General features: G+C 31.5%; 4 protein-coding genes, 2 non-coding genes and 1 pseudogene across 6 annotated transcripts; 3 read left to right on the top strand and 4 right to left on the bottom strand.

Moving 5' to 3' along the window:
- The first annotated feature begins 5,535 nt into the window (after nucleotides 1-5,535).
- Nucleotides 5,536-5,608, top strand: Trnar-acg. Its single transcript has one exon. It is a non-coding gene; the product is annotated as a tRNA-Arg (tRNA).
- A 3,998-nt stretch (nucleotides 5,609-9,606) lies between these two features.
- On the top strand, nucleotides 9,607-19,883 carry LOC123664268. The gene is made up of 3 exons (XM_045598861.1): nucleotides 9,607-9,790; nucleotides 17,393-17,591; nucleotides 19,730-19,883. The coding sequence occupies exons 1-3, from the start codon at nucleotides 9,607-9,609 to the stop codon at nucleotides 19,881-19,883; spliced, it is 537 nt and encodes a 178-aa protein (XP_045454817.1).
- Nucleotides 19,884-45,138: 25,255 nt separating this feature from the next.
- On the top strand, nucleotides 45,139-96,971 carry LOC123664072 (putative uncharacterized protein DDB_G0271606). The gene is made up of 6 exons (XM_045598689.1): nucleotides 45,139-45,276; nucleotides 86,320-86,438; nucleotides 92,662-92,711; nucleotides 94,894-95,080; nucleotides 95,313-95,567; nucleotides 95,724-96,971. The coding sequence occupies exons 1-6, from the start codon at nucleotides 45,252-45,254 to the stop codon at nucleotides 96,858-96,860; spliced, it is 1,773 nt and encodes a 590-aa protein (XP_045454645.1). The 5' UTR covers nucleotides 45,139-45,251; the 3' UTR covers nucleotides 96,861-96,971.
- On the bottom strand, nucleotides 70,801-70,873 carry Trnaa-ggc. Its single transcript has one exon. It is a non-coding gene; the product is annotated as a tRNA-Ala (tRNA).
- An 8,446-nt stretch (nucleotides 96,972-105,417) lies between the features above and the next one.
- Nucleotides 105,418-106,691, bottom strand: LOC123664267 (annotated as a pseudogene).
- A 27,862-nt stretch (nucleotides 106,692-134,553) lies between these two features.
- On the bottom strand, nucleotides 134,554-137,481 carry LOC123664266. Its single transcript, XM_045598860.1, has 2 exons — nucleotides 137,294-137,481; nucleotides 134,554-136,954 (listed from the first exon to the last, which is right to left on the bottom strand). Exons 1-2 carry the CDS (start codon nucleotides 137,479-137,481, stop codon nucleotides 134,554-134,556), a joined length of 2,589 nt encoding a protein of 862 aa, XP_045454816.1.
- Nucleotides 137,482-141,181: 3,700 nt separating this feature from the next.
- LOC123664264 lies at nucleotides 141,182-143,545 on the bottom strand. Its single transcript, XM_045598859.1, has one exon. It carries the CDS (start codon nucleotides 143,543-143,545, stop codon nucleotides 141,182-141,184), a length of 2,364 nt encoding a protein of 787 aa, XP_045454815.1.
- Between the last annotated feature and the right edge of the window lie 634 nt (nucleotides 143,546-144,179).

Below are 144,179 nucleotides of genomic sequence, written 5' to 3'. Positions count from 1 at the left end.
TTAAAATCAGTAACCACTGAGTCAAGGAGTCAAGTCTGTTTAGGGGACCGGTAGCCATTTAACATCAGATGGTATGATCTGCTTATTTACCCCCTTATTATTAAAATGCTATATTTTTAGCAATAATATAGACTTCAAAATATCATGCTAAATATATTTAGTAAAGGTATAGAAGAAATAAGTATCGAAACTGGTTAAGTGTTATGTGGTACATAACTTAGGCTTATTCTTATTTATGTATGTATTGGATATGGTTTAATCTTTTTTCTAAGACTTTAAAACAAAAACAAACGTGCTTTAGACCACACGATTGAAGTAAAACTTCTACACTATAGGCCTGCACTGTGTCTTAGATATACGAAACGTATCTGGCTATGAGAGAAAGAGAGAAAGAAAATGTGTTCTCGCACCTCTCTCTCTTGCTCCGTTAGCCTCACCCGATCACACTTTTCGTAATGCTCTCGTCACGCATTCATCAGCTTACCCCCCAAGTCAAGGGTTCATAAAGAAGTCTTACTTCAAAAGTTATTTTTTAACTTTCGTGGTAATTAATACTATAATTTATACGAAAACGAAACATTAACAGTGTCCGTTATAGGTAAGAAAGCTATGAGCATGGAAGTTAATATTGTAGTTCAATTAATAAGTTAATAAATCTTTTATGGTCTCCCATAGTGTGATTATTCATAATTTCATTGAAATCAAATCAGCAGGAATTTCTTGCTCAAAATATGGAGCAGCCCGACTGGGGAAGTACTCGACCTTACAGAAGATCATAGCTAAATAATACTGATTTCAAGCAGTATTGTGTTCCTGTTGGTGAGTAAGGTGACCAGAGCTCCTGGGGGGAATTGGGGATTGGGTCGGTAACGCGATTGCGATGCTTCTGGTGTTGCAGGCGTCTATAGGCTACGGTAATCTCTTACCATCAGGTGAGCCGTACGCTTGTTTGCCGAACTAGTGACATATAAAAAAAAAATCGTTAACACAAAATAGACACGTGCAATCCGTTTGATGATATTCTGCAGTTGTGTTCCAGTTCCTAATGGCTAGACTTGTGGGTCTAACAAGTCCCACTCCAACTGTGTTCAAGTGGCTAAACGCTGTAATTAGTTTTGTTTGATGATATAATAGTTCATTAATGTTTGTTAGAAATTCAAATAATTAAGTATCAAGTATTTAATTATTTTTGGTTTCATAAAACTTCCTCGTCGATCTATTTCAAATCAAGGGGCTTTTATGAAATAATTAATATGTATCTGGAAATATAAACGCAGCTATATCTTAAAACGTTATGTTTTTTTGTTTTTGAATAACCATTTATTAACGTTGATGACGTTACATTTGTCTTACAAAATCTTCTAGTTTTTCTCTATAGTACTGTATTAAGATTGTATTTATTTTGCAGAAAATGAATATTCGCGGCATTTATGATCCTGGAGCGCGACTCTCCCTGCGGGGTGTATTTCATAAGGTAGACATATTAAAAATTGCGTCGCAATATATTTATAACAATATTATGTATATTTATTAGAAAATCGGTTGCTTTTATTTAAATAGTAATAATCGCATTGCAAACACGAGAAGGAATAACACAATTGTAACTCCAAGTTTCAAAATGTGCAAAGTAAACTTCTCCTTTCTGGGTTATGGAATTCGTATAATAAAATCTCACGAACGATTTTACAATTGTAACAAAATAATAAATATAAAGTGTTTATTAAAAATAAATTAATATTACAACTTTTTTATTATAGCTGTGTTTGCTCGCAAACGAAAAAAACTGACTTCAATTACATCGACAATTAATACGACGTAAATAGACGAAAACAATTAACAAACGCACTAGTCGTTCACGGCGGTTTTCGAGGGTTTCCCTCGATTTATTTGGGATTCTACCATCAGATCCTGGCTTCCTTGTCATAGTACCACATGGTAAAAAATAGATTTATCAAAATCGGCTTAGAAACGACAAAGTTATTCCCGAACATACATAATGTATATACGGTCGAATTGAGTAACCTCCTCCTTTTTTGAAGGTTAAAAAACAAAATTTATATTTTATATTTTTTTAAAAAGTATCTGCAGAGTTTCTTGCCAATTCTTCCCTGCAAAATCTACATTACGAATCGGTGGTGGTTTCATATTTAAAATAAATAATCTATTTTAAAATTTTAATTTTTAAAATGGCGATTCGAAAGTGCTTTATTAGCTTAGCTTATTTTTACTAAAGTTATTTTGATTTTTGAATAGAATGTATTATGCATACTATTTTTATAAATAAAACAATATAAAATCTGAACAACTGTCAACAAAAAGTCTGTACAGCTTTTTTTAATATTTGTACTGGAAAAGAAGAAGAATGGATGCACTAATTGGCAAATTGGTCACATAGGCTTCTAGTCTGTAATATATATTTTTTTTTGTAAAAGTGTGTTCTTTCAACACTTGTAAAGTCAATATTATGTGCACGCTAGATAAGCAAATTACGATGGGTGCAGCCGGAGGTTTGCTACATTTTATGGTGCGAAAACTGACACCATGTATTTAAATACGCTACCCATATTCAGCATCGGAGCAACGTGCACACTGGAAATGCTAACATAATAGAGGGCATGCATGTTTCAGAAATTCCCCTGGGTCATGCACGTTTTCTTTCACCGTCGAACACGAAATGAATTTTTAAACAAATTCTGACTTGAAAATTTAACGGAATACGTCAGATTTCAACCTGCAGGAAATCAGTAATGATTCACGTGCTGTGCCTTCTCTATCATTTCCGTTTTCTCTCTCTTTCTATTATATTTTAATAATACACTTACAATTAAATTTTTTAAGAAACCGATTTTAAATTATTTTATTATTTAGTAAATAAGACTTACCTACATCAGAAGTAAGGACCTTTTACATCAAGCATACAAATACGTAAGAAAATTTTAGTCGACTCATATTAATAACATTATATATATATGAAAGTAGCTATTATAGATCCACTGTAAATCACTTAACCATTTTCAAAATTCTATATGTTTTAGTATAGAGATAATTATGTAAAACCTAGGGAAGAATAATTACTACAAACTATATTTTTATCATTTAACAGTGCTAGGTTAGTAGTAAGTTCCTTTAACGTCGACGATTTTTGATTCAATTTCCACTGTGTTTTTGTAAATTTCTCACCGTGTTTGATAACGATCTCTATTCCTGGCAAGAACAACATCCCCAAATAGCCCACTGTCTGTGGAGCAACTGAGCTCTTTTATCTTTAAGTTGAAGAATTTTGAATTATTATTAGTTTAATCGTTGTATGAATTTAAAGGTTTTTGTTAGGTATTGCAGGGGAACCCATTTACGGGTGATATCCAGGACGCCCGGGTAGGCAGTCCTAAACCGTATGTCTGCCTTAGCACTTGGGAGTTCAATACAGACCAAGTTCCCTTTTTATTTTATTTTTTAATTTTTTACGTGGGGAAAATCCATCATGGATACTCTCCGGTGCGGTCTCGGCCCGACACGGGCACAGGGGCGTTACTGGAGACGCATTAAGTAGCGTCTCCTACGCACCCCCGTTCGTTGCCTGCGGATGGAGGCCTCGTTGGCTGCCCCCACTCTCACGGTAGGGCACAGCAGGAATTTCCTGTTCAAAATATGGAGCAGCCCAACTGGGGTAGTACTTCGACCTTACAGAAGACCACAGCTAAATAATACTGTTTTCAAGCAGTATTGTGTTCGTGTTGGTGAGTAAGGTGACCAGAGCTCCTGGGGGGCGAGGGGAATTGAGGATTTAGTCGGCAACGCGCTTGCGATACTTCTGGTGTTGCAGGCATCTATAAGCTACGGTAATCGCTTACAATCAGGTGAGCCGTACGCTTGTTTGCCGACCTAGTTATATTTTTAAAAAAAAATGAGAACTCGAAGCATAACAATCGTGCAGTAAAAATATTCCACTAAACACAACCGAGTTTCTCCAATAAAGGATATCCTACATAAACACCAGTACACATAAAACCAGTAAATGTCTAGTACTTAACGCGTAGAAATAATTAATTTAACGTACTTAAAAACTACGAACCGCAACTCGCGACCCAATTTCCATGTTACGTATGACGTGTTACGTCTAATCACGTAATACATGCAACCACTGGATGTACTGGCCCTTTGTAAACAAATACGTCGTTCTTATTTCTTTAGTTATAGAGCTTAAAATCGAATGAAGCGTATATTTTAAGAGGTAGATAGCGGTGAACGTTTCATTTTTATTTTTACCTTCAATTACCCTGGCATTACTGTCTTATAATCAGGAACTTAATTTTTTGATTAAAAAGTTCTTTTTTTGTAATTGTTACTAAGTATGTTATATGTAATACTTATGTAAGCTTTGATTCCGTAAATGAACGTATAACTTTACTTATATTTAAGGTTCAAGGTTATACGTCTTGAAGGCCAATTAAATATTTATAAAGCAATAATTTAGCTCCTTGTGTCATCTATATTGTCATTTATCTATCTATCTATATTATGTGTGTATAATTATTATGTGTTTTCTGACATAATACAATAGTTATCGCTATTCCAATGTTCCAAATTCAAAAGTCTTTTGAATTATCGAAATACCCTTTCAAATTCTCATATTGCTTCATATAACGTTGCAAATCGATAAGAAATACATGGTTTTAAACTATTTACGTTAAGTATGTCCATTGGAACTATTACACAAACGCTCCGAGATGTAAAACTGTTGGTTTCATTCGAATACAGCTTTCGTAACAATTTAATATTGAAATGTGGCTGAGAATCGACACACAAGCCTTTTGGGACTTAATAGAGTAGCAGTGCCTTTTTGTTATTTTATTATTAATAATAAAAAAATTAAGATGGAAAAGACTCTAGTATTATTACTAGTGATGTGCTTTTGTCAATTAACATTTCAAGGTGAGTTGGGATAATCTAAATTTGACGGTATTTATGTTCTATTCTGTTTTAAAGTGACGTTGTTTGTTAACCTTACTTTAAGGCCCTCAGTAATTAAGTAATTAATTGTATATTTACTTTCTGTTTAAAAGTCATAACCTTTAACAAAATTAATTAGATTTAGTTTGTTTTTATTATCTGTAAAAACCTAATTTAAAATAATTAAATAAGACTAAAACCCAGTGAAATAATATACACATTATAACTAGTCGTCACCCAGATGTCGAAATTCGATCATAATTAAAAATTTAAATTAAAAAACCAAAAAAATCATGCAAATCAAGAACCCTTTATAAATTTTTCAATTTGACTACAGACTGACAATCAACAAAAAAATATAATATGTGTGTGTGTCAAATGTGTAATGTTTTTTTATGGATTTAATATATTTTTATGCATAATTAAAAAAAATATTAGCTTTTTGCACTCCTTCGCTATATAAACTATAAGTGTACGAAATTCCATACTCCTCCGCCCGTTTTGTTTCACGTATTAATATATAGATAATATTTTATATATTCTGTTATCTAATATAAGAATGAAAATTCCAAAAAGTCTCCTATCGGCCCTGTGGCGCAACGGATAACGCGTCTGACTACGGATCAGAAGATTCCAGGTTCGAATCCTGGCAGGGTCGCATATAATTTTTTTTACTTTTTTATTTATTAAATTTATTTTATATTTACTTTGTTTTCTATGATACATATATATACAATTCTACATATAAACAATAATTATTTGGGGCTATTTATGAATAATAATGTTAAAAAATATGAATAACTTCATAAAATGGGTTTCAGTACAATTATATATTCTTATTAAACGATTTAAACTTTATAAAGTAATAAATAATTACTAAAAACTGCATAAAACCTATATAAAAAGTATATATAAACATTTTTCGTGCAAATCTATGTAATCTTTATTTATAGCAGACCTTATATAAACTTTTATTATCTGTTGATTGCCATATCAAAAATGAAAAGAAAAAGAAATTTTCTATCTAAAATACGAAAACTAACAATTTGAATTTCATTTGTTTAAAAATGTGTATTTATCTCGCGGTTGCGGAATCCTCAAGTTTAAGCTGAAGATGTTGGGGATAGCGACATTTTATATCACAACGGGGACTGAAGCGGTTGTGAAAAATATATTTTGTTTTTGTCTTTTAAATAACGTGGATTTTTGTTCTATGATTTTGGACCTTTATTATTAACTAGTTTGAACACCTGACTCCTGGTTCAGAAATACGTGATTTGACCGAATACATAATTTGACACTCATGTAGCAACGAACGAAAAAAGAAAAAACCAATACCTACAGAATTCCTAAATATTGCTAGGATATTTATAAAATTTTATAATATTATTATTTTTATTCTTAATTACTGCAATGTTGAAAACTACTTTCGATTACCTAATCATTCTATATATAATATAAAAGCATTATAATGCCATAAGTTTTTTTTAATTATGGAAAAAAATGTATTAGTCTTACTACCCGCAGCAGAGTGTTAAGTTGGTAACCCTTTGTAGCATATTAATTTTTTCAGTTTTCTTCAAAAATGAGAAGTTTTACTTCAATTGTATGAATCTTCTATAACTTACCCGTTATAACTAATTATACAGCTTTAGTAATGCCGTAACATTAAATCATTACTTATTATAATATTGTTATTAAAATTAAGACGAATTTAATAATTAAATAAATGAAATTTAAGGCTATTTTTCATAATCTGGGAACTCAGCCAAGTATGATGAAGTTATATTAGTATTACTGGAAAAATTGTAACGTAATACTATGAAATTTTACTAAAAAATACCCAAACACTTTTATACAGGCACAATTATGTACAATTACGTGCATGGATATGATGTACCTATTTATTATACATTTTATTTGTGTATAAAAATTATTTATTAATATCTACACTTTATAAATGTTAGTCAATCTAGATCATCATTTCAGCTTATTACAGTCCACTGCTGGACATAGGCTTCAACAAGCTAGCACCAAAAATGACGTGAACTCGTGTGTTTTGCATAGTCACCACGCTGGGCAGGCGGGTTGGTGACCGCAGGGCTGGCTTTGTCGCACCGAAGACCCTGCTGCCCGTCTTCGACCTGTGTATCTCAAAGCCAGCAGTTGGATGGTTATCCCGCCATCGGTCGGCTTTTTAAGTTCCAAGGTGGTAGTGGAACTGTGTTATCCCTTAGTCGCCTCTTACGATACCCACGGGAAGAGAGGGGGTGGCTATATTCTTTAATGCCGTAGCCACACAGCATCTAGATAATGATTTCTTAATTGATTTAGACGTTTGGAATAATTTTATGAACTATAAAATTATCATTATTTTTTAATTTTCTATTTATTAAGAAACAAATTTTATAATTATGATTTTACCAATATCTGAGATATATCGCTAAAGCGAATAGTTAAACTGATGAACAGACGAAATTGGTCTAGAGACTATTAACAGATATACTTTTTATTAGCTGTAACAGCAAAAGTTCAAGTAGGAAGTGGAGTAGATGTGTGGCCACTCCATTTAATAAACAACACGCCACACTATACCTAATTTTACTTATTTTTTATACATTTTAAGTAACTGTCAAACGATTTCCTTAATCGCTACACCATTTATCATTATTGTCGAAATCCTTAGATACTTTTACTAATGAGATGTGGTAATTCCAGCTAATGGCTAGTTATCATAATTATTTACTGACATGTCATATGAATTGCATGCTTTAAATAATTCATAATATCGATAAATAATATTAGTACTCTTACTATTGTACAATTTTTATCGTTTGATTGTATCACATTTTTTTTGCAAGATACTAGGTACTATCATTCTTCTATCCATCCGTCTATCCTCATAATTTTTTATATATAAGAATTAAAAGATTTTACGATACAAAATTATCATGTAAACACACCTAAATTAGAATCTCAACGTTTCCTACAAAGCCTCAAAGACGTGTATCTCGAGAGGACGGTAATTCCATTGTTTCGTGGGGAATCAGAGCGTCCGCCTCCACATGGCCTCAATTAATGAAATAGCCTTTCTTAATCAAGCTTGCAAACACTTGACGGCACGTATAATAGCTTGAACAACTTTAAACTCTATTAATGAATGTAATATACTGTAATCTTAGCTCCAGTATTCACATTGCAAAGTAATATGGTAATACGAGTGAACAATAAAGTAGTTCATGGTTAAATGAAAATTGTAATTATTTTAATCATGTCTGTTTTTGTCTTGTTCAGCTTACTGATAAATATGACCAGTAGTTTTGGTTGCGTAATATTTTGATATTTATCAGATTTTTATTCTTTTATAAATATTGCTATATCTTCTTGATTATATATACTGGAATAAAGGAGAAAAAAATGTTTCTACTTCTCAAATTAAAGCGTTCTAACCAGCAAATAAATTATGAAATTTTATTATACTAGTTATTATTTATTATTGAGCATATTCAGTTGAAATATATTGATAACGCATACTAGATGTTGTAACATTTAATTAACTTTTTAATTGATCATTTGAAACCTTTTTTATAGTCACGCCATATTTTATATACTGTTTACATATAGTGGTAGATGTAAATATTTAAGGGTGTATGCTACACTCTGATCACTACTTAGATCATAAAGTGACTTTTAGAAAAAGTAAAATTTTACCCTATGCTTTTCTTGTTTTTATTATTCTTACTTAGAAACAATTGTTTTTATTGTACTGAAAAATATATTTTTGTTTTATAGAACTGCGAAGTTGTCACGAAGTCGTAAATTAAAACTTCAGATATTTTTCAACATTTTTTTGTTGTAAGGTCACAAGTAAATGTTGAATATTTTCGTAAAAATGGAGACGAGATAGTGGGGCAATACGTTGCATACAGGTGCAGTAAGATTAATGTCGTGTACACAGAGTAACGTTTATAAGTACGCACCTACGAGCTATTGCTGATTTTTACGTTATTTTATTATATATAGTCGTTAAGCTGTGAGCACAATCAAAGACTTCATAAGTAAAACTCGTGATAAGTCATGGTCGTGATTTAAATTGCAGTTAAGTTTTTCGTCTTTTTTTTTTTTGTACTAAGGACGATTGAATGTTTTTCACAAATTAAATATTACCGCCTTTCAGTTATCTACTCGAGCTACTATTTGTTCGAGGTTATGCGTGTTATTATTAAACAAAGTTTGATTTCGTTCAGTCTATTGTGTTCATTATAACTATTAAAAATAATAAGCTAATTTGGAGTGTACGACGTTTTAGATGTTGTGATATTATTTTAAAAATTCCAGGAATGCTCTAGCACTGTTACCTAATCTTTACTACAACTCCCGATGACTAAAACAGGTAACACAATTATCGATACGGTGATTTAGTAATGCATAGCTAAATGATTACAACACCTACCCTAACTAGGCTGTTAGACACGGTCAGTTATAATTGACTATTCGACTAAGGTCGTTGTGTATTAGAATCGGACTAGCGAATTATCTACCCTCGAATGTATACCGACCCGTGACTGAAAACGTGATACGCTCTATTTTATAAAAGTAATACGGGTCTCTTTGAAGTGGTTTGATATCAAAGTGAACTCTATAAAACATTAAAAAATGGAGTTAATGAAAATTTTCTATATTTGGACTGTTTTATCGGTTATTTTACTACAAAGTGTGATGATAGGAAGTGAACAAACCTCTTTTGAGTTGCCTGTTCAGTTGGTGGGATTTCCGTTTATCATATTGGCGGTTAGGATCACGAATTTTATAAAGAAGCTCTCGTACGCTTTGAGTCCAGGTAATAATGTTTCACTTTTATATTTTATACTTAACAACTAGAATAAGTTAACTTCAAATATAAATATATATATATATGCGTATTAATATATATATATATATATATATATATATATATATATATATATGTATATATATTATATATATATATATATATATATATATATATATATGTATATATATTAATACGCAAAGCAAAAACTTACCCTGAATTTAACTGTACCCCTTTTTACGAAAATTGTGCGGACGGAGGAGTATGAAATTTCGTACAATTATAGTTTATATAGAGAAGGAGTGCAGAATGCTTATATATATTTTTTTAAATTATGCATAAAAAGTACATTAAATCAATAAAAAACACTACAAACTACCATTTATTTGACACACACACGCACATTATACAGTTTTGTTGATTGTCAGTCTGTAGTCAAATTAAATAATTTAAAAAAGGGTTCTTTATTTTCATTTTTTTATTTTTTGAATTAATATTATTAATTATGGTAGAATTTTGTCCCTTGGGCGACTACTAGTATTATTTAATTTTGTCTATGAAATATTCTCATGTAATATAAACATGAACACAAAATTACCACAAGTTACGAATTATGTCTTCATTAGTTGAATAGATTTCATTTCAGCTGTTATGTTTATGTCACGATAAAAAGCATTCATTGTTTGTTTGTATGCTAATAGTGAATAGTGATAAATCACTTATGCAAGTATTCTTCACTTCCTCTTTCTTATGGGAAGTGAGTGAGTATTATGTTACAATACCGACATTTTAACAGAGTTAAGGAAACCTAGTCTTTACGTTCATTGTATACAGTATTGTATAATGTACGTAATAATAATAATTCAATGGTAATAATTGTATTTGACAAGCAATACGACGACGTAATACATCGAAAAAAAAGGTCAATTAATGCGCATTATTAGGGATAACTCTTAGATAAGGTACTCGTCAGATATCGACTAAATTTGAATTGGACCACAAAAAAAGCACCAGCTTTTTATTAAAAAGAGAATAATCATAGCTTTAGCGATAAGGCCGCCTGTCGCAACTAATGCAAATTTATTATTTTTTTAACCTAATTAAACTTATGTTACTTTTGTGTTGGTGTGCAAAAAGTGTAAATAAATAAATAAATAAATAAATTATAACTGATATATCAGTTGTTTATATCAGTAAAAAGTAATAAACATAAAAATACAGTCGACTTGAAAACCTACTCCTTGTTTTAGAATCGCTTAAAAAGTTAGAACGGCCCAAAGTGACATAGGCCATAAAATATCCCGCTACTTACGAATTATATGTGTCAAAGCGGCTAAATAAATATATTTAAGTGTTTAAGATTGTCAAGTCGGTCTAAAAACAACATAAAAATCCAAACATGGTCATTCGACCTTGTGTGACAAGTATTGAGAAAGGTCCAAAAACTCGCTTTATTTTTGTGTGAGCAATATTAAATTGGCATTATTATGAAACTAAGAATAAGGAACGTTTATAAAATCGTTAACTATTTATATGTCATTACTTCAAATCGCCTACTCACATGGCATGCTTCGGATGAAGTCAGGTCAGTTGAAATGCTACTTTAGAAATGCAGTTTCGTTGCGAAATTTTATTTGGTTTTAAAATATGTGTATTATAAAACCACACGAATATATTAAAAATACTTGATAATTATATACTAATATTATAAATAGGAAATTTAGAAGATTCTTATGAAGGAAACCTTGATTGCTTTTGTATTTTTTATTATGATTGACTGAATCAGCCTGCAAAATAACAGAGCCGGGCCATCGATATAGGAGACAGGTTTTAAATATAACATGTGACAACAATTTTCTTTTGGCCTTTATTCTAAGCTGGTGTGGATCGTTAGTTAAAAATAAAAAAGTCAGTTCAATTCGTTGCTTTAAAGTCTTTATTCTCTGAAACAGATAGTTGATATATTACAAAACTCGTAAATAAATTTAATTGTGTAATTTATGTATGATTTCTGTAGGAATTTAATGTAGAGATAAAATAAAAGTTATATTTATACTATAATTATTTAGATTAACGATTAAACGTTAGTTTTATTTCGTACTTTACAATGCAACCTACTTGCAAATGACCGCTATGACATAACACCAGAGTATTGACCAACTTAGTGAACCTGCGGACATCGTTTCTCGATCCAGTACAAACACAGCCTTACGCACCTACGCTCCTCGCGAAATATGTTGCTTTAAATAATTTAGAATATGTTAAATGTATTACCAAAATATTGGAAGTGGTAAATAAATATTCATAAATTTAAACGTATTGTGTATAAAAGTCGTAAAAGTGTTTAGTTCTGTGAACAATGAATTTCAATAACGTTTTTGTATTCGTATTTTCGTTTGTCGTTATTGTCAATGGGCAAGAAACGTTTTTCGAATTACCAGTGCAGTTGGTCGGCTTCCCCTTTATCGTCGGAAGTGTGAAGTTGACGAATTTTTTGAAAAAGCTCTCGTATTCTCTCAGTCCAGGTGAGTAGAGATTTTGGAATTCTGTAAGTGTATTAATTCGTCAATAAAAGTTCTATATTTTTTTACAGTTAAAATTTTATATAATTATAACACTTAAAAAAATATTTATTTTTAATGAAATATTTGAAGGCAACAAAAATAAACAGTTTGTTTATACGTTGCGTATATTATATAACAATAAGAGGTTATAGTTTTTATTTGTAGATATTTCAACATTCTTCTAAAATCTAACATTTAATAATTTAATAATAAACCCTTATATTTATACATTATGAGGAAGTTTATTGAATCATGATATTGCAAAACATTAATCAAAAATTTGTCGCCTATAATAAAACAGGGGACAGATCAGAGATGTTAAATCTCCATCAATCCGGTCGGCCGGTCAGAATCCATTAATGCTCTGGAAATCAGAAAACGCTGGCGTAAATCGGCCAAAACAAAACCATCACATAATTCACCAGTACGGTATTTATTCCATTTTTCCATCAAAAGCGTAAAATACAAAGTCAGGAACTTTTTGTGTTTTCAGATAATTCACCTTCTTCACGTCTTCGTCTTATATAAAGTTTAGACCTTAGACAATCCGCAAGAATTCTCTTCAGCTGTCCACTGCTGGACATAAGCCTCCCAAGAATTCTCTAGAATTAAGATTTGATTCCTTTCTGACGATGTCATATTTATTTATTTATTTATATTTATTTATTATAGACATAGTAAAACATATTCACATAGAAAAAAAAAAAAAACATTAATAATACAAAAAAAAAAAATATTAAAAACTAGAAAGATACATTTGTCAGTGTATCTTTCAATAATAAGGTAGTCTTTCTTGCATGCAAAGGCGGTCTTATTGCTTTAAGAAATCTCTTCCAGACAACCCCAACTGAAAGGAAATTATTAACGTTAATGTTCGGATTTTTGATCATTTTTGCAACGGCTCTGTGACCTATAACATAAATGTTATCTATATAGTTTTTTATGAGTATGATAAATAAAACATAAATAATATATTATTAAAAATAGGCTTTATTATAGCTTATTAGCTTTAGCTTTTATATAGATATTTGTAGTTTTAGATATTGGTATTTGTACAAATATTTCTTTTCAGTTTGGATGTCTATCCTCCGGTCTCCCTACCATGCCTCAGAGAGTACTTTTGTGGTTGTTACCATAAATACCTGATAGCGATCGTTACTCATAGTAAAAAAATATCCGCAAACCCGCAGTGTAATGTTACAGGCTGGATCAGGCTTTATAGATGTCGAGACAACTCGTAGGTACTACTGAATTACGTCTATGATTACTTAGTTTAATGTTTGCGATGAATTTAAATAATTTTCAACTTGTCCAAATGATGCAAGTGCGTAATATACGCTACACGTAAAAATTAACAGCATAATAAGTTTATTATGCTGTTAATTTTTACGTGTAGCGTATATTAGTAGTTACTAAAACTCGTAGCTATCGTGAGATAATAATATTTTTCATACACGCACCACTGCAACAACTTTTAAATTAACACTCTTCTTTACACTCTTATATACCTACTTGTATCATATATATAATCTTTATATAATAAAGTTTTAGTTTCCAATGTGTATATTTCTTTCCGATTTTTTTTCCTTTTACACAAAAACAAATAATTGTGTTTGCTCGCAAACGAAAAAAAAACCGACTTCAATTACATCGACGAGTAATACAACGTAGATCGACGAAAAAATAGTCAAGTAACTGCACGTTATCAAAGATTACTCAAAAAGTAGTTATCAGATCTCAATAAAATTTATATATGACCACATGACAAACATCAGCTTTCGATTAAATTAAAAATTATTAAAATCGGTACACCCAGTAAAAAGTTATTGCGGATTTTCAAGAAGTTCCCTCGATTTCTCTGGGATCACATCATCAGATCCTGGTTTCCTTGTCATGGTACTAAACTAAGGATATCTTCTTTCCAACAAAAAAAGAATTATCAAAATCGGTACACCCAGTAAAAAGTTATTGCGGATTTTCAAAAATTTCCATCAATTTCTCTGCGATCCCATCATCAGATCCTGGTTTCCTTATCATGGTACTAAACTTGGGATATCTCCTTTCCAACAAAAAAAGAATTATCAAAATCGGTACATCCAGTAGAAAGTTATGCGGTATAATACAACGTAGGTCGACGAAAAAGCGTCAAGTAAAAACGCATTATTAGATATAGCTCGAAAAGTAGTTGTTAGATCTCAAATAAATTTAAATGGGACCAATTGGCACACACCACCTTTCGATTAAAAGAAAATTTGTCGAAATCGCTCCACCCAGTCAAAAGTTCTGATGTAACATACATAAAAAAAAAAAAAAAAATACAGTCGAATTGAGAACCTCCTCCTTTTTTGGAAGTCGGTTAAAAATAGATGGAGTTTTTGATTTTAAAGAAAAAATCAATTTTGACCCAAGCTAAAATAAAATTGCTCGAATACTGACAGTACTTACACGGGTAACGAGGAATCGATGAATTTCCCACAACTCAGCACTCGAGTAAACAAAATTATTTAGTTATCTTCAAATTTTGTTCGACGTGAAGTAAAAAGATTTTGTACATTTTTACAGTCTTTGAAAGCGATAGTAAACAAACAACTTTTAATCATGCAAACATTACGCTTAGAGGTGCAACAATTTATTTTTGCGAAATCACTATTAAGTTGCGTACAGAATAATGTTTTTTTTGCCTATTTCATATTCAATACTCATTTGAATTCTCTAAATACTTTAGAGTCTGATCCAATATTAATTAATGTTTTTTAATAAACGCTGATGATGAAGGAATGATTGATAAATATGTTAATCATTTCATTTAATATTTAATTCTTTTGTTTTAATATATTGCGATATATGTAAGCATAAATTAAAGTATGTTTGTGTTAATTACTTTGTGTATTTATATTAATTAGTATGTAAATTTATTAACACAAATATATTTTTTTCTTTTATAAGTACAGAATTTTCTCGAAACGGTTAACTCCCTATAACTAGAATAAGGACTAGATTAACTTGAAGAATGTATGAAACATATTTTATGTAATACTCTAGGTAACATTTACCTCATGTCACGTAATCCTATATATGTATAGCAGTCGAGATATTGTTTCGCTAAATATATCATTGTCGTAGCAAAAAATACTTCTGTCTTTATGCGTTGCATCAAGTTTTACCGGTTTTGTTTCGTAATAAGTATTAAAACAATGTTTGCACTTGATTTATCGTGTAGTAGGGTACTGGAATAACTTAATAATAAAAGTATTAGTGAACTAATTATTTTTTTCTTGCATGCGTGCTTTATTTATTAGCATTACAGGTATTTTGTGTGAATTGAATAATTTTCAATTTGTTCTAGACCTATATCTAAGTGTTTGATTGCTTGAGACTGTTTAAAAGGGATATTTTGGGTGATTAAAACAATGTCTATTTTTTAGTAGGTCTGCGCTATATACTTAAAATGTATAAGGTTCTAGAGGAGATCCTTGTTGAATTCCTCTGTTAGTCGTATCGCTTTTTGAGTAATTTATAAATATACCCATTGAAATATATCCATTTTTTTGCGTCCACGACCGTTATTTTGATATTCGTAACATAGATGACGCACCGATGTTGACGTAATAAATGATTGACTAATATTGACGTTTTAAGAGAGTCTAAGAACGAGAATTAAAGTTACAAAATGATTGAGGTTACCTTTCAAATAGTTTGTATATCTATGTGTTTTATTAATTTTATGTAATGCCATTATTTCTTGATTAACTATAGTACTCTCATATATGTTGATAGCCTTAATATTGAAGATTGACATCAATATGTTGACATGATGTATGATTGGGTAATCTTGACATTTTTATAGTTAAATATCTATTAAAAGGTTTATGGTAAAATGGTCATTTGAGACGAATGCGTTATTTTTCCTTCATCATTACAGCCTATACAGTCCACTGCTGGACATAGGCCTCCACAAGTTTACGCCAAAAATAACGTGAACTCATGTGTTTTGCCCATAGTCACCACGCTGGGCAGGCGGGTTGGTGACCGCAGTACTGGCTTTGTCGCACCGAAGACGCTGCTGCCCGTCTTCGGCCTGTGTATTTCAAAGCCAGCTGTTGGATGGTTATCCCGCCATCGGTCGGCTTCTTAAGTTCCAAGGTGTTTGTGGAACCTTGTTATCCCTCAGTCGCCTCTTACGACACCCACGGGAAGAGAGGGGGTGGCTAAATTCTTTAGTGCCGTAGCCACACAGCACCCGTAGCCACACAGCACATTTTTTTCCTTAGTAGAACCTTTTTTGCGAACATTTCTAACTCCTACTTTATACTGCGACCGTTAATAATTGTAAGTTCACCTATTATTTAAAAAGAGTGCGTCTTTAATAAACTGTAGCTACATCTGTACCACGGATCTGAAAAAAAAATTATTCCCATCAAGCCAGACAGAACTCTGATTGCGACAATTTTAATTGCAAATACGTGAGTCACAAAGTCATATGTTTAAGGTCACACAACTCTTGCATAAATAGTCACGCGATTGTTGGAGCGTAAATATCGCCTTTAAATACGCTACTTTTAGACTCATATTATAGCATTTTAAAAGTTTGACAAAAAGATAAGTTTATTTTTAATAAGTGTTGAGACAGAAAATAGGTTAAATATGACCTATCTTTTTAAAACGTTCCTATCTAAATTTATCCATTTATGTCATGATAAACGATTTGAAAATAACAAAAACTTTAAATACATAGATATAGGTGATAAATTAGTTGCTTCTATTGATCAACTGTCATTACTATAAATTGATCATTATTAAAATACAAAGTTGTCTAGACCATAACAAACATATTCTTAGTATATACAGATGTTAGCGTAACAACCACTGCTGTGACCGCTGGAATATGTCTATAAATTTATGCGAGTAGACCGTTTTGAATTCAAGCATTTACCGATACGTTTAATACAGAAAGTCTGAAAGAAAGGTCATTACTTTGTTATTGTTATAGGACAGTAGAGTACTTACTAAGATATTTATGTTAAAGTAAATTATTTTGTGGTTCCAGCTACATACCGATCAAGAAGCCGTCGTGAGCTGACATTTGCGAGTGAGACGTCGGATCCCTTCGACGCGCAGGAGGTAGAGAAGTACATCACAGCTGAGTTTGGTGCGCGTGCGTGTGTGTTTGAGCGCGTGTGTGCACATTACGCGACACGTGCACGCAAACACCCAAAACCTCAAATGGATTGGCCTGATGTTTTTAGGTAAATATTTGAGATGATTAACTTAACCTAACCTACGGTATTTAAGAAGAGAAAAAAAAGAGTTGCCTCAAAAGTAAAAGCTATTTATAATCTAAATAAAATATTGCAAATTAATTTACGACTACAAATGTATTTTACTGTACAACCAAAAACATATTAAATAGTAATATCGTGCGAAAAAAACAACTAAGTACCAAAGTCGGCTAATCGCTAATGGTGCGCCTTCTTCCAGACAACATTTAAAAGAAGAGCATGAAAAAATAATAAATATTTACAATATAATATAGTCTTAGCATTTATCAGAAGCTACCATTTTGAATATAGCTGCTAAAAAACCTAAAAAAGACGTAAAAATTGTGAATGGTTCAATAACCTAGCATTTACTGTACAAAAGTAACCTTGACACAACACCTCATCCGAATCCATAGGTTTCTACATTACGAAACTTTGAATATATAATTTCAAGGACAGGTGATTCGGGTCAAGTCATAGTTAGAAAGAATTCGCTAACCGATAAGTGGGACAGTCACAGACGGTGACGTAATTTACTACGCAACGGACGTGTCACGTAGGCTTGACCGTCCATTGCAAATACTTACAGTATAATTATTAGTGATGCTATAGCGTCTGGATACTAATAGTACAGTTTTAACATTTTCAAAAGATTAACTATTTTATAAAAGTTGCTTGGAAAGGGTAAAGATAAAGTTAAATTTAAAATATGATATTGCAATCATAAGTTGTGTGAAAAAAGCTTAAAATTTACTATGACATTTATAAAAGGAATTACATATATTACCAAGTTAGAAAATAAAATAAAATTGCACAATGTTCTGTAGGTATATAAACCTAAAAATTTTAATAGGTAACTACATATATTTGTAATTAATATGTTAAGATCACATTAAATGCTATTTATACTTATCTACAAATATCATAAAAAGGAAATTTTATTTGGAATCAATAAATTTTGAAACCAACCGAATGATTTTGATAAGCTTGTACACAATTAGAAAACAGAATAACAATATGTGACGTAGGCTATAAAACATCACACCGTGATTAATAGAACTGCAGCTTAAATTGTCAATACAGCTGAAACCACGAAAGGTTTCCTTTGATTATAACAATAATTCGAAAGTAAAGTAAATAATGAAATTGGTATCATTTATTTCAATTTCATGTAGTGTATGGTGGATTACAGTTGCACTAGGCTTTGCCGAGGTGAGCTAGTATTATGCAAGACCACAAAGACTTTCACTGCTCGTGTTATTAAACAAGGACAATTCAAATTGAACTTTATAGTCCTATAAGTTAGGTCTACATTCCTACTTAAATTTTTTAATTAGTAAAACTGCAGAGTATTATTAGATAATGTCAAAACGATTCCTTATTTCGATATCAAAGAGTTTATTTTTAAACGAAATTGAGTATACATTTCATCATCTATTCTCTGTGGTTCCCGTAAAAATTAATACCGGAGATGGTTATGTATAAAGAAAATTATTGTCCTTTGTGCAGTATATTTTCACATTTTGTAAACATCATAATCTCTGTAATATTTTCTTGAGAGTAGGAAGTTGGTTAAATTATACGGTTAATAAAAATAATTTTATTTTGTTTATATGTTTTTGTATAAAAGAATATTCCTCGCAGTTGTCGTGAGTTTGATTTTATAATTAATCTTATTTCTGTGTATGTGTCGTATTGTTATTTTGATTCTTATTTAATTAATAAAAGAAGTTTGATATTATATGAAATACATTGGCTATAGTTACGAGATTAACGTTTTTAAAACTAGATTAATGCCAATTCATTGACAATTTGCCAGCATGGAAGCAGGCACAAATTGATACAGAATTTGAACTGTTTGAGGAGCTATAAAAGCGAGAAAGTTGTAAAAAAATATCAAATCCGATAAAAATGCGTTATAAAAATCATCAATGATTTAAAGAACAAATAATTCCCAATTTTTTTTTTGAGAAATTCGTATTAGGCTTACTTAGTTTTTATTTAATGGTAAAGTTAACTGTAAGAAAATATATTACCAATGATATTGTACGTAACTTTAAGTAGAAAAAATGCTAAAAGAAAAAAGTATGGTAATATCATTAAGGATTTAATTTTTATTTTCGCAGTCAATACAAGCGGTCACCGGACCAATCTAAGGAGTTGTACCTCCTGAGTGTATTCCTCGGCGACATCGTGGGATCTCCTCTTCTATGCCATCAGCTCGGAAAGAGAAGAGGCTGCGATGAAAATCTTCTAGGAAATACTAACAGTAACTCATAGAACTTTGGATTAGTTAAATGGTTTTGTTTGTTTTTAGTTTTTGTGTTAAATTTAGGATTAAGGTAGGTGTTTGAGGTTTTGCAGGTTTAGGTAAATATAATAACTGACTTTCGATCACGCTATATCTTTAGTAATGGATAATGTTTGAGTCTAAATTTGAAGTTTTATAATTTTTATTTTTTGTATAAGTTGTAATTTTTTTTTAACCAAAGATTTGGTGCTGATTTTAAATTGATTTATATAAAGTTACTAATAAATAAATTTCTTTGTGTTTATTATATTAAAAGAAGCACTTTTTAAGAAGTTATCACCACACTCGTTAACGATAGGTATGAATTTTCGATATTTTAAAGTAATAATATGTAAAATATTTTAAATTTGAATTATTATTTGTGATAAAATAGAGCGGACTACTTACCATTACTTAATTATGAACTACCCACGTCAATTTACGTGATAGTATATAAAAATAGTTTTATTTTTATTAGGTGAAACTGAAATATTGTTACCATTTTTTGTTAAGTTTACGCTACATAGAACATTTGAATTAACAGAAATCAAATAGAGTTAAGATTACTTTTTAATTGTCTATGAAAATGCAGACATTATCAGGCAGTTTCATTTGCGTAACTTTTACACAAGTTCCATTATACTCGCTATGACAAACACCAAATAGGTAGTCCCCACTTGGACACACATAATACAAACATAAATATTCAGACCATGACAAACATATTTTGTGACCTGCTCAAATGTTAAGTGTCGAGCTACTAACGCAACAACTTTTTACATAGACCGTTGCACCAACATACTTACATAACATAAAACACGTAAAAATGGATGTACAGCCAAATATTTCTATTTCCAGACTTTAAGTTACATTTTGTATAGTTTTTTTTCAAATATCTACACAAGAACAATGATTTATAGTTTTGTTGATTTTTTAACTGCTAAGCACTCACACCTGTTGAAGCCAAATTAAAGGGAAGTTGTAGGAAGTTGAAAATAAGTTTCTTTTATTCATATCTTATAAAAGACTATTAAAAACTAATTTTATTCCTTTTATGTTTTTTAAATAGAACTTTGTTATACACGAGACATATAGAGGATTTATTATTAAAAACCTTTTTCAACTCTGTGGTCAACTCCTGTCTTCTAATAAAAAAAAAAAGAAAAATTAAGGTTTGGCCCTTAAAATTTGATTTCTAATGTACTACAGATAGATTTTAATATAAAAGATTTTAAGTACAAAATAACACCTTTATACGTCATCTATTAAACGTTATTACTACGCCGTAGAATAATAAAATAGGAGAAAACTAGTCTAGTTATTGTTATTGTTAATAAATCAATAAATTAATGTTCTCTTTTAGTCTTTTTATGTTCATTGTAAATAAGATTAAATTTATTCGATCACAGAATGTTTGTTATTAATATAAATAATTTAAAAATGCGTTGTACTTTGTGGGCCAGTTTCCCCTGTTGTGAATAAAGTTTATCCTGCACATACATTACGAAAACACTTTGATAGCACGAGGTAGAATAGGCCATTGGAATCTGTTGCGCCACAATCAAGAAACAAACTTTAAGATAGGGTTATTTAATGTTTAAGCGAATTTCACTAATTATAGTGAAACAAATTTTTCTGATTCGTGTCACGGGACGAGGTGAGCATAGTTGCTGTAAAGTATCCGAAACATCGGACATCTAAAAAACTTAATAAACCGCGATAAAATCCGAAAATGTTGTTTCATTATAACAAGTTTTAGATTCACATTTGTGAGTAGAAATATCTTATAAATACAATTCGATGGTAAAAGAGAAATATAATACCATAAAATTTTACCTTTTGGATAAAGTCCTCCGTTGGATAACATTATGAACATTATTAACTGGTGAAACAGGCCCTGTGTATATTAAAATAAATTTTGTAAATATTGCGCGCATTAAAAGTTACCTATATTATATAACTACCTATAACTTTTATGATTTTAATAACAAATTCAAAAGAGCTGACATTGTTTTTTTGATTTTTTTTAAAGTTTTTAATTATAATTAGGTGTTGAATATTAATTGATTGAATCGATCGATAGATGGTCGATGATGGCTAATTGATATTATTGTAGTAAATATTGTAAACTATTGGTAGAAGTGGTTTGAAAGAACGATATAAAAAAGGAATGGGATAAATATGCAATCAATTTAGTTAAGTTAAATGTAAGAGACAATATTGTAATAAGTTAGTACATATTACTCGTATTTTGTCTTTTTGGTACCATTTATTACCTTTTTGAAGCTTTTGGCCATTGTACTGTATTGTGTTGTAGTGTATTGTGCTTGTGGTATTAATACTGTTCATATCAATACTTTTGTAGACTTTGTTCTTTAAGATTCTCTTTTTATTATTTTTATGTGACTACTTATTTAGATTATATAAAACAATAAATTAAAATGAATCCGTGAATTTTTCCTATAAGCTGCCACATAATGTGTTCTAAGATCTACTAAATTGTGTATATATAATATACTATATATTATAATATACTTAGTACTGTCAAATTTTTTATACTTTTATATTTAGGTACAATAAATAAATACTTTTTTAAATTTTATTCTTGTGTTTAATTCATTGGAAATATAAAATTATCTTTCGATTGAAAAAAACAGCGACACCGATTCACCCAGTTTAAAGTTCTGAGGTTCTCAATAATTTAAAAAAAAATACAATCGAATCTCCTCTTTTTTTGAAGTCGGGTAATAATTAATTTAAAATAAACTATTGGATAATTATTTACATTTGTTTAAAACTTACCCAATATTTTTTTTTTTTTTTTTTTTTTTTTTTTTTTTTTTTTTTTTTTTTTTTTTTTTTTTTTTTTTTTTTTTTTTGTTTTTAATGTACGTACTTCTTAGGATTAACATATTTTTCAATTTCACAGCAAAATGTTGCGGCAATCATGATATTAATATGGGTATCGGAAAGATGAAACTGTTTCCGGTATACTTCAACATGGCGGGAAATTTAGTAGTCATTTATATGGTAACGATATAATTATAAAAAATATGCAGCTATGTGGTTCATGTTTGGTGAGGCTATTAATTAATTAAATAATCGAGTAGGCTTAATATTTTGGTTGACAGAGTTTATTTTAAACTTGTATAATATTTCTACAAATATTTGCAAAAATTACCATATTTTTGTTACTTTAAATAATTATTTAGTTCGTCCTATATCCGGTACTACACATGATTTTTAACCGACTTCAAAAAAAGGAGGAGGTTACTCAATGCGACCGTAAATAATTTTTTTTTTTAATGTATGTTCGGGGATAACTCTGTCGTTTATGAACCGATTTTGATTATTCTTTTTTTTTGTTGGAAAGGAGTTTTGTTCCAAACTCGCTCCTGATTCGTCGCGGAAGGTGCGGTCGGCGAAGCCGGGCCTACTTGGCCAATCTGCCGCCGTAACGCCGGACCAGTGGGCGATAGATCGGGGTATATATCGTCCTCATTGCACGGTCCTGAGGAGGGAGGCGACCTTAGTGTTCGAGGGAGCCTCTCAGGAGTTACGAATCGCGTCGAGCTTGAAAGGCAACCGCTAGCGGTATCGCGGAAGTGCAACTGTGTCCCTGTGATTCCGCCCAGGCGTGAAGGAACACCCCATAGGTTTTAGTCCGTGCGACTCGGACATACCCTCCAGCTCCCCCGGGCTGTAGGCATCCGTTAGGGATTTCCTCTGGGTAAAAAAAAAGGAGATATCCCTAGTTTGTACCATGATAAGGAAACCAGGATCTGATGATGGGAACCCAGAGAAATCGAGGAAAACTCTCGAAAATCCGTATAACTTTTTACTGTGTGTACCGATTTTGATGATTTTTAATTTAATCGAAAGCCGATGTTTATCATGTGGCCACATTTAAATTTCATCGAGATCTGATTACATCTTTTGGAGTAATCTTTGATAATGTGTAATTACTTGACTATTTTTCGTCTACCTATGTTGTATTACTTGTCGATATAACTGAAGTCGGTTTTTCTTCGTTTGCCTACAAACACAATTATCTAGTACTAGCTGACCCGGCGAACTTCGTATCGCCTAACACAAACTTTATCGTATGGTATTAAAGTTCAAATTGACTTTTAAGTATTATCACAAATCTTTTGTATGGGAGTATAGAAAAGTGTTGTTTTTAGACTTTTTCAGGAAATTTAAATTTTTTTTAGAATTTTTCTCTCCGTAAAAACCATCCTCGTACTTCAAGGAACATTTTAAAAAAAGAATTAGCGAAATCGGTCCAACCGTTCTCGAGTTTTGCGCTTAGCAACACATTCAGCGACTCATTTTTATATTATAGATTTAAAAAGTATACATATGAATTTTGTTTTTAGCGCTACCTAGTATTATGTATGTGTACTACGTTGTAAACTTGTAAATGCTTCAGACTACGCTATTGCCTCTCGCCATTATAGTTTGTCACTGTTGAAAAAATACGTCAAGTGGTTTCTAAAAGTGAAGTAGATGGCGTTGTTACACAAAATTGGCTAAAGTACATTACAGGTACGTATATAAATACTTTTTTTAACTATTACCAGGTAAGTACCTATTTTATACAAAATGTACGATGTAAACTTTTTTGATCTGTATTAATGGTGTTCATATGTGTGGTTCATTTATCTGAATGAATAAATCAACACTTTTTTCGAGCTAAGTCCCGTAGAATAAAGTGTTCATTAGTGACCGTGATAGCTTAAAAAATACTTAAATTGAATGAATGAATGAATAAAAATTCAAATTACGTACTTTAAAGGCTTAACTAAATTTAATTTTTAGGCTATGCTTGTAATGCTTTAATGAATGATAAAGTTACAAACTTATTGAGATATAAAAGGGCCATCCTTAAACTAAGTCACACGTTAAGGGGTAGGGAGGGGTAGAAGAAAGTGTGACATTGTGTGACAAGGGGTAGGCAGGGGTCCAACATTATGTGACATCATATTTCAAAATATAAATTATAAATGAATATGAATTATGAATTTATACGTGTAAAATTGCAAAAAATGTGAAGTCACACTGGGGGTAGGGAGTATAAGGGCTCTCATAAATGTGACCATCTGTAACAAGGACGGTGGAGGAGTTAAAATATTGTGAAATTTATGTGACGTAAATTATGGGTGACCCCTGACTTATAAGTGTCATATTTTTCAAAAGAATAATATATTAAAACCTACTAGGGATCTTAACCTACTGAGAACCTTAGACCTTTTAGGATTATGGTTTGTTGATAACAGTGTAGTTAACACTTATCATTACATTTTTGACATAAAGACATGTCTTGTCAATACCGTTGGTCATCATGCAAGGTCATGGTGCAATCGAAGGGCATATCCTAAGGGTGTCTCTCAAAGATAGCATCAGAAATGAGATTATCTGTGAACGAAAGTAACCGACATACCCTACAAATTAGCAAGTGGAAGTTGCGGCGGAGGTTGGATGATGATGATTGCGGAGGCTGAAGAGAGAGAGAGAGAGAGAGAGAGAGAGAGAGAGAGAGAGATAGTTGTTGATCACTGGAAAGCTGATTTTGCAGGAACTCATTAGATCTCATTAACTGCAAGCTTTAGGCTCTCTAGCACAATACCTAGTGTGTAATAGGAATGTGATTATACATATACGAATATACACAACTATTTGCTACAAGGTTAGTTGCTAAAAAAAGGATTAATTATATTTAATAAGCCTTTGGTTTGAGGGCGAATACTGTATAATTGGTGCGATAGTAATCTTCTGAATGTATCTATAATTATGAAAAACTAAAGTATAAAAAGTAAAGTAATGTAGGATATTGGAGTTTCGTGTCAAAAGTTAAATTTTATGTAAAACATACGTCACAATTATGTCAATACGTCATAATCACATTACTTTCAAAAGGAATTTTTATGAGTTCACTAGCTGACCCGGTGAACTTCGTATCGCCTAACACAAAATTTATCGTATGGTATTAAAGTTCAAATTGACTTTTAAGTATTATCACAAATCTTTTGTATGGGAGTATAGAAAAGTGTTGTTTTTAGACTTTTTCAGGAAATTTAAATTTTTTTTTTAGAATTTTTCTCTCCGTAAGAACCATCCTCGTACTTCAAGGAATATTTTAAAAAAAGAATTAGCGAAATCGGTCCAACCGTTCTCGAGTTTTGCGCTTAGCAACACATTCAGCGACTCATTTTTATATTATAGATTTACAATAAAAAACTTGTTTAGTTTATTGGTTTTGAATATACATATATATTTGACTGATAAATGTTACAGCTTCGAAAGTTTTATATTTTCTCTAACAGAGTAATTTATCTTACCGACCTATACTGATCTCATAAATAAGACGAACCTATACATAAATGTATTCGACGTTTGAACGGTCCCGGCTAGTGGCTCCCTTTTTACTGACGGTGGTATCTAGTACACATTCTTTTATTGCTTAAATATGCTCGTGTACATAGAAACTGATAAACAGTACCCCAAGAAACATCTGATTTTTTGATAATGACACCAAAAAATGTAGAAACATATAATCTATTCCTATATCTTTAAAATTCACCATGTTCTCAACGAAAACGTCTGAATTGTATGGAGAGCACAGCGCTATGTCAATGGATTTTGTATTAGCTTTGTAGTTTTCTATAATTTTGAAGTCATGTTATGATGTATCTTAGATAATCTCGTAATGCTGGTATATATTAAATTAATAATAATATGCATTATTAAGTTTTAGATGGTACACTTGAGTTTACAGACTCTCCATTCGACTTCTTCAACTATCGCACAATTCTTTCAAATGTGTGGTGATTGGTAAAAAGGACAATATGTAGAAGTTCATCAGTGCCCCAATTTCCTTTTATTCGCTTTTACCTTACGTAATTTTATCAGTCACAATTCAAACGGGTGACCTGTCTGTGTTGAATTGTATTTACAGATAGGTAGGTAAAGTAAATCCATATTATAATTACGTGTCTTACGATTGGATCAAGTTAGCTTTTTAAATCTAAAATATACAGTACAAGTCCTTCTTGTAAAGTATTATATAATAAACAGAATATCTTGAAGCTTCTTAAATGTATTTGAAGATTTTTTTTTAATAAATACATAATTGATATTTGTATATATTTATAGTTATGTATATAATTATAGTTATTAATGTATTTAATTATAGTTGTCGCATCAACGATTCACCTTTAACATTCCACTACTGGGCTAAGACCTCTTTCTTTATTTAAGAGAAGGATCGATATTAATCCATCATGCTGCGGGTCGATATTTTGAATATAGATTGCTTTCAGGTATCTGTGATGTCGCATCAATAGTATTTTAAGTACAATAGATGCCAACCCAATTACTTTGTAATTAGAGTTTTTTGTGTCTGGACTTTACCTTATAGATGGATAAGATAATTCTTAAATAACAATAGTAGGCTATTGGTGTTATAGTAGTAGCCTAATATAAACCGGATGAATTGGTTTACTCTAATTACCTCAACTTAACATCTGGCGGGATCAGTGTACAAATTTCCTGAATTTATTATGCCATAATTGCTTACGGCCTAGGGGTAATATTTTTCGCTCTCGAAAAAGGGGTTTGAGTCAGATGCATACACGTAATCTATATTTTGTACCTGAAAAATGAGAAATATGTAATTCTAGGGCCACATTAAATTTTTTTGTTATTTAATTTTCGTGCAATTTCGATGGTCATAATAATTTAATGTTATTCTATTGACGTTATTTAGCGCTATGACTAATGTTTATTTAATAATGGAACGTAATACGTTTAAGTATTTGCTCTAAGACTGAAGTGTAAAAGTGTACGGGGTTTATCGTTTTACGTGTCTTGACATACGAATACGAGAAGGCGTTAAACTTGAATTGAAGAAAAGTTGAGTAATATTTTGTTGTCAGTTACGGATGGAATTTTTTTCATATTATATATATATAATTTGATTAATTGCGATGCAAATTAAAAACCTTAATTAAAAAACGAAAATATTTTGGTAAAAGTATTATTTTTCATTAGGCGGCCTTATCGTTTAACTGCAATCTCTTAAAGACGTGCAAGGTAAAGGATATTATGAAATTGAAACGGAAAGAACTAATATAAAAAGAAATCAAGAAATAAATAGACATACTTTTATTTTATTTTTTATTGTATAAGATTTATAATTTAATGTATACTTACATATTATTTACATTAATTTTATTTGCTTTATATACATGTGCATTGTATGAATTATTAATTTGCATAGTTTTTTATAACTACTGGGTTGGCAGCTATAAACAGGTATATTGATATATTTATGTACTAGTTTTTTTTTTACTCTATATTTATGTACTAGTTTTTGTTTAATAAATAAAATACATCAAAATTAGAGCTGTTTCATTGTGAATACGATGACACAGCGTTGCCTGCTAAAAATCTGGTTTGAATGGCGGCGGCCGAACCTTTCGTAATTTATCTTTAACATAGGTACAAAAGTAGATATAAAATATATTTATGCATTAAGGAGATGGCTGAAAATCGTGTTTGGTTCTGATCTTAGACTATTATTGATTAGAATGCCTTTATATTTTTTAAGTTTGTATGTTAAAGTTTGTTGTCATGTTATTTTGTAGTGTAATACAGTATGAAATAACTAATATATAGTAAAAGATTAGGTGATAATAAATTAAGAATATTACTCAGAATATTAGAATATTTCGGTAAATATAACGATTATACTTCTCGTAAGCTCGTTTGACAGTTCGTAAGACAGGTCAAAGTTTGTCGGCTAGCTAATTTGAAATAGAAATTTAATTTTTGGATATCCTAAAAACCTAGCTAAACAAATATATTCTTATCTAAATGGTGTTCTTGAGCAGTGTATGATAGCGCGAGTTAAACAAAAATCAGAACAAGAAGCGAAGATGACGTTTAGATACCCTGAGAACTAGAGCACACGGTGAAGAAGCAAATTTCTAGCGTAGATTTTTATTCACAACAATTTGTTTTTATTATATTAGGTCAAATAACTGCGCGGTTTTTGTCGTAACAATTCAATTAACAATGATGTATATGTAATCACTATTATTTGTCAAAATAGATTTTGAAAAAAAATCTTAAGCAATCCTAAATTATTCTTTTATTCTCATTGAGGATCAGGCTGACTGCGGAAGTACCTGAGCCTTACAGAAGATGACAGTCAAATAATATTCTTCCAATAATATTAATGTTTGTGTATCTGTGGTGAATAATGTGCCGTTTGTGATGAGTAAGGTAGCCAGAGCGATGGGGAGGGTCGGACACACCATCGACAATATCAGTAAACATATTTTTTTTAGAAATGTACGTATAAAATGACGGCTAACAGACAGGTCTTACATACACCTGTAATGTATTGTACTTGTATACACAACATTTCCAATAAAACTAAACAACATAAATGTGATGCAGTATAAAAGAGCAATTGACATACGAGTCCTGACAATTACATAAAGTAAAACAACAATGTCAGTAATTTGCAGTTAAAACTACTTCGGTCCTTGAGAAATATTTCGTTTGCTATTGTTGTATGATACCTACGCCTAAACAGCTTTATCCGAGGTTGATAGGATATGGAATATTTTTGTCTATGGGACTGAACATATTTGCCATATAAAAACACGTATTGTTTTATTTTTTGTTTTAATTGAAAAGGTCATCGAGTAAAATCCATTAAACGAATAAAATTTAGGTACGCGTATATCACTGGGTTTTATTGCGAATCTTAATGGGGTTTAAAATTTTATCCGTAATATTTTTTGTATAAATAAATATTGTGTTTTATTGTTTAAAATTGCTTGTATTAATATTTATTAGTTATAAACTTGATTTATTTTTTATTCGTTATACGACTATTCAAACATTTGAAAGCGCTATCTCGATAATTAGATGTGTGGTAACATTACCCTAAATACGTAAAAGTCAATTATATTTAGTGACACATTTGACTTTAATATATCACGGCTTTGAGATTTAATTAAAAAATAAGTTCTCTGATAGATTTCTTAAGTAATTCCTAGATAATATCTTTAAGAAGAACATAAGAACAATGATTCAACATAATTCTACATTCTTCTTCTTACATTAAATTATTACAAAGTAAAAATAAATTTCGAATACCTAATTATTTTATTCCATAAACATATTAAAATACTAAAGCTTAGATTATTCATAATAACTAATTACTTCATATTTCGCGTTTATGTTTGTCTCAATTGTTTTATAACATTTTCCACCATTTCAGCTTTCAATAGTATAATTGTAACTTAATTCAAGCGTTATTTAATTGAATGATATCTAAAAAAATTAATATATTTTTTATACTCTCGATAAATTTATTTACAATCATAAATCAACTATGAAGGTTATCAATATTTTTATTGGATATAACTTCATAAAAAATATAATCCGCTTCATTACAACGATTCTTATTTCAAACTTGATATATAAAATATTTTATTAGGTATTACTTATTAATTCTTCGTATTTTTAATGTTGAAACCGAAGTCACCTTAAAATGTCTAAGAGTTGAATTGGTATATTATTTCCCTGATAAAATTACAATTCATTTAATAACAATTGTAGTTGATCATTAATTTCATTTGTAATCAATATTTGTGAATCAATTTGTAATACAAGTGTCTAAGAATCTAAATTTTATTAATTATTTAACAGCAAGCCAACGTACATATTTATATGTTGCCCTTGTCATATAAGTCAGTGTGTTGTGTCTGTGTGTATACGTAAAAGTCTAACAAATCACAATATCATTACAAAATTTCTGATGTAATATCATTCGTGCGGAGAAAATACGATCATATTTTTACACATGGAACTAGGTGAACATTGGACGTATTAGGTTGTATTTTCTCATCAATTTCCGACGTTAATGAACCAATTCGAATTGAAATAAATGTAATAACTTTAAAATCTTTACTAATGTGACTTTCAACTCATTATTCATATAAGGGCATCTGATGGACTGCATATTTACTACTGACATGCTCAACTTGAAGTCAACTAAACGTAGTCGGATGCAGTCAAAACTTGTAATTAATTAGTTACTAAAAATTACTTAATGGATTTAATATAAATCTTTCAAAAAATCTCCTAAGTCCGCAATTTGACTACATGTAGTTGCAAAAATACGACAAAACTTTGGTTACATAACTACTAGCATTTTTTATTTCTATATTTACTACTGCGTGAAGACAAATCTGACTAGAGTACAATGGCGTATTACCCTGGGACCAAAAGTCATGAAAAAATAATCAACTAAAACTATTTCTCACTGAGGTGAATTGTGTAAATTGTTATGAGAATAAAAATCTTTACCCTGAAAAAAACTGAAGGATCTAAAATTGATCCCTGTGGGACGCCAACTTCTAGCACAGATTCAGAAGACTTTTGCTCCATATATTGACACATGTTGAATTCTATTAGTTGGATATGAAGCAATGAGATTAAGAGCTTTACCATTAACACCGTAATACCCAATTTTACTTAATAGAATCCCGTAGTCCACGCAATTAAATGAATTTGATAAGTCACAAAATACACCAATAGCATTTTATGACCTTATCCAAGCATCAGATAAATGCTTAAGACCTGCTACACCAGTATCTGTCGTATAGCGACCTCTAGTGAAACCATATTATTCACCGTGAAAGATGCCGTTAATCTTAAAATGGAAAAGAGAAATAGTGAGTACCCCACAGATTCTTTGATTTTAGAATATCCAATGAACCAACCTGTGAGGATGAAAAATCAAAATTACGTTTGCTAACGCTGTTGTAAAAAAGTTGAGCTGAATTTGTTGAAGATGAATTCAGTTGAGAAGTTAAATTTATCGGTGTTTTTTTTTTGGACAAAGCTTCAAAGACATTGTTTATATTTAAACCAATTATTATAACTTGCATATTATGTTTCTCACATACACTGTTAATTATATTCCATGTGTACTTCATTTTGTCACCAGAATTTTATTTTTGATGTATTTTGGTTTAGAAACCATGCGAACTGCTTTACAAATTTTGAATATTGTTTACTATATATTTTATTTGAATTCGTTTTTACGGGATTTATACCATGTACCTTTTTATCTTTGAGGCTCCGATATTTCGGCGCAGTTGCATGCGCCATGGACACGGAAGTTCTTCCGTGACCATGGCGCACACAGGTACATGGTATAAATCCCGTAAAAACGAATTCAAATAATGTTAAGAACCATGGAAATTTAAAACAATATATTACTATATATTTATAATCCAAGTTTATAATCCAATAGTAATATTTCAAGAAACTAATCTCCTGCTTCTATTTACCATGTAGTTCGTACAACCCATTTCTCTTCTCATAAATATCTTCAGAGTTCCGTGCATTAAATTTTCAGTTTTCATTTATATTTAAAGTTTTTATTTTAAAAAAATTATAGAATTTATATGAAATTAATTTAAAAATATAAAATACGCCTGGATAATCTCCCATCATATCTACTTTACATATTTTCTGGGCCACAATATCCTTAAAACAATTTGTGTTTTTTTAATCGTTATTCGTCTACATGTGATTCTTCGCGAATTTATATTAGTTTTCCCTTCAATAGAAAATCTTTCACAGTCACAGTATAATACGTCAACGTCGCGTTTATTGTCCGTCTATAACAAGCCTTAACTATTGAGTAATCAGTGTATTTTTATTTAGAACGACATTCCATTGTCATATCGCTTAAGTATCATCGAAATATGTGGTTATGAAATTTTATACAAGGATTTTATTACATTACAAGAAAACACTCGTACCATTATTGAATTAATAAATATGAATCATTGAAAGTCGTAAAGTAACGTATGAAACAAATAAATAAATAAACATCTCGGACTCAATGGCGCCCACTAGGATTTACTCATGAGTTGGGGGTCCCGACACATAAACAATACACAAGCACAACCGTCCAGAGCACGGCAAACTGTACGGCCAATACAAATGCAGGGATCGAACCCGCAATAGCCATAAGCCAGTGCTATGATCGTTGCGCGTGCGTTTATGTATGACCATGGGTTGCCTGGAAGGAATTTATTTTAGAGACAAGACCGCTTTGCCGTCAATCATATACATATTATGTATACACTAGCTTACCTAACGAATTTCATACCGCGATTAATTTTCTTGATTATTATTATTTATTTATTTTTGTTTGAATTTATAAACCTAGCCTTGTCCTGATAATAACGAACACAAAAAAAAGAATTATCCAGTTGTGTTGTTATTCGGAAGTTATGCGCATACAATGTACATTTTCGCGACTCATTTTACTCATATATATTTATATGTGGTAAATTAATAAAACAATTGAACTTTTACATAATAGTAGTATTAAGTCTCACTTAAATAAATATAGGATTGGATGATTAAAGTTTTGAAATAAATCACTTGACTACTTCAATTAAACTTCAATCCTTTCGCTTGCCATTTTTTAAAACACAATATACATATATTAATAATAGCATTAACACACACTACAATATCAATGGTTTATTTACTATTAATTTGAACATCGTGTACAAAATCGATTGCCGAAACGAATAACAAATGATGTTACAAACGCCCACGTGTACAGAGCTCGTTTCGATTATGTTTCGATATGATTTCGTAAATAATTGTATTGATATTTTTAAACACAATTGGTGTATGGTTTAAGGAATGAAATTATTTTTAGTTTCCTACGTACAACAGCGTAGTTTTTTATATTAAAAATGATACTTTTAATAAAAACATACAGTCAACTTTAAAGAAAATTTCTAAATATTTTTCTTTTATTATACTAAATAAAAACAAAATTGGTTGATATCCGATCTTCAATAGAACTATATTTTTTAAATAGTTCCATTTCCTATTTATTCATAACTAAGCTTACTACCACAAAAACGAAAAAAAAATATATAAGTCACAAATATAATTTTACGACCCATAATTATCTAGGAGTAAAATTATAGATTAAATGTATATTAAAAAGAGTTTAGACCACTTTTGATAGGACAAGGCCCAGTTTATAAAAACAAAACCTGCTATTAAAACCATGTCACAATACGTCTATTTCCAAGGTAAATTCTAACTACCCTCACATACCTAACTAGATTTAGATTGTCCGCCTTAATTACTGTTGAGTACTATATTTCAAATAAATTGAGCAACACGTTTAGGACATGGCACAAGTCTTTTGTTTGGGTTTATTCTGTTATTTAGACTTATTATTATTTATGTAATGAGTATTATTTAATTTGTTTAATTGTATTTTTAATGATGATGCATTATTTTTCTGTTTGAACATTTGGTACATGCGGACTACCTTGCCTCACTTCCTATCATTAAAGCGACCCAGAATTCATTTCTGCACCGGTCGAAAGAATGCATATATATATCCTTCTTATACATCTATAAGGCTGAAGCAACTATACATTTATTGACGCTTCAGCCTGTAATGTCCCACTACTGGGCATAGGTCTCTTTCCCATGTAGGAGAAGGATCAGAGCTTAATCCACCACGCTGCTCTAATGCGGGTTGGCGGATCTATTTCCTACTATAAGTAACGATCGCTATCAGGTGTACATGATAACAACCGGGACCGACGGCTTTACGTGCTCTCCGAGGCACGTGGGGAGACCCACAAGGACTGCACAGCACCCAGATCACGGAAAACACCTGTATGACCAATACGTTGATGAGTTTGTCATGTGCGGGCATCGAATCCGCAACCGCCAGCGCAAGCTGTGACCGTTGCGCTAATACGGCGTCATTTATTATTGTTAACTAATTGGAACAACGTATTTCAATAATTTAAAAGTCGAGGGGTGGGGGAGAGGGGGTTAGTGACGATGACACAGTTTTAGCTACGGTTTTATCGAATATTATATTAGTGACCTCAATGTTTTTTCACGTTCTAATAAAGTTTTTTTTGGTGTCCTTCTTTTAGACTTATTTAAACTATTAATTTTAAGCTATTCATAAATGTTAACTGCCGTTTTCTTTAAGAATAACAATCCTTTTATACCACTAAGGCCCCAAGCAAGAATACGTTCCATCTGATGGTAAGAGCCTGGAGAGTTGGTTGTCATAGCCCATGGAAGCTATGTGGACTCTTACACACCTGTCCACACAGCGCAGTCCCAGGAGCTCTGACAACCTTACGTAAGTACAGGAAATACGGATATACCACTAATCAAGAACGGTATTGTTTAGCTGTGATCAAGTTGACCTGATTCTCAGTCGTTGGCTCCAGATTTTGAGCAAGTCATTCTCTGCTCTACCTTACAAAAAATCTTGTTTTATGACATGCCCTAAAAACGTCTTTACACATGTGATGTTAAGCTATATTCATCAGAATAGGTTGAACGCTTAAGCTATTTACATACAAATTGGGTAGATGCATAATCTTAGCGGTGCCGTAATCGCTTCGAAGCCTTTCACGCTCGTTGTAACGACAAGGTGAACTACCGGGGAATTTGAGTTTGTGAACCGTAACTGAATATACATGTTCCCAGAGATACACTCATTGAGCTCGTACTAATATTATGATTACGAAGTTATAGTAGCTTTGTCTCTTAATACTGCTGTAAAGAGGAATTTAGCTTAATAGAATAATTATGATAAAACTTTGTGTCAAGACCGCTTATAACGTCAACAAATGTAGTTAACTGCTGGTTCCGTAAAAAAAAAAATTAAATGAATCGCTACGAAAATCAAAGCTTTGGTTATATTAGAAAATTCAAAGTTGATGTTTTGGATGACAAACAATTAATAATAACTAATATAGTAACTTGTAAAATATGTTAAAGATTAAAAAAAGTGAATATTATGTTTAGTCCTATTTACAATATTGTGAAGAAAAAAAAAAAAAACGACACAATACAAATAAAAACGTGATCATATAAATAAAAATATAACCATACATTACATTATACATATCTTACAACACACCTACTAGATTTTCCAATTTGTATATGAAAAGTCCTATGTATTAATGAAACCACTGTCTGGCGACCATTTTCAATATTTTCTCACTCAATTACTCACTACAGACCGAATTTTGACGTAGGCTCCATACAAATTGTGTCAAAAATCTATCGCTAGTAAGCAAAACCAACGATAGACAGATTATTAAAAAGAGCTGTATCACTTAGTAGGTAGTTGCTGTCCTAAGTGGCCAGCGAGGAGAGCTATTTGCATTGTTTCACAACTTTTCTAATATCGAAACTTCTAGAATGAGTTAGAGTATGATAATGATCTAACGACCCTCAATACGAATTGTTAATTTTAATAATGAGTAATGCCTATAATTGATTATTATTAGAGCATACTTAAGTAATCTATACGTTTCAAATAATATTTGAGGTTTGAAGAGTTATGCTACCTTTCATAAGATGTATTTCTTATTATACGTGATATATTTTTAAACTATAAGCATTTATATTTAATAATCACCATTCACACGTTTTGTGTACGGCAACCATTTTGACTTAGTTTTATTTTAATACATCTTCTATATAAATAAAAATGAATGTTGCTAAGCGCATAACTCGAGAATGGCTAGACCAATTCAGCTAATTTATTTTTTGTATGTTTCTTAAGGTTCACGGAAGGTTTAGATACTAAAAAAAAATCTTTAATGTTTACTACTAACTTTTGTTAGAACAAAGTCTGTCCGGGCAGCTAGCAAATAATAAATATCTATATAAAAGATATTGCAAAAGTAATTTGAATAAGATTTACAAGTTCTAGAGACTCGTGGTAGTAGAAACACAATATTAAAAAATATCGGAGTTGGTTTTCCTGAACAATAGAAAGTAACTAAGATTAGGTTTAAAGAATATTTATTTTCTCATTGAAAACACACAGTCACTTACATGAGAAACTATCAACATATTATGTGGGTAAAAATACAAAAATTGTCCAGTAAGATTCAGTTATTATAGTGTTGTTTGGAGTTGTTAATAACGTTCCTCTATACTATCCTACTGCTGGACACAGGCATCTTTCTTGATGTAGCAGAGGAACTGTATTTGAAACCACTGCTCTACTGCGGGTTGGCGGATATATTTTTTACTATGATTACTGGTCGTTATCTGGTTAATATTAATCCTATTTTAATTAAGATCATACAATATTGTGTCGCAACACATACAAGCTCTCACATTTATACGTAACATAACAACCCTTTGCCGCAGTGTAATAAAAACGAGGAACGAATTTACATATAACAACGTTAACATAATATGTATTACAAAACACCGAGTAGCTCCCCATATAATTTAATATCGCTTAATGCGTCTGCAGTCACATTTGATACATCGACAATCTCCACACAACCTTGAGATAGGAAAGGCGAATTCAGTTCATTCTTTACATAAAGAGCGCATTGAATTTGGAAACGGTTAATTAAATACACAATTGTCGTATTTTAGTTAAATATATATTATAAACGATGGTTTGGTAACGTTTTGTGCAACTCATGAGAAAATTAAGTAAAGCATTACACTGGGCTAAAGACAAACTATAATTGTATTTTATCTTTCTTTTTTAATGGACTTCAAAATATATTATTAATGTGAGCCGTATGTGACTTACCTAATACTTGAAAAATAAAAATGTGCTAGAATAATAATAACTTGTCACTAAACGAAAATTATTGAAAAATTCAAATTATAAACATATAAATGTTGCACTATTGGTCCTGTGTTCGATCCTCGCAAAAGAAAATTACAAAAAACAAATGTTAGTCGTGATCTCATTCCTTGTGTTCGTTTTTTGTTTTTTCGTTTCTTTACACAAAGTTTCTATACTCCGTTGGGAGTAAACCGTTTAAATGAAATACTTCCTGTGTTCAAGGCAATAATGTTGAATTATATGGAAGATCCTTTATTAATTTAGACGAACGAAAAATTATATCTGGTTTTTTAATAAAAAAAGTTTTAGATTTTATCAAAATTCCACTCTAGAGTTCAACGAGAAATAACAGCGCTTACATTGTTATATCTATATGTATGTATAGGCAATTAGTATAGTCTTATATCTGATTTTATAAACCATTAACCTAAATTTCACAATTAGTGTAGTCGTGTATCTGATATTGTCAACCTAAATATCACAAACTGATGCATTTTATGTACGTTCGAACTTTTATCAATGTATTTCTAGAAACTATCAAAGTTTTCTTTATTAGATCGTGTCGATCGTGTGTGATCTAACATCTGAGGAAACAGTCTTCGATGTTTCTATCAATTATACGAAATGTGTACTGTATACGTACTTGTGTACCATGAGTGGGTAAAGATTTGTTATTTACATTTAAAAGATTGGTGGATACAATTCTACTACATGTCTCGTCTTTAGTCGATGAGTAATAATAAAACAATTTTAACAAATATATCCTTAGAATAAGACGTATTTGGAGTATAAAAATTTAACAATGTCGAAGTGATGTTGCTAATAAAATCAAAAGACTTATGTCATTATGCAGTCAAAAATATAACTAAATTAAGCGTCACTAAAAATAGCGTACCAAATTCACAAATATCTATTTATAGAATCTCGCAATAGACATCGTAATACATAATAGACTGCAAATAAAACGTAATTTTTCGGTACTTAGTTTGTCTTAGCAGTAAAGTCAGAAGTAAATTTACTGATCTCTCAGGTCCCATACATGTCGTCACAAACGTTACGATGTCGCGTAAAATATTCACAGTTGTCTATGTTTATTTGTTTCACTATTGCTTCATAGACGATTATTTATAGACAGAATGAAATGTACAGGTAACGGGTTAGATGTAATTTTTTTTTCTATTCCTTTATTTAGTGCAAAATTATAAAGATACTTAAAATTGAAATAGGCACTTATGAATACTTTTTCAACACTTATTAATTATACATTGGAACATGTACTGCGATAAAAGTTGAACATCTTTTTTCAGCTGAGCAAAATAATTCCCCGTTTAAAAAAAAAAGATTGCCCGTGTGTTTCCTCTTTACCCTGTGTCTCGGAGAACGTGAAACTATTTGTCCTAGTTGGTATACTTGGACACCTGGTAGCGGAAGTTTCTCATAGTTGCTAATGTAATGTATGATGTGCGAGTAGATGTTTGAAGATTTGATTTCGACCATGTCTGGCTGACTATTTTCATATTACTTTGATCGTTGTTCTTTTAAATAATTGTTTCTATCAAATTATATTGTTTCAATAATATACATGTTTGTTTTTCTACTGGATTATTGTAACACTGTTGCAATTGATTACTTCCTATAGTTTCTTGATTTAACTAACAGTTTAATTCTCAAACAAGTTTTCTTCATGATACGAAATAAATTTATATATTCACCTTACAGTTTTTAGTTTAATAGTTGCTAGGGTAGCTGGCTAGGCTACTAGAAGACTTAGGAGACTTTGTAGAAAACAAAAATAATAATCTTTGTTTAAACGATTTTGGGCAAGGTTTTATGATCATAGTAATTAATCGTAATATTATATTTTTAAGTGACGTAAAACACTTGGCTGTTTAGCTACAGCGCCCGTTATTATATGCATATAGGCCTTGGTGCCTCCATGGCACTGCGAATCAAAACGACTTGAATTATCCACATAAGCTTGGACCTAACCTGTACAGTGAGCGCAACATCTATACTCTACAGCCATCAATTAGTTAATAGTAAATTTAAACAGATAAATCACACAATACAAAATCTTCGATACCTACTGTTTATTCACATCACCAACCAGTGCAATCAAAACTGCACCTTATCATATCAGCAGTAAGTCATTATTATTGCTTGGCATTTGAGCATTGTTACGCGGTCTTGCTGAAAATCAGGACTGTCACTTTTGTGAAAATTTTACATAATAACTAGCTGACTCGGCAAACGTTGTCTTGTCGCTAAACAACCGCTAAAAAAAGGGTGAACATTAAGGGTTGTATGTATTTCTTAACGCCAAATCATAATAAAATAAAAATAAATAATTTATCTAAAATTAAAAAAAAAAAAATTAGGAGTGGACTACCCTTAGCATTTAGGGGGATGAAAAATAGATGTTGTTCAATTCTCAGACCTACCCAATATGCACTCAAAATTTCATGAGAATCGGTCAAGCCGTTTCGGAGGAGTTTAACTACAAACACCGCGACACGAGAATTTTATATATTAGATTGTATGTTTAAGTAAGTAAACTCAGTAAATTTTTAAACTGTTCTTATTAATTAACCATATTTTCCTTCATTGTGTGATATGTTATTAACGAAAGGTTTTTTATCAGTACTACCTATCTAGTACGATCGGCACTTTAAAAACGTCAATAAAAAATGTAGCCACCCCCTCTGTCTCTTCTCATGGGTGTCGTAAGAGGCGACTAAGAGATAACACGGTTTCACTACCACCTTGGAACTTATAAAGCCGACCGATGGCGGGATGACCATCTAACTGCTAGCTTTGAAATACACAGGCCGAAGACGGACAGCAGCGTCTTTGGTGCGACAAAGCCAGCTCTGCGGTCACCAACCCGCTTGCCCAGCGTGGTGACTATGGGCAAGACACGTGTGTTCACGCAATTATTGGCGTGAACTTGTTGGGGTCTGGGAACTATGTCCAGCAGTGGACTGCGATAGGCTGAAGTAGTGATGATGACGAGTGATGAAAATATATTGACAGGTCGACGTAATAGGTACTATAATATGTACGCATGTAAGAAGTTATACTTGGTTGGCTAGCTAATTTCACGTTGCTAACTACTTCTTTGTTGACTAGCTGAGGGTGTCGGTTTTTTTGTGACGGTGTGCGCGCGCATTGTTCAAATTGAAGTATAACTTTAAAAATGTTTGATCACCGACAGCCCTTTAAATTTAGAGACTGGATTCCCAGCGATCGTTAGATGTCTAATTGTCGTACGCAAGTGACTTGCAACGGTAGCTTGCAAGGCTGCAAAAGCACCATCTAATTCTAATTTACTACAGACCTTTTAATAATTTATTTATTGTTCTTGAAATTATGACAAGGCTTTAAATATATATGTTACGCTTTTGTTTGGTGAAACTAGATGGAATTTAGAATTTTATATCCAACATTTTCCGCTTTAGAAGTGTCACGTTGGAAAAGTCAAGACTAAACTATTTTTACCTGAGCTTTCGATTTTATTTGTTATTTTGTATAGCAAAAATAAATAAACATCTTGGCATCTAAGTGTTCTTCAGGACAATCTTAGCATTAAACAAAAGATAAAACTCGAAAAGTTGCTGATTTGGTTTTGGATACCAAAATTAATTTTAATAATAAATTATTTAGCGATAAATAAAATTTCTAAAAATTTTAAAAGTGAGAAAGAGGGAGAGAGAGAGAATTTTAAAATATTCTCCATTGTAAAATAAAGATTCTTACAAACGAAAATAAGACTACGACACCGGAAGCATCCCATTCCCATTGTGAATAGGAAACCTCGGAAAATTCTCGATCTAAATATCAAACGGGATAAAGCGGTTTTATCTATTGATAAATTATTTCATTGTTAATATTTAACCATAAAAATAAATCCCGTTAAGGATCGTGGCCAGAATCCTAATCTTCTACCTCTTTAGATATTCTGTTAACATTGCAAGAAATAGCAGCAAATTGTTATTTCCTTTTCATACAAATTATTATCTGTCTATCTTGCCTATTGTTGACTTCCATTTTATTAGATGACTGTTAAGTTTTAGTATTATAAGTTCATTATTTATCTTTCTAAGTTAGCTTATTATTTTATAATGTCTCTGTCTGTAATTGTATTAAAATTGTAACTGGTTGATGTATGTACGAGTATATGAGAAAAATTATAGAAAACGAATAGAGGTCTTTTAGAGGGCATAAAAATCAACTATTTTTAAGGTTTTGCCTGTCTGTACATTTGTTACGGCATCACAAAAAATTGACGCAGTTTTATCAATTGTGATCCTGGATATAATTATATTGAAGTCTTATATATAGGTTTCATGTCAATATTACTTTTAACGAAGTAGTCACTTTTCTTATAACTATGATAGTTATATTATATTGTAGGTATATATTATAGTTAACGAAATTGTTTTGTGCATATTTCTATCGAAGATGAAATTGCACGGTACAGCAACTAGTATTAAACATAAACCTGCTTTCGATTTTTAAAATGTGTAAATACAAATCTACATTGTATGCAAAGTATAAATGCAAATCTGCTTAATGTAACAAAATTAATTTTGTATTATATATTCACGTAATGGACAATTAAGATGTTATACATCCTAAAGACAAAATTCAATGACATAATTCAATGAACTGAGGCCTGGGAGACCCATATCTGAGATGTTGAATAATAATAATTAATAACACTTCGAGTTTAAGTTGAGCACTGCAGTAACCAACCATAGCAGACCAAGAATAAGCAAAATTACAAATAAATTAGACTGGTATTTTTTTTAAATGACGCATTGGTGCAGCGGTCTTAGGTTAGGTAGGTTAGGGAGGTTAGCTTGCTGTAGCACTAGTGGTTGCGGGTTTGATCTCCGCTAATGGCAAAAATTAGGATTGGCCATTGAAATATTTGCCGTGGTCTCGGCATTTGTGCTATTGTGTTTCTGGACCCTCTGGCACAGGAGAAACATAAAACTCAAGAAAATATCCGAATAATAATTAGCTTAAAAAGGTTTGAAATTTATACTAGGACATGAATATTCTCAAAATAACATTCATCATAATACGAGGAATTATTCATTTCTAAGGTTTTAGTATCAGTAACATGTTCTCATAACTACTTAATAAAAAATAAAGTCGCTTCCCGCTGTATGTACGCTTTAAAACTACGCAACGGATTTTGATGCGGTTTTCTTTAGTAAATAGATTGATTCCAGAGGAAGGTTTATATGTAAGTATAATACATGCATAATATAGTAGAGGAACACTGATAGTTTTTGCATCTGTGCGAAGCCGGGGCGGGTCGCTAGTATACTTATATCATATACACGCGATATGATTTGAAGCAAATGGCGGAAGGATAGTCGTTTTAATTAATATCATAAAATTACCGACACAATACGCTGACAATGCGTCAATTATTTCGTATATGTGTGCGTTACTTTGTGAGTTAACTTTTTTAATTAATTTAAGATAAGTTTTCTACCAACCGTTGTGGTAGGCTCAGTCACCTAAAGGTTTCTAAGAGTAAGGTTTCGATTCCCGCTTGTTATAGATATTTGTTTTTGCCCAAATGTTGGTATCTGGTTGGGGGTGTATATCTATGTAGTTCTCCACGCCGTGCCTCGGATAGCGAGTAAAGCTGTACATGCGCGGTGTTGTCACAGACACTTGCTATCGTTACTCGTTATAAGGAAATTATTTGCCAATCGTCCGTAGAACAGAGTGATGGGCCCTTCTCCTTTATGGAGATAGAGCTTGCCCAGCAGTGAGGCCTTACAGGCTGTTATAGTTAGTTTACATCAATTTTTTCTTGGAGGCAATTTGTAAAACGATCAGTTAAAATACAAAAAGTTACTTTACCCCAGTTAATCTATACAAATAAATAAAATTGGAGTGTCTCTTTGTAAAATGAAAATAACTGCTTTTTACTAAATTTAAATATATGCATACACGGTATATATACAAAAATACATTTTTTACAATTTTTATCTATTTGTCTGTCTGTCTGTTTGTTCCGGCTAATCTCTGAAATTGGTGAACCGATTTTGACGGGACTTTCACTGGCAGATAGCTAGTGTGGTAAGGAGTAACTTAGGCTACATTTATTTTAGAAATTTATATACTTTATAACTCTGCGAACTGAACAATAACTTTTTTGTTAAATTCCACGCGGGCGAAGTCGCTGGCTCAGCTAGTTATTATATAAAACTCAAGTCCTTTATTTTTATAGCAGTAAAGTACCTTTGGGATTGTGCTCTGAAATAACGGTTACGTTAATTTAGGTCCATTTAACAATGAAATGTTCCTACAAAAACACTCATAATAGTGCTCCAATGAATTAACGACGTACATTTCTGTCACATTTCTTGTACATTACTCAATCTATGTACATTATTCATCATCATCATCATCATCATTTCAGCCGATCACAGTCCACTGCTGGACATAGGCCTCCGTAAGTTCACGGCAAAAATGGCTTGAACTCGTGTGTTTTGCTTATAGTCACCACAGTGGGCAGGCGGGTTGGTGACCGCAGAGCTGGCTTTGTCGCACCGAAAACGCTGCTGCCCGTCTTCGGCCTGTGTATTTCAAAGCCAGCAGTTGGATGGCTATCCCGCCATCGGTCGACTTTGTAAGTTCCAAGGTGGTAGTGGAACCGTGTTATCCCTTAGTCGCCTCTTACGACACCCACGGGAAGAAAAGGGGTGGCTATATTCTTTACTACCGTAGCGACACAGTAGTGTACATAATTACATTTTACTAATATGATTGATACGATGATTAATTTTATTAAACAATAAAATAAAATAAAAAAAAAGCTTTAAAATAAGCATTTATTTGTTTATCTCCTTAGTTATAAATACATTGTTAAACATACTTTTAAGATAGTTACAAACTATAACAGGCGAACTCATTATTAACTAGTCAACAGACAACCCGACCCTTTCTTAAGACCAGGAAAGTACGTTAAAGCATATATAACTGACACATTTATTTAGCGGTATAATCTACGTTTACCAATTTACGTGTAGCAATATATCTACATATGTGTAGTAATTACATATAAAAAAATGAGTAGCATTTTTTAATATAAAATGACTGCATATAAATTGGTAAACGTACGTATTCAAATGTATTGTTGTACAATAGAAATGTATTGTTCCCATCTCTTATATGTATAATATCGTAATAGTTTAATTTTTTTTAATAAAAAATATATTGTAATCACTTATCGTGTGAATAGGAGCAAAGACAGATTTGCAAATTCGTATTAAAACAAAATACTTACCTAATTATAAGAGCATTAGAAAAATGTATTTATCAGATGGCACTCGATCGTGATAGTACAATCGTGAGCCTCGGGTGATTATTAAATCAACCGATTATATATGGTCACACAGTCCAGTGTCAACAAACCCTTGGTTTCCCGATCGTCTCCTAGGGTAACCCCACCACGTAGAAAGTGAATGCGCCCGCGCTGCCGATCTAGAGGCAACATCACACGCGAATCGGCGTTTACGCGCGACGAACGCCGTCGCTAATATAAGCTTCTAATTTCATATCTTCAACAAATTTCTTTCAGTATTGTGCCAGTGTTTCTTGAAAGAAAATAAAAATGAAGATTGTTTTCTTACTTTTGGGTAAGTGTTAAAAGTTCAATAATTTTTTATTAGGATATTTAAATTAATACGGTTTTTTTTCCAAAAAATAGTTGATATAGTTTTGTTATTTTAGGGCAGAATGTGAGATGACGTTAGCTATTTATTTATTGTTTATATTTTTTAATCCATTAGTTTAACAAATATATTTTTTAATTAAAGATCTAAACAAATTATTTACAATATTGCACAATAACAGCAATAGAACTCATTACTATGTTTTTAACTAGTTAAGAAGAACTTGACGCTAACACATGAATGCGCAGGCAGTCAATGGAAAATGCGCGGGAAAGTGTTATGATTACTGAAGGAATTTTTACTTTTTAATTTTTTTATTATCTGTACCCAGTATACTATATTATTAGTACAATATATATTTTTCTAATTCTATTTGTTTCTTCTTAACTAGCGTATGTCAAATTTAATCAATTGATATACAAGAGTACTTTTTTTTTAAATATAAAACATTTTTAAATTACTGTGTTTGAGTGCAAATGTTACTTACTATACTTACTTTATTTAAACACATTATGATTAAATGATCTACATATATATTTGCTGCTAGACTTCGCGAAAGTAACGGTTTTCATAACTATTCTGAGTATTCTGTATGCTCTGAAGTCTTATATACCCGCTTGGGAAATCACACATTACCCTTGTTCATAATCTCGATATACATATTATTAGGTTAGTTTCGACCTAATTTTATTACAGGAGAAACACATTATTTATAGGTTAGGTTAGGTTATATAAGTCCCTTATGATGTTCAAGCTATTATCTAAATATATCTTCTATACCAATATTATTAAAAGCTGTTAATAGCGAATTTATTTATAGAAATTTCACATACGATAGATATTTACTTAAATATATACTTATACAGGTTTTAATTTTGTAATCAATAAAAAAATTGTATAAGTTATTTACTTAGTAAATAAATAAACGCTTCACACTCCACGACCCCCAAGTATTTTCTCTTGTGTCGGGGGTTCGGAAACACATTACACAAGCACAAATGCCCAGACCACAACAAACATCTATATAACCAATACAAATGTTTGTCGTGTCAAGTGGACGAAGCGAAAGAAGTATGTAAGGATCGTAGCAAGTGGAAAGAAGTGGTTTCAGCCTACCCCTACGGCAAAGAGGCGTGATTATATGCGTCGTCATATTAAATTAAATAATAACATAAGTATGACTTTTAAAGCTCAATTTAACTTTGAAATATTCAAAACACCACTAATCGAAAGTAATTTACCGTATCTCATTTGAATCGAATAACAGTTAATTTACATGTCTAATACACTCATGTGATGAATACATACATAATACTGTATGTAGTATCTCTTGGTTTGCGGCGTATTGGCAATTACGAGTATATACATTTATATTGAATTTACATGTAATTACAGCTAATGTCAAAGGTGAGAGGTGACATCCTAACTTTGAGCGGTATATCTAGTTTGCCTCCTTGTTCATATGAAAATATTAGTATAAATATAGTTATATAACTTGTTCAACTCTGTTGGTAAACAACTATATATGAATTGAAGTATTTTGGTAAATAGTTTGTGTATGCATAGTGAAACGTAATTTCAATGTTAACTGTTAAGAACTCATTAAGTAAGAGATGATTTTTTTTTTGTTTTAATGTTTGTTCTTAGCAATTTAAACAATATAAAAATTGTAAATAATGTATATAAATTAGTTAATATATACAAAAAAAAAATTGAATTGTCTATTCGTAATGCTGAAGAAATCTGAATTTTAATTGTCCATGAAATTTACGATGCTAATACTAAAAAAAATCAATTTTTCAATATTTGTCTATACGGTCATTTATTATGGCTAATCTATGAAAACTTTTGACGGGACTTTCACTAGCATATAACAAGTTTTATAAGGAGTAACTAAGTCTTAAACATCTTACTTTTATCTCACAAAAAAAATAAATAAGAACCTATACTAAAAACTGAATGTTATGAAATTGTAAACAAAATACTATATTCAATATTACAAACTTGTAAAACATGAATGAAACAGTATGCAAGTACACAGACAGTACGAAGTAGTCGCAAACAGTACGTGGTTCAAAATATTTTTAATTAGTCTCGGCTTGCAGTTTTGCAGTTTTTTAACGGTACTTTACAAACTGGTAGACGTTCATGGTTATGGCTACTGATAATGGTAAATGATAGACGTGATATTACAGTCTAACTTTCCGTAATAAACTGGCTTTCTAAGGTAAAAAGATATTTAAAACAAAAAAATGTGAGTAGTGTGAATTAGATAAAAATATGAGGATTTCATAGAAAAAATAAATGCGCATATAGGTATCTAGTTCTATATTTCGTTTCGACCGTGATGAAACACTTTAGAAAATAATGTTGTTTCGCAAAAAATATAATCACAAATTCTCAGTGGATCAGCGTGATCAAGTTGGCAATAAAACAATATTTATAATTGAAATATAGTCCTTCGTCCGTGGCCGGTACGTTTATATTACATTTTAGTACATTAAAAACATTTAGATCCTCAAATTGTAATCTAACAGCTTCTTATTAACGATTTAAGAAATCAACAAATTTTGCAACTTTATAATATTGAAAATTGATAAATCACATTTATTTGAGATAACACGACAATATACCGGATAATTGTGTTTGCTCGCAAACGAAAAAAAAACCGACTTCAATTACATCGACGAATAATACAACGTAGATCGACGAAAAAATACTCAAGTAACTGCGCGTTATCAAAGATTACTCAAAAAGTAGTAATCAGATCTCAATAAAATTTATATGTGACCACATGATAAATATCAGCTTTCGATTAAATTAAAAATTATCAAAATCGGTACAACCAGTAAAAAGTTATTGCGGATTTTCGAGAGTTTCCCTCGATTTCTCTAGGATCCCATCATCAGATCCTGGTTTCCTTATCATGGTACCAAACTAGGGATATCCCCTTTCCAACGAAAAAAGTATTATCAAAATCGGTACATTCAGTAGAAAGTTATGCGGTATAATACAACGTAGGTCGACGAAAAAAGCGTCAAGTAAAAACGCATTATTAGATATAACTCAAAAAGTAGTTGTTAGATCTTAAATAAATTTAAATGGGACCAATTGGCACACACCACCTTTCGATTAAAACAAAATTTGTCGAAATCGGTCTACCCGGTCAAAAGTTCTGATGTAACATACATAAAAAAAAAAAAAAAATACAGTCGAATTGAGAACCTCCTCCTTTTTTGGAAGTCGGTTAAAAATGTGAGGAGAGTTCAGTATAGAACAATATGAAAATAGAAACAACGTTAGTAGGAAACCTCGAAACAATACAACGCACGCGTTTTTATCGTACGCATGAACAATGGTTGACCGAGAAGATTTCTTATTAGACATCACTATGGCACTGAGTTTATGTTTATATATATCTTAAAATGCGATCGGGTATATTGAACCCTGGTAACGATTTTGAAATTGATAATCTGCACTTAAAAAAAAACTGTAGTTCAAATCTGTATACGCTTACGCTTCAGCCTGTAATATCCCACTACTGGGCATAGGCCTCTTTCCCCATGTAGGACAAAGATCAGAGCTTAAGCCACCACGCTGCTCCAATGCCGGTTGGCGGATATGTTCCTTACTATAACGATCGCCATCAGGTGTACACGATAACAACCGGAACCGACAGCTTAACGTGCTCTCCTAGGCACGGTGGGGAGACCCACAAGGACTGCACAAACACCCAGACTACGGCAAACACCTGTATGGCCAATACAAATTTTTGTCATGTGCGGGGATCGAACCCGCAACCGCCAGCGCAACAAGTACAATCCATGGCTGTAACCGTTGCGCCAACGCGGCATCAAATCTGTATATTGAAATGTTTTTGAAGCTAAAAATGTAATTTTTTTGTGCTTATTCTCCATCTTTTCGTCTATCAATATCTAATTTGTATAATAGCTAATTTGAATAAAACTCGGTATGATTTGAGTCATTATTCGAGTTAGGAAACTCACACAATAATTTATATCAGGAGATGAAAGTTATAATTTTTAATCGCTAATGAGCATCGTATCGTATTACTATAACAAGGTTCTTAGAGGCTCGAGTTATTCAGTAAAAAAACTTTATTTTGTTCGAGGGTTTGTTAGACAAACAACATCTTCTTATAATATTACTTGTAAAACTTTTGATGAATTTTGATGTCTTAGAAATGTCGCTGATATTTATGTGGATTTTATAAAGTTATAATTACTACGCTCTTATTTTCCAAGAACACCTGGAAATTTTTTATAGCTAATTTAATGTTAATATAGCATACTTGTTTGTTCTACTACTAAAAGTAGTATTTTTCTATTATTAAATAATATTAAGTATACAGAGGAGTGTTTAAGAATAATAATACATGTTAACATTTCTCAATGGTAAATGAAAATATATAAGTTCGTGAGAGAAAATAGCTTACATTGAAAATTATTTATTTCAGTACAAAAATAAACTTTAATTTTTTACTGCAAAACAAGTTGAAGCAAATTTAGAATCATATTTTTCAACACAAGCGTATTTTAGTCTAGAAATAAGACTGATGACGTAAGCATATTCACAAACATTTGAGATATCTTCTGAATACGATCTGAAAAATCTATATAGATTGGTATTCCCTTTTAATAATCGTTCCCGAAACATTTCCTCTTAAATTTCCTTCGAGGAGTCGTGGAATTTCGTATGAAAAGAGCTTTTCACGAAAATATCATCTCAATACGTTTCCGTTAACGTCATTTATTTATTTATTTACTTATTACAGTTTACATTTATCGCACTTACAGTATACAACCAAGGCGTACAATAAACAAGCATAAGTTAATAACACTACAACAAATACACTAAAGAAATAACAATTTATCTTATAATACTAGTAAACACATTAACATAATTTAAATACTTAAAGCAAGATTTAACAAATTCAGACGAATTCATAGCGAATATAGTCATGTTTATTATAACTCACCCAGAGTTTTGTTTATGTCATATAAATTTCTTATAAATTAAATTATTATTAATTAATTACGTCTTATAAATTTCGCAAATTAATGGCGGTTATTACGTTTTCAGTAAATAAACTGGACTAGACTTAATTTATTTCTGTTATTTGGTTTTTTTTTAATTAAAAAAATAACCAACTCTGCTATTCTAATTAAAATGTAGTTTGATAGACTACAAACTATTTCGGAACAATATTCTTTTTACGATGCGAAATAATTAAATAAAATTTAGGTAAAACGAAGGGTGAATTTAGAACAGATAGTACATCTGATTCAAAATAAAAGAAATAATTTATCATTTTGTTTCCATTTAATTTATTAAGAAATTTTAAATTACACAATTTTTACTATGTTATATAGTCTATTTGTTAAAAAAATTAATATTATAAGTAAAATTCTTGTTATTGTTAGTTACAATACTCCTCCGAATCGTCTGGACCGATTTTTATGAAATTTTGTGTGTAGCTCTGAAAATCGGCGAACATTTATTTTTTACACCCTTAAGCTAAAAAGGGGAGGGGGGAAATTAAGGATGTTAATAATATATATGGCAAGACAACGTTTGCGGGGTCAGCTAGTATTGATAAGTAATGAATAGCAGATCTGGTAATGTAGAAATTCATTACCTAATATCATCGAAGTTGTTTACTATTCAAATTTATGTTACCATATCTTCTTCGCAGCAATGTGATATTTAGGGATACAATATCATATATAAAGAGACTGAAGTTATACGTATTGAACAAAAAAGTACTTCCATTACTGTAAATCAGATATTTTGCTAATACTAAGTCACACATTGTTATAAAGATATTGGATGTTCTTGAGTTAAGTGATCATTTCTTGGCATGGACATTGCCATTGTGAGATCCATTAGCCTTTCTTTACATTGCTAACGTGTAGCCAATCGTGATGGCTATTTTTTATAGGTATAATAATGTTAGCTTTTAACACAAAAGGCTACAATAGAAAACGTTATGGACGTGTACACAATATATTACTTATTTATTGGTTACGGTGTAAGATTTTCAATAGACATTATTATGTTCTGTTTAATGTTAATTTGGCGACAAATTGGTTCGAAATTTGTCATGTAATACTAATCATGTACATCAAAATTGCAATGTGAAAATTTAAACAAACTTTTTTAGTTAATGATATTTTAGTTATAATTCGCACGGAAGTTAGCAATAAATACTTTATATCAATGGTAAATAAATAATATTTCCCTGACAATTAAGAGAACAATACAGACATGGCAGTAGTGTAACAATTAAAAGATATTGATCGTATTCACATGTCAGGCCTTGTATTGTGCTAGGTACGTTCAAGTTCCCGTTTTTTTGTCTACAAATGTTGTAATCTAATGAACTATTAAGGTTTAGATATTAGAAAAAGCTATTTTTTTTAAATAGTACATTATGTCGTGATTTGTGGTTTTGTCTCTATACCCATAATCTCTATCCTAAAAAAAAAATTCGCAAGGCTATCTAACGGATGTACAATAAGCGAACCAGCCTTATTTCAAGTAATCAATTATCTATATAAATAAAAATGAATCTTGTCAAGCGCATAACTCGAGAATGGCTTAACCAATTCGGCTAATTTATTTTTTGTATGTTCTAACAGCCTACTAGTCTAGGTTTTAATACTAAAAAAGAAATTTAAAAAAAGTAATTTTTAGTATTAACTTTTGACAGAACGAAGTCTGTCCGGGCAGCTAATTTAATGCATAAAAATAAACTAGTCAATTTAATAATAAGTAGCAATTTAAAAGTATAAGACAATAGTTACTATCTTAAAATGTTTTTATAATCTTCAAGCACTATATGCACACGACTTTGCATGGCTTACCCGGGTAGATATGCCTAATGGCTTGCTGCTTCGCTAACACAGGTCATAGAATTGATCTTTCATAGAGTTATATGCTATGTTTTATTGAATGTTATCCAAATTAGTTCTGTTTTTCTGAGATTCACACATCCAACAATAATTGAATAATCAATATTTTTGTTTCCACTAAATAAGATGCAGAAACAAATCCTAGATAGATTTTTAATTACTTAGTTACTTTTAATATTTCGTACCACTGCATTTGTAAATGAACCTTATCGTTTGGGTACAAAGATATATACAAACTCGATCATTATTTATCATTAGAAAATACGACGAATGACATAGACCTATAATGTTTTCATGGGGAAAATACAACTGTATTCAAACGAAATATTTCGACTACTACTACGACTAGCCCGTTAGCGCAGTTTGTAGTGACCCTGCTTTCTGCTCCGAGGGTTGTGGGTTCGATTCCCACCCCGAGTCTGGGTGTAATATAAATATTTATTTATATATTTATATATGTATTATTTATAAGTATGTTTATCGAAAAAAAAAATATGTAGCTATATACCAGTCGGCTGTAACCTATAACACAAGCATTAAGTTGCTTACTTTAGGGACAGACGACCGTGTGTGTATTGTGTAAATATTTATTTATTATTTATTTATTTATATTTTGAGCAGAGCAGTAACCGCAAACAATTTGATATTGTCCGTTGAGAAATTCTGTTCCCTATTTCAGTTGGTGTCCGTTTTGTGACATATGGACCCATTCTGAATTAATGATTGAAAATTTTATGTTGCGTCGATTTACTATTCAATAATTTACAGAATGGTATCAACTAAGAACTCTGAAGAATTAGAGAGATTGATATTCGTTTTTTTTTTTACAAATGTTATAAATATAAGAGCAATTTCCTCGGTTATATAAAGCGTTTTGATGCCTTTCACCTATTGTTATGGCTAAACTTAGCCAGCTTATTAGTCTTCCAGAGCTTGTACTACCTGACACCAATTATATTTTCCACTCTAGTAAGCTCCTTGAAACGGTATAAAATTATCTTAAGAGATAAAATTCTAAACAAGTAATGTTTATTTACAAACGAAAATTAAATATTTACGTTAACACTTCAATCCATAATACTTATAATAAATATAAAAATAAGTTAAAATTGCATAGTTTATCTGATTATAGTTAATCTGTTGTGACTTTAACATGTAAAATTCTTCATTTTTAATTTACCAAAGACTGTTACTATAGGTAAACTATAATATATTTATTTCAAAGTCAGCCCTGAACTTAGTATAAATATCAATTTATGCAGAAAAGGCCTCATGATACAACCAAGTTGCTTTAAGCCGACCTAAATGAACTGTCAATTCCCCTAAGGTTCGATGTATTGCGAAATCCCGAGTTATTTGTCTCACTACGATTGGACCGGTTGATTTTTTTCTTCTTTATTTATTTAACACTTTATTGTACACCATACAAATAAAATAAGCAAGCAACATTAGCAATAATTTGTAGAAACAAAAATGTACAAAAGGCGGCCTTATTGCTTAAGAGCAATCTCTTCCAGGCAACCTTAGGGCAAAGGAGATGATATATTGACGGTGTAGGTGTAGAGTATAATTTTATAAAAAATAATAGAAAGCAACTCAATAAATAAACATACATACTAACATAGATAGTTTGTTTACATACATACAAACACACACATACACACAGACACACATTCATACACACACATACACACAAAGTTCATACTAGATAACTAAGAAGTTTTTAAACAAAATTAATAGTGACAGAAGAAGACAATCATAAGACTGGAAACCTAAAGCAAAGGATTAATTCCCACCCATTTTAAGAAAGTGTAGTGTAGTCTTTGCTTGTAGGCAAAAGATTTGTCTTCGTTTTATTTATTCCTTTTTAGTTTTACTAGAATAAATTTTCTATACCAATACCAATAAAACTGATAAAAGTGATCTATCAGTTTTATTAGTATAGAAAATATATATAATAATTTAAATAAGCATCTTGTCTCTATTAGGTGGTTTTGAGTGACAGCAAATGTCAATTATTGTCAATATAAATTAATAAAAAAAATTCTATGTTATTTAGTCTTTAATTACAAATACATTAAATTATGGCCAGCTACGGCTTAGTATAGTAGTTGTAATACACAATTAGTCATTTTTCGAAACATAGAACTGTCAGATGCAAAAAGCCGACCGAATTCTTGGTGGTCAACGCATAGACAACGAGGTAGAGCGTTTCAAATGTACGTTGGTTTAATTTCAAAAAATTAGTTTATTTTATTAAAACAATCAATCATTTCAATTCACTAAATTAATAAATGCACAAAATTACATCGTTTTTTTATTTTGTTTCAAAAATTACAATAAGGAAAAAAATCTATACCTAGTGATATTTTTAATAGAAGGTAAAACAACTTATAACCTATGTGTTTTGGTTACATATGTTGCGAATAGAAATATCTGATACATATAGTGGACTTTGATGATGAAACAGAAAAAGAATGTCATTGATTTTATAATATCTTTAATTTTATTAGCAACACGGGAAATTTGCCCTATGACTCGTAGGATCGATGTAACCTCCATATTCATCAATTATTCAGATTTTGATCAAACAGAAGGCGGATATATCGTGAAAGTTCAGTCAAGCGTAATAAAGAACGTTGTTTGCCAAATACAAGTATCATGTGGAATGTCCAATAAAGATTTCGTACAAAAGTTCATTGCCTCGTTCTATTTTAGTACAAGTAATCACGTTGGGCTAAGAGATTAATCAACTTATTGTGGCGAGTCAGGGCTTTGGGACTATTGTAGCGAGAGGCGTCTTAAGAAACGCTGAGATATTTTATTTGATTTCAGATTTTATCAGAAAAGCTTACATCTTTACCAGCTTATGTTAATTTTGTAAACGTATTTATGCCTTAGGAAGAAATTTTTGTGTTTTATTTGGCGATTTTTTGATACAACTGAAATATAAAATATACAATAATTCTATTGTTAATGAGTTAACGATTAGGGTATTAGAAAACGGAAACATACAAAATTAATCTTTTAAACATTTACTAAAACTATCGTACATCTATATGTTAAATTTATGTCGTATTTTTTTTAAACTAATGCTAAAGCATTAGTAAAGCATTAGTAGTTAGTTTAAGATAAATCTTTCTTTTACTATATTGATGTTATTTATATTCATGAGTATCTGTCACTTTCGTATAAATTTAGTGAAGAATCATATTAGAAAACATTAATACTATATATTAGAATTTGTTAAATGTCATGCCATGAATAAAGTAATCAGTATGAGCTTAATATGTATTACAAAGATCTACGAGTACATAATAGTATCTGAATATCTGCAAGTGCAAAGATATTCGTAACTTGATTAAGTATAACAACAATTGCTAATTGCTAATTTTGTATTGTAACTCTTTCTACACTCGCGCCTTCTTATCAGCATTTAAACTGTTTTTATTACATTAAATAGTAAAATTTTAAATTTTATATATACTTTACGTCAGGTGGTTTTTTTTCTTTCTTTATTATACATAATACAGCGTATTACAAAAGTTTTGTCGAAAGAATGGAAGAACAAAATCGTTAAATTTTATTTAATTATTTTTATTTTTAGTCTAATACATAATTTTTCCCGTGTGAATTAGTACAAATAAAAAATAAATAAAATTAAAAAATCTTATATTCACTATCTTATATCAGCCATCTTAATGCTATTTCAAAAGTATTTTATTTCATCAAAAACGTTATTTTCCCTTCTTCTATGAAAAATGTAAGAAAATTGCGAGAAGTATCGAGGAATGTGTTACGTGAGACACGACGCGACGTGTTTTTGCAAAACTACGTTAAATATTTCGTGAGGTATTTCGTCTATCGGATATGAAGGAATTCAAATCGAATGAGGTATTGGAAATTAATTTAAGTAAAACGTATCATATATTTTGCTACTACGAACGTGTATATCACGTTGTGTTATTGTACTCGTATTACAATAGAGCGAAAAACTGTATGTTATTCGTAATTTTGTTTAAATTAATATCTCTGTTATCATCTATCTCTGGTTACTAAAATAAACAAATACTTTTGTCTTTTTTCATTATTGAAAGCATAAAATTATAGTAAACTTATCTTGCTTCTAGATAACTATTCGTGCATGTATATGGAATAATATGTATAGAATAAACAATGTTAAATTTTCTTTATTTTGAAATTTCGTTCTTAAAAATGTAGTTATAATTAATGAACGCTATATTGATAATAGTTTGCATTTCTTTAAAAAAGCTTAAATCTTAATTAGTATATACTTTTTTATGGAAATTTATAATTTTTAGTACTATTTAATTAGCAATCCATTACCTTAAAAAATTATAATTGTGTTTGCAGGCAAATGAAAAAAAACCGACTTCAATTATATCGACAAGTAATACAACGTAGGTAGACGAAAAATTAGTCAAGTAATTACACATTATCAAAGATTACTTCAAAAGTTGTAATCAGATCTCGATGAAATTTAAATGTAACCACATGATAAACATCGGCATATATACCGTCGAATTGAGTAACCTCCTCCTTTTTTGAAGTCGGTTAAAGAAGTGTGGCTTTTTAATTTATAGCTTAATTAATGTTAATTTAACACTATTTTGTAAACTATTAATAAACTACATCGCACTCTTTCTTTTATTACGTGAGCAGGCGAATCAGGTATATCAAGACATGTTCAAGGAGTAAGCAGTATTTTGTAAAACTAAAAAAGATTAGGATCTTTCGCTTAGGATAGGGTTCTACTATAAAATAAGCTAACACCGGCTATATTCTGTATGAACAGTAAGTGTAATTTCAGTTATATGGCTTTATTAAGTAATGTATAAAAATTTTTCAATGCGTAAGTTGTAAATTTTATTTAAATGGTACCATTCTTACAAAACTACTAAATACTATAATACTAGTGTTTAATGTTTCTTTCAAACAATAAACAATAATACGTCACCGTATTATTGTTTACATTGTCAGTACCCGCTAACCCGCAGTGAAGCAGGTGTGGATTAAGCTCCCATACTCTCCTTCATGGAGAGTAAGGCCCAGCGGTGGGTTGTTACAGGTTAAATCGTGAAGCAATAAAATACGTAATAATTCCTATTATCAAATTGAATTAGTTGAAAAAACTTACATGGTATATGTCAAATCATTATTTTATTTATTTTTATTTTATTTTACTAGGATAGCTTACAGCTTATTATAACTAATACAGATTAGACATAAAAAAGCTTATTAGCTTTAAAAGCTAACACATATTGTTTATACCTTTATAATAAACTATATAACATAATAACTATATAATGCGATAGTGCGCTATACCACGCGTTTGTTATATGAATAACAAACTTTAACTAACCGGAGCTTAAAAATTATTGCCTTCCGTTGTTACTTCACCATTATGTAATGTTATCCAATGCTTAATATAATAACATTTCCTTCATTCCCTCACGTATTATGACCAGTTGAAGACTCAGTTGTGATGAGTAGTGGTTTGTGGTACACGGGGATGTAATTTACATCTAAATAGACTTCCCGTTGAATCTTCATCTTTGGTGTCTACTATGCTATTTAGTTATATTTAATCTCAACATAGGACTTGCTATAAATTACGGGATAAGGTTAGATAATATTGCAGTGCCTAATTAGTTTTAGTTGCATCATATCTGTAATTAAATTATGTGAATATCAAATTTTTAACGTCACTAGAAACTATGTAACAATTTGAACTAGACAAGTAAATTTAATAAGTCACATTAAAATATATTTTCATGTATCTATAAATAATAGTTTGTAGAATAACAAAGATTTGCCGTAGTTCTGAAATAAAAAAAATACACCATTTTATTAATTAGAAGTCTACAAACGACTGATAGATCACATGTCGGAAACGTTAGCTAAATCACGTGTACAATGTACAGGTAGTTTAATTATGAAACAAATTAAGAAACATATTCATTAAAACTTAATTCCTTAATTTTGTTACGCGATTTGCCTTACACGCATCATTTTACAAATGATTAAAAGTTCGTAGCACGTAATATCATAATTAGTGATTGATTGTACAAGTTCAACAACCGCTTCAGATATGCTTGAACATCATTATTACCGTCCGTTATGAATAATAAGATAAATTTTTAATATATTGTATAAATTTAATATTATATATATGTCAGTTTTTATAAAATGAAAGCGCTTCAAAGAATTCGATAAAAGCGTATCTTTGAAATGATAACCAACGCTAACGAAGATGTGTACGCTTCAACAAATTTGAAAAACATCGTTCGCTTTGACCTATATTTCGAATACATTAATATTCCGAAAAGCATATAGTAAATATGCCATCTCAAAACTTTTTCCGACTTCGACATTATTGCTCCTACTATTCTAAAGACACATCTTCTGTTTATAATTGCAAAAAGGAATTCTGTTTGTTTGTGGCGGAAATATTTTAGTCGGATTTTACTATTTACTACTTAAAAAAGAACAAAGGAATATAACTAAAAGTAGTTTTAAGGCAATAAAAGACGAATGTTATAAGCAGTATAGTTATCATTCGTTGTTTAAAGTAAATGAACTATACAAGAGGCAGTCGAAGTTAGATCTTTGTAAGGGACGAAATGATTATCACCTTTACAATTAACTTGTTTGTGTGATTCTATAAGCAAAAGCTAGCAAATTACTTACTCCTCCTTTAAAGTCGGTGAAGGAGATAAAAATTTTAGCGCGCGTAAAATTAGCGCAGAAAGATCTGATCGTGAATTGTTCGAGTGACCTTCAGAATTCGGTTAATTAGTGTGAATATGGGATGGGAACTCCACAACAATGTGGTCCAGTGGTAATGTTCTGTGACCTCGCAATTGTTTTCGTATTCTCTTGTTCGCATTTCTTAATATTGTATAACATTAAACGATATTTGTGGGAATTAATTTGCGGTCTGCGGTACGACCCAATTCATTGCCTTGTTAAAGGCGTTTTAATTATTTTTGATTTGATTTTCATAGTTTACGGTTTTATAAACAAATAAATAAATATCTTAAAACATACACACACGGTCGTTTGCCTTTCTGATAAGTAACTTAATGCTAGGTAACATCCGACTATTATAAGTATGTTTTTTAAATCAACGTACATATAAGACATATATAAATACTAATATTACACCCAGACTCAGGCGGGAATCGAACCCGCAACCCGCGGAACAGAAAACAGGGCCACTACAAACTGCGCCAACATGCTAGTCGAATGTATATTTCAATATTATTGGTAACGGATGTGTATCGCAATTTCACTTGACATATGTTTGGAATATTGACCACGTGTGTACGTATTGAAACTGTTGAGCTAAATACTAAATTAAAAATAGAGCTTGGGCACCCTGTCATAGGCAATATAAACGATATAGGAAAAAATACCTAAAATGACTGTGTGGCTACGGTACTAAAGAATATAGCCACCCCCTCTCTTCCCGTGGGTGTCGTAAGAGGCGACTAAGGGATAACACAGTTCCGCTACCACCTTGGAACTTAAAAAGCCGACCGGTGGCGAGATAACCATCCAACTACTAGCTTTGAAATACACAGGCCGAAGACGGGCAGCAGCGTCTTTGGTGCGACAAAGCCAGTCCTGCGGTCACCAACCCGCCTGCCCAGCGTGGTGACTATGGGCAAAACACATGGGTTCACGTTATTTTTGGCGTGAACTTGTGGAGGCTTATGTCCAGCAGTGGACTGTATAGGCTGTAATGATGATGATGGTGACCTAAAATGACAGCAAAACCTTTTCCTACCTCTTCTGCTATTGATTCTACTATTTTTTGTAAAAAAAAATAAAAAGAATATGAAACGGTAAGTAAAGCTACTTAGATTTATACTCACAGTTATTTAGTAAACTGGCCTAATTTATTAAGAGTAAAACAACTCCATTTGTTTGTAGCCAATAGCACTTAATCACTTAGACGCACCCAATTTGCGTACTACTTGAAGTAAAAAAACAGGTCAATTTTACTTTATTTACTTGCCTAATGAGACCTATTTAATTATATTTAAACAAAATACCCAATGAGACCTATTTAATTATATTTGCAAAAAAGCAATATTTGTAAGTATAAGACTATTTAAGTTAGTAGGAAAATATTTATGTAATGGAACTATTTTGCTTAATTAACAACTCATACTATGGCTGCTATTCTACCAAACATTTTCATTTAGACTTATTTAGTTGAATTCTAAGTAATACATTATTTTATCATATCTATCGCAGTCCACGGCTGGATATAGGCCTCCACAAGTTTGCACCAAAAATAGCGTGAACTTGTGGTTGCCCATAATCACCACGCTGGGCAGGCGGGTAGTGACCGCAGGGCTGGCTTTGTCGTGCCGAAGACGCTGCTGACCGTCTTCAGTATATTGTATAAATGTAAAACATGAAAATGAAAATTTATAAAAAATATACATTTTGTTTGAAATTGATTATACACGTGCATATTTATTTATACAGAAAAATGCTATTCTTATTCGCATTTATTTTAATCGTGGAACGTGAATGAATAAATCACAATTGTCAATGTTTCACTTCATCACATATTAGAGGAGGTTTCTTTGTATGTAGGTATCTTAAATAAGAAATAAAATATTAATTTCTATTAATATATAATAAAATATATTAATTACACATCAAAACGATATTTTAAATTTTAATAATTAGCATCCTTTATTAGAATTGTGTACGAAATAAATACCAACCCTTTTTTCTTTTCGACCAAGTCATTACCATAGCATACCAAATAAAACAAAGTGTAGCGTATTAGGTATAACCATCGTAAATTGTGCTACTAAATATGAGTTAGCTAAAGTAATTAATCACTATATTCCATACAAGATCGAACAATTAAACATAATGTCTACCAAATTTAAACAAAGTTGCTATTTTACCTTAATTAATCACTTTCTTTAGTAATTTTGTACCAAACCACGCATATATTTGTAACTTAATAAGGCACAAAATTTAATCCGTAAAGTTTTGATATTGAAAATTGAGATAATGGGCGACTCAAAATATTAACTATACTTCTAATACGAATACATACAAAACAAATCTGAATATAGTAGAAAATTGTCTTCAATGCCCTGAAAATGATTTGTGTATAATATAAGCTTGTGAATAGTGTTTGTTGTAATAAAGCACAGGCATCGTGGGAGAAGCTAGATGTAGCTCCAGACTGCGAGGGCGGTCATTTGATGCCTGCATTTTGTTACGTCGAGGCTAAGAGACTATATATTTTAAAGTTACGTACAAAAATAATGATTTAATTACGACAACGAATAAAATAGTTTTTGAAATGACGTGAATGTTATCTTACCTTGTTTAATTCTATGCCTCTAAAAACTAAAGTATATCAAATGTGTTGTAACAGTTTAACGATTCTGTATAAATATCTTATTGATAATTTTAGTCATCAGACAATCAAAAGTTACTTAGCCACATGCTAGAATTATTATTCTAGACATTACGTTAGACAAAATCAAAAGATTTTGAGTGTTGGATGGAAAGGATGTCCCTAGCTGTGCACGTAGTGTCAGGCCTTAAAACGTAACAAAGACAGACAAAAGTGGAAATATAAAGAAAATTTCGTTTATACGTGGTATTTGAAACTTTAGTTTGGTAAGTGTCACATAAAGTTATATTAGTAAACGGACATCAGAATCACACATAAAATTCTTTTATAAAACGAGATAACTTCTTAAGTGGAATAAAGTTTGAGAGGAGGCCGTAGATTTTATTTCTAAAAGTTCCTGCGAGTTTCAAGTCAATGTTATCGATTCATCTCAAGCTTAGAGGTCAAGTAAAAAATAGTGACTGGAGGTAGAAACGTGTTCTAAATTTTCTCTGCCTATTTATATTTTTTCTAGTTACCTTTTATGTTTTATAATAAAATAAATAAAATAGGAGTTATATAAAGGCGGTGTAGTAATTTTTAACGCCTATTTTTTATGCAAGGATGTCAGACTTTATTTTTTTCATTTCATTTCAGTTCTCTCGATCCACTCGAAATAAGTGTTTGCTAAACATTTAGTGTAGTTTCATATTTATATCTAATTGTTACTCATAATATGCTCTCATAAATTTTTATACTATACCTTTGAAAAAAATCGAAAGAATTATTAATTTTAATATAGTAAAGAGTCAGTCACAAAAAATAAAACTAACTTTTCCTCTTATAGTGTATAATAGAAATATTCGTAGATTTGATAATAAAACAAATCTCAAACAATGTCTCTCTTAAGAAATGCATACATGAGCGGTGAAAATCCCATTAAATGGAAATACCACCTCCATTATCCGTTTGCTTACTCTACTAAAGTCAACACCATTTGAATGAAATCCTTTGATTTAAGCTTGTATAACTAGGTCATACCATATCCAGGAATTTCAATTGATTCTAGGTATTCATTGTTTGAACGTGAAATACAATCGATGTGTATTAACCTAACGAAACACTTTCGTTCCTATTTTGACTGAATTCCAATGATAGCGTATTGTTTGACGTTATTATAGACTCTTTCGAATAATTCTGATTTGTGATGACAATCTGTACATGTTTCGTTTATTTGTTTATACAAACACATAAACGATACTAACTCGCAGTGCTTATAAACATACACACACACAAGTATGATTTTGTAAATAATAAATCATATAGTCATCTGTAATAATTATTATAAATCTTAGCATTATCATAATATTTGCTAATGCAGTAATTCATTAAAATTATCATTTATCATTTGTCACACTCAGCACGCTTATTGTGATTAAGCTATTAACATAGATTTGTGTCGGTATTACCTATATATATTTATATGAATATGTACTACATTGATACCATCTATCGCATTTTAGTTACCCCCCTTAAAATAAAGTACATATATTTAGTATATGTTAGATGTTTGATAAATTTAACTCGAAATAGCTTTTGAAAAATTAAAATAACTTTTCTTCTTGAAGAGGCTAACGCTTTAGTTATCTGCAAAATTTTATAAAGAATAACTAAATAAATATTTTGAAAATATAGTCATCTCGAGAAAAAACTTTTATATATATTTTACTAAATGTGCCCGCTACTTCGTCCACGTGGAATAGTAACTTTGGATACCATTTTTGGATATATCTTTTGGTTTCTTTCGGACATCGAAATAGCTCTAGTATTGTCTCTTGTCACAAACATATAATTTTTAATTACAAAGAGTTTATATTACAGTAGTAGAAGACCGAACAATCAATCATAATTAATTACTTCAAAATAAAATTATAATAAAATTTTAGTTATTAAGAGAATAATTCAATTCAGAGTAAAATACGTGGGGTGCATTTTACTATATTTTCATAACTTTAACTATGTTTTTATAACTCTCCGCAAATAGATATGCAAGTAGAATAATTGTTATATTTAATATATCAAGCACCCCACGCTTTTTACTCTGAATTGAAACTTTTCATCCCCACCTTTCACCCTTTACACCCCTGTTTTCCCATTAAAAAGTAGCCTGTGTCCTTTCTCGGGCTCTAGACTATTTGTGTACCAAATTTCGTCTAAATCGGTTCAGTAGTTTTGACGTGAAAGCGTGCAAGACAGACAGACCGACAGTGTTACTTTCGTAATTAAAATATTAGTAAGGATAATAGTTTACTAAATGATAAAAAAATTCGATACAATCAATTTCATGCAGACAAGGTCGCGGGTATCAGCTAACTAGCTCCCCAGTAAGTAAATTATCACGTCCCAAAGACTTTTTTATGCAAAAATTAAATTTGCATAATTTTAATCGCGCAACGACAAGCTACTCTGCAAACTTTATTCAAACGACCTCTTTCTCAAATTTAAATGAATTATAAGAACTCCTTAGAATGTTTATTTTGTTAATGATTAATTAAAAGCCATTAAAATGTTTCATTTTATAACTGTTTCGTTAAATGTTTAATTGTTACTTATTAAACTTATTATTACCTTTATTAAATAACCGTTGAGTGATATTTACAAAAAAAATATACAAAATACGTTTATTTTTTTAAATCTATTTATTATGAGGTAAAGTTTCTAACTTTGTTTGTTTGTAGGGGATAATCTTCGCAATTATTGATCCGGTCATAAAAATCTTTCACTAACAGAAAGCTACACTATTCAGGAGTGATATAGGATATATTTTATTGTTATTGAATAAAAAAATCAGTGAAAAATAATAGTATATGTAAATCAAGTTGGAGAAATGCGAGCGAGATGACAACTTTACTATATATTTGCATCACAAAAATAATAATTGACGCCCAACGAAGTGGGCACGGGTCGGCTAGTATTTAATACAATACATCACTATTATTTTCTAACGTTTACGTGAATTTTACTCATTATAATGAAACACCTTTTTCGGATTTTATCGCGGTTTATTAAATTTTTAAATGCCCGACGTTTCGGGTACTTTACAGCAACCATGGTCTTCGTCTTCGAAGTCAAGTCTTCGAAAAAGTGGTTTTATTATAACAATATATCACTCACTAAAACCGTTCATCAGTTTGTTGCCACTTGACTTGCGATCATGTAAATAAACAAAATACATATTCATACGATCAAAGCTTGTGTAAATTTTTCGAGTTATAATCGTTGTAGTAAATTAAGGCTGTTTTTAAAATAACGCAAATTAGAGCATACATTGTATATACGTAGATTAAACAGAGATATTTTGTATTCATATATGTATATAAATAAATGGAGGAAGGATGAATATATCTATACTAATAAATGGAGGGCCGGTTTTTTTGTTTGGTTGTATTGCAAAAACTACTGAATCGGTCGGAATAATACTTATATCACAAGTTGCAGCATGTTTCGGAAAAGGTTTTAGTATATAATATGTAGGTGATTACTTATCATGTAAAAAAAATGGACGGATAGAGGTCGCTAGTATCTATATCATTTAAAAATTAAAAAAAAAACTTATTTTATTTAAGTAGAGGCTTTAAAATCAATTTCAGAATCGTTATTTTACAAATTAAAATTAAAGTAATTTTTTATTAATTATATTTGAAGTGAGTCAAACCGATTTGGACCATTGTATTCATATACAACGTATACATATATGATTTAGAGTGCCTGTGAACGTAATACAATTCATGCGATCTATCTCATTACTACTTTCCGAGCCCATAATTTCCGCTAATAAATTCGAGCCTACAATATAATAAGGCTTTCACTGTTCACCGCATTTACGATAGCGGCTGCTTGCAAACGACAAATCTATTCATACATATATATATGTATATATAATAAAACTGTAAAGTTTGTTTGTTTATTTATTTATTGAAGGCTCATCAACGCAATTCGTTATATTTGTTAAAATGCGATAGGAAACTTTTTTTTTTTGGAAAAATATTGGAAACACAAAGTATGCAATATAAAAGAGGTTTTTACTGTACTAGGGGGCACTATAATTCAACTTGAGAGAATAATCGATACTATCTGATTTTAAACATCAAAATTAGCCTCTACATTTGTCCTTATATAACTATCTATATTTTTTGCAAATAACTCTTTTATACTTTAATTGTGAAAGTGTAGTAAACCGCCGTTTATCCAACATGACAAAGTTTTGCCCTTGCATTATGAAATGCAGGAGAAAACACGAAGGACGTCTAGTCATCTTTTATACGCTCGTTCGAACATTATAATAGCACATACCAAGTTTTACTTGCATGGAATTCTTAGAGCATAATTTGATGTCATTATATAGCTATGTTATCTCTGTTGCTGTCCTCTTGTTGAAGTAATTTATCGACCGCTAGACCCTTTTCTGTGAGTGATTTCCTTTAGTCAAGCTAGTTCTCAAGTTATTATTATAACATGAGAGACTTTTGGTTAATTTATTATTTATAAAATTATTTTGATATTTAAATATGAATTGAATTTAAAAAAAATGTATTTAATTCGGATACAGGATATAGTTAAATGTTATTTGTACAATATTTATATGTTAGTAATGAATAAATTTGTGTTTTATTTTTAAATTACCTTACATTAATTTACTTACTTTGAGATTATAATATATATAATAATATTATTCTTTATGTAATTAATATTTTTTATTAGTTTTTATGTAATTAATACTTTTGAAATACTAAAGGAATTTAATTTAAAAACTTTTTCAAAACTAGAAGAGTCTGTTTGTAATGAAAAATTTGTTCGACTTAAAAGTTTAAGGCAGGTTTGTATACAAAACTTGTACAAGGATGCTCTAATCTAAATATTTATTTTAAACTAATTCGAAATAAAATTATTATGTAGCTCACTTAAAATAATATTTCTTTTAAATAAAGTGTAAAGCTGCGTAGTTTATGAATACTTTATTAATTATGTTATTATACCTTACTGTAGTATTCGTATATTTTTGGTCTTGAATAAGTAAAAACTGAGCACGTCATATTAAAGCATGAAAGAATTACGGGATTTAACTTATATCAACTTTTTTATGTACTTCTGTGTTTTTAAAACTATTTTGTTGAATATTTTTTTGTTTATTTAAAAAAGATTACATAGGTGAACTCATGTTTGTCAATTTAGAATATGAGGTCGGATAAATCAATGGAACATAATGAGAGAAAAAGAGAACAAGATGGCGAAAAATAACGCGTATTGTTTTTAGACTTCTACTTGTGTTTTGAGCCGATTTGTCTAAACTATTTTTTGTATTATGAATTCTGAAGATAGACAAACAAACAAAGCTACAAAAATGAAATATACACAGTCTCAGTTCAAAAAGGTTTAACTCTAAACTTGAAATGGAGTACAAGGTATTCCTAATTACTTAAACACGTTTCTGATTACTAAAACTATTATACATACTATAAAAAAACGGTTCTGACTATCTTTCTTTCTTGTATTTTGAGAAATTTCAAAAATCGTGTTTATATATAAATAATTTTTTTATAGAACATAGAACAGGTATTTGAATGAAATGTCAAAATCCTATGCACATATTAAATAAGTCGTTTATTACGTAAATAATACATTTAAATTTCACAAAGCCGCGTTGACACTTTCTCTACTATCTCATATTAATCTACACGAGGTCACAAACAACAACAATGCTTTCCATTTTCAAGCTATTTTATGCGGCAGTTATAAACAAGCGCAACCGCTAATGAGGAATAATTATTTTAATGTACATTACAAGTGTCAGAGGAACGTAGATTTAGTTTTACTAATATATTATTCAATGTACACGTTTAAAACTGTTTTATATATGTTAATCTCAGACATTACCGTGCAAGTTATACTGCCTTCATTTTAGGCATGTTTGTTTCTAATAGTTCCGGAGGAAAATAATATCTAACAGAGCAATGAAAGTTTTTCTATTAAGTAAAATGACTTGCGTAAACATTTTTAATTATGATGTTGGTAGCATTAGTTTGTAGTTACACATTTGAGGTCTTTACTTGAGAATATCACTAGATTTATGATATGATTGTTTGATATTTATTTAATTATTTAAATGATCACTTTTTAATTACTAGTTTGTACAAACAAAAATTACATGTAAATTGTAGGATCGCTTTAATTTATATTAATGATCAATGAACATTTAAAAGTACTTGTAAAGCAAAGCCGTTATCGGCGTAGATCTTTAATATATATTAATTATATTCCGTTATTTCCTTTTATAAATAAAAACTGTAGTAGTTTCTCAAGATTTTCAAAAAAAGTTAACAAGAGATATGTCGAAGTATACGTCTTCAGAGGAACCTTAAATGTAAATGTTATGTCTTAGAATTTGTAATTCAAAGTACCTATTAGGTGCCTCCAAAGTTAGTTTTCTTATACAATTACATACATCTATATATTAATTTTGTCCGTAAGAATAAAAATCTAAGTTATTTAAACAGTACTAATTTAATAAAGATGAATGTTCACTATTATGTAATCCTTCCCTTGTCTTATCTGTTTACAGTAATTTTATTTTATATAATTATGTTTGCTCGCAAACGAAAAAAAACCGACTTCAATTACATCGACGAGTAATACAACGTAGATCGACGAAAAAATAGTCAAGTAACTGCGCGTTATCAAAGATTACTCAAAAAGTAGTTATCAGATCTCAATAAAATTTATATGTGACCACATGACAAACATCAGCTTTCGATTAAATTAAAAATTATTAAAATCGGTACACCCAGTAAAAAGTTATTGCGGATTTTCAAGAGTTTCCTTCGATTTCTCTGGGATTCTATCATCAGATCCTGGTTTCCTTTTCATGGTACTAAACTAGGGATATCTTCTTTCCAACAAAAAAAGAATTATCAAAATCGGTACACTCAGTAAAAAGTTATCGCAGATTTTCAAGAGTTTCCCTCGATTTCTCTAGGATCCCATCATCAGATCCTGGTTTCCTTATCATAGTACTAAACTAGAGATATCTCCTTTCTAAGAAAAAAGAATTATCAAAATCGGTACATCCAGTAGAAAGTTATGCGGTATAGTACAACGTAGGTCGACGAAAAAAGCGTCAAGTAAAAACGCATTATTAGATATAACTCGAAAAGTAGTTGTTAGATCTCAAATAAATTTAAATGGGACCAAGAGACACACACCACCTTTCGATTAAAAAAAAATCGTCGAAATCGGTCCACACGGTCAAAAGTTCTGATGTAACATACATAAAAAAAAAATACAGTCGAATAAGAACCTCCTCCTTTTTTGGAAGTCGGTTAAAATCACTACTTACGAAAATTTATCTCACGCACTAGTTACTGATAGGCCAATTATTAATTATATCATATGTTTGATACCACGAGGATTTAGATAGCCTACTCAGATATCAGCAACTAATGGAACATATGTAATGTAATATTTTTCAAATGATATTTTTTAAAATTAATTTATTTATACTTTATTGCAAACTTACAAGTATATTAAAAAGAAAAAAAAAAAAGAAAAAACAACATACTGAATAAAGTGCAAAGTCGGTCTTACAGACAACCCGTCTATGAAGGAAATATTTGTAACAAATAACAGGCACACGATGCATTTTATTATATATATAGTAAAGATTCGTATATACAGCATATACAGTACACCAAATTAAAAAAAAATTAATGATGTGCTATGAAAGATGTGATGACCTTTAATAACAAGTTATATAATTTTAGAAAAGTAGAGAGCTATTTACAAAGAAATCTAAGAATTAAACTCAACCATTTTATTAAAAAGGACTTTCGTCTACTACGCTCAACGTAATGGAAAAATGTACAAGAGCGATACAAATGGGTCAAATTAAAATTTTACTTTTCTGACTCAAAAAATTCGCAAACGTTTTTCGTTGCTTGGTTGTGTAAAAATATGATAGTAGACCTCGTTACATGCATGAACGGGTTTTGTACGACCCGTTCCTCTTCAATTAAGTTAGCAGAGGTACTCGTTTAAAATACAATTTAATTTTGACGACTACGTTATTTCAATATTTTTAAATTTAAACTGTTTTACCACGGGTATTTCCAAATAGCTTAATTTGAAAGTGTTATTATTTACTAGCGTAAAAATAAAGTAAATATATATTATTTATTTTGTATGCATGTATGTAGGGTATGTGTTACGTGCTTATGTATGTAGCAGAGTCTTATTGAGTAGTTTAAGTAACTATATGTTATGTTCAGTAACGGTGTTGAGTAAATTCCTTTTCATGAATATTTGGATTTAATTGTCACACTGATTTAGATATTGTAGATCCACGAAGATGTATCAGATTAATAGTGCAGTAGTGGAGTTATTAAATACATGTCTATTTTATTTTATAGCCAAGTGAAGGATAAGTTTTTAAGTGAATTAGTGTCTGAAAACTTAGATCAGCACGGATTTGATCTCCCAAAAATTACTGGTAATTTCAGACATCCAATACAATAGGATCAAATTGATTTCTTTATAAGAAAAAAGGGTATACATTTTTAATTTCATTTATATTACAAATTCATAGTTTAGTTTGCTTTACAATGAAATTATCCATGAACTCTCGGAATGAAATCTCCTATAAAAGAAAACAGTAATTATCTCCAAGCGTTTTTATTTTTATCAGTTACGGTACAATTCAGCGTTATAAATGATAAATTAAATTACAAAAGTATTTTGGTTACTGCTAATGTATAAGTATTTTGGATAATGCAAAAGCAAATACATTATCTTTACAAAAGAGGTTATATATAATAAGGCTTGAGTATCGTATCCCGTGCGGTCACGTGTAATCCGAAAAAGCATGTACTCATCTTTTTAATAAAATAAAAAATAAAAACTAAATTTAAATTATTTTAATATAGAACACAATATAGGAATTATTTTAATATAGAAAATGTAATAGTTAGATTTAATGAGAGCAGTTTGCATTGTAGTATTTTGATTTATACTTTTTTCTTGTAGCAGATACGTTTTTTCTTTCTTATGAAGCAATAAGATAATATGATTCTAAACATTTTTGAATATCATATCAAAAATTGATCGCTCCAGCGGGGTTCGAACCCGCGTCTCCGACTTGCCGTGTCGGCGCTCTAGCCAATTAAGCTATGGAACGATGCACCCGCTCGAGCGAAATTTTTGATATGATAATTTTTAATTTTCGGTTTAAGCGAACCGTGGCATCAATTTTTGATATGATATTCAAAAATGTTTAGAATTCCTAATGTGGGTAACACAAAAATAAAAATCTTAGAGATAATATGATTATTTACAAAGTTCAATAACATGAGTATTATATGCGTGCAGTATTTGTAAATAAATTATTGGAGTAGTCAGTAAAAAATTGGCAGTGTTATATGTTAATTAATCGTTATTAACGCTTAAAGTTATACAATAATAACAGCCATATTCCACAAATTACGTCATTACTCATTCAACTTTTATTTAAATAATTCTTTTATTTTGACAAAGAATTAACGTCATAACATACATAAAGTTTGAATGAAAAAGAGTTTTACCGCCGCACACATGAAAGCCACCCCTTTCATAAACCACACTCTATGAAATGTTTTTCTTCCTTCAAAAGGCGAACTCTTTCAAACGTGTTTAATTAAGACTCGGCGAGAAGTCACAGCTTTTATATAACTTCCATTTGGTTTTTTTAAGTCCTTCAGAAAAATGTTCATTTAGTATTCAAGTGTATACTCATAACTCGTTACGTAAATGACCCTTTTGTTCTTAACTAGTTGACAAATTTTTTGATAAAACACTTTCCACCTTATAAAGTCACCCTCTTGACTGAAAGTATAGTCATTGTTAGAAATAAATTATCCATTATTTCTATTAAAATACAAAAATAAACACTGAAATATTTCGACTGCATCTTACTTTTTATGGTATTTACGTCCATTGTCGAATCAAGTGTGTGTGTAAATCAAGCTTGTGATCATTCTCTGCTATTGAAATGCCAAGGACAATCTCGACGGACGGGCTTCTTACTGAATAGTAAGATGCAACAACTTAGTAATAGGAAGAACTATGCTTCTATTGTTAACAAATCAAAAGTGTCAGACAAGTATATAATTGTATGTCTGGTGATTTGCAAATAGAAAATTATCTAATTTTAGTCGATAGGTAGCCGAAATGGGCCCTTACACAAGATTAGATGGATTGTCATTGATTGTTCCGTAGCACAAAATCCTATATAGTTAAATATATCATCTAAGTAAAACGTACGTACATAGTATGTTAGCTAATCTGTAAAATAAAAGTTTAAATTTACATTTTTGACAAATGGAAACTAGAACTATTCGCTCAAACGTTCAGGTAACGTTAAACATTTTTTTTTTAATTTATATCTTTATTAGATATGGACAGAACTCGGCCAGCTAGTTCAGCCTATCGCAGTCAATTGCTGGATATAGGCCTCCCCGAATTCGTACCAGACATCCCGGTTTTCCGCAATCCCTATCCAGGCTGGATACCAGCCACCAGCAAAGCTTATGTCGTCAATAACGTTTGTCGGTCTGTGGACAAAATGAATATGAAATTATTTTATTCCTATTATTTATTATGTTCAAAAATAAAACGATTAAAAACGAAATGTCTTAAATATTTTTTAATAACGCTGATTTTATAATTGATAAACAATTTTATTCCTCGTAGAGAGATGCTTAATATCTAATGAAGATAAATTAAATAAATATTCAATACATCTTTATAATCTAATTTCTTCAAACTTATAGCTATTTAATACAATGTTCTGTAATTATAATCTCAAAATAGAATACAAATAGAAATTGAACGCTTATAAAGCAAGGAAAATCCATTGTTATTTATTTTGAACACGACGTAATAACTTCTAAGATTTCATCGAAAGATCGTAACTTTAATATTTCCGTAACATCTCTATAAACCGTAAATGGTTGTTCTTTGTATTATTAATACAATACAATGTTCCATAGAAGATATCACTTTATATTCCCATCGTAAAACTGTTTCTATGGCCCTTTCTAATATACGATATCCTTGATATAAAATTAAATGTTATATGGTGTTGGTTATGAGGTACAATAAACTAGTACAACAAAGAATAATTTGATTTTTATATGAAAAATATACCGAGCCCAACTAAAATTAAAATTATAAATAAATAGGTCAAATACAATAGCACAAACGCTCGCATTCAGCCTGTAACATTCCACTGCCGGGGCATAGGCATTTTTCTCCATGTAGGAGAAGGATTGGAGCTTAATCCACCACGCTGATCCATGCGGGTTGGCGGATATGTTGCCTACTATGTTTTAACTATCGCTATCAGATATTTATGACAACAACCGGGACCGACGTGCTCTCCAAGGCTCGGTGGGGAGACCTGCAAGGACAAACGTCCAAACCCGAAAGTGATATTTGTACAAATACAAATATCAATCCCAAGCGGGAATCGAATCCGCAAATCGTCGATGTTTTAGATGACTACTAACCAGATACTATCTAACATCTGTATGGCCAATACAAATATATGGTCATATGCGGGGATTGAACCCGCAAACGTCAGCGCAAAAGCCTGTAACCGTTGCGCTCAGGCAAACACGTCGTCAAAAGAATTCCTACAAATTTCAAACATATACACTAATTAGAATACAAATTAGTTACTTACAAACTTTTTGTGAGATCAAAATAACAGAACTTTACTGATGTAATTAATGTGATCATTATACTATTTAAAAAGTTCTAATTATTTCCGAAAAACAAAATTATATTAAAAGAAGTGTTTTAAATTTACATTTCTTGACATTTTGTTGTTCTTTTTATCTCTTTGATTATTCCTATCATTCGATTAAATAATTAAATTCACTAAAGTTATTATTTGATTTTAAAATTTAATACAAAAAAAATATTTTATGGGAATTATTCACATTCTTATTCTGTATAGACTTCTGTCAAGGATTGTTACAAGTTTTAATGGAATTTGTACGATCATGATTTTATATTAAAATTTAGTTTGCATTTTCTTAACATAAACACGGAAAGTAAAACAAAGTTTGATGGAAAAAAAAGTCAGTTCATAGCTGAAATAATACGAGTACATACCTAATATGTCATCTAGAGCGTTGGATGAGTTTTGAGTATATACTTACAATTAATGTTTAGTGTACTTTATAACTTTTTGCTGAAATACGAAACACGTCATTAATTGTTCAAATTATAGATAGATGCTAATTTGTTATAATTTATTTAATATAATATTTTAACTTGCGATTGTAAATTTTAGTTTTAACCCACTTTAAAAAAGGGAGTAAATTGTGCTAATTTGTAGAATTTTCGACCAATGGTCCAACCAGTTTGTATCCAACTAGTTTGTACATACTAGTATGTGAAAGACTGCTTTTGTTATCCTCATTGTACTAACTGGTTCAGTCATTTTGATAGATTCAGGACATTGTACTATTGGGCCCAGGCTTCTTACTCCACGCTGCTTTACTACAGATCTGCGATTATATTTCCTACAATGAGTAACATACAACCAGGACCGACGGCTTCACATGCTGTCCAAGGCACGGTAGGGTGAACAAAAAAGACAGAATCTAAAACGTGAAATAAATATTTGTAAAAATACAAATATTCACTCCGAGGGGGAATCAAACCCGCGACCACGTGTGCGTAGGCACTACCAAGGCACACGCACCATTATACCAGAGGAGTCGTCACACCAGAGCCATCGTCGATCTGTCTTCAGTGTATTGTAAAGAGAGAAAATTATACAAAACAAGTAAAGATAAATATCTATCTACTGTATGCAAAGTAAAATCCGCGACCGGTTAATCGGACATTAATCGGACTTTCATTATAATAAATTATCGTTCAATGTTAATGCTCGTCTCCTTTCGTATCTGATTATACTAAGCGGTTAGGGTTATAAAGGTCAAGTTGCAATTAGCCTTTCTAAACCTAGACTAGTATTAAAGTCCGCATACGCATACGCATATACGCATCATACGCTTGTCTTGATTAGATTCCGTAATTGATGTAATTACAGAAAGATTTCTTTGTAATGATTAAGCTTAGTCATAAACGAATATCAACACATGTGAAATTATTAGCTTTTTCCTTTTTTTAGATGTGTATGATGGAAAGTTTATTGAATATTTATGATGATTTTGATGATATGATGATAGGATGAAACAATTTTGTAATATGAGCCATACAGATCTAATTTGTAGTATGTGTTTTTATTGTACTTAGATACGTCTTGGTGATACCGACACGGGATTTTCATTCATATTGGGCCGGAAAGTGTGTAGAGCTTATTTACCTAAATATAAATTAATTTTACATGCTCTACATGTTACGGCTACTTACCACCTAATATTATAATAGAATCGTGTAACAGAACAAACACTAAAAGTACCAAGTTGAACGTGATATATTTTATTAAAATATTTCACAAATTTAGTGTAAAGTTTTGATAGTTTTAGTTCTGACTGAACCCTCATTGGAGCAGCGTGGTGGATTAAGCTCTGATCCTTTTCCTGAATGGGGAAAGAGGCCTATGCCCAGTGGTGGGATATTACAGGCTGAAGCGACTTCTGAGTTTTCGTGCAGATTTCTTAAAAAAAAAATTGACAATAAGCTTACCCTTAAAATATTACAAACTTAACAAAAAATAAATTTTTCAAATAGGTCAAGATGTTCTCAAGTGCTACTCTTTTTAAGATTCGACAAGTGATTTTTATTATTATGAAAGAATAAAGAAAGATAAAAGATTATTCTTTAAAAAAATTTTCAAGGCTTTGAATGAATTTTCACTTTCGTTTTTAAATAATTTATAAATCGCCATTAACTATTACCGACATATTTTTCATATACTACTTTTATTAAAGGTTGCCTGGAAGAGATCGCTATAAGCGATAAGGCCGCCTTTGCATACATTACTTGTTTTTGTATCTAATCGTTCTAAAATGTATTTTTTTTTGTGTGTGCAATAAAGTTTTATGAATAAAAAATAAATAAAACATTGCGTAGTCATATAATGAGGAAAGCAAATCCTGATTTATTATCTTAATGATCTAATATTAACAGAAAATTATTAAAAAGCATTAGGTATGAGAATGTAAAAGAAAAGTTATGAAGAACAGTAATTTTTACGATCTTTTAATAAAGTAATCACAGGTCGTTTCTATGATATTCCCTTATTACTTATTATCAATAAATACCCATCAAGGAAATATCACATATGTCACAAACATATTACAATCTTACTTCTACTCGTTTTTACTTCAAAAAGTTAACGATTCAGCCTGTAACATCCCACTGCTGGGCATAGGCCTCTTTCTCCATCTACTACTGGTTGGCGGATATATTGCCTACTCAGAGTTAAGAAAGATCGGGACCGACAGCTTTACCTGCTCTCCGAGGCACGGTGGGGAGACCCACTAGGACAGATATGCAAACCGTAAAGAAATTTTTATATAAATACAAATATCCGTCACTCAAAAAGTTTATTAACAGGAAAATAAATTAAAGTCTACTGAATTTAATTACCGTGTATTGCAAATTAAGAAAGTTATTATTTGTATTGTTTTAGTTGCGTAACGAATCTGCGTATTCATAGCATATTAACTGATTGGACTGGATTTATTAGATTATAGTTTTATTAATTAGTATTATAAAGTCGGAAATGAGCTGATATAATAATTTGTTTGATTTATTAAAGTACTGTACATATAGTACAATAAATTTGACATAATCGGAAATCGTTACAATTTATTCGGTTGCTGCAAAATCTGAATGTAATATGTATTATTATTTGACTAGCCCATTGGTGATGTAGCTATACCAGTCGGCTGTTACCTATAACACAAGCATTAAGTTGCTTACCTTAGGAACAGACGACCGTGTGTGTATTCTGTAGATATTTAATATTTTATCATTTATGGCTTATGCCCAGCCGTGGGCCAAATCAATGCCAATTATGCATTTTATTAAGAACAGGAATTGCTAAAGCTGGCATATTTACTGTAATGCAAGTTTTACTACCATCTATTTAATAAGGCAAATATTTTATTTTCAAAGAAAAAAAAAGCTGAAATAATAATTTAGCATTTGAAAAACAATTTAAAATCATTAAAAACATTATGTCTCTCACAATGGGAAGATCGGAATCAAGTAAAGAAAACAGATTGATTTTTCCTACTACGTATGCTTAGTACTACATCGCGCTGTATGCTAACTTTCAGACGCCATAAGTGCAAGATGTTATATCGTAGTATGTGCCAGCTTTTGCTAATTTACCTATTAGTACTTAATTGTTAGCACTTTCCCTTCTCACTTTAAATAACAGTTATTCACGATTAAGTGCAGTTAGTTCATCATATCTAAAATGACAGAACAAAGTAACATATGGTAATCAAGCTTACACATACAAAGGCGACCGCGTGTGTATTGATACAAATATTTATGTTTGGTCCCTGTTGTGAGTCCTTGTGGTTCTCCACCGTACCTTGGAGAGCACGTTAAGCTTTCGGTCCCGGTTGTCATCATGCACATTAAGCTCTGATCCTTCTCCTACATGGGGAAAGAGGCTTATGCCCAGCAGTGGGATATTACAGGCTGAAGCGTATACAAAGTCAATATTATATAAACAATAAACATTCTATTAAATTTGTGTATAACCTGCGTAGGTTATTTTTTATATATTTTTCTCTATTTTTGTACACTTCCTAACCGCTGCTATCTGGAGAGATAAGATTTGTACACATACGGTATAAATACGGTATTTGTTTATATTACGTTTTACAATAAAGAAAATTTTATTAATATATTATAGATAACAACCTTCTAACATAATTTTCGTTATATTTGATAAGATCATCATTTTTATATCATCATCATCATTACAGCGAAAAGTTAAGAACCTATTTGATTAGGCAAATGTATTACGATTTATTTGTGTATTTTCATTTCATTATTAAATAATATTTGATAGTAAATCGCAAAAGTAAATCTAATTTTCTAAATCGTTTGTTCTAAATAACTGATCGCATATCGGATGTAGCCCAATGACTGGCACAGCTTTAATTAGCCTGATGAATCGCTTTTGTAAACATTATCTTGTTATCAGATTACGTCTCGGTATTCCATGTAGGCCAACACGGTTTCCGGACAGAGTAAATAATTAATCAATGTCATTAGTGGTAGAGTTTTTAAGGATTTTTCTAATTGTACGTGATTGTACTTTCGCTTTTTACTTTCTTTCTTTGTGTTTTTACGAAATTGGAACCTTATATAATAAAAAGTCAAAGACTTACGAGTATACTAGTAAACATATTGGAATGATACATCTGACGAATAACGTAGGCTTGGAATAATTTACTAAATAAAATAGAATAACTAAAAAATTTTTTTCGAATATTTATTGTTTTTCATTCAGAAAAATGATAACATGCTTAACTACACTAATATAACTTTGAGGGGTTAGAAAAAGATTGAAATTACCAGCAAACAATGCAATAAACGATAGACTTTAAAACTTACTAACATTAACATAGGTTAAGTTTATATTGTAAGTAGAACATAAGTGTACATATATGGTAACTAGGAAATAAGTGTACATATATGATAACTAGCAAATAAGTGTAGATATAAACATAGATAATAAAAATAATAATATGTTCAGAAACTACGAATATGTATACTTTTCCATCAAATAATTATTGTAAGCAACAAAAAAGATCTCAAAAAAGATCTCAATACTCCAGTATAGAAGAGAGATATTCGTTAATATGAATAATAGCAGCATGTAACTTGGAGTTCATATAGGTTGGAAGTAGTTTTTATACGTTAACTGCATTCATATGTGTATATACTAATTCAAATTACACTATAGATCCCTGTCAAATGTGTCTCATCCATCATGTTGCGATATTGAAACTAGAATGTATGTACATACTAACTGACCCTGCAAACGTTGTTTTGCCATATATGTTTATTAACTCCTTTAATCTCCCCCCCCCCCCCCTATAACTTAGGGGTATAAAAATATATGTCGGCCGATTCTCAGACCTACCCGATATGCACACAAAATTTCATAAAAATCGGTCCAGCCGTTTCAAAGGAGTATTGTGACATTAGAACATTGTGACCCGAGAATTTTATACATAAGATAAGTAAATAAATAGTATGTGGAAGATCAGTTAAATGTCAAACTTTAAAGAGCAACATCAACTACTAAATATATTATTTGAGAATACCAAAAAAGTATTACAGATTTTCATGACACTTATCATCTGTATAACGCCAGATATCTTCTAACTGTAAATATTCCTATGAAATAGCATAAACTATCTAGTGCTAAGTTTTGTATTAATAGCTGCATTGGAATTATTTTACATAACTATTAAGATTTTTCATTTTCAATGAAATGTTTGAATTAAATTCTACAAAATACGTAGCATGTCTTAATTAGGTTTTTAATTATACTATCTCTCATTTAATTTACCTAAAAACTTATTTCATTGTTTAAGTATAACACTTTCCGTTTCTTGTGTGACTGAACTAAAATTTGCAAATAAAAAATATACAAAAAATAATAAGATAAAATTTGCAAGTCATTGACCTAGTTCACAGCTAATTTATACAAGAATTATTTTTTAAGCGTTGATAGTGGCTACTGTGATTGATAAGAAATAGATGTGAAAATCTGCGAGTCATTAATCTAGAGATACCGTAACTTTAAGTGAACTAAGAACGAATCCACTATTGCTATCGAGTAAAGGCTATGTTTGATTTATCAATTCAAAGCAAATAAAGAGAAAATTTGAAATTGAGCTGAATTAAAAAGAGCCAATCCGCTGAGGAGTAGCGTGGCTGATTGAACTCCAGTCCTCCCTACGTAGAACGAGGCTTATGCCCAGCAGTGAAATATCACAGGTTTAATCGTGATCTTAATTCTTTAAGCAATTCATTTTGTTTAAATTCTTTAAAAGTTACTGTGTTCAAACCGTTATTGATTAATGAAATTACAAGTGACGAAGTTGAAGAAAATTAGTAATTAACTATGACACAATGTCAAAAATATTCTACTTAAAGAGTTATAAACTAAATTACTACTAAATTTCTTAAGCCAATTTGTAGATTAATTCATTTTGTTTAATCCATTTTAAACTCAGTTTGGTCAAACAGTTACTTGTGATTTTAATGATCAACATCATTGAAATCATAAGTGACATTGATGATGAAAGTTTGTAATCTACTATGGCAAAATGTCAAATATATTCTTGATGAAGGATTATTAACTAAATTGCTACAGTTTCTTATACATCAAAATTACATCAAGTACATCTAATAAAGATTATCGATTTCACAGCATCGATCAATACCCTTCAAGTATTGTCAATCTTCATGATATTGGCAAAATCACCGGTGTAATTTTGACACCAATAATTGCAGCCATTAAACTAAATTTGACGCCGCGTTGGCGGAACGATCTACAGCACTGGTTTATGGCTGTTGCGCTGGCGGTTGCGGGTTCGATCCCCGCACAAGACAACCATTTGTATTGGCCATACAGATGTTTGCTGTGGTCTGGGTGTTTGTGCAGTCCTTGTCTCTTCACCGTACCTCAGAAAGCACGTTAAGCCGTCGGTCCCGGTTGTTATCATGTATCATAGCTATATCATGTTATTTATATTTATTTCAAATTATTTTTAGCCAAAATAGCCCACTGATTTGTCCTTGTAACACTTTCGTTGAATAAAACTTGCGCTTTTGATTACGACCAAATTTAAAAGGAAATCTCGACCGCATTTCTTCTTTTCTGAGTAAAGAGGATACACTAATCTTGGTCATTTTTAAATGATAAATTTAGATTTTTTTCAATTCCATAGACTTTAAAAGTAAATTGAAGGTAATCCAATACAGTTGAAATGTTGATATTAAAGAACTTGAATATTACCAATTTAAATGCCTTAGAAAATTTGAATATTGTGATTCGCGATAAAGTGTCAGTATTTATTTAAATAAAATATAAAGATTAGACTATTTCTAAAAGACAAATGTTTTAACAGAATATAAATTTGTTTTCAACTTTGCAATGTCATGTATCCAGTCATGTTCCAATTTAAAAAAAGTATAATATCATCACTCTTAAAGATAGTGACATCCACTCTCATCACTAGAAAACGCCTTGACCCTCAAAAGCGACACAGTGTACTGAATACACGTGACTAAGTGTGTTATTGTGTATTGTAAGCGTTTAGGAAGTTTACTTTTCCTGCCGTGGAACGCAACGTCGCACGCAACACTTTCGACTTTCTGCGATAGTGTGGACACGGCACGACATTTTTATCAGTCTCTTGTTCATTGGAATGCATTTAACATACTGTATTCAAATTTAGTTCTTAGTGACGTTTGTTTAGAAGTTATAATAATGTGTGATAATGTCATGATTTTGTAAATCCGTCAAGAAGGTGATTTATAGAGTAATCTAATAAATGTTTAATAATCTGTATTTCCGGCTAGCTACAATCTGGGGATCGTGGGTAAGCGTGCTCCATCGTAGACCACATTCTCACTTAACATCAGGCGAAATAGTGGTCAAATGCAAGCCTATCTAATTATTAAATATATATATATATATATAGATTATATAGATTTGTGAGATGGTGGATTTGTATATTCTTTTGATGATTTAAATAAATGGTTAACCGATTAAATTGTTTTTATTTTTTACAATTTTATAGATGAATAAATTTTAGTCTAAAATGGTGCTAATTGTCTAGTTAGTATATTTTTCACTGTAGAAAATTTTTTATAATTATAGACACGTGTATATAATATTTATAATAAAAACTATAAATAGTGAACTGTGTAGTTGTATACATAACTTATTAAGATGTTTTTAGGTACAGAAATAATTACAACTTTTTTTTAGTTAAACAGTTATATATAGAAAAATGTCATTCATCATTTTAATCTTATTAAATTTTATAAAAAAAAAAAAAAACCTAATGAATTGCAAATATAAATGTAAGGAAAATAAAACTTTTATGAGGTATTAAATAGTAGCAAATTGAGTCTAATGAACTAAAATTGCTAGTAGTTAAATCACTAGAAACAACACAAAACACATTTTAAGAGTCTAAAAATAAAATCCCTAGTGCTTGCAGCAAAATCCAAAAAGACAATCATATTGCTCGCAGCGGCGGATAGTAATGCAATTACGTAGTCATGGCTGTGTTCGTCTCCAACATCTGCTTACTGCACTTTAACATTTGCAAGTTGCAGCCTTGGAGCTTCGGGCAATCACGAAATGCAAATGCCTTTATTTTTATGTGCAAACCAAAATTAAATTAGGTAACTTTGGTTATTTTTGAGTTAAGTGTTTGAAGTGTTCCGTTTTGGTAATTAAAGAGTCAATTTTGATAACAATCAAATAGCAATGAATCATTATTCTATTGTTGACTAAATAATTTCTTTAGCTTTCTTAAAAATGAAGTTATTGTATAGCCTTAAATATGTATTGTTAATTTAATAGACACGAAACAATAGAGAAAAATAACCGTTAAAATTCCTGGGAAAATTGTTTCAGAAAACATTTCTAAATAAATGTCGCCAATGCGATTGCTTTATAACGAGTTAGACCCAGAATTCTATGATGACACAGTACTGGACAAAATTACATGTAACTGTTACTGTATAACAGTGAACTGGGCAAATATAAGACAGTATATAATACTTCTCCGTATATTATTTTCAAGTATGTACTTATAGCGTTCCACGTGATTGCATCGTTTCCCACGCTGTATGCGTTTGTCATTTCTGTTCCAAGTAAGCGATAGTACCCAGCCTTGGCGTAAGGAAACATAATATTAGCATTCAACGCTAGTCGGAAACTAAAAATATTCATTCATTTTAAATGTTGCACCTTTGAATTTAACGGCTCATTTATATTTACACTTAACTTATTTCATTAACATTTGATTACGCTGATAAATCGAGTCAAATGTCTAAGTTTGAAGTGAATGAATTTGTAATAAGCAATTATGATTATTTCTTATTAAATTAGTAACTGAATAGAATCGTTAGAGTTTTGAGTTTATACGTAGGACTTATTATTATAGTACAAATTTAAATGATAAGACTGATTTTTATATTTTGACATTAGATTAATATTATATAACTATATCTATATTAGTTTTATTATGCTCCTATTTAGTTTCAAATATATGTATAAAAGTTATATTGATTTATAGAATACAATTATCTGAGTAATTTTGTCAGAGTAATAGCCTTAAATATCAGTACGAAAGAAATCATGCGTTATCTTGTGTGTTAATTTAAAAATCGCTTTCGCCTAGATGACGTCGCGGTGGCGCAAAAGTCACAGCACTGGTAAGTGGGTGTTGCTCTAGCGGTTGCGGGTTCGATCCCCGCACATGGCAAACATTTGTATCGACCATACAGATTATACAGATGTTCGCCGTGGTCTGGGTGTTTGTGCAGTTCTTGTGGGTCTCCCCACCGTGCCTCGGAGAGCACGTTAAGGCGTCCGTCACGGTTGTTATAATGTACACCTAATAGCGATTGTTACTCAAAGTAGGGAATATATCCGCCAACCCGCATTGGAGCAGCGTAGTGGATTAAGCTCTTATCCTTCTCCTACATGAGGAAGAGGCCTATGTCCAGCAGTGGGATATTATAGACTGAAGCGTTTCATTAAGATATGATTACTTATTTTTGTAATATTATTATCAACAATATGTAGGAGTATGTAATAAGAATAACGAAAAAGTATTAAATTAGTATTTTACATTCTAAAACTTTTTTTAAACGATTTTGACACTTCAACAAATGTTTTGTACAGCAAAAACAGAAATTAAACACCATCCGCACATAAATTTTTGTCGTCGACAATATATTCTGATTAATGCCACTTTTTGCAGCGAGGATGAAACGTCATATATTTTTACTTAACAAAGGTAATTTGTTCTCGACGAGATATCAAGAAAGCGCTTTCCTTTCTTGTAAAATAATTGTACTACTTGGATTATTGAACATATAAAATATATATAAAATAAAGTTATAGGTCTAAAACCCAAACTAGAGAATCAGATTTACAAGTTTTTTATCGTAGTTTTCTCGAGTTTCGTTTTTATATCGTGAGCGTTCTGAGCATCTAAAAAATAATTTTAAAGATCTCAAACAAGATTCAATGACGCAGACGAAATATGCAGAAAATATAAATAAATATTCGAGCATATGTAACAATTGCATTACATAGGCAATATGCTAAAAGTGGTAACTAGCTATTGCATATACTTTAGAACAAAATACTAAGTAAACATATACCCATGTTCTACTAGTAGTTGTTAAGAAGGTCTAAGGTTATTCCACTTTAACAGTTTCATCTGAACTTTAAGCCTTTTCAAACATAAGGTTTGTGTACTCCATTGTTATTACATAGAGAGCTTATATTATCTAACTAATGTTGTTTAATTATATTTAACACTAAAATATTTGCAACAATATTTTATATATAAATTAAATGACTAAAAAATATTAAATATTAAATTAAGGTTTAAAATATTCAATTACTTTATATAAAAGAGTATAATTTAGTAGTGTCCATCATAATGTCATTAAAATTTATTAACATCCTTTTAACTTTGTTGCAAAAGTTCTAGTTGAAGTAAATTACATTATCTTAGACATGTGTTGCATAAACATTTAATATATACCCAATATTATTTTCTGATCCATCAGGACAGAGTTGTAACCTTAAACAAAAATACAAGTTAAATCATGCGTATTTTGATATCAATATAGGTATTTTTATTAATATTCATTCTACATATATAAATTTATATATTTTATCTATGATTAAATTACGAGTATGTACAAATTTTTATAGCCTATTAAATCAAATTATCATTTAAGTAGCTATGTAATATATTATTGAACATTAAGTACTTAAAAAGTATTTTTATGAATTTATTGTTTATTTTTCCATATATGCTCGTGCATATATTTATTTAAATTAAAGAATTTAGCCACCCCCTCTCTTCCCGTGGGTGTCGTAAGAGGCGACTATGGGATAACAAGGTTCCACAACCACCTTGGAACTTAAGAAGCCGACCGATGGCGGGATAACCATCCAACTGCTGGCTTTGAAATACACAGGCCGAAGACGGGCAGCAGCGTCTTCGGTGCGACAAAGCCAGTCTGCTGCGGTCACCAACCCGCCTGCCCAGCGTGGTGACTATGGGCAAAACACATGAGTTCACGTTGTTTTTGGCGTAAACTTGTGGAGGCCTATGTCCAGCAGTGGACTGTATAGGCTGTAATGATATATTTATTTAAAAAAAAAAACATATTTTTTTAAAGAGTAACTGCGGAGATTATTTCCGATTTTTTTTTCTGCAGAATCTACATTCAGAATCGGTTGTGACTTCACTTTTAACGGTAGTTAAAATTATAATTTGTAAAATGACGATTTGAAGCTGCCTTTGAAAATAGAAATATTTTGGATTTTGAATTACATTGATAAGAATGGCATTTACCACTTATCTTATTTTGTTATTTAACCATATGATGGATGTAAGTGGATGTAATAAAACTTAAAATACTAGTAATGTTAACTTGGTTAATACTGTTAAGGAACTCTTTAATCACTGCGCAAGAAAGAGGTTACATAACATAATCAAAAAACTATTACTCAACTCAAAGTAATACACCTCGTTGACGATCTAGTGTACTTTAGAGGTTGCTTCCTTGTCATTTAATGATTCTTAGTACATCATTATGCCACCTAATTTGTTTAATAATTTCTACTTATTTGTAATATTATAATATCCTTAAGCTTACTGTGACATAACTTTCGTTAGATTGGATTCCGTGGGAATATAAGCAGACATTTTTTTTATTTATTTAAAAGATTTAGCTACAGTTATTTACATTAATATAACATAAAAATAATTACAAATATTACAAAATTAAATATAATAACTACTTACAGGTAAACACCACATGTATAACAATAAAGTCATAAACATAAAAATTACACCACCAGCAATTTAATTAACTAAAAATATTCAAAACTAGAAAAAAAAAAGACTATAAACCATTCTTATCTTTTTATATTATTTTTATTGTTATTTGTGCTGTGTGGCTAAGGCACTAAAGAACTTAGCCACCCCCTCTCTTCCCGTGGGTGTCGTAAGAGGCGACTAAGGGATAACAAGGTTCCACAAACACCTCGGAACTTAAGCAGCTGACCGATGGCGGGATAACCATCCAATTGCTGGCTTTGAAATACACAGGCCGAAGATGGGCAGCAGCGTCTTCGGTGCGACAAAGCCAGCCCTGCGGTCACCAACCCGCCTGCCCAGCGTGGTGACTATGGGCAAAACACATAAGTTCACGTTATTTTTGGCGTAAACTTGTGGAGGCCTATGTCCAGCAGTGGACTGTATAGGCTGTAATGATTGATTGATGATTATTGTAAAACTTTTATAAAAATAAAGTCTATAATTATTAATAATTTTGTTTTAATCGTTACAGCTCTCGTCCTGTGCGCTCGCTCTGAAGATGCAAACGAAAAGGTTGAAACTCAGAACAAGGACAAAAGACAAACCGAGGAAGGCGCTCCGCACCTTGTTTATAGAACAGCTAGAAAACAGGTAAACTATAACTAACTATATTATGAATCTTGGGAGTTGAACTTTAGTTCATTATAAAACTATTTATAATATAATAATAATAATACTAATAACATTTATTTCAGGACTAGCCTATATAGTGTTAGTAATAATATTATATAGTACAATAAACAAAAACTTAATGAGCTTAATTTAAAACTTGAAATATAAAGTCATATTATTTTAAGTTAATTTTTAATTTTAACACTTTCACGCGAACAAGTCAATATTGTAGCTCTATGCGATATTGCACATCATTTTTTCATATAAATTCGAGCGGCGTCTGATGACGTTGTGCAAATAGCTGATGATATTAGTATTTAATGGCGATAAACTTCTTAGGCGAAACGACGTATAGTGACGTTGTGCGCTAAAAAAGTAGGTACTGAGTATCAGGACGGAATGCCATCAAAGAAGGCAAAATTAAATCGGTGCGGCGTAGTACTACAATTTTTAGAATTCGATATGTTGTGGCACAGCAACCAAACTTTTGAACATTAGTATGGCCAGGCACCGAACCATTACGTTGTGCTCAATAAATCGGGGTTTTGCTGAACGTTATAGTACGTTGTGCCATATCATATCTACCAATATGTGACGTACATATACGTTGTTCGCATGAAAGTGTTAAGTTTAATTTTTTCGAGAAAAGTAATCACAAGGCTCTAAGGGAATACATTATAGGCTAGACAAATGCTTATTTCCATCAAAACAGTACTCCCAGTAAAGGTTATGAAGTAATAAATATAAAAGAATAACACGAAAAACAATCGATTTGAAAACTTCCTCTTTTTAATGTCGGTTAAAAACGAACTAGCCCTCAACCTCCGATATCAGCAAAGGTTTTATTAAAACGGGTACTAAATGTAAAAGACTGCCTTGTATAAGCAGTTAAATATAGAAATAGAAGTGAAACCGATAGACCAACTCTAGGGCTAGCTAGCGCTAAGAAAGTTGTAGATTCGTTTTTGACCTTTTAACCTATTGTCTCAGCATAAGTTTCATAGTTACAAGGATCGGTATAAAGAATATTTATTATGCCTGTCTGTATATATGACTTGATTAATGATTTTATTTCGAAAAGGACTTGTAATATATATGTATATGAGTCAGGAAAGTATTGACATTAAAAAAATAAAATTTTCTTACAGTAAAATTAACATGGTAATTAATTATGACATTATTATTTTCATTATACAATGAACTAAAAAATACAAGGCATATATAACATTCAATAAAATTCAATAAAACAAACATAACAGAAAAATGTAGTTGTTCTTATTATTAGTACGAATTAAACCCAATTGTGATGCTGTATATGTACGCTATATTTTATGATTAAAGAAAAATACACATAATTTTAATAGTTATTCATAATTAATAATTTATTTAATGATACGAAATGATAAGAAACACGGCCTTCACTAATTTTTATGGCACCGAGATTACGCTCTGTTGATTTCTTATTTCGATCTGGTTCCGACTAACTCGATAGACTAATGAACTTTACGGAAGGGCAAACCTCAGAAGTACTCCTATAAAGTTGATAACCATATCAATGAATAACATTTCCATCATAAGTTGATATTAATACGTGCACAATACATAAAATTTCAATAGTAATATTAATTACTTTTTATCAAAAAGTATGACTATAAGTGACTAAGTCCTTATTAACGAGATCAATAATAGCTTGACATAGTGATTAAGGAAACAAGAAAACAAAATCAATTAGTTTTTTCAGTCGAAAGTTACTTGTGCTAATATTTCATCCTACCTCTCACTACGACCTAGATTTCGTCGCCTTCCTGTGACAGTCGCTACAAAACTAACGACCGAGTGACATTTAACTAAATATTAAACGAGAAATAAATATCGAAATAGTTTTACTGATATCAAATCTTATTTGTGATTGCGATATTTGTTGAATCACTGAGTTATAATTTTACCTTACTTTGCTATACCTAAATGAACGTGTACAGTAACTTCGATTTAGTGAAACTATATCCTTAAAAATACTGGAAAGAATTACTATGGCGAAACACTTCACAAAGACAATTAACGTCAGTGCAGTTTTTTAAACTGACTTAAAAAAAGGAGGTGGTTACAATTCGACCATTTATTTTTTTATGTTCGGGAAGTTATCCCCGTCGTTTATGAACCGATTTTGATAATTCTTTTTTTGTTGGTAAGGAGATATCCCAAGGATAAGTACCATGATAAGAAAACTAAGATCTAGTGATGAATTCCCAGAGAAATTGAGGAGAACCCTCGAAAACCGTAGTGATGACTAGTGCATTTGTTAATTTTTTTCGTCTACTTACGTTGTATTACTTGTCGATGTAATTGAAGTCGGGTTTTTTCGTTTCTTTGCAAACACAATTATAAGGCATATGCTGATGCGCTTTTAGTTGCCGGTCCAAAAAAACGTGACCAGGTTTTTTTGTACTTGTGTATAATAAGTATTTCTGGACCCCCAGGATTTACATCCCAATAGGTGGTTGTAAGAAAGTATTCCAAGAAGAATAAGAGTATTCCACCATCGTGTTTCCTTATTCACCGTATTTTCAAATTTAATTTAAAAAAAATTGATTATTGATTTATATATTTCATGTAATTAAGTTTGTTTAAGCGCGCTATTTTAATAGCCTGCCATTTCATTTTAACACCTTTAAAAAATGTTTATTTGTAAAAATAATTATTGTGAAAGGGGTAACTATATAATACCTACTAAACTACGAACCATGAATATAACATATATAAGCATGAACAGTCACACAAATGCATGAAAGATCTGATACAACGCCAGACGCCAGTGTGGTTCGAATAAAAGAATATAAAATAAATAAATAATAAATGCTTCACACTCAACGGCCCCCAGTAGGATTATTTTCTGTGTCGGGGGTCCGGAAACACACACAATACACAAGCACAAACGCCCAGACCACGACAAACATCTATATGGCGATACAAATGTCTACCTCAACAGCCGGTGCTGTAACCGCTTATTTACCGTTTATTTCTAATAATACACTCTAGCTTAATATAAAAGTATCCAATATATCCTATGCTGAAGTTATAATCCCAAATTCGCAAAAATATATAAAATAAATCGGTCAACCTGAACGTGACCTGAATGTAGGTTTAGTAAGAATTTACGAGTAAATTCAGTCATATAAATCTACAAGATGGACATAAACTACTAGACTAAGGCTGGTAACATTTGCCAAGTTTATCTTTAATGTAAATAGAAATTGCCGCATGAAATATTATTACAAGAACCGCTTTGAACAAAATTGACTCATTTTTCGTTGTTTTCGTCATGTTCAGAAACAGTTATGAAATAAGATTTCTCTATATAAAATACATATAAAAAAAAACGTTGAGTGTTTAGGGAATAGTTCTGCTGTAATATGCTTAAAACGAGAAATGTGAATTGCTTATGATTTCCTGCATACTTATTCCTTTATTTAAGTGTTCAATTAAATAAAATTGCACCCGTGGAAGATCTTCAGTCTTGATTACTAGTAATCGTAACTGAAATTTATATTTTAATACTTTCAATACAAATATTTGATCTTAGTAAGATTTCTTTACTGTTGATATCACAATACATATACAATTATATAATAATATATATTTTTTACAAAAAGTTTTTGTTCAGTTCGCAGAGTTTTTTTAGCCTAAGTTACTCCTTATTACGTCAGCTATCTGCCAGTGAATGTCCCGTCAAAATCGGTCCAGCCGCTTCAGAGATTAGCCGGAACAAACAGACAGACAGACAAAAATTATAAAAATAATTATGTCACCTACCGTGTACTGTGTATGAATCCATATGAATTTAGTAAAAAGCCGCTATTTTAATATTACAAACAGATTTTTTTAAATATTACAAACAAAAAAAATCCCTTACTAACAGTAACATAGGCTAAGTGTATATTGTAAGTAGAACTTTAGTGTACATATATGATAACTAACAAATAAGTGTTAATATAGACATGATAAGAAAAATAATAAAATGTTAAGAAATTATGAATGATTGAATGATGAGTGATCAAAGAGTACTTGTTGCGTAAATTAAAAAAAAAAAAAAAAACCGTCAGCGTCGGACCACGTCCTAGTTTTACTAGGTAGTCACAGGACTGTCGATTTGTAGTCGTACTAAAAATCGCCTATGGTATGTAATGCATGCATGTTTAACAAAAGGCAACCATTTGAAACTTTTAATTTTTAAATTAAAAAAAAAAGTTACAAAAAGACAGTCCAATTTTATTTATTTGTGTAGATTAATCTACGTCAATATTATACTAGTAACAAAGAAAATTTGATTTTTTTGTAATAAATAAATCCAAACAACTTAAAAAACGATAAGCTATACTTTTAACCAACTTCCTAAAAAGGAGAAGTTTCTCGATTCGACTGTATTTTTTTTTTAAATGTATATTAACCCAGAACATTTTACTAGGTTGACGATTACTGTGATTATTTTGTTTATCAAAAGGTATTTTTTTTTCATTCAAATTTAATCGAGATCTGAAAATTACTTTTCGAGTTAAATCTAATAATTCATATTTACTCGACTATTTTTTCGTCGACCTGCGTTGTAAACTCATAACTTTTTATTGGTTGTACCGGTTATGATGTTTCTTATTATAATCGGAAGCTGATGTTTGTCTTGTGGTCCTATTAAAATTTGAGGTGTGATGACTACTTTTTGAGTAATCTTTGATAGCACGTATTTTCTTGACTATTTTTCGTCTACCTTACGTTGTATTACTTGTCGATGTAATTGGAGTATGTTTTTTTTTTCGTTTGCGAGCAAACAATTATAATATAGGCAAAATCGTTAATCCATGCCTGCCAAGCCGAGAACGGAACCTACTGTTATAACATAATATTAAAGTTTCATTGTTTATTTAAACCTTTTTAATATTTGTTACGTCAAGTTTCTGTGTAATTAAAAAAAAGTTTTGAATCATAAACTAATACATATAATGAATGACATAGTAACTGAGTACAATTATCAACTATCTAACTCGTTGCCTACTAATCAACGTAATGACAAACGCCTCTGGGCTCATTAAGCTTAAACTATCATAATTATGTTGACACAATAATTCACAACACATGGAGTGTGGCTCGTATTATTATTTATTACATTTACTTACTTGTTTGAAATGGGCTCGTTGAAAACTTTAATCTGTCATAATACAGTAATTTTAAAGATATGATATTTACAATAAGTAAATTAACTACATATTTTATTGAACAGCACATTCCAAAGGTTGATAGAATAAAATTCTTAATAACTAGGTATTAACTTGAGATACAAAACAAGAAGGCGTTATCTCGAAGTAGCGATCTCTTCTAGGCTTCCTTATGGGTTGGCGTAGGACACAATGTAAGAATATTGTGACATAAATAAATACACTAATTAAATATCTACATATAAAGGTACACAAATAGATTATAAATAAAAGATCGTCAGTGAAATACATCTTTGAAAAATAATAAATGAACGCAGTTAAAATTTAATACTGTATTAATTACAGTTTTGTCGCATAATGTCGTTACTAACTAAAAATAATTACATTAATATAATAATAAAATCAAAAAACCTAAACGCGGTTAAACTACCTTACATAAAGTCCTATTTCATTGTGAATTGTCTGTATTCGTATGCAATTAGAACATAAATACCTTGTATAAGGAAAGATTTCGTACGATAACAACTTAAATGGTACCTTTGTTTGAATGGTAACGGAAATGCTGGGGTACGCCTTCTATTTCCAAATATCCCGACTATGCTTCGTTTTCCTCGCCTTTCACCGTCGCATGCGCTAATGTAATACATAATTACAGTATTATGCGTTACATGCACTGTTTTCATTGTTAATTTGTATCTGCGAAAATAACAAATAAGTCGAACTTTTTGTGTGTAATAAGTACTTTGTTACATTTATTTTTAATGTGAATTATTACATGATTTTTGTTTGTTTATTTAGAAATTCTTTATGATTTAAATTTTATTTTTAGCTCGTTATCTTATTTATATTTTTGTATTTTAATTATTATACGAAAAACTAGATCTATATTAAGACATAGGTTTTTTTGCAATTTTATTGACTTTATAAGTGCCTTATTATTTATTATCAATGAAAGTAGTTAGCTATATAAGTAAAACATTTTAACTTTTTATTTTCAGGAACAAGTAGCGCCAGTTGAAGAAAATCAAGAAGAAGATAAGGGACCCAGGTCAGTTGAGAAACAATAGATACTCATTTGTAAAAATCAATTCAGGTTCCAAAAATGGAGCTCTATTGAAATATGTAGCACTCGTTGCAAACATATGACAAAATTGATCTATTTATAAGTAAGTATTTTGTGATGTGTAAAATTATTATACATCACAAAATACTTACAAATTAACTTTTACGTTATAGTTGTATATAGACGAATAAAAGCGAGAGAATTAAATCAAATCACATGTACAGACCTGATAAATAGTTTTGAGCAAAAAACAAACAAAACAGGCTTCATGATGATTTGGCGTACGTAAAACAGCTGAAAAACCTATAAAAAACAATAAAAAAAAAAGTGCGTGCGTACAAAGTACACATGTCAGAAGTGAAACTTCTTCGGCAAACTAATTTTGAAGTCTTATTTATCGTTATACAAATCTAAAGCTTTAGATTTCCGTTTCAGCGCCATCGACAAAAACGTTGCCGTTTCATCCGTAAAAAAATTACCCTCATGCGACTAAAGAAGTCAAGTAGTGTTTAGTAATAATTAATCAGCATTCCTTGTTTGAAAATCGACTTAAAAATGTATATAGTCAGTCTTAGAAAATTACCCCAGCTTTGTATGGATATATAAACCCGTCAAATATTCGGACTCATTAAAATATACTCACTTTAAAGTCCGATGGTTTCTGTAAATGTAAGCCATCCCATTCTTTAATTTCTAGAAATGGCTAATGTGTTTTAAAGTAGATTCGTCGCTGTAATAAAATAAACATATCGATAGGCAAGTTTCGTACCAACAATGTGGGTCAAAATACTTGAGATACAAAATGCACGTTCTATAGAACTCTAGTTCTCTAGGGGAAATTTTTAACGGTTCTACAATAAATTTCTTGAGAAAAATCATTTTGTTTTTAGGAACAAAGACCATGAAATTTATGATTTCTTACAATGTGGTTTTAATATTTGACACCTAACTATATGCTCGTTAAACTAATACAATACAAAAATGTCTTAGATTTTTATTATTTGGGCTAATCTTATCTGAGTTTAAATAAGAAGAAAAGGCAATTACGCGATTTATCACAAACTTATAAAAATCGTTCTTTTCGTTAACGAAAAAAAAATATACATATATTTTTTTATAGAAAATACAAGTTCACTGTTCCATGAATCCTAAAAAAGATATAATACTATACAATATTGAAAAAGAAATTGTGTGGGAACAATCAATTAATTTCACTCATGAAATTAACGAACCTTTCTCTAACAATCGAACCGGATCAAAATTGCGTGATTTGAACACCACTTCGTACTACACGATTAATATGCTTACCGGAGAAAATATATTTCCTTTGGAAATAGAATTTTTGTATTAATTTTTATTGTATTACTGTGACGAATACTATGCTTGTTTACTTGTATAAAGACAAATTTGTTCGTTTTCATTTTGACCTCAATTATAAAATTTGTGTTTTCAAAATGTACTCAAAATGATTGTACTCTTATCATTATTATACTTTTTAACCGACTTCCAAAAAAGGAGGAGGTTCTCAATTCGACTGTATATTTTTTTTTTATGTATGTTACATCAGAACTTTTGACCGGGTAGACCGATTTCGACAAATTTTATTTTAATCGAAAGGTGGTGTGTGCCAATTGGTCCCATTTAAATTTATTTGAGATTTAACAACTACTTTTTGAGTTATATCTAATAATGCATTTTTACTTGACGCTTTTATCGTCGACCTACGTTGTATTATACCGCATAACTTTCTACTGGATGTACCGATTTTGATATTTTTTTTTTTTGTTGGAAAGGGGATATTCCTAGTTTGGTACCGTGATAAGGAAATCAGGATCTGATGTTGGGATCCCAGAGAAATTGAGGGAAACTCTCGAAAATCCGTAATAAATTTTTACTGGGTGTACCGATTTTGATAATTTTTAATTTTATCGAAAGCTGATGTTTATCATGTGGTCAAATATAAATTTTATCGAGATCTGATAACTACTTTTTGAGTAATCTTTGATAACGCGTAGTTGCTTGACTATTATTTCGTCGATCTACGTTGTATTACTTGTCGATGTAATTGAAGTCGGTTTTTTTTTTCGTTTGCGAGCAAACACAATTATTATTATATGAATAATAAATATTTGTAATAATACCACTCAACAATTGTTTGTTTGTTCAGAGGAGATCCTCAAGAATATCGTCCAGGTCAGGTGTTTTCTTTAAATGCCCAAGAACTATTGGAGCTTCAACCGGAGAGAAAGGCACCGCTTTCAAGCAATCAACAGTTGCAACAGCTCTATCCCCAGCAAGACCAGAGACAAAATGTACAACAGTTCTATTATTTGGAACCGCAATTAAGTCGACAGGTATTTGTTACTCTACCTTTAAGATTTGTTTTATTTAATTTAAGGAATTAGTTAAAAATATATAAATTTATTATTATTTTACAAGCAAATACATTAATTGTGTTATTAATTATTTTCTACAAAGTATTAGAAAACTTTAAAAATGACTTATTGATCGTACTATTCACTGGTTTCACGTTTAGCAACATGTTTAACGATTCTTTGACTTATATAGATTTTAATGTTATTCTAGGTACCACTTCAGCCATCTCACGTCGTAATTGCACGGCCAAACTATTCTTCAAACGGAGGTGAAGCATCAGTTGGTGCAGCACTGGCAGTTAGTGACACATCTAACTCAGCTGAGTCATTGGATCGGGAATTATTAGCATTATTGGGTCATCCATTGAGACAAGATGATATTCGTACTCAAAATTTTGCTCAGATTCAGCAAACACCACAACAACAAGCTCATTTGCAGCCTCAAAGTGCACCTCAATATCAGCAGGTACTAAAACATGTCAATTTTAAAAATAACGTAAATAGTACATACATTTTTTTTTATTGTTTGATAATTATTATCATGAATAAATATTCAACATATTTAGCATCGTTATAAAAGTAAAGTTCAATGTTATTTTGACTCCACTCTTTGTGCTTACAGGTAGATATTCCGTATGTTCCAAAACCGAGTAAAAAACCGACTAAACTTCGACCAAAAGTACACGTAGCGCCAACGCCAACTTCAGCGGCACCTCAACAATATCTCATAGAAACAACAAACATTCATCAACAACAGCAACAACAACAGCAGCAACAATTTAGACCTGTTGCTCAAAGCCAGAGAGTACCACAGACTCTTCGTTATGTTGCTATTCAATCAGCTCCAACAGCTTTACAACAAACTTTATATGAACGTCCTGAGTCTCAAGGCCTTAAAATAGTACCCGCGCCAAAACTCCAGCAACTGAATCCACAATACAACTACAGAATTCAGTATCAACAAGAAGCTTCACCTAAACAGTTTAGGATTATCGACTCACCTCGACCTCAGCCAATCAGGCAGGAACAACCTCGACTTTTACCTTCGAACGAAAGACCAATCACTTACTTAAAACGTTTTCCAGAGCCAGAGCAATTAAGACCTATTCCTATTTCCGAACAAACAGCTCATGAAGGTTCATCAACTGTTCAGCGCCCTACTCAAATTGCTGATCAATATTATATCCGTCCCTTGTATAGATCAAATGAACAAAGGTCAAGATATGAATTAACACCTCTTGCTTTTAGACCTGTGGAACAATCTAGGAGTACTGAAGCTGCAAAGGCACCCCTTTCAGCTATATATGTTAGTAAAAACATAGCTCCTAAAAAAGTATTGAGACCACTTGTAAGAGTAGATCAACCCTCAAAACTTGAGCAGTCACAGAGAGAACAAGCGTACAGAATAGAACAACAACAACAACATCAACAACATCAACATCAACAACAACAACAACAGCAGCAGCAGCAACAACAATATTTGGCGGCTGAACAAGCAAGCTTTGAGCAACAAGCTCAAAGCTTAGAAGAACAAAGAGCACGCTTGCCTCCACCCAGGAACAGTAAAGCGTATACTCCTGAAGAGTTTTCTGCTTTGGTAGCAGCTGGATACTCAGTTACCCCAATACCAGTGGGTAGCTCGAGTGAACAAATAGCCGAATCGAGATCAGCACCTGAAGCAATAACAATTCAACAAAGAAGGCCTCTCTACAGCAGACGCTACCAGTATCTTCCTTTAAGTGGAGACGACGCACCATAAGTAACTGAGATATGATAATGTACATAATATTAGAAATAATTTTATAGATATAAAACTCAATACAACAAAATTATAAAATAAAAAAATGTTTTATTTTCCATTTCTCATAAATATAGGTATAATGTAATTAAGATCTACGTTTTCAGTAGATGCTAATAAATTGGATGTCAACTTAGCGAAGGAAGCTCCTTTAAATATGCGAAGCAAAGGAGATCATTCATATTAATTTTAATATTTACTTGATTAAAATTAAATTAAAAAGCAAATAAAATAGGTATACAAGTTTTATTTCTGAATAAAACTTACGAGTACATCGATTTTAGAGAACATTTCAAATCAAAAGTGTAGGTAATCACAATCATGTAAATATCTATTCCATTATGTTTCTTTTTAACATTTTCTTCTTATAATACTCTACTTTCTCTCTCTTTCTATATTCATACTAATAATAAATAATTGAAATAATATAAATTGAATTTATTTATATCCTTACTGAAACTCTGATCACATTGTTAAAACTTGCTTACAAAACTTTTCCTGAACGATGGTTTAATGACAGTACTTTTATATATATATATTACTAGGTCGGTAAACAAGCGTACGGCTCACCTGATGATAAGCGATTACCGTAGCTTATAGACGCCTGCAACACCAGAAGCATCGCAAGCGCGTTGCCGATCCAATCCTCAATCCCCTCCCCCCCCCCAGGAGCTCTGGTCACCTTACTCACCAACAGGAACACAATACTGTTTGAAAACAGTATTATTTAGCTGTGATCTTCTGTAAGGTCGAGGTACTACCCCAGTCGGGCTGCTCCATATTTTGAGCAGGGAATTCCTGCTGTGCCCTACCTCAGTTGAACAAAAACAAAGATTCTTAAAAATTAATGAATTAACTAGCATTTAATTTAAAAAAGACTTTTATCAAACTATACGTTTTTAGTGTCTTCTATACAATTATAATCGTTAAAATTCCACTTAAATAAACGGTTTGAAAAGTGGGTTTCGAATTAACAAAACAGCTGCACTCCATAATTCAATTATTACTCATTTTCTTATTGTCTTACTGATGTACACTAATTAAAGAACAGAAAAGAACAAAAAACAACTTGCAAAATACAAAAAATACCTAAGAGATAATTTTGCTACCATTCGATGTTGAAACCTATACTAATATTATAAAGCTGAAGAGTTTGTTTGTTAGTTTGAACGCGCTAATCTCAGGAACTACTGGTCTGATTAAAAAAATATCTTACAATGTTAGATCGCCGATCGCATCTATTTATCGAAGAAGGTTATAAGCTATATATCATCACGACCGATAAAAGCGGAGCACCAATGAAGAAAGATTCAAAATCGGGGTTTTTTTTCTTTTGAGAGTTTCCCCAGCCCAAAGAAACTGTTCCACGCAGACGAAGTCGCGGACAAAAGCTAGTAATAGCTATAATAGTAGAGTGTAGATGAAAAATAATAGTGTAGATGAAAATAAAACTCGGCCGATAGCTCATTAGCAACGCCATGATTATGATGACATTTTGAATTGGTAGGATCAGGAAGGTAAGGTGGCTGTGAAATAAGAAGGTAAAGTCATCATAGGCAACTGATTACAAAACTTTATTACGTACACGTTACAATGATATTTATTAATTTTTTACGTAATATTTATCTTTAGAGTAGGTAAAAGATTTGTTTGTATATATATATATATACGGTCGAATTGAGTAACCTCCTCCTTTTTTGAAGTCGGTTAAAACTTGAAATTAAAAATTTGCTAAGATATAAAAATAAAATATCACTAATATTGATTATACCAGATCATTTAAACATCGATTGAATGTCTCCATTGTTATTGAAAACAGCGCAGTCCTCGATTCCTGATCCCAATAATGCACGATCGACGTTAAAATCTTGCAGTGTAAGTTTTCTATAATATGATTAAAACAGTTGATCATTGATCAATCAATAATATATGATGTTGGTAGCGATAGTTCTAATTATTTAAATGATTTGAAATGAAAATTAACGATGCGATATTTCGCTTTGCGGAGTCTCTAAATGAGTTGCTAAGTGCTGGGGCCAAAAATATACCAATGGCTATTGAATAGATTTCCATTGCAACAAAAGTTTTATGAAAAAGAAGTTAAACTAAATAAATCCAAAGATAACATATTTAGCTATAGAATTCAACACGTATCAATAAACGAAACGAAGTCTTCTGGATCTGTGCTAAAAATTGGCGTTCCACAGGGGTCGATTCTGGGTACATTTCTTTTTTTAATATATATAAATGATCTGCCATTTTATGTTAAATATATTTGTGATATAGTGCTATTTGCAGATGACACTTCTCTAATATGTAAAGTTGATAGGAAAAAAGTAAATTATGATGATGTGAACGCATCTTTGTCGCGAATTCAAGATTGGTTTAAAATAAACAACTTGGTTTTGAACGCCAAAAAAAAACCAAGTGCGTTGTGTTTTCGTTACCTAATGTTAAGCATCCAAATTATAATTTTATAATAAATAACGAGAGCCTTATTGTCAGTGATACTACAGTTTTCTTAGGGATACATTTGGACTTAAAACTTCAGTGGAATTCCCATTTGTTATCCTTGAATGGTAGGGTAGACTCAGCTCCGCGGCATTCGCAGTTAGAAAAGTACGACAACTGACCGACGTTGCAACTGTACGCCTAATATATTTTAGCTATTTTCATAGTGTTATGTTTTACGGACTGTTACTGTGGGGTAATGCTGCAGATATTGAGACTATATTTATCTTGCAAAAAAGGGCTATTCGTGGCATTTACGATCTTGGAGCTCGAGTTTCCGTACGGGATGTTTTCCAAAAGGTGGACATATTAACGATCGCGTCGCGGTATATTTATAACAATATTATGTATATCCACCAAAATATTCATTGTTTTGAAATAAACAGTAATAATAGCATTGTAAACACGAGACGAAATTGTAACTCCAAGTTTTCGACCACGCAAAGTAAACGTTTTCTTTCTGGGTCATGGTATTCGCATGTATAATAAAATACCACAAACGATTTTGAAATTGTCTCAACATAAATTTAAAGTTTTTATTAAAAAAAAATTAATAGATAAAGCTTATTACTCGGTGCAGGATTACATAGTTGATAAAGATGTGTGGACTTAGTGACGCTGTATTTCATGCAACATGTTTCTAATTTTGTTCTAAAACACAGTTTATATATTATTTTCAAAAGAGTTACTGCGGAGTTTCTTGCCAATTCTTCTCTGCAGAATCTACATTCCGAATCGGTGGTAGCTTCACTTTTACAAAAATAATAATTAATTTTTAAAGTTTTAATTTGTAAAATGACGATTCGAAAGTGCTCTTGGAGCCTATTTGAATAAAGCTATTTTTGATTTCGATTTTGAGTTGCGAATCGAAAAAATTTAACCAGTGCTATTTAATAATAATAATATCATTCTATATCGCAAAATGTAAACGTCTTAATGAATATAACCAAAACGAGATACTGGAATAGTAATCGGTGATCTAAGTTTAGTTGCGAATCGAAAAAATTTAACAAGTGCTATTTAATAATAATAATATCATTCTATATCGCAAAATGTAAACGTCTTAATGAATATAACCAAAGCGAGATACTGGAATGGTAATCGGTGATCTAAGTATATTTAGTCATTAATCATTTATGCATCGCGCGAATGATATATATCTGTTTCATTTTATTTATATATTAATTATTCACAAAGTAAATTCCAGAGTAAAACATATAACATATTCATTTAAGCGATAGTAAATCAAGTTGACGAAGATAAATCTTAGTTCTCTCTCTTGTTTAACTTGATCTTATTGATTGCTTCACACAAACATTATTTAATTTGATTACTTAGTAGGAATAATACTGGTTCTATTAATACTGTGTAATATTTATTTACATTTGATGCTGAGAACAACCATTTAAGTAATTTCTTTTGTTAAATTGATCTTATATTTGTTGAAAATAAATACTAAAATAACATTACAATTACAAGAAGTCAAACAAAACATAAACATTATTAACGCACAAATACATATGAACATAATTATTGGTGACAAAATATATTCCATTCACAAAATGTCATTTTAATTAAGACAAGTTCAATAGATTGTAATTTTACTGAATTCAGTATTCCATTTCATGTCAAAAGTTATAAAACAAAGAGTATTATTAATTTCAATATTTGTCAAATAAATACGACTCGAAACAATGCGAATTGAATTTTAAAAAATTTTGTTTCGAGAGACAGTGCAGCATACGTAAATGACACGTCAGTTTGATTAAATGTTGATTCAAATATGCTTGTTAAAAATTCTTGAAGCTTTTATCATATTGAAAATTATTTAATTAAATTTTTATTTCTTAAAATAAGGCAACTAAAGCATTCTAGCTAGGAATATTAAAACTCAGCTATTCGTCAATCAAGTGAATGATCTTTAGAACCAGAATCGTTCGAGTTTTAAATTTTTTATACATATGTAAAAACAGTGTTTCTGTGATTTTAAATTAACAAAGAAAATTAAAGTATTTTACATTGTATGGAATATTCTGGAAATTTAAAAATTACACAGTAATATCATACGTAAAAAAGTAAGTTATATCAGTTATATATTTAATTAACAACTTTGAACTTTTATTGAAAGTACAAGTATTATCTATATATTAATACGTGAAGCAAAAACTTTGTACCCCTTTATACGAAAATTGTGCGGACGGAGAAGTATGAAATTTCGCACATTTACAGTTTATATAAAGAATACTAATATTTTTTTTTATTATGTATAAAAAATACATTAAATCAATAAAAAGTGCATGACATACACTACCATGTATTTGACACACACACGCATAATCTCTTTTGTTCATTATTATATGTATAGAAGTATTGGTCCGGGGTTTTCTCCCATTTAACGATTCCTAAAATGCATCAGGAGAAGGCTGCCTCACGGAATCTAAGTTGACGGTCGCGAATATTCATACAAAGTTTCGATTTGGAGGAAATCGGTCATTCAAATCTGTCACTGTCTCCCGGAATATATAGTTTTGATAACAGAACCTAACTAATATTCAAAATTATAATTTAAATTAATTATGGTCGAATTTCGACCACTGGGCGACTGACTGAGCATGTTAAAAACCCAAAAGTAAGATAAAACGTATTCATTTACAATTTCACACACTTAACTCCATAAAGTTTGGTTTAGTCTTTTGGGGTTAATTGTTCGTAGTAAGTTCATAAGCACGTAAGTTCGCAGCAGTTAATTGTTTATGGTCACTTAGTATCAATTATTTTTCTTAATTTTCATAAGATTTTATTTACTCAAACGAAAAACTGAACTCCTGCTGGTTAGATTATAAGTAAACATTGCCATTTAACTAGAGCGGAATAACCTTCAATGCAGACGAAAAGTAAACAAACTGTCGATAAAAAAATATCATGTGATTAAAATGTAACTTTTTATAATAAAATTATAAAAAAGAAATTATAAACTATAACATTAACTTTATAACTTCAATTGACTTAAGTACCAATTTATGTTTACCAATGTTAGTTTTAAATTCAGGCATTGGCCTAAATCTAAAACTCTTTCTTATTTCTTCCTGAACTCGTGAGTACATTTAGATTTAAGACTAGAAGAGAAAAAATATTTTATATTAAGCCAGGCTTAATAGAGAGCTCATTACGCTTCAGCGTGTAATATCCCACTACTGGGCATAGGCCTCTTTCCCCATAGGAGATGGATCTTAATCAGAGCTTAATCCACCACGCTAATCCAGTGCGGGTTGGCGGATATATTCCCTACTATGAGTAACGATCGCTATCAGGTGTACATGATAACAACCAGGACCGACGTCTTAACGTGCTCTCCGAGGCACGGTGGGGAGACCCACAAGGACTGTACAAACACCCAGATCACGGCAAACACCTGTATGGCCAATACAAATGTTTGTCATGTGCGGGGATCGAACTTGCAACTGCCAGCGCAACAGGTACAATCCATGACTCTAACCGTTGCGCCAACGCAGCGTCAGAGAGCTCTTTACCTAATGAAAATAATTGACAGGAAAGATAGCTTTCAAATCTTATCTTGCATGATCAAAGTGTATGTCAAAGTAGAAGAGAAGCCTTAGGTCGCTTAGATATCTTGAAGTTTAAAAACATATTTCAATGGGAATTACTTTCTACATTATGAAAATTCTTTAATATGATTCAAAGATTTTCAATAAAACCTTTTTATATGCTAGAAGCTTTTGATGTTTGTGAAATTATATGGAAATTGAATTTAGCAACGTATGTACAGTATGAGTTAACGCTATATACCAGTACATTAATGTAACGAAATTTAAAACAAAAATATCGTTTCTAAGGTTTATTTATTTTATAAGGTATACAAAAATATGTAACGACGGTATATAAAATACAGATACAGAGATACAGAGTAATATGTATTATTTTCTTTCCACTCTTCTATCTGTCACTCCTATTTTACTGATTTTACAGAAAGGTTCTGAAATTAACCATCGGCATTTGTTCATAAATAATCCTTATTTATCAACTGATGGTTTGCAAATTTTTTTTATGTAACTAGACCGACAAACAAGCGTACGGCTCACCTGATATTAAGCGATTACTGTAGCTTATAGACGTCTGCAACACCAGAAGTATCGCAAGCGCGTTGCCGACTCCATCCCCAGTTTCCCCCAGGAAATAGTAAGCAAGTATAATTTATTATACAAGGAAAATAATAACACATATATTGTTTATTAAAAATTTTACATATTTACAATTCACAACTTAAGAACTAAATATTTACAAGATTAGATAGATTTGGTACAAATCATGTCCGCGTGAAATTGTGCCAAGATTGATGGCAGCATTTCCCCGTTGAATCGCTATGCCGATTATCTGGGCAATAATAAAATATATTATACAATACCTATAATATATTATATGATAAATAATTTTTGTGCACTCAAAGTAATCTTTTTACCTATTTAAACTCAACTTGTTTTAAGTGTTTCCTGCTAAAACTCTACTACAGTTCTTAGAGCCGAATTCAACTCCGTTCTTAAAACGTCGTTAAAAGGAAAGTAAATAAAATCTAATCACAGTTGAAAAACATTTTATCAGTAATATCTAGGTACAATAAAAGCTACGATTTACGATCACGCTTGTGATTTCTTATATCGCAAAAACTCCTTAAAAGAGATCTTTGCAATAGCTATAATATAGTCTTGGCATATTTGGCAAAATTGTTTTTTTGATTAGAAAAATTTACTGTTGTAGCAAGGCTGTTGCTAATTTTTTTTAATATCCAATGAATGTATTAGTCTATATAAAACCTGAAAAGCAATTTGAGTAAAAAACCAATAGAACCATAACTACTGACTGTTATTTGTCTTTGTTCAAAAACATAATGATATATTGTTCCTAATGAATGAAAAGTAGTTTGGATTAGTAGTTTTTGGTTGTTTTTACATCCAAAATGACTCTACGTGAATTTGCTGCTCTAACAAATATAAAATAACATCAATTTAAAAATATTTTTTATATTTTTAAACGGTTTTATTTAGCTCACCCCGTTTGTTTTATTTATTTTTTATTATTCTTGGGTCAAATTTAGTAATTCAAATTTTTTTATTATATAGCTAGTATATTCATTTCCAAACAAATAAGTAATAATTTTACGCTATTTATTAAGTTACGAAAGCAGCGAAACTATATTTCAGAGAACGCCTTGTTAGTCTACAAATAGGGAGAACTAGGGCCCAAATGTTTGACTTTTTTCATGTTCGGTACATTAGAGAGCTTTTTGATTTTCTCTGTCACGGGAAATCTTATTCACCTTTATATCTCCCTAGCTAGTAGCTTTGACCGGTTACAGAAACGTTGTTCTCTAGGCGACCGGCGACGATGGAAAAAGTTTAGCAATTGAATTCCTCTAGTTTTAAACTCTCGGGACTTGAATTAACTGAATGGGTTATTTAAAGCTTTTCAGTGAGATTCAAGATTTCTAATACAATTTGGTCGATATACTAAAGTCAATCTCATTTCCTGTAGCATTATTTAGGTTGATCATAAAGTGCCCTCTTTCTGAATAAAATCAGCAAGTCAAATGGCTTGAAAGATTCTGTCGCTAATGGTCAAATTTATCCACTCTTAAATATGTACCGCTGAAATTAGTAAGCGTGCTTGGTGCTGAATGATTTGCTACCCTTGGCAATATGGCCAGTACTATATGTAAATATTTTTATGCGCCACCCTACATTCTCGGCTTGTACTGCCCCTCACAGAATGCCAACCCGGGCCATGGCTTTTTTGACCCTAGGTAAATACGCCCATGAACACGATACCTTATAATTTTCCTGTTCAATACTAATCCAGCTTATTTCATCACCCCTTATCAGCAAATAATTGTGTTTCTTTAGCACCATAAACAAGTACTGTATTTATATTATAACCATTCTATACTGATAACCTTAAGAGCCTTGATGTATACATCTTCTTCTTCCTCGTTCCCTCAATGATGAGGATCGCGATCACGAATGATATGTCTCCATTGAAGGCGATCGTAAGCAGCATGTGTTGTACGGTGCAAGCTGCCTCCCACTGTATTCTTGATGACATTCAGTGATTTCCTCTCTTCTATCAGCATCCATGAAACCTTACTAATCCACTCTTTTTTCTTTTTATTAGATTTAAAAAGGTTTCTGCACTCTTCAGCAGTATCTAAAACAACCTTCTTGAGGCTGTTCTAATCAGCTTCGCTAGAGTCGAACTGACCTATTTTTATTGACTTGATTTTCGTGTAAACTACTTTTTAAAAATGGTTTAAAGCTGGTTTATTGAGGGAGCCAACCTTTTGAGGATTCAGTTGAGCACTTTTAAGCGCAGTCTAAAGTCTGCTATCAACAGTTGGTGATCGCTTCCACATTCGGAACCTGGTAGTGTCTTTGAATTTATTACAGACGATTGACACCTCGACTTGATGGTTATGAAGTCGATCTGATTTCTATGGCCCGATGAAGAAGTCCACGTGTAAGATCTCCTCGGATGGTTTTCAAACCAGGTGTTCATGACAGAAAGCTGATTTTCCACACAATATTGAAGAAATTTTTCACCTCTATCATTTTTTTTCCCAAGGTCATAGCTACCCACAATCGTGCCTTTAAGCGGATCACTGCTCGTATAACCCACTTTTGCGTTCCAGCCACCCATCACAATGGTTGCACCTCACTGGAAGGAATTGTGTTCAGCAATGTATCAACATCAGCATAAAACTGGTCCGAAGTTGCCTCCTCTGACGCAGAAGTTGGCGCGTATATTTGTATAACATTAATTGGTACAGGGCCAGCATCGAGTTTTAGAGCAATCATTCTACTGTTTGAAGTCTGGTATCCTTTGACGGTGTTCTGTAGTTTTTTCGGTATAATAAAGGCCACTCCGTTATTACTTTGATCATCAGCACCGGAAAAGTACATGATGTTTCCACTGGCAGTAGTAAAATGACCCCTACCCCGTCGATGTACCTCACTGAGTCCCAAAATCAATGCTACACCTCGCCATCTCCTTTTTAACAATTTCTAGCTTGCCCGGTTTCAGCAGCCCCCTGACGATCCATGTCCCCATGCGCAGCTCTTTACGTTACGGTGTTTTGTTTAACCCGGAGTCGCAATGGCGTCGAGAATCAGTCATGCCGCATGACGTCGCACTACTCATATCGGAACTATTTATTGTGGTTTTCTTGGGGATAGTAGTGCTACTGCACTCCCCGTTGGTTTTTGCACCAGACATTTTAGGGACCATTTAAGCCCCAAGGTCGCTGAAAGCCTTACTCGGCTAGTTGCCCAGCGCGGTGTATGGTTATATCGCCATTACTCGGTCGCCAGAGCCTCGTCTGTTATCTAGCAGGGACCACCGACCGTGACATTTGGGCCGTCTAAGATGTTGATGCCGTTCTCCCCTTTCCTCCCTGATATGATATGTATACATAGCTTATAAAAATTGATACAAATTATAATTTCTCCGATTAAAAGTATTTTTATATCCCTCTTAAAATATTTATTACATTTGTTACCTTAACAATACTCAAATATACAGATAGTTGCTACTTGTGTTTATTTAATAAAAAAAAAAAATGTACAAGGCATTATAACGCTATAATTCCAATGGAAAGACTGGGCGTGTACGTGCAATACGGCACAGAGTTAAAAGGTTTGTGGCGTTTAATGCAGGGAACCGCCATTGCCATGAATGTTTCCATTAGGGACATGATATTACTAGGTTCAGAATAGAATGTACGTGAATACGGTTCTTATTAAGCCTATTTTTATGTTTTTCACAATTGAATAGTAAGATCTCTTAAGGTTGCTTATTCGTTTATATTTAGTTTTTTTACACAACATTCTTACATGACATTGTTTTTGCCTAGAGGTTTTACTCCACGTAACTTGACGGTAAAAGGCGTCAAATAAAATCAAATAAGGGCCATTTCATTTTATTGTAAGTTTAATTTCATCAAATGTATTATTTTTATTATTATATATTAATAATAATATAAAAATACTTATTAAGATATTAATTTTCATTAATAATTAAAATCAGATTTGAAGTTTTAAAATCAACAAAAAAGTATGGATGTTGCTTTAAATAAACAAATTTTGATAGCAAAAAAAAATTCACTATTAATAAGAAACTTATGAATAGATAACACTTTTGGTCGTTTTCTCGCTATCAGTGGTTTGTAATTTTGTTCCTTAGAAATAGTTTTTTCAATTCAATAATGACATTTAGTCCAGATAAACATATTATGTATGAAATTTTACCAAAGAGGACCAGGAGAGACCAAAATAGCGACGAGGAAATTTTAGTGCGTTTTATAATTTACTAAATATTAAAAAGAATCACATTTTTAATATTACGCATAGCAAAAATACAATTTACGCACAGCAAAATGCTTGGTTAACGCGATACGACATGGTTTTGTTATAATAGATATCAATGCAAATGAAGTAATGAAAAAAGCCTCCTACTTTAGTTCTATTTATAGTTTTCACAAAAAGTGCTAAAGCCGATGAGATAGCAATCTATAAAAAGTAATAAACTGTCTGTATGAGTTAGATTAATGAAGATGTATCACTTAATTTATACGTAAAAGTGCTAGGAAGAAAAGAATATTACAAAGTTTAGTATTTACAAGTTGCGAATATGATGGATACTAGTTTCCCGCAGCCTCGCACGCATAGTATTTAATAATATTTACATAGAAGGGCTACTACTACTAAAAATAAAATATCATGCTACTCTTTAGATCTCGATAAAATTTAAATGGGACCCAACGACAAGCACCAGTTATTCGATAAAACAAAGAATCATCAAAATCAGTACACTCAGTACAAAGTTATAAGTTAAAAGACATAAAAATACAATTGAGAACTTCCTTCGTTTTTTAAGTCGGTTAATAGACTTACCGCACACAATGATCTATGTAGGATCTAGATAACCATTGTGAAACTTTATCCGTTAGACCCTCATCCCAAACTCGAGAGTTAACAAACTATACTTTATAACTTTCACTCAAATCTATTGTCCTTTATCAACTGTCAATTAATTCTCTTCGAAGTTGTAAATTGTTAAAGGAGTCGAGGTACTTTTGTTTACAAGATTTGATTTGCCTTACTAACTAGAAAGTTACTTTGTGACTTTGTATGAAAGTATGAATTAAATCTAATAATTATTATTTAAAACCGCTTACTGCTTACTTAAATTCGGCATATAAAGTAATTGCTATATTGTTTCACGTCCGTGGTTTTCCCGATATCCTATTATTTCATTCATTCACATTTTTTCGATAAAATTTGAGAACATTCACAATTAATATGTGAAACCATTATTGAACTAACTGTAGTCACGTCTTTTTTCGCTCTTGCTGTCGCTCACCTTAAGCCCATAATTCAAAGTAAGGTCACTAACTTAATATGAAATGTAAGTTAAACATTTTTTAGACACCTGATAGCGATAGTTACACATAGGAGATGGAAGTTATCTACAAATCTGCAGTAGAGTAGCGTGGTGGATTGAGCCCCGACCCTTTTTCTATAAGAAGAAAGAAGCCTTTGCCCAGAAGTGGGACGTCACAGGCTGATCCAATCGGCAAATCAATATTTATTACTTATATAAATTGAACAAAAATAACTAAACGTTATCATCAGATTGAAGTAAGAAATCTAATAATACTCTCAGATATCAGAGTGGCGAATTTCATTGAAAGTTTATTCATTTAACATCAATATGTTATGGGGTGTCAGTTACAGGGACAGACTCAATTTGCTTGTGTGGTTTACAAAGCCCTTATACATAGAGCTGTTCAAGACTTTAAGATCAATTTTCAACTTTAAAACTATATTATTAAGGAATAAAATAGAAAGTGAACAATTTTCCCAAACTCTTTAAACGTAGAAACCTTTTAGTGATACTCTATTATAACGTAAACGCTAAAATATCGGTCCATGATTTTTTGTCACTTCGATATATATATGAAAATTTAATTAGTTATATAACATTAGAAGTACCTAACAAGGATATTATTAGAATATGCAATAGAATTTTATGCTTGTAACAATTAATATTTTTCGACGACATAATTTTGAAAAAAAATCTTCATAACTTTTAATATCCGCAAAGTTAATATGTATGTTAGATTTAGGTTTACTTGAGTAGGTACAACATGCAATATCTAAGTATTCTTTCAGACGAAAATAGAGCTTGAAAAAGAATGGAACCGTAAAAAGAGTAAAGAGTGTCAATTTTAATGCAGGATTAAGCTGTTACAATTAACAGATATTATTTATCCTGTTTTTTTTTTTATCGCAGAGCACCCATTTATGGGTGATATCCAGAATGCCCGGGTAGGCATTCCTAGACCGTACGTCGGCTTCAGCACTTGGGGGTGCACTACCGACCAAAACCCCTGCGGGAGCCTTCAGCCGTTTTAATTGGAGGGTCCCGGATCTGCAGGCAACAGGATCCCTCCAGCGACAGGCTGGCCTTGGCGAAAAGGCCAGACTTCGAAATCCATGGGGACTGTCCGGCTCACCTCTGAACAATCCTGACGACGTCGTGTCTAGCAGGACTGGGTTCCCATCCCGGTCCGACACGGGCACAGGGGCGTTACTGGAAGCGCATTAAGTAGCGCCTCCTAGCTAGCACCCCCGTTCGTCGCCTGCGGACGGAGGCCTCGTCGGCGGCCCCCTCTCTCATCCGCTCGTCGTTCTCCTTCTGTGACATTACTGTCTCGCAGAAGGAGACCATCGCCTTCCAGGACTCGTCGTCGCCGAAGATATTATTTATCCTGTTCCTCAGCGATATCTATTACGAAAAGTATAAATACTCTGATGGCATAAGATTAATTATAAATAACAACTGTCAAGATGAAATTTAATCATATCCCTAAATCGCTAAAACACTAACTACTAATTTAATTTGACAATTAAAAACAACGTCAGAATAATAACTATGTATTTTATCTTTAATAATTACTCCTCGAACAAATTTGATTCCATTACGTGACGAAATATCTTCAGTTCCGATTTCATAAAAGTGATATTACCAAAATTTCTAGCTAGAGTATGGTTTCTTGGTTGGTAATGGATAAGTAAAAATTCTATTTCACTGCGCTTTTATTTTCTCCACATACATTTATAATTCATGTAAAATGGGTAGTCACGTTGGCTTTTAGCTTCTCTAAGACGAGTGGATGGTATTTTACGTGACAAGATTACTAGTCAAAAGTAGTTCATTATTTATTTTGTAATCCAAATGCCTAGATGAAGCTTCAAAGTATAAAAAGTACCTACATACGTTTCGATAAAAACTGTAATTTGTATTTTATTGTGTTTTTATAAATGATAAAATTAAAATTCGAGAAAAAAACCCGAATTACAGGAAAGCCTATAATCGCCTACTTAGCGAACCCCATTACAGAAGAATGAAGAAATTCATCATCATCATTCCAGCCTATTGCAGTCCACTGCTGGATATAGGCCTCCACAAGTTCGCGTCAAAAATGCGCAAACTCATGTGTTTTGCCCATAGTCACCACGCTGGGCAGGCGGGTTGGTGACCGCAGGGCTGGCTTTCTTGCACCGAAGACGCTGCTGCTCGTCTTCGGCCTGTGTGTTTGAAAGCCAGGAGTTGGATGGTTATCCTGCCATCGGTTGGCTTCTTAAGTTCCAAGGTGGTAGTGGAACCTTGTTATCCCTTAGTCGCCTCTTACGACACCCACGGGAAGAGAGGGGGTGGCTATATTCTTTGGTGCCGTAACCACACAGCACCGTTCGACAAACTTACTGTATACAAAGTTAATAAAACACTCAATTCCAAAAATGTATCGCTTATATCATGTATAATTTACATATATTCACTCGATATATTAAATTATTTGTACACGTGTCTTGGGACTTTTGTACAAAATTTGCAAACCTAATAACGCGACCATGTAAGAAGATAATTATGAATTAATAGAAATTTCACAAACAAGCAAATTCAGTATATCCATAGTACAAATATATATATAATATATATTCTGACGACAAACGAAATTGCTTTGACGCGGGTCTCTTTGAAGGATCTTAGATCGCTCACCAGAATAATTAGGTCACCCGGTACAAGACTATTAAAGCTTCACATTTGGTAGCGGCAATATTAATTTACTTGTCATTAGTAAAGTCAGACATAGTTAGGAAGGCTAGACGAAACGATTAAGCTATTAACAGAACTTGCCTGTCGATGAATTCACATTTTGATCGACAATTTATGACTTTGTTTGTTTTTTGTTTTTGTTTTTTTTTTAGTTTGTCTCCACAACTTTAGTATCGGTTTTACAATTTCTTTTTTTTTTGTATCATTCATCATTAATGGTACAACTTTTTTTACTATTCTTTATCTAATATATAAAATTCTCGTGTCGCGGTTTTTGTAGTTAAACTCCTCCGAAACGGCTTGACCGATTCTCATGAAATTTTATGTGCAAATTGCGTAAGGCTGAAAATCGAACAACATCTATTTTTCATCCCCCTATATGTTAAGGTAGTCCACCCCTAATTTTATTTTATTTTTTAATTTTTAGATAAATTATTAATTTTTTATTTTATTATGATTTGGCGTTAAAAAATACATACAACCCTAAATTTTCACCCTTCTACCACCAACCCCTAAGCACTAAAAAGCGTTTAGCAAGTCAACGGTTGCCGAGTCAGCTAGTTAAACTATAACTATTAATTATAATAATAATATTAATTATATTAAATATTATTTTTGATACCATAACTTGCAAACAAACCAAACGATTTTGCAAGTAGAATGAATAATTTTTAATAATTCATGTGAGAAATTGGTTTATAGGTGATTGTAAAAATTAAATTATTTGGCAAAGGGTATATAGGACGGGTCTGAAAGCCCAGGTGCGACCTGATTTATATTTACGTCGACGAGTCTGATGGACTTACCCATGTCATGACTAGTTATAATTAAGCGTAAATTATATTAACAATGAACACACTCATATAACATTATTTATTTTATGTATCACACACACATGCACACCTCAGCCTATCGCAGTCCACTACTGAACATAGTCCTCCCCAAGTTCACTCTCGTGAACTCGTGTGTTTTGCTCATAGTCACCACGCTGGGCAGGCGGGTTGGTGATCATAAGGCTGGCTTTGTCGCACCGAAGATATTTATGTATGTTTACCTATATATGCAACATACATTACTAATAATTATGTTTCATTAATTTACTGTCTATTGGTTTGCGTAATTCCAATACTAAGAGTTTTAAGTTTGTTTTTTCATCAAGAAAAATATGATTACTAAGTATTGGCAATGAATCTGTCTCGGACTGAGTCAATTGGTGTGGATGAAAACCAACAAGGTCATTTTCAGTCCTTTAAGATAGTTTATGCGAAATGAGTAGTTCTATAGAGAGTTTTGTATCTATCTTACATTTTGAAAACCTGTCTATGCTTACGAAAACGATATTAAATAATTATGTGGCTACTGATTATATAAAATCAAAATCAAAATCAAAAACAGCTTTATTCAAATAGGCTCCTAGAGCACTTTCGAATCGTCATTTTACAAATTTAAACTTTAAAAATAAATTATTATATTTGTAGAAGTAAAGCTACCACCGATTCGGAATGTAGATTCTGCAGAGAAGAATCGGCAAGAAACTCCGCAGTTACTCTTTTGAAAAATAATATACAAACTGTATTTTAAGTACAAAATTAGTAACATGTTGCATAAATTACAGCGTCACTAAGTCCACACATCTTTATCAACTATGTAATCCTGCACCGAGTAATAAGCTTTATCTATTAATTTAAAAGAACAAAGACAATAGAATGCAACCCACTGCTGTGTTTAACAGTAACTGCTACGTGTATAGGTATATGTGAGAGTGTGCTATAATAAAAGAATAACCAGCTAAACTAATAACATCACACAGCTTGGGGGCATCGTTGGATTCCAGTAATGCATGACCTCGACTAACGATACGTGAACTGACGATAACGTGTCATAATATAGTCGTGAGCCGAGATGATTTAGTGAATAGAACACGTGCATCTCAACCCAAAGATTGCGATCTTTGGGTTGAGATGCACGTGTTGTACAAAAGTTTTATTATTTATTTATTATTTATTTATTTGGAGAACGGTACAGAAACAATTACAGAATAACAGCGTAGTATAAAACAGAAAAAAATAGATACAAATTGTCCCCTCTATGTCTCACTAAGAACATATGGATAAGATTTACAGCAAGGACAGTAATGATGATTAGTTATTACTATTAATAGTCTAGAGCTAATGAAAACACCAAGGCAACTAACTGATCTAACTAAATAGCTTTCTAACTTTAGTTTTAAAAAGATGCCGGGAGCACGAGAACATATCTATATCATTAAATAAACTATTGTGTAGGACACACATTCTGTAAAGTGGCGCGCGTTGACCTATATTTGTTCTAGTTAATTCTATATGAAAAAGGTTTTTAGACCGAGTTGGTTTAGCTGGAGCTCGAAAATACAGTTCTGCAAGAAGTTGTGGTGCGTTTATTTCACCCATGCAAATATGTCTGAGGGTAAGTGCATCAGCCATCGAACGTCTATCGCTAAGAGAAATCATGCTGCATCTATCTAATAATTCATCATAAGAACACCTTGGGGAATGAATACGGTAGTTGAGGATACGTAAAAACTTTTTTTGTACAAGTTCTAGGCGATTTTTGTATGTATCGTAGTATGGGTTCCAAATGGGGGATAAATACTCAAGTTGTGAGCGCACTAAACTTTTGTAAAGACACATAAATGTTTCTTCTCACTTAAAAGATTTCGTGATGCGGCAGATAAAACCTAACATGCGGTAAGATTTTTTTATTATATGATCAATGTGTGTATCAAGCGTAAGCTTTGTATCCAGATAAACACCTAAGTCGCGAATCGACGGTTCAGTATCGAGCATATGATCTCCCAGCGAAAAGGTGGATGGTATTATGTTTTTATTTCTTGAAAATCGAATATGTTTGCACTTGCTATAGGCTAAAAATAGTTTATTGGCTCTACAGTATTCATTTAGTCTATCAAAGTCTTCCTGCATCAAACAGATATCATTATTGTTTGTTACGGTGGAGTATATTTTTAAATCGTCTGCGTATAAAAGAAACTTTGAATGTTTAAAGCAAGGCGAGATGGATTTAAATGAGGATATCACGAAGACTTCATGACAAATTCTACTAACTCTATATCAATTAAATGAAATATATCGTGAAGTAAACTATGTATACTAAGAGAACACTTGCAAGTCATAGTAAGTAGCAGTAGAAAATATACATATTACTGATATCACAGTACGCAAAAGGTTTTTGAAATCATTCTTAATCATTTGTTTTACATAATTCTCTATATATAATAAATAAAGTATAATAATTCAATTTTAAACTCTAAATATCACAATAAGATTACTCTTAACCGAAATATTTTACGAGTTAATACATACAAGGTTATAAAAAATCCATACACATCTAACTAATAGAGTTTATAAAATTCAGTTCAGCTAAATATTCATATACTCTAGATTTCGGGCAGCGGAACGAAGGCTGTACAAGCACTCTACATGTTAAGTGCACTCAGTTTTATAAACGTGGCCTAATAATCAAATTGTGCCACTCTCCTAAAACCTCGTCGTAATGTTGTACAGTGGTATATACACGTATATACAGTAGTATGAATAGAAACTTAATAAATTTATTTAGTAAATAGTTTTATTTTTATTTTTATAAATAAATAAGTATCGGTCACACGGTCGTCTGTTCCTACAGTAAGCAACTTAATGCTTGTATTATAGGTAACAGCCGACTGATATAGCTAGATTTTTTTAAAAATACATATAGAAATATTACACGTATAAATACAAATATTACACCCAGACTCAGACGGGAATCGAACCCGCAACCCGCGGAGCAGAAAGCAGGGTCACAACAAACTGCGCCAACGAGCTAGCCAATTTTGTTAATCAATTAATTATTATTAATAATTAAGCTAGTCAAGTTTGTTAGTCAGTTTTGTTAAGTAAATAAATATGATGCTAACTTAAATTATATTAGCCAAACCAAGCAAATAACTCGAACTTTAATGTATTAATGTATTTTCTGAGGAGGAAAACAAAATATGTATATACGTACATACAAATAAATGTTATGTTACAGTTAATGGTATAATGAACCCACGCATGACGTTTTTTGGAACTAAACGCCTTAAAATGATTACAATAGTAAGTTGTCCCCCTCTCTTTTGACGCAGGGTCAAAGTTTTTTAACAGGCAAAAGTTTGTGCGAACAGATTTCTTGGAATACGTGCGGCCTTGAAACATTCTAGCTCACGTTTTAATATGTATTTTAACAGTTCTTTAAAAACAAAAACAAAATTATGCTTATATATTCGTTATTTCTGCTTAATATGGCACTTTCGCCTTTGTAGTATAATCGAACAATGAATTAGTTTTCTTAAAATACCTTTCAAGAAAATCATTGAAAGATTGTCCCATGTTTCTTAGAAAATAATAATTCAGGAACATTGTTTTTGTATATTGCAGTAACTATAATGAAAAAAACTTTAGGCGCGCTGACATTTAAATATTAATAGGTACATAAAAAAATACTATAAGTATAACTTGTAAGAATATATAAGTTTCACACTCAGCAAAAGAAGTTGATGATAAAACTTTAAGATAAATAGTAAAAAAGCTACTATCATACCCATACATCATAGTAGTTCGCGAACAAGCAAAACTGATATAAATGACGACTTTGTTTTTCCCCTTTGAGAATTTATTCAACTTTGTATTTAGTAGTTCCTGTATTGGATCGGTGAGTTTTGTAAGAAATATAATAAAATAAGTTTTAAAGCCACGGTTACCAGCGAATAGTCATTGCGTTTACAACTTCACCGACAAATCGAAAATCTCAAAATGAGAATCTCTGCGAGTCTGTGTACGTAAAACTATTAATCGTAATTATATTTAGAGAAGAGTGTAGTACATAGATATACAATTAACATGCAATAATATGGTAGTATAAAGTAAATCTTAACGCTTATCAGTTGACAAAATAGTGTAGTGGATTTAGTTCCAATTTTTCTTTACGAAATGAGAAGAAGCTTTTGTCGAGCAACGGGTCACTTAAATTCCTACTACTACAGAATTATCAGTTTTTTTGCTATAAATATTATCTGTTCTAATATTCTTTACGTTTATGTTGTTGATGCAAATTATATTTTTTTTTTTTAATTTAAAAGGTTATATTTTATACAAACCCTTTAATTTTGAATTTGAAAGTGACAAAGTCAATTTCACTTTTTGTAGAAACAGAAGAGGGAAACTTTAAAATACCTAAATGAGGACAATTATTTCCTTTCTTGTATTAATTACGGTACTTTCGAAAGCAATTCAGGACTTATAGCCTTTTTTACCAGCTATCAAGGGAACTCCAATTTTAAAATATCCTCGTTGTCAAAGTGAACACAGGTAGTGAAGAATTCCTTGTCTATAAAATATTGTGTACTAAACCCGAGGAAACATTTCTTAGATAGCTACTCGCTTCTTGTGAGTCTGTTTAAAAAAAAACATTTCTAGGTATTCTTTCTTATGATTATTTTTTGATTACACATGGTATTTCATGATGGGGATTACAAGTGTTATCAATTATTTATTTTTATCGGATGATTTGTTAAAATTAATGTAATTTTCAACCTTCAATAAAATTTTTGAATCATTGTCTTACAGAGTATATTTTATGTGTGAATTATTTCAATAATTATATTTACTAATATATTAAAGAAAATTAATTGTTATCTGTTTATTTTTATTATTTATTTATTTATTCTTAATGTACACCGAAATACAGACATATACAGAAAGATACAATACAAGATGTTTAAAGGCGATCTTATCGCTAAACAGCGATTTCTTCCAGATAACCTTTGGTACTGGATACGATACAGTAGCAGCGGTTAGAAGTGTGCACATATTAAGGAGAAATAATCAATAATAAATAAATTTTTATTATTGCATTTTAAAAAATTTTCATCAGAAGAATACTACACCAGAATAATACTTCTATGGGCGGAGACGGAATAGCCATAATTATATTATGCACGTGGACGAAGATTAGAAAGCGAGCATTTATTGTGACTATAACGCTAATCTGGAACATAGGTTATGGCATAAAAATCCCAAGAAACTCAATGATTGCTAATTTGAAATCCGTCAGCATTATTCAACTCACTCACATACACGTGTAATACACGTATACGTTACACGTGTAAAGAAAGTTACACGAGTTTTCCAAGTTATAATGTTAAAGTATTCTAGTCGTTTATACCTATATATTATTTCTCTAATACTGTATAGCAAATTTTAAAATAACCTGAAAGTAAATTGCAGTAAACTTAAACGTAAAAACTTAACGAAGTGTAACGACGGTCTTATCACTGAGGGTCATTCCTTACAAATAGCCCCTGTCTATAAAGATAATATTGATAGCACGACAGTGCAAATAGCTTTATAATCTTAACCGATTAAATAAGATTGAATATCTATACAAAGAAACAAAATTGGAGTGTCTGTTTGTAATATTAAAATAACCGCTTTTACTAAATGTATATGGATGTATACACAGATATGACAGATATATCAAAATAACATCTTTTACTATTTTTGTCTGTCTGTTTGTTCCGGCTAATCTCTGAAACGACAGGACCGATTTTGATGGGGCTTTTACTGGTAGATAGAAGATATATTATGGAGTAATTTAAGCTACTTTTATACTAGAAATATATTTATTTTATAACTGCGCTATTCCGTTCTATTCCATTGTGTTCTTTTCTGTTCTATTCGATTTTTTTTCGATTATGTTCGATTCTATTGGATTCGATTCGATTATATTCGATTATGTTCGATTCTATTCGATTTTATTTGAGTCTATTTGATTCTATTCGAATATGTTCGTTGCCGTACCCTATGGACACTAGTAGTATCGAATCATCGAAAGCGCGTTGCCAAAACTACAGCTTAAGAGCAAAGCTTTTAAACTGTGATTTTCTGTAAGGTTGAACTTAATATAATATGTGTAGTTAATTCACAAAGCTGCTTTATTGCAAGCTCGAAAAAAAAATGTACTTTTAGTAATCATTGATATCACAGACAAATAAATACCTAGGCTAGAAACAAATATTTCGACGCGTGCAAAGTAAAAAAAGTTAACTACAATTTTGAGATTTTTTTTATTGCAGTAACTAACTAAAAACTTTATATTTTACAACATGGTAAAATAAAAAATACAAATATCGCCTCATTTCTTGTACTTTTGTCAAGTAAAAGAAGATAACTACTGCTGTTTTGTAAAATTACACGACGTACATGCGTTCAACTACCGCCTGGCCGCTTTTACGCAGTCCGCGCGAGGGGCGCACGTTCATTCCTATTGTGTCATCATTCAGATGACATGTCCTTCGCCGGCCGGCAACAATGTTTGTTTGTTTTGGCTTTTTACGTATTAAGGTTTGTGTGAAAGTGTTATCATAATAATAAACCATTTGAATACATCACAATAGACATGGAAAGACGTTTTTGGAAAATTTTGAAAGTGGAAAAGTCATACTTTTTGTACTTACTGAAACATCTTTATTAAATCCAGATTTTTTAATTCCTATGTAGAAACGGCCAAGTGGTAGTTAATTCAGTTGTCAAATCTTTAAGCAGAATGTAGAGGCAGACGTAGAGTAACTGCAATATCTCGTAAATTAAACATAATTAGAAGAAATGAAATATATAATTTTTTGTCTTTCTAAAAAATATAGCAGTGATCAACAAATTTGAATTGACAAAATGGGAGCACTTTTTCCTATTTTACGCTCTCCTGAAAAGTAGCTGTTTTGTATATAACTCTTTTTACTTTGCACCCGTCGATTTGTATAAAAATATCTGCCCCGGCGGGAACCAAAACCTCCCATTAGAAACAATTTCTAACTGCTTTTCGTAACAAAATCTCACAAAGCAAGCAATTCAAATAAAGGAAGAAATAAGACGTCTATTAATTAACTCTCGTTGACAAATGAACGTAACAAAATCTATAGAATATAACTTGATTTGTTTTCTAAGCTTTCAATGTTTCTTTATGTATAAAATAATTAAATTTTCTTATAAAAATATACAAATATTAATTCATTCAATTTAACATTTACTTTTATTTAACGTAAATCGCACAAGATAATGTGGAGGCCTATGTCCAGCAGTGGACTGTATTAGGCTGAAGTGTGTGTGTGTGTGTGTATCTGTGTGTAAGATTATTTTGTACATAATTTTATGAAAAACAATATTAATGTTAATCATTAAATGTTATTTTGTTAAGGTTTTTTATTTATTTAAAAGGTAAAACTTTGTCTACTCATTATATCAGTAAATGGTTTATAAACGTAATTTATTCACATAATGAGACGGTTGCTTTCTTGTTTTAAATTCGTCCTTTTCCTTCCAAAACCGACTATAATTATTTAGATCGTGTTGGTACAAAAGTAAATGAGCTTCACAACTTGAACTACATTTACATTATTTATTGGTATATGAATTTTTCTGATGGTTATCGATGTTAAAGTCAAGTTTATATTTAAATTCTTTATTTTTATTGCAATTATATTTTGTTACTTAACTTACATGTTCCAATTTATAGATGTTTCTTTTAATTTTTATTATGGTATCGAACAATTTTTACAAATTAACATAATTATTTCGTACCTATGTATTGTATTCGATACGATCGGGGTTTAATTAATATTCACTAGGCGTAATATACTTATCATAAATTTTAATTTTAATTACGTACTTATCTCACAATAATGACGCAGAAATATTTTTCTTTATAATTATATGCATTGAAAAACAAAGTAAAGGTTTCAAACATCGAAATATAGAATAATATCTTCGTTAGATAACCTTTAAAAATGCAAGCGTGTTTTGTGAATTTTAAAAATAGTTCTCTATTTGGATTCTATTTGATTTTGTGTATACAAACTAGATTTTAAGCTTTGTCAATACGAAACGAATTTGAATCAAAACAAACATCCTCGATGTTTGATAAAATTCGCTGTTGGCTAAATTTGACAAAAAAACTTCTACAAATACAAGAAAAATTGTTGTACCTATTCCGATCGTATTAATTCAATTCCGATAAATATATTTCCCATTTCCAGCACATTGTCACAGCCTTTCTTTTCTATCCTTCGCTATAATTTATCAACGATTGTTGGAATCATTGTATTATTTTTGGGTCAATCGAATCGACAATGGAATTTTATTTCTTTGTTAATAAAATCTGTCACTTATTGAAACATTATAGGTATTGGGATTGTACCATATTGTAGGTTAAATCGTTTTTAAACTTAATTGTAAAAAAAAAAATATGAAAATTTCTCTCTAAGCAACTTTAATGACAAAAAAAAAATAGTTAAGTTGACAACTTACATAGGTAATGCGTTTTACCCTATTTTGTAGTAGCCTCCCTAACTAAGTAAAAAAACATTTAGAAGTTACGGCTAAATAGATTTTTAAAATCATTAAATGGCGGTCTAGTGACAAGAATATGAAGCAAGGTATAAAGCCTATTTTATGCGAATAAAACTAATAACTTCAATTAAAACATTATCAACCTTGAATATATCCTTAATTTTAATGTCAATTTGTCATTTTTTTTAAACAGAAAATCGTTGCCTTCACAAAAGCAGTCAACTACGGTAGAGTAATTAACGTCTAACGTCCGCTACTATTAAAACTGATTTTAGTACGTTGAGCCGTAAATCATACGTAATTAAATTTGATTGGACCTTTAAAGGTAAAATAATAATTGTATTTGCTCGCAAACGAAAAAAACCGACTTCAATTACATCAACAAGTAATATAACGTAGGTAGACGAAAATATAGTGAAGTAAATACGCGTTATCAAAGATTACTCAAAAAGTTGTAATCAGATCTGATGAAAATTAAATATGACCACACGATCAACATTAGCTTTCGATTAAATTAAAAATCATCAAAATCGGAACACCCAGTAAAAAGTTATGCAGTATAATACAACGTAGGTCGTCGTAAAAATAGTCAAGTAAAAACCCATTATTAGATATAACTCGAAAAGTTGTTGTTAGATCTCAAATAAATTTAAGTGGGACCAAATGACACACCACCTTTTGATTAAAAAAAATGTCGAAATCGGTCCACCCAGTCAAAAGTTCTGAAGTAACATACATTAAAAAAATACAATCGAATTGATAACCTCCTCCTTTTTTGGAAGTCGGTTAAAAAATTAAATGTTTGAAGCATTTTTCATTTAATCCACAAAACAAAAAAGTATTGTCTAGTAAATTTATTAACATATAAAACCAGTCAAACTTATCTTGTTTATCAAGGAACCTTTCCCAAATTACCGAAGTTTAGTGAGTTGGAAAGTATAATACTAACTTGTTTGCGAAGTTAAAATAAACAACGGCTACTATGTGCGTTACATAAACAATCAAAGTACTTGATTATTGTACTGTTTATTCCTTCTATCCAATTCATATATTATATAGGCCTTTCGAAGTTCGTGCCAGATATCCTGGTTGTCCGCAATCCTCATCCAACCTACACCGGCAATCTTAAAAAAAATGACAAAGAAAACTGACAAAGGAAACCAGTCAAATAGTATAATAAGTAAATAGTACATACGCAGTTATAATATATAGATATTAATAGTTACCTAGCTTTTAAGATGGCGATATAGTAGGTATATCACCAGAAAAGTACAGTTAATTTAGGTTTAAATTGAGAAAAAATAGAATAAATATAAATAAATATTACAGATAGGCATAAATATAGATAAGAATTAATGAGAAATAGAAAATATACACATATGATAAGTTAGGCTAATACAGCAAGTATATCGAAAGAAAAATACATTGGTAATACAAACCACTTGTAATAGATATAAGTAAAGCATCTAGTGTAACACCAAACAGAAAACCATATTATGTAAACAGAAAGAACAAAACAATAAATAGTTGTTTCCTTTGACTTATGTTAACAAAAAATTAATGGAAGGATTACAGATTTGAATTAGGCAGAAACGGAGTAAATAAAAACAAATGTAACAAAATGCATAAAATATAGATACGAATTAGACAATATTAGAACACATACAAATAAATATTAAAGTGAGGTACATAGATGAAAATTAGGCAGGATCGAAATAGATAAAGTTAAATAAAGCTACATTACATCACAGATTATAATAAGGTACTATAGAATAGATAAAAGACGAGAGAGATAGAATAGAGAACAGATAACAGTAAGGCACTGCTAATAGAGAGAATTTACCCTGAGTATGAGAGATGATGAATGAAAGAAATCAGTGTAAAAGAGGAAAGCATTACAAACAAAAATCGATAGTAGGTATGAAATGGAACATAGCAGACACAGACTTCGACCTTCTATATCGGGGGTATAGAAAGAAAAAAAAACACCGGCAATCTTACGTAGATCGTCGGCTTAGTGGGCCGGAGGACGTTCCACACTGCGTTTGCCAACACGCGGTTTCTACTCCAGGACACGTCTTGTCTAACGTAGAGTTTTTGTTTTTATTGATAAAACTTTACCAGGAAACGTTTATAAGCTACAACTCACGGTTAATTTCAATAAAAATTATAGTTTCCTTAATAAAACGACAAAACTCTATGTAAGAACGATTCTACTAAGTCGAGTATTCCTTTGTATATTGTTGGACTGTCTCGCTAATTTATTAGGTTCAACGACATGAGGTCGGAACTTACTGGAAGTGTCGGGAGTGGGCCACTTCACCTATTCCCCCTCATTTTTATATTTTATTAAATATTTAAATACGTACATATATATGTACATGTACATATATAATGGGATTCGAATTATTTTTTATCGGGATATAAAACATTAGAAAAAAATCATAAAATGCATTTGAAAAAGCACGTTGGAGAAACATCTTCAAATACCTTTAACTCATACATTTTCATAATAAACATCATAAATTGCAAAAAGAAAGATAACAAAGAATAAAAAAGAAAGATAAAAATTTAATCCCTTTTCAAGAAAAAAATTATTCCATGTCTATAATATAGAAGTATGTTTTGTATATTTTCATAAACAACTCATAATAAAACAAATTTTTCTTTTTTATTTACAATACAAATTTACTATTGTATTTGATACTGAAAAATAAAATATCTTAGAATACTGCAATCTAAAAATCTCACTAAAGTATTAATTCCTTAACCGGCAAAAAACCGGTAAATTACGATTTGGACTCACGCACCGAGGGTTCCGTACAAACAAATTTATTAACAATATTTTTATTATATGATCTAACTAAAAATTTATGCCTTTCCCAATTTTTCCTTTGTCTGTGCTATAAGACGTTACTTCCTACCAAATTTCAAGATTCTGAGTTCACGGGAAGTACCGTGTAGGTTTTGATTCCCTTGCGAGTGTCGAAAATTTGCAACCTTAAACAACTGTATCTTTTGATTGCGTTGGCTTAGCAAGTTTGATTTTTTTCACAGCTCCAAGGGACAGTAGACCTGAGTATTTGATATGAATTCCAGCTTGATACCTCCATGCGTTCCTGAGGAAAATGGTCTTAAAAAATAGACGGACAACAAAGTGATCCTATAAGGATTCCATTTTTTCCTTTGAGGTACGGAACCCTATAAATTAAAGATAAAATGGAATAAATACCATTATAAACTCTCCAGTTTTGTCGATTTCGATACTGCCTTTAGTTCAAGTTTAATTCATTTAATTTAGTATACATTTTATATATTCTTTATAATACACATTCTTTACTCATCTGTGATAAATAAATGTATAGATCAAAATATTTACTTCGTTTATCGCAACAACTGCAGAAATCAACAAAAACATGTCACAAAAAGATAAATGGGTGGTTTGTTTGTTAAGCTGTTTTGTTTTTTAACCGACTTCCAAAAAAGGAGTTGGTAATCAATTCGATTGTATTTTTTTTGTGTACGTTACCTCAGAACGTTCGTCAGAGTTTTCGTCAAAGATGGTTGCATGTCATGTAAATGTAATTGCAATCTAACAAGTACTTTAGTACTTTTCGTGTTATATGTAATAATGCGTATTTGCTTGACTGTTTTTTCGTCGACCTACGTTGTATTATCATCATCATCATCATCATCATCATTATCATCATTTCAGCCTATTGCAGTCCACTGCTGGACATAGGCCTCCACAAGTTCGCGCCGGAAATGCGTGAACTCATGTGCGTTGACCATAGTCACCACGCTGGGCAGGCGGGTTGGTGTCCGCAGGGCTGGCTTTGTATTATACCGCATAACTTTTCACTGTGTATAGCGATTTTGATCGAATCGAATTTATATTTTAAACGAAAGCTGATGTTTGTATTGTAGTCCTATTTAAATTAGTTCTTGATATAATGAGTACTTTTTTATAATCTTTGATGACGCATATTTATGTGACTGGGTGTACTGTCGCGACGCCATCTATCAGAATTCATTAAAACTACTTCGGTTCAGACTATCAATCCACTATAACGTAGTGAACTATATAATTCACTAGAGGGCAGTAACTGTTTATTCTTTATAAATAATTTTGATGATGATTGATTTCTTGTGTTAATCGAAAGCTGATGCTTATTTTGTGGTCCTATTTAAATTTGATCAAGATCTGAAAACTACTTTTTGAGCTATCTTTGATAATGAATTTACTTGACTATTTTGCGTCTACTTACGTTGTATTACTTGTCGCTGTAACTGAAGCCAACACAATTATTATTGTATAATTCAAGTTGTCCTGCGTCCGGTTCAAGATTTACACTCAAATTAATTTCATGTTGCTAACCACGTAGTATAAAATATATCATCAAAACGTCTAAAAATATTGTAACAATATTCACAATAGTGGTAAACTAAGAAATAAATTAACTATAAATTTAGAAAGTGTGTCATACATATGTTTGTTTATTTATATATTGCATATTAAAATAAAAACAATATTTTAACTTTCAAAAGTGCAAAGGCGTTCATATATCTCTTACATGCAAGCTCTATCAATACATAATATTATGATACCATGACACAACTAGGTAAAAGTAATTATACTAGTCTAAGCTTAGAATTTTTGTTTTTGAAAACAAAAGAAGTAATGTCTATGTATGTGTAAAATAACGTTTTTCATTAAAATAAAATCGAATATATGGCATATCATAGTGGAATAATGTAATATATCTCCTGCAATCACAGTCGATTATTTTGAGAGTTAAAAATACATAAGTATTTAGAGATTGTTTATATTAATTACTCGTTTCTGCAATTTGTATATCAAATCAAAATCAAAAGTAATTTTATACAAGTAGATTTCAAAGCACTTTGCTTCGTTACTATAAAAATAGAAATTAAATTCCCTTTTTAATTACATAACTATTTATAGTTTATTTGAAGATATCAACGATTTAAAATATAGACTCTGCAAAGAAGACTTGGAGAGAAATTCCACAGTTGCTCTTTTGCAAGTTTCTGCAACTAGCTTCGAAAAAGCTAATACAGCATAGTAATGTATGATGTGTAAGCTTCATAAACATTTCAAAATGGTGCAGCGCTCTCGTTAATTGCCGCAACGCCAGTTTAACTCAGAATAATAATAGGTTTCCAATAATTGAAGGCTTTAAATATTTACTTTACGTGGTTGAAATAAATCTCTAATGGTATTAAGCCATTAGAGATATATTAAATTCGTTTACAGTTACCCAGTTAGGTTGTAACAGACATGAGTCCTTGTAATCTCTCTCCTTGTTATACAAAAGGACAGAGAGGTAATAATAAACGGTAACGCAAGTTAAATAGTAGTTATCGTATAAATGTAAGCTGTAAGTCTGTATGTGTAATCTGTAATCTCAAAAATGGAGTACATTGATGCGTTTATTTATTTATTTTTGGCACGGTAATAAAATACAAATTAAATAAAATATTTACAGAATTGAACATCTAACAAATAAATAAAATTCTTGTTTGTATTAAATTGTCTGCTTATAATATTAAAATAACCGCTTTTTACTAAATGCATATGGATGTATACATGGTACATATACCAAAATGACATTTTATTAATTTTTGTCTGTCTGTCTGTCTCTTTGTTCCGGCAAATCTCTGAAACGGCTAGATCGATTTTGACAGGACTTTCAATGTAGTAAGGAGTAACTTGGGCTACTTTCATTTTAGAAATTTATTTATTTTGTAACTCTCTGAACTGAACAATAATTTTTTTGTTGAATTCTACGCAGACAAAGTCGCGGGGACAGCTAGTTAAATATACTAATTAAATCACAAAACAGCATAGTTGGTCAGTTATTAGAAAGAAGCATACAAATATTGTCTGAACACTTGACACACTTAAAATAAATTTTTAATCTTAATGCAATATATTAAGGTCCTAACATGATAAATTAAAATTTCTACACATGCATGTAGAAGGGCTGTTATGTAAAACACTAGTTCAACGTTGATAGGACAAAGTATATGAATGAATGATATTAAATAATAAAGTAGGATTTTACTGCTTCTGCTACTAAATCAGCTTCTTATTGCAAAGGTTTTAATTTGTGCCCACCCAAAGTTAGTAAGATGCCCCCCCCCCCCCTACGTGCTTTCTATCCTGAAAAAAAGTGGTGTAATATGCACGTTCCATTACACCACTCTGTATATCAGCTGGTAGTTACCTACAACACAAGCACTAAGTTGCTTACCTTAGAAACAGACGGCCGACTCCTACGTCCGCGCAATTTTTTTACGAAAATTGCGCGGACGTAGGAGTGTGGAATCTCTATTTCTCATCCTTCTCTATATAAACTATACTCTTCTGTTATTTATATATATATACTCTTTTGTTTATTATAATTATGGTCGAATTTCGACCAGTTGGTGATTTTTTATATTAATATAAGTGAAATCTGTTGACTTACATAGCTAAAATTCATACAAATAACCTTTAATTAGAGTAGAACAGAGTCGAATACATCTCTATACAAATACAACTCTCATACAAAGCAGATTATATATTTTCTGGTAGTATTGTACAGTAAAATATAACTCTCCTTAGTTTGCGACCGACAATAAATAGAAACTCGACACCTATACTAGTGGGAAACACTTCGATAACACAGAGTAATACTGTAACAGATTATTTTCAAACCTTCATTGCCAGATTCATGACACGACGTTCGAACCTATGTACCTATATAGCTTGTTCTTTTATGTATATCGGGTAGAAAACACGCATACAGCTCGCCAGATAGTAAGTGGATACCATAGCCGACAGACGCCTGCAACACCAGGAGCATTGCTAACGCGTTGCCGGCCTTACACTCCAGAAGTTTTGCCTACCTTACTCAGCACAAGCAAAACAAGAAAGAAAGAAGATATTTCCTTTCAATATTTTATTATCGTGCTTTAGGAATTAAATGAATGAAAATATTTAAAAAAAAATTAATTTAGCCATTTCTAATTTTCTTTCTTACGTATTTTTCATCACATCATCATCACGTGTTTTTTTAGATTTAAAAAAAAAGTTTGTAAATTGTAGTAGTTTTTCTTTTTCAATCTAAACTTTTACTCCTGCGAGATTCATGTTGATTGATTTTTTTTTTTTGTTTCGTTCATTTTAAATATTTTTGATTTTTGTTTGTTTCACGATTTCAACAATCGATCGTAAGCAGTTGTGGTGAAATCTGTAATTAAAAGTTTTAGTGTCTTGAATTACAATTCAGGCTGAGATGATCTCTTCGAAAAAGAGTATATTCCTTATAATTTTAATAAAAATATTTTTCTCTAAAACCCTTTTACACGCTGCGTTCGAGTTTATACTGCAAACTGGAACAGTGTATAGTTTTTATCTCAAAATTCAGCACCTTTTCTACGGACTGACTTTTTATTTTTCTATAATTTATAACACTAAAACTTCATAACACTATAATAGGTACTTTTTCAATAAAACTTATTACATTTACCTACTTGTAAAATTATATAAAAAATTAATATATTCAAAATTTCGTTGTAAATGATAAATTAATTTTACTTAATGCTCTTTCTTATTTATTATACATTTACTCTGTCTGCTGGTAATCTGGAACTCTGACGTCACTAGTGAGTGATGTCGTCATACAAGTATAACCTACTTGTGGTGACCTTTTGGTACCCTTTAGATACTAACTGCTTTATTATGACAGTTAAAGATGTTCTTATCTTGTACAATCGATGTTACGTTACCACGTTATTACTGTACTAAATGTAGTTCGTGATTTTGTCTGCGCTTAATTATTTCCTTCATTGATAATAATCGTTACGCTGCTTTTAATTGCAATATTGTATTCAAACATCTAAATTATTTATGTAAGACACATTTTGAAATGTCCTGTGACTGTGGTTAAGATTAGTCAAATTTTATTTATTATTTTTTTGTTCGAGCATGTATCTATATAGTAAGCACATTGGTACACTAAAAAAATAATTCTAAAAGAAAAAACTGGCTGAAAATAAAACACATAGCTCTATGTTCAGGTATCCAATTCAGATAAAAGACTTCATATAAATCGTAGCTTTTAACAGCTTATTCGTTAATATAATAATTAAATAAAATGTGTGTGTACTTACGTAACACGGGTGCACGTAAGAAGTTATACTTCATTAGCTAGCTAACTTCACGTTGCTAACATCTTCGTTGTGTCGGCTTTTTAGTGACGGTGTGCGCGCGCATCGTTAAATTTTACTCTCATCATTCCCTAACCTGCCAAAAAAAGTGTAACTTCAAAAAATACATACACCTATATTATGTTTTAATTTTTTTTATCCTCGAATCGATCTCAAAGATCACGATTTCAGTTTTTTCACATCAATATAGTTATTACTCGCGTACATTTCAGTTTTCAAGAAGATTGGATGGATTCAAGATAAATTGCTTTTGCTTAAATGAAAATTACTTTTAATCGTAAAGTAATTTCACATATGTTCGACGGCCGGAGATTACGGCATCGCATTCGATCATCGTATATCGTTGCGAGAGTAATCAAATTGATTGCTATGTTTCTCATTTGTTTATTTAAATGTGTATAATTAAAAACGGAACACTCTTTATAAGAATCATTCGCTCAATTAAATAATATTGATTGTTCATTAAAATGTAATACATTTTTTATTAGTAGCAGAAAAAAAAACAATAAAGAAGTAAAATTTTGCCAAAAATTTTTAAGTTATTACGACAAGTTTTTTAATAGAGAAACTTGAAATGAACCGACTAGAGATTAAGCTATTTTGTTTGTTAGATATGTTATTGAACGTAGAAAATAAACAATCGATAATTCAATTGAATTAAAACTGCTGATAATCTTAAAACACAATATTTTTATAACGAAATCATATAACAAAACTACATTGCTATCTTTTTACTATCCAACGGAACTAAATTAAACTGAAACGGCTCACTGCTGGACAAAGGCATCTTTGCATGCAGGAGAAGGGTACAAGATTAATTAAATAAGCTGATCCGATAGAGAGAGAGAGTGTCGCGATACATCAGTAAACCCGAACAGTGTTCTTATTCGTAACAGTTGTTTATATTTTTGTTTATTGTGAATTTGTGTTATAAGGGTTGTTTGTGACCAGAAATTCGAAAGAAAGTTTTTGTCGTGTGATCCCATTTAAATTTCATCAAGACCTAGCGAGTAGTATTCCGAATAACGTGTATTGTATTTGTACATACTAGTCGATGTAAATTGAAGTCGTTTTTGTTTGAGAGCAAACACAATTATTGTCAAAAATCAGATTTTTTATCACATTTCTTCAAAACGTTATGAGATTACTGTCCTTCTATTAATGTTCAAATAAATAATAACTTCTCGTATTTGTTGAAGCATATTGTGAAGAGGTAATGTTTATCAGGTATCCGACACCGCGTAGATTGATGTTACGCCCACACGCTAAATACATAAAAGTCAGTTATATGGTTCCAATAGAAAACATAATAGTAAAATCTTTTAAAATACAGAAAACCTATAAGCGAAATATTTATAGACAAGTAATACAATATGGTATTGTTATATACTACGCATATAAAATATTGTTACGATTTCTTGAAAATAGCTGAAAGGTTAAATGATCTCCGAATGGGGCCATCCATTAATTACGTGAGCTCAGAATGGGGGGAGGGGTCCAATGAAATCTCAGCAAATCTCATTTAAACCGAGGGGGGATAATCGAAAATGTCACATCAATTTCAAAAAATATAAAATATTACAGATATTAAAAAATATATTTTGAGTGTTTATTTTGCCCGCTAAAATAAATCTCGTGGTTATTAAAATTATTTTAGCTGTGTGGCTACGGCATTAAAGAATATACCCACCCCCTCTCTTACAACGGAACTTATAAAACCGACCGATGGCGGTATAACCATCCAACTGCTGGCTTTGAAATACACAGGCCGAAGACGGACAGCAGTGTCTTCGGTGCGACAAAGCCAGCCCGGCGGTCACCAACTCGCCTGCCCAGCGTGTTGAATATGGGCAACACACATGAGTTCACGTCATTTGCACGAACTTGTGGAGGCCTATGTCCACCTTGTTGAAATGATGATGATTAAAATCATTTAGTTTTTGCTTTGAATTTAATTTAATTTACGAATTAACTATAGTATATTTGAATAGTTTGTTATTTCCCGTCGTTCTCTATTATATTCAGCGTCAATCTCACGTAAGGAGAGGAGGGGTCTAAACTGATCGTAAAATAGCGCACGTAATTAATGGATGCCACCTTTCAAATAATGCATCAGTGTTGATAAACTTTAAAGAGTCATTTACCCGATAATTTCAACTGAACTCAACTCATTAGAACTCATCATCATCACAATCACTTGAGACCGTAGATGTGCACTGTAAATATTGTTCAGGAACTACCTTCATCCGAGAAAGCTAATAATAGCTTTTGTATCTATTTCAACAAATTGCAACGCCATAAGGAGAAAAAACATAATTATTTTCTATATTTATTCATTCATTTATTTCGATTACGCAAATTTATCGTAACTTTTTTTTTGTTTTACATTTAATTCGTCATGTATGTATACAAAAAAAGACTAAAATAATTCAGTATATGAATTTTTATAATTATATTATTTATGCAACGTAACTATAAATCTCTGTTTGTCGTCCGTCTGCTTTCAATAAAATCTAGTTCGAGATATAGTGTAACTCACCAATTCTATTATATTTGTATCCTTCACAGCAATGTCACTGAAGAACCCACCAGGTGTCGACAGCTACGGGCTACATGTCTGTGAAGGTTTTGAATATTAATAAAAATAGTAAGAAAAAAAGTATTCATAAAAAGATTATATTTTTTTAAAAGATTAAAGTTTTTGATTTTTTTTTTTTTATGTCACCGTATTAATAATTTTACGAAGTGAACCGATAGAGATTAAATCATTTTCAAATCTTCAAATATAGTTTATTCTTATATTTATCGTAATTATATTATTACTCTCTACAGAGATCATTTAAAACAAAAAGTAAAAGTTTTGATTTTCAATTATTGGCTCATTGTGAAATATAACAGGAATCTAAAAAAACCAAGGAATTCATATTTATCTTTACATTCTCTCAAAGACCGTTGCAGTTTTACTCCCCATATAACTTTATGGGTTCATTTCTATGCGCCATAACGTAACGTTTTTATTTTAGAATATAACCTACAGGAGTTCTACCACTAAATCATTTTTAAATAAGCCTATTTTTTCACAAATTGCCTTACTCTTTGCCTTCTTTGCCTTCTCCTTGCTTTACTCAAATGCAAAAATAAATTTGTTAAGTCTACGATATAAGATGTAATATTATTAGCCAATTTAGAATTTACGTATCCCATTTATTTTTTAATTACATATTTATATATATACCAACTTTATAAAATATTTATTGGTCCTCATTTCTAATATTCATTTAAAGTTCCAATGCTATCGCGCTATTAAATAATGTACTTGACATCATGATTGGTTCTTCTGGAGTTGAATGATGTCTTCCATCAAGTATTTCTCTTTATTTATCGGCAATTTCAGGCTCAAATACATAAACTGTGACCCAGTTTCTTTCGAGTTTTATTACGAAATAAATTCATTTTACGGTAGTCTTAGCACTAACAATTTTGATAGATTAATTTTCTTCAGTGTGAAGTCTTAGAAAGTAAAGTTAACTCTTAAGAAAATTTAACTGGCCGAATATTGGTAATAGTAAGAAAGTATTAACTGTAGTTAAAATAGTATACGTATTTTTTAATTACTTGCACTCAATATTACAGTCTGTAATATTTACTATAATATATAATTACAATTGAAATCAATATCTAAATTTATTATTTATCATGTATTATGTTAACGTGAAGCTACAATCGATGCGAAATACAGATCCTGCTCAGATGAATCAGCAAGAAAGTCAGCAGTTACTTTAGAAAAAATATTTTGTAAGTCTTTTGCAAATTAGCTTTATATTTTTAAGCATATTTTTAGATATATTTTAAACTAGCTGACCCAGTGAACTTTGTACTGTCATATTTTTTGGGAATACATTCTTTTTTTTAATTAATAAGAAATTAGGCATATATACGCATTATTTACAACAATTCATTCTTATTTATAGATTTATAGCTGTTTCCGCTGACTAAGTAGCGCTGAATAACTAGCTGAGCCAGCGACTTCGTCCGCGCGGAATTTAACAAAAAAGCTATTGTTTAGTTCGCATAGTTATAAAATAAATAAATTTCTAAAATAAAAGTAGCCTAGGTTACACCTTGTTACATTAGCTATCTGCTAGTGAAAGTCCCGTCAAGTTCGGTCCAGCGATTATTTCAGATATTATTACAGAGATTAGCCGGAACAAACAGACAAACAGACAGAAAGACAAAAATTGTAAAAAAATGTTATTTTGGTATATCTACCGTGTATACATCCATATGCATTTAGTAAAAAGCGGTTCTTTTAATATTACAAACAGACATACCAATTTTATTTATTTGTATAGATAAATAATTAGACATCGATTAAGAGTATTATAATTACCAATATAGAGACTAAAAAATTAACTCGGTTCCAGTTTGCAGGCTCATAAACTCACATCTAAGCTCAGCTTATCCTAGTTAGAACAACGGAACAGTATGTACTAGTACTTGGAACCAGTAAGATATGGCTTAATGGCAAGCAAAATCTGCAAACTTCATTAGCTCGATGAGGTACTTATTTTTTTTATTTATTTATACTTTATTAATCAGTACGGATTTACCACTTACATTAATTAAAATTTCAAATAAGTCACATTAATTAACAATAAATTAAAATAAATTCCATGTCAGTTTATATAGACGTAAAAAAAGATGTAAAAATTATATCTGTATTAAGACAAGTGTTGCATTTTCGTATTTGTAATAGACCCATAAACAAAGAAATTCCATTGTCATTATAGGTAGATCTTAAATTAAATTATCGGGTGTTAGAAACTATTTTTTTTTTAGATATACGCTTATCCTCAAGAATTGAATAATTTAAATCAAAGTAAGATAAAGTAATTGCAAGCTAATCAAGAAATGATATTCGACTTAAACTGAAATATATTTAACTAGCGACCCGCCCCGGCTTCCTCTACTATATCATTTATGTATTACTAGCGGCCCGTCCCGGCTTCGCACGGGCATTAAACATTACATTTAGATTTGTTAATTTTAACACATTCATAATAATAATAATAATATGACACATTTTCATCCCTTTTTGCGTCGAGCTCCTAAAAAAGAGTAAATAAAAAAAAAATAAGAATAATTAAATTCAGATATTATTTAATGATTTTTTTGTATTTATGTGTTTTTTTTTTTTTTGTATATTTTTGGGGTTTTTTTCTTTTTTTTGATATATTTTTTTAATTTTTTGTTTTTTTTTTTTTCAATTATTGAGGTCATAACCCTAAAAGAAAATACATTTATTTTGTTAGAGCTTCTCTGTAAACAATATTTGATGTTGTTTTATTTTGTGGCAGCAAAATAAATTGATTTTCAGGGGCTCCGACTCGCGATAGACCAACATACAGTTGACCATGAGTAAAACATTTCTTTCGCAGATCGATCCCTACTAATTCGAAGGTTTGGCCTTGGGACTTGTTAATTGTTAATGCGAAAGATGTTTTTACCGGAAATTGAAGCCGTTTAAATGGGATTGGCAGATCAGTTGGGATCATCGGTATCCTCGGTATATGAGCTAGTTGACCACCTGCTGGGCCAGTGATAATAGTTGCTACTATTAAATTGTCCTCTAACTCCTTAATAAGCAGCCTCGTCCCATTACACATGCTCGGAGGGTTTAAATTTCTTAAAAGCATGATTGGGATTCCGATTTTTAACGTCAATTCATGGGGTGGCAGTCCAGAAGGGTTCAACGAATTTAAAAATTCCTGTGGATAATGGACTGCATCTTCAATATTCGTTACAGTGTCGATCGATTTGTATGTTTTTGTTTGGCCGGGGACTTTTTGAACAATCAGATTGTTTATTTCATTGACAGTATCATTCTTAGGTGATACTATAGCCCGAGAACACAGCCAATGGAAGTCTCTTTCGTGCAAATTCTCGATATCAGGGTATACAGAATCTATTAAATTTTCCAAATTATGGAGTATTTGGCCTAGAGACTCATCCAGAAGAATGTCACAATGACCGCTTAAATTTGGAGTTGGAAAAATTCCTTCCCCAAGTTTTAGCAGTTGCTGTGGGAAATCGCTATCAGTGATTCCATGAAGATGAGCTCTCATATTTGTCCTTAATTTTAATGTTTCAATCGTAGTCCATAAGGGAGACGATTTCAAGCATGCCTTGATGATATCTGCTCGCGTGCCTCTGTTAATAACGGGGAGAGTCTGTCGAAAATCTCCAGCAAATACAAAAGTAATCCCGCCCATGACTGCAGAGGAGTTCCTTAGATCCTGTAAGGTTCTGTTCACGGCCTCTATATGTGCTCTATGGCTCATCGTGCATTCGTCCCACATAATCAATGAGGCGTCTTGTAGTAATTTACCAATAGGTCCATTTTTGCGGATGGAACATGTAGATTGTTGTTCAAGATTGACGGATAGTGGAAGTTTAAAAGTAGAATGAGCAGTTTTGCCATCCTTCAAGAGAGTTGCAGCAATTCCTGAGGAAGCAACTGCTATTGCTATCTTCCCTGATTGTCTTATCTTAGCAAGTATCAAATTTGCAAGAAACGTCTTTCCCGTTCCACCAGGTGCATCCAAAAAGAAAACTTTTCTTTTGTCATGAATGACGCTATCGACTATAGTTTCAAAAGCATGTCTTTGATCTGGGACTAACTTTGGCAGGTTTTCATTGACAAAAGCGGTCAAATTATTTGTATCATAGCGATGAGTCATAGTCTCTGCTGCATTGCTTTCTGTACGAACTGATGATGGTAATCCGAAATCACTTAGGCTTTTGTCATTTAATTGCAACAGTTTATTTTCTATTTGTATCAAACCTTCGTTATAAATGTCCTCATTGTATGGTAAGGTGATGTCTTGATTTTGCTGTCTGATTCTGTGTCTAATATCTTCACATAAATCGTCTTTGAAAATGTTCCATAATTTTAATGGTTCCGATGGCTGACAAAATAAAAGTATGACCACAAACAATTCTCTCAATTGTAATGGACATTGAGAAAGCGAAGCTTCTCTGAGAGTATTTTCCCAATGGTCATCGTTTTCTAGCAAACCTCTAGCACGGCAAGCAGCTTGATACGTTTCTTTCAGAACTCCGTCAACGGTTTTCAAGTACTGGAATGAAGTTGGACCGCGTACGTGGTGCAGCAACATCCTAAGATAGAAACACTCGGATTGAGAAGGATGGACACCGTAGACTCTACCTAAAGCGGAATCTTTTTTTATGCCTGGATAGCCAACTACATTCTCACCACGCTTCCTTCTGGTGAACTTATTATTGGCCCATGTGTAGTATTGCGGGACTTCGTGGTAAAGAAGTGTTTTTGCGAATTCATCTTCATTACAGAGCTCAAAAAAAGCCAGCAATGTTGTTTTACGTGGATTTTGGGCCACTTGTACAGCCGTTTCTGTGGTAAAATACACCCTTTGGCCATTTTCTAAGTGGACAGCTAACTGCAAAACTGTAGGATGCCGCTCATGGATCGGGAATTCGAATATTCGCCAAGCAGCTTCGGAAGTACTTATGTAACGGCCATTTACGTAGTTTTCCACTTCATCATTTGGGTTTCTGACGCCAAATGTAGCTTGGTCCGATCCTTTATTTATGTATTTACAAATGTATTTGATGGCTTGAACTGAGTGACAGTACTCTACATTTATGTGAGCATTAAACGTCCTGCACAAAAGTGGAGAATATGGGACAATCCAACTATTATCTATAGTGAAATTTGTTATGATGTTGTATCAAAATGTACAGTATCCAAGGCATAAATAAATATTTTTAGTCTGTTGCGAACCAACTACGTGTTTCAATAGGTTATGGGCTTTCTACCGGTTTATCAGTTATTTTATAATTTAAAATAGGTAAATTGTGTAAGTTGTATCGCAGAAACACGACAATGAACTATATTGCTAGTGTGCCGAAATTAAAAGGCAGGGAGAATTATGACGAGTGGTGTTTTGCGGCCGAAAGCTTGTTGGTACTTGAAGGTATGGACAAGTACATCAAACCAACGGCAGATTTTGAAGTAAAGCCGACGACGCCAAAACGAAGGCAAAGTTAATATTAACGATAGATCCAGTTTTGTACGTGCACATAAAAAACACCAAGAGCTCAGCAGAATTATGGCATAAATTAAAAGTTATGTATGACGATTGTGGTTTTTCAAGAAAAATTACCCTCCTTCGAAATTTAATATCCATAAGGCTTGAAAATTATGACTCGATGGCTACCTATGTGACACAAATGATTGAAACAGCTCAAAGGTTAAATGGAACGGGATTTATTATAACAGATGAGTGGATAGGATCGTTACTATTAGCCGGATTGTCCGATCGTTATTCTCCGATGATTATGGCAATTGAACACTCAGGTATTTCGATTACTGCGGATGTCATTAAATCAAAATTACTCGACATGGAGATTAATAGTGGTTTTGAAAATAATGGCGCAGCATTAGCAGTGAAAAATAAATATTCTTCTAGTAACAAGACAAAGAAACATGGCGGATCATTTTCTACCTCAAATAAAAAAATAGTGACTGAGAATACGTCAACAAAGTCAATCACATGTTACAAGTGTAAAGAAGATGGACATTATCGAAATCAGTGCCCTATGTTAAAGAAAAATGCAAGTAAATGCTTATTTAATGTTGTTTTTCTGAATGGAAAATTTAATAAGAAAGAATGGTACGTGGACTCTGGAGCAAGCGCACATATGACTGCAAATAAAGATTGGGTAAAGAACGTGAACTTAACGCCGTGTTTACCAGAAATAGTTGTTGCTAATAAATCAAAAGTGCCAGTGGTTTGTTCCGGAGACGTAGACATTGTTTCAGAATTAAAATGTCAAATAACAGTTAAAAATGTACTGTGTATTCCAAGTCTTACAACCAATTTATTATCAGTAAGTGAGCTTATTAAAAATGGTAATAATGTCATATTCAAAGAGAAGCACTGTTATATTCGAGACAAGAACAATAGGTTAGTTGCGACTGCGGATTTAACAGACGGTGTTTATAAGCTAAGATTACAACCACATAGTTGTTTGTTGGCTGCTCCAGTGGTTAGTGGAAAGCTATGGCACAGAAGACTTGCACATATAAATAGTCAAGATATGCATAAAATGAGAAATGGTATTGTGGATGGCTTGTCATATGATGGTAAGTTTGATATATCTAAGTCTCAATGTTCTGTTTGCTGTGAAGGGAAACAAATGAGATTACCCTTTTCACATGTGGGTGAGCGAAGCACAGAAACGCTACACAGAATTCACAGTGATATTTGTGGTCCCATGGAAACAAATTCTTTGAGTGGTGCTCGATACTTCTTGTTATTTATCGATGATTATAGTCGAATGACTTTCATTTATTTTCTGAAGCACAAAAATGAAGTTTTCAACAGATTTAAAGAGTTCAAATCAGTTGTTGAAAATCAACAAAGTAAAAAAATAAAAATATTGAGAACCGATAATGGACTAGAATATTGTAATAAGGAGTTTGCAACTTACTTAAATCGTGCTGGTATAATACATCAAAAATCAAATAATTACACTCCAGAACAGAATGGTCTTAGTGAAAGAGCCAACCGTACAGTTGTGGAGAAGGCTAAATGTTTATTATATGATGCAAAGTTAGACAAAAAGTTTTGGGCTGAGGCGGCCAATACTGCTGTATATTTAAAAAACCGTTCTATTGCATCAGGATTGGATAAAACTCCATATGAACTGTGGTATGGATCAAAACCAGACTTGAGTCACCTACGTTTATTTGGCAGCAAAGTGATGGTTCATGTCCCTAAACAGAAACGTTTAAAATGGGACAAGAAAGCCACACAGCATATTTTAATTGGATATAGTGAAGATATAAAAGGATATCGTGTGTATGACCCTATTAAGAATACTGTCATCATTAGTAGAGATGTCATAGTGTTAGAAAATGATACAGATGTTGGGGAAACCAGTAAAGACTCAGCTACCTGGATTACTAATGAAGTGACATCAAAAAATATGGATGAGGAGAGTAGTGATGCAGTGGGGGTATCCACAAATATTTCAGAAATAAAAGATACCTTAGATTACACCTCAGATTCTTCAGAATTTATTGATTGTAATGAAATGTTACCTGAAATTGCAATACAAGATGTTCCAGAACACGCAGTCCAATCAACTTTAAAACCTGACCTGATGACAGATATACTTAGTATGCGTCAGAGAAAGGCACCTGAACGTTATGGTTTTAGCAACATATGTGTACCTATTTCTATTCCAGCATCCGAAGAGATTGTGTTCTCAGAGGCTTTGGAGGGGCCCGAGAAGGAGCAGTGGAAGCGAGCAATGGCCGAGGAGTTGCATTCGTTTGAGGATAGCGAAACGTGGGAGCTTGTTGACAATCCAGGTGATGTGACAATAGTGAAGTGCAGGTGGGTGCTTAATAAAAAATTTGATATTGATAATAATGTGCGATATAGAGCCAGACTTGTGGCCAAAGGCTTTACGCAAAAACCTGGAGTGGACTATAGTGATACATTCTCACCAGTAGTGAGACATTCTACTTTAAGATTACTATTTGCTCTTAGTGTAAAGATAAGAATGAGTATTAGCCATTTAGATGTAACTACTGCTTTTTTGAATGGTTTTTTGAAGGAAAATATATACATGTCATTACCTGAAGGTTTTGTAAACAAAAGTGGGGGAAAAGTATTAAAATTAAAAAAGGCTATTTACGGGTTAAAACAATCATCCCTAGCATGGTATGAGAGGGTTAAAGAAGTTTTAATTAAATTAAATTTTAATAACAGTCAATATGAGCCATGTTTGTTTACAAAAATGAAGGGTAAAGTTAAAATTATAGTAGCATTGTATGTGGACGATTTTCTTATTTTTTCAAACTGTGATTCAGAAACTAATAAATTAAAAAATGTGTTAAGTTCAGAATTTAAGTTAAAAGACTTAGGAGCTGTAAGACAATATCTGGGCATGAGAATAAGTTTAGATAAAAATAAAAATGTTATTACTCTAGATCAACAACAATATATTGAACAGTTAGTTTCTAAATTTCAAATGTCTGATTGTAAAACACAAAGTACTCCAATTGAGCCTAAATTAAATTTAGAGAAGTCATCTGATAAATGTTTACCTGATGTTCCTTACCAAAGACTAATTGGAAGTTTAATGTACTTAGCAGTGTTAACGAGACCAGATATTGCCTATTCTGTGAGCTATCTTAGTCAATTCAATAGCAGTTATAATCTTATTCATTGGAACTATGCAAAACGTTTATTGAGATACTTACAATGTACTAAGAATTATTGTTTAAAATATTGTAGTAATAATAAAAATCTAGAAGGCTTTGTGGATAGTGATTGGGCTAGTGATGCTCTAGATAGGAAATCCTATACTGGATTTTGCTTTATGTTATCAGGTTCAGTTATTTCGTGGCAAAGTAGAAAGCAAAAAACAGTTTCACTGTCTAGCACAGAGGCAGAATACACTGCACTATCGGAAGCTTCTAGAGAAGCTGTATACTTAAGAAATTTAATGTATGAAATTACTGATAGACTTTATGTAATTAATTTATATTGTGATAATCAGAGTGCATTGAAGTTAGCTTTAAGTAACCAGAGTCATAACAGATCAAAACACATTGATGTACGTTACCATTATATTAGAGATGCAGTAAAACATGAATATGTTAAAATTAAATACATTTCTAGTGAGGATATGCCTGCCGATATACTTACCAAAGGTTTATGCCCCATAAAACACTATAAGTTTATGGATCTGCTTGGTATTGTTTGTATGTAATATGTAATAGTCTGTATCTATGTTTGATTTATTTTGATAAGTGGGGGTGTTATGATGTTGTATCAAAATGTACAGTATCCAAGGCATAAATAAATATTTTTAGTCTGTTGCGAACCAACTACGTGTTTCAATTCTGCCTCTGATATTTAGCGAAGCGCTCAGTCCTCCATTTGCGGCATCACGACGACGATAAACTGGATATCCGTCCTCTCCAGTCTGAGTTTCGTTGACTAAACGTCGTGGGTATTTTTTTGTGCAAATACCGTTTTTCATACATGGTGCTGATAAGTTATGTTCTCCGCATGGTCCGTGCACCATATTTTTTGTTACGATATCGTACAATATCGGATCGTTTTGTTGGTTGGGTAGTTCCGCAACTATGACGCTATCAATTTCGTCTGGTTGGATTTTTGTTTCTAGCCAAAACAGCAAATGACAGTGTGGTAAACCTCGCTTCTGCCATTCTACACTTGCCATGTAACATTTCACTTTGCCGAATATTTCATTTTTAACGAATAAATTTAAGAATTTCTTCATTTTCAAATGAAACACCCTTGAAATGATGTCATGACGATCGAAAGATCGCTGATCAGGTAGTAGTTCCGCTTTAATTTCAGGCCATTCGGGGTTGCACGTAAATGTGACAAATAAGTCTGGTCTCCCGTAATTTCGGACATAAGTCATCGCGTCTTGGGTTTTTTCATGCAGGTAACGCGGAGAACCTGTAAATGAAGATGGCAAGATTACGCGTTGACCGATATTTGATGGGTCAACATTTCCGTCTTGATTTAAAGCATCTCTGAGATGAATGTATTCTTCAGCCCTTAGTCTCTGTTGGTTACGACATATGTAATTCAATCGTTCCGATATCATTTTTGCCATCATATCGACAATATATTGACTAAATAAGTCCCTGTAATAATGTAATGCATTAAAACAGTTAGCTCTAACCATCAACCTAAATGCATAAAATTGCATGCACGTCACAGTTTTGTTACGCGCTGTACCTTCCTGCGGAATGGTTAAATAATAACCGTCTTCTCCTTTCACGAACATTAAGGGATACTGTAGTGGATCATACGATCGGTGTAACTCAGAGACCCTTTTAAGTTGGCCGTCTCTTCCGTGGAGCACTATATCTCTGGGGCCTTTTTCTTCGTCAACCAAGAGAACGGCTACCTCGTTTACAGCTGGAGCATTGTATCTACCCGGGTGTGCTGTCTGTGGTGGGCGGTCGGAATGAATAATTAATTTTAAATTATCCGAAGAATTGCGTTCTATGTTTTGTTTAAAGCTTCGTATATATACATTGTGGCTATTCAGTGCGGTCTGTAGTTCGTTAATTAAATCTATTTTCAGCGTTGGAGCTATGTTTGACCTCAATGATAGCTGATCTGCGTCTGAAATGAAATATACCTGCAAGTATTGTGGATTTTGGCCTGGTGGTGGTAAAAGGCTACCAATAAGATGATATACCTGTCCCTCTATTTTAAAAGTTGGCATAAAATTACCCTCTCTTATTTCTTTGGCGCCAAACGAAGTCATTTGAAATAGGCTATTGTACTTACGGATGTTGGTTATGAAATGTCTAGATAGCGAATGATTATTTGTCAAAAGATTTTTTATTGGCTGTGGTGGTTCCTGAATACTGGGGAGACTAACTTTTCCAGAAGCACAGCACATGCCATTAGTTTCATCGACCCATTTTTTGGCTGAACACTTAGGGCAGATCTTATTCATGTCGCCGATTTGGACGGAAGACTGTTGAGCATAATCAATCTGTGGATCGTATCTAAAAGCCGATCTTTTACTGTGGGCTAAAACTTGATTGCGACTTCTCGCTCTTGACGTCTGTTGTCGTTCTCTCTGATCTTGAAGGCGTTGGAAACGCTCAGAGCTTGATTCCCTAGTGCGAGATTGAATATTTCTGATATTTTGCTCTTCAAGCCGCTGCAAACGCTGAGTACTTGACTCTCGCGCATGCACATGAGAGGTTCTTAGATTTTGTTCAGTAAGGCGCTGCGAACGCTCAAGACTGGACTCTCGCGCGCGTACCTGAGAGGTTCTCAAATTTTGTTGAGCTAGACGCTGTAAACGCTCAAGACTCGATTCTCGCGCGCGTGCTTGAGAGGTTCTCAAATTTTGATCAGCTAGTCGCTCTGAACGCTCAAGACTGGACTCTCGCGCGCGGACTCGAGAAGTCCTCACATTTTGTTCAGCGAGCCGTTGAGAACGCTGCAAACTGGATTCTCGCGCGCGTATTTGAGTGGTTCTCATATTTTGTTCAGCGAGCCGTTGCGAACGCTCGGTACTCGACTCTCTAGCACGCGATTGTGCCACATATTGTCTATGAATTGAAAGACGATTTTCAGTTTCTGATGAAGATTCTTCATTTCGACGTATTTTTGATGCCCTGGCCTGGGAACTATTTCTAGAAAGTTGAGATCTTGATCTTTTAGGCATTTCAAAATGACAAAAGAAAAAATGCCTTTGAACTAAATTAGCATAACTGTAAGCTATATATGCTACTATATGACAACGTACACAACTACCTACTATTTATTAAAATTAAATTGAAAATCATGAAAAATATTCAAGTAATTTATTAGGTTAATAACTAAGTGAACAATATTTTATATAAATGGGTTTAGTTCTGAAAAGAACTTTTTAAATCGGTTTAGTTACTTACTAAACGAATTATTATCAAGCGTAAATTCCGCACACGTCCATCACGTAGGGAGCCGACCGCGCGAGTGATCTTAACCCCCCTCCCGTACCCCTGCCCGAGTGACGCCTACAACGCATAGCTAGCCGAATACAGTTTATTTTTTAATTTTTTTTTAACTCGTGATATCTTTTGAATGGATTGTCAGAATCGAATAATTCAAAAAGTAATATAAAGATATTGAAGCAGTCTTAAATAATACATCATTTATTTTGATAAGGGTTAATACCAAGGTACAAATAAAGAGCTTTTTGTAGCGGTGGTATTTTAATTTCATTTTTTCAATAAAAAAACGCTTATTGTGACATGACTGTAATAGTTAGAGATATGCTGCCGCTGATTTTTTGTAGATAATGGTGTGTTCTAAAAAAA

Source organism: Melitaea cinxia, chromosome 21, assembly GCF_905220565.1.
Source record: "Melitaea cinxia chromosome 21, ilMelCinx1.1, whole genome shotgun sequence".
NCBI lineage: Eukaryota > Metazoa > Arthropoda > Insecta > Lepidoptera > Nymphalidae > Melitaea > Melitaea cinxia.
Note: the sequence above shows the minus strand (reverse complement) of the source record. Positions and strands in the feature narration are given on the sequence as shown.

What these genes read in the sequence shown, in the direction of transcription:
- LOC123664268 (XM_045598861.1), top strand. Translation starts at nt 9,607, where the DNA reads ATGGAGTTAATGAAAATTTTCTATATTTGGACTGTTTTATCGGTTATT. An exon ending in CTCGTACGCTTTGAGTCCAG is followed by an intron (nt 9,791 to 17,392) that starts GTAATAATGTTT and finishes TTGTGGTTCCAG; the next exon opens with CTACATACCGATCAAGAAGC. An exon ending in GATTGGCCTGATGTTTTTAG is followed by an intron (nt 17,592 to 19,729) that starts GTAAATATTTGA and finishes TTATTTTCGCAG; the next exon opens with TCAATACAAGCGGTCACCGG.
- LOC123664072 (XM_045598689.1), top strand. Translation starts at nt 45,252, where the DNA reads ATGAAGATTGTTTTCTTACTTTTGG. An exon ending in ATAGAACAGCTAGAAAACAG is followed by an intron (nt 86,439 to 92,661) that starts GTAAACTATAAC and finishes TTTTATTTTCAG; the next exon opens with GAACAAGTAGCGCCAGTTGA. An exon ending in GTGCACCTCAATATCAGCAG is followed by an intron (nt 95,568 to 95,723) that starts GTACTAAAACAT and finishes TTGTGCTTACAG; the next exon opens with GTAGATATTCCGTATGTTCC.
- LOC123664266 (XM_045598860.1), bottom strand. Translation starts at nt 137,481, where the DNA reads ATGGATATTAAATTTCGAAGGAGGGTAATTTTTCTTGAAAAACCACAA. An exon ending in GCTTTACTTCAAAATCTGCC is followed by an intron (nt 136,955 to 137,293) that starts GTTGGTTTGATG and finishes ACTTTTGTGCAG; the next exon opens with GACGTTTAATGCTCACATAA.
- LOC123664264 (XM_045598859.1), bottom strand. Translation starts at nt 143,545, where the DNA reads ATGCCTAAAAGATCAAGATCTCAACTTTCTAGAAATAGTTCCCAGGCC.